The sequence below is a fragment of the Balaenoptera physalus genome, assembly GCF_965194825.1.
Source record: "Balaenoptera physalus genome assembly, chromosome: 4".
Classification (NCBI taxonomy): domain Eukaryota; kingdom Metazoa; phylum Chordata; class Mammalia; order Artiodactyla; family Balaenopteridae; genus Balaenoptera; species Balaenoptera physalus.
Genome location: NC_138891.1, coordinates 127,073,490 through 127,217,668, shown reverse-complemented (window position 1 = coordinate 127,217,668; position 144,179 = coordinate 127,073,490). Strand labels below are relative to the sequence as shown.

Genomic DNA, 144,179 nt, shown 5'->3' with positions numbered 1-144,179 from the left:
TTAGCTATCTGTTATCTGAACTAGAGCTTCTATATATTATTTCATATTGCTATTCTATTCAGATATTCTTGCAATCACAGCATCCAAATTAAACTAATAATTTGTCAGTCTATTCTGTATGTGTTTATAAAAAGGTAAAAATGGAAATTACAAATTTTATTCTTTTTAGATTCTACTGCAGGGTCTTAGAGGACTTAGACACAATAAAAATATGAATGACGTGACATTACACGTTGCAGTCCGACAGCAGAACACTTAGTAGTAGGATCTGAGGTTCCCAGAAAAGCAGGTCACCGACGCCTTCCTCTACGCATTGCCCCTAAGACCCCTGACCTATGGCTCTCTCCAAACCACCACTTAGCACTAGCGGCAGCCACTGCTAGCAGCGCCTCTCTGACCGCATTAGCACGGCACTTTCCTCCTAGTTAGTCAGAAGCACTGAGCTCTTATTAAGCTGTTTAGAGGGATGGATTTAAAGGCGATGATGAGGGAGAAGGTACATAAAGTAATATTTGAGAATCAATCTTCTGCTATAAGAGGATTATTTGCCAGTATCTCATATCATGATACGTGCATAATATCTTAAAACAAAAAGAAAAAAAGCAAGGAAACCAAGCACAGCAAGCAAGAAAAAAAGAAAGACATTTCTAGCCATTTCTGTTTCGTATTGGCTTGTGTTAAGTAAACAGTTTTACATATGTAAGAATTATTTAATTTTTAAAGAATTTTTTAAATGAGTTATCACCTTTTTTTTTGAGTTATCACCTTTTGAAGTATCTTTGCTTTGAATATTATGTCTTCATTTATATGTGTGTACATGTATATATATATAAGATGGTCAACTGGACATATAGATATCTGTACACTCATATATAATATTCAAAGGAAAAAATTAAATACATGGGAAATTTTGTTTTAAGAAAAGTCTGCCTACACTGGAGTTCAAAACTTCCTTTTAAAACTATCTGCAAGTAATTTACTAATGTCTTGAAAGGTAAAGTACTACTGACTGATTTAAAGTCTTCACTTCATCAGAAACCCAGGACTATATAAGCTGCTTTGTATAATAAACCAGCACTACAGGGTAATTAAAAAAAAAAAAAAAAAGCCATACCAAACCAAACTAAACCAAACTTTTATTTTCGGGTTGAGGTATACTTTTTCAGTTTTTTAAATCTCTGATAGGGAAAGCAGAGATCATTTGAGAATTTTTGTAATAGTTGGTTTATTAGAATTTAATGCCTCTCTTATAATAACTTAAACTCTTGGCCTGACATTATGAAATAGCTATACAGTAAATTCTTAAAATTGGCTTGAGTAAAGCCAGATTTAAACCTGGATCTCTTTCTTCAGCACTGTTCCTCTGCCAGTCTTTTTACTGTCCTTTGCTTGCAAATATATAAATTACTTTAATAACGTGATGTTCTTAGTTCAGTAATTTATCAATATTATAATTTTATTTGATATGACTATTTTAGCTCTGCTTGATTAGATGAAACAGGCATACATGCTTCAGCTGTGAAAAATTCCATTTTCTGGTTCTATGTAAAGCAACATCTAAAGCAGCAGAGAGGGGAAACAGTTATATTTTCAAAAATAGTTAAGCCAGACTGTTTCCTGGAGATACTTTCATTTATTTTTCATCAATAGCTACTGGCTATTTTTGGTTGGGCTAGACATTAATACTGACCAGTTTAGCTTTCTTGACTGTTAACAAACTATCCCACAATGAACCTGCCTAAAGACATTGTGGTGATCGTTTAACATACATATTTTCTAAAATATATGCTCAAAGTAAAAAGATCCAAATTCACAAGAGTATGAAATATTTATAAAAAAATCATGCAACAGATTGTACAGTCTAGAAATAAAAGAAGATTCAAATTCAGTAATAAAGGTAAGAGCAATACTTGCTCTAACATTTAAGAAAGACCTTGGACTCCCAAAAGGTCCTGGGCTCAATTATCCTTTTCTGTTTGCAGAGACGCAGTAGCCAGGGCTACTGCTGTGACTGGCTGGGCAATTCCATGGAGCTGCATCTTTGCAAGTTTCTTCTGTTCACATTCTGTGACCAAACGGTTCAACTCTGCTGCACTGTATCCAATAAGAGTCTTCAAGTCACAGACAAACTTGTATACAAATCTCTTGCCTTGAACTTTACAAATCATGTCCCCATCATAATAATACCTTTAAAAAAGAGAAAACACATTAGGATTATATAAAAAAATTTTAAATTTGGACTTCTTGGGAATTCCCTGGTGGTCCAGTGATTAGGACGTGGGCTTTCACTTCCGTGGACCGGGGTTCGATCCCTGGTTGCAGAACTAAGATCCCACAGGCCGTGTGGTGCGGCCAAAAACAAAACAAACAAAACAGAAAATAAAATTTGAAATAGAATTACCATACGACCCAGCAATCCCACTACTGGGCATATACCCTGAGAAAACCATAATTCAAAAAGAGTCATGTACCAAAATGTTCATTGCAGCTCTATTTACAATAGCCAGGACATGGAAGCAACCTAAGTGTCCATCAACAGATGAATGGATAAAGAAGATGTGGCACATATATACAATGGAATATTACTCAGCCATAAAAAGAAATGAAATTGAGTTATTTGTAGTGAGGTGGATGGACCTAGAGACTGCCATACAGAGTGAAGTAAGTCAGAAAGAGAAAAACAAATACCGTATGCTAACACATATATATGGAATCTAAAAAAAATGGTTCTGAAGAACCGAGGGGCAGGACAGGAGTAAAGATGCAGACGTAGAGAATGGACTTGAGGACACGGGGAGGGGAAAGGGTAAGCTGGGACGAAGTGAGAGAGTGGCATGTACATATATACACTACCAAATGTAAAATAGATAGCTAGTGGGAAGCAGCCGCATTGCACAGGGAGATCAGCTCGGTGCTTTGTGACCACCTAGAGAGGTGGGATAGGGAGGGTGGGAGGGAGACGCAAGAGGGAGGAGATATGGGGATATATGTTTATGTATGGCTGATTCACTTTGTTATACAGCAGAAACTAACACACCACTGTAAAGCAATTATACTCCAATAAAGATGTAAATAAATAAATAAATAAAATTAAAAAATTTGGACTTCTTACAATATTTCACAGATTATTCCATTAGAAGAAGCCTAGTATTGTATCTATCACAATAGCAATTAACACTGAGTTTATATAAAATATTTAATGTTATTATCCAAGGAAACTTCAGAACAAAATTTCAATGCTAAGCACTCTAAAATTTTATGTACTAAATCTTCAAAACATATTTTCAAAAATTACAATGAAACACTGATCTAAAAATAAACATTACTGGGGGCTTCCCTGGTGGCGCAGTGGTTGAGAATCTGCCTGCCAGTGCAGGGGACACGGCTTCGAGCCCTGGTCTGGGAAGATCCCACATGCCGCGGAGCAACTGGGCCCGTGAGCCACGATTACTGAGCCTGCGCGTCTGGAGCCTGTGCTCCGCAACAAGAGAGGCCGCGATAGTGAGAGGCCCGCGCACCGCGATGAAGAGTGGCTCCCGCTCACCGCAACTAGAGAAAGCCCTCGCAGAGAAACGAAGACCCAACACAGCCGTAAATAAAATAAATAAATAAATTTTTAAAAATAAATAAATAAACATTACTAAGCAAAACAAAAAACCTTGGGAGCAGTAATAGAGCCTAAGAATAAGGGCTCTGAATCAGAACGCCGAGATTCAAAACCTAACATCTCAACTTATTACCCTTTGTGACCACAGGAAAGGCACATTTTCTCTAAGCTTTTATCCCTCATTTATAAAATGACATTAAAAACAGTATTAACACTAATAGAATTGTTGAAGATTAAAAGGATTATCTTTGTAAAGTGCTTAGCACACAATGACTGCCACATATAGCCCTCTAGAAAATAGAAGCTATATTGATATATAGCTTTATTCATATAATATGAATAAAAATTTAATACACATATTCTTTGGATTGTTGGAATGTCCACTTCCTCTCTGTCTTGTACAAAATCCTTTATTATGTAGCTATGCTTTCATCTTTATCATTTTAATATGTAAAGGCTCTCCCCTTTCAGAGAAATTCTCCAAACCAATAGGGAGCCTCAAAAGAGTAAGCAAAAGGGCTTAAAAAAAAAAAAAGAGAGGATACAGAAAAACATAAAAGAGGACATCATAAAGAAACAATGTTTCTTGGGCTTCCCTGGTGGCGCAATGGTTGAGAATCTGCCTGCCAATGCAGGGGACACAGGTTCGGGCCCTGGTCTGGGAAGATCCCACACGCCGCGGAGCAACTAGGCCCATGAGCCACAACTACTGAGCCTGCGCGTCTGGAGCCCGTGCTCCGCAACAAGAGAGGCCGCGATAGTGAGAGGCCCGCGCACCGCGATGAAGAGTGGCCCCCGCTTGCTGCACCTAGAGTAAGCCCTCGCACAGAAACGAAGACCCAACACAGCCAAAAATAAATAAATAAATTAAAAAAAAAAAAAAAAAAGAAACAATGTTTCTAAACCTACACAGGTACATTTGGGTAAATCACTCTAGAAGTCTGGTTTATTGCTGTTTTCTATGGATATAAAACAGAGTTGGATTTATACTTACTTTGGAAAACAGACTTTATTTACCCCAAATGCACTGCCAATTCCAATAATAGGAAAAAAAGGTAAGTCGAAACTTTTCTGGGCTGGCAGATTTTGGAGACTTTACTTTAAAACTGCACTGCCCATTTGCGCCATTTGACGAAGAGCTGTTACAAAAGAAACAACTATTTGCAAAAGGACCAGTGGTACAAACGATCACATTTAGCAGGATTTTATTATAAAAATCACTCAGTTTAACCAAAAATCCATTAATGAAAAGACTACATGCAGGAAATTATGTCATCTTTCCCTAATTCTAGAACAGCTAAAGTATAATGGTTATGTTCACTTTCCCAGTAAGAGATATAACACACTGGGCATAGTCTCCTGCCTCCTTTTTTGTCAATTACATTAATACAGAATTTAGATCTCAGCCCACAAACCACAAATGCTTGTCATCCAGTTAAAATGCTGTAGGCATTTCAATTTCTTAAGAAAATTTCTACATAATATGTAAGGCTGTAACAAATAAGACACTTGCGAAAAAAGGAAAATGAAGAGGGAAAGTGGTTTTACATTTCTAAAACAAAAATGGAGTTGGTATAATCATATGTTTCTTGGTAAGAGGTTATAAAACGTCATACACATACATTCTCATTTAAATTAACACTTAATTTTACTTAATACTTCCTCCAATCTAGTAGATGCGTCATATGACCACATATAACAGCACTCACTGCATTTGTTTCCTCCCTAAAATGAAGAAAGTAGAAAGGTACACAATGCCTGTATTTTCTTTCATTCATTCATTCATTCATTCATTTATGGCTGTGTTGGGTCTTCGTTACTGCGCACAGGCTTTCTTTTTAGTTGCAGCGAGCGGGAGCCACTCTTCATTGCGGTGCGCAGGCCTCTCATTAAGGTGGCTTCTCCTGTTGCGGAGCACGGGCTCTAGGCGCGCAGGCTTCAGTAGTTGTGGCACATGGGCTCAGCAGTTGTGGCTCGTGGGCTCTAGAGCACAGGCTCAGTAGTTGTGGCACACAGACTTAGTTGCTCCGTGGCATGTGAGATCTTCCCAGACCAGGGCTTGAACCCGTGTCCCCTGCATTGGCAGGCAGATACTTAACCACTGTGCCACCAGGGAAGCCTCGATGCCTGTATTTTCATGGATATGATTTCTTTCCTCCCCACCCCTTTTTTTTATCTTATATTTTTAAAAATCTTTGAAATTGGGAAATATATTACACAAACAGAAAGGACACAAAAGCGAACAGCTCAGTGATTTATTACAAAGTGGACAGTCCCCTGTTAACTGTGACTCAGGTCAGGACACAGAACACTGCCAGCACCTTAGAGCTCCTCTGCGGCGCCTCCCCGTCATCACCCCTCCCTTGCTCTAAAAGGTTACACAATCCTGTTTCATGATAATAATTCCGTTGCTTCTTTTTATAGTCTTATCACCCAAACATGCATCCATAAATGCTGTAATTTAGTTTTGCTGTTTTTTTTTTAACTCTACTATATAAATCCAGTATATACTCTTTTGGGTCTGGATTTTTTTCACTGAACATTATGTTTGTGACATTCACCCATATCAGTGCATTTTTAATGGATACACAGTATTCCCTTGTATATTATAGTTTATTTATTCACTCTACTGTTGATAGATTTTTGGGTGGTTTCTGGTTTGGGGATGTTATAAATAATACTGTTATAAGCATGCATGTAAACATATATGTACATTTTTGTCCGGTACCTCCTTAGAAGACAAACTGCTGGGTTATCGGCCACAGTTTACATTCCTACCAAAAGTGTAGAAGCATTCTCACTGCTCCATATCCTCACCAACACTTGGTACAAGCAATTATTTTAATTTTAGCCACTCTGGGATGTGCACTGTACCATTTTATTGTGGTTTTAAAATACATTTCCCTGGGCTTCCCCGGTGGTGCAGTGGTTAAGAATCCGCCTGCCAACGCAGGGGACACGGGTTCAAGCCTTGGTCCAGGAAGATCCCACATGCCACGGAGCAACTAAGCCCGTGCGCCACAATTACTGAGCCTGCGCTCTAGAGCCCGTGAGCCACAACTACCGAGCCCGCGTGCCACAACTACCGAAGCCTGCGCGCCTAGAGCCCATGCTCCGCAACAAGAGAAGCCACCTCAATGAGAAGCCTGCGCACCGCAACGAAGAGTAGCCCCTGCTCGCCGCAACTAGAGAAAGCCCGCGCGCAGCAACAAAGACCCAACGCAGCCAATAAATAAATAAATAAAAATAAATAAATAAAATACATTTCCCTGATTACTAATGAGGCTGTGCACCACTGCATATGTTCATTGGCCATTTGGACAATCTCTAGTCTAATGTGTCTGCTTAAGTTTCTTGCCCATTTTTCCTAATTTTCCTATGGATTTGTAAGAGTTCTTTAGATATTCCAGGTAAGAGTCTTACGTCAGATATGTGCGGCTTGACTTTCACCCTCCTAATGATGGTTTCTGATGACCGGAAGTTTTAAATTTAAATGTAGTCCAATTTATTGATCTTTTCCATTATGTTAGTGCTTTTGGCTCTGTTAATGTCTTTCCTCATCTACTGAAGTCAAGTAGGTATTTCTAGATGCCTCCCTATTTTACTTTCACATTTAGAGCTACAAGCGACATAGAATTGACTTTTAGTATGCTATGAGGAAGGGGTCAATATGGATAGTCAACTGTCCCAGCTCTACTGATTGAAAAGTAGGTCTTTTCCCCACTGCCATCTTTAAATCAAATGTTCCTATATTCTTGGTTCTATTCGGGCTATCTACTCTAATCTTTGGTCTATTTGTCTATCCTAAGCAAATAGCACACTGTCTTACTGTTGTTGTAGCTTTACAGTGAGTCTCAATATCCTGTAGAGCAAGTCTTCCCACTTTGTTAACTAATCTTCTTCAGGTGTCCTGGTTATCATGATACCTTATATTCCTATATAAATTTTACAATTATCTTGTCAAGTTCTATGAAAACATTTATTCAGGCAGTTACTGCACTGAAAGTTAGACCAGTCTGGGGAGAAGTGACATCTTAATTATTAATTCTAATAATTCATCTGTAATTTTGAGGGGACTTGTATGTACACAATCACATCAACTGTCAAAACTGATTATACAGAAAGGATCTTCAGATAGTTGGCAAAGTGTTTGAGACTGAATAAGTGATAAGTACATTGAAAATAAAGCACTGTAGTTACTTATGTATGCTAAGGAAAACAAATGGTCATTCTGGAAAAGAAAAATAATCATGATAAACTATGTAATAGTACTTACATGCCATGATCCTGTAACAATAAATACTGATCTAACCAACACTTCCACATAATTATATAATTACACTTGGATGAAGGGATGGGAAGGGTGTGTGTGTTAATGATGAGAGGTAAATCGTAATCTCCGTGTGCAATTCACAAACAATGCTCTAGTGAAACATGAAGTAGCAGTAAAAGCATGTTATTTAGGAATACGGAGGTAAACTGCAGAACTGCTTTACCAAATTCACTCTTCCAAAAAAATAGACATAATTCCTATATATCCTACTTCTCAGATACTTAAGTGCACATACTGAATTTCTATCGTTGTAATAAGCATAATTTATGACAGTAATTATGTCAAAAACTTTCATACCACTTACGAGAAATTATAAATAATTATTCTACTCCAACTCAACTGATGTAAAGTTTGGATATTCAGATTTAGGCAGATTGTGGGGGAAGGAAAAACAGGGAAATGGGTTGACATTTTGCATCTAATTATAAAAATTGACAATATCTACGTATTTGCTAGAATTCACACTCATTCAGTTCACCTATATCAAACGATAGCATCTCTGTTATGTAAACAGCAGAAACCTCAAAGATTAGATATGCTGGTTTTAAACACAGTACATGCTTTTAAATCAGATAAAAACAAATAATCTTAGAATCATCTTTTAAAAAACTCTATGTACCTCAAATTATTACTAAAAATTTTTAAGAATTTTTATCATAAATGTGAATTAGTTTTTATTTATATAAAGAAAACAACATTTTATAAACAAGTATTTTAACATCATTACATAATAGTGTTTACACTAGAATAAGAAGCTATTTTTTAGAAAGGTTTGATACTTAAAGAAAAGTAATAAATTCTTACCTTAATGCACGACTAAGTTTCTCATAGTTCATTGTAGGTTTATTTTTACGTTGTCCCCATTTTTGTGCAACCAGTTCGGGCTGATTTAGCTTAAATTCTCCTTCATCACCAACCCAAGAAATGCAGTCTCGAGCATCCTTGTCAGTAAGTAGTTCTAGCAAAAACTGCCACAGTTGGATTTGGCCGTTGTTTCCTAAAAATTGACAAGAATGACAAACATTGACCACAATGCTATGGATTAACAGAGGGCAAAAGACAACACACAGGTCTTCTAGTGCATACCTCAGCCACACTAAAAACACAGATTTTTTTTTACAAATGCTAAGTATCGCCAGAGAAACAGTCCATATTCACATTTTCATACTGTGAAATAAAACGAAATATACATAATTCGACAAATTTTATAAATATCAGATGATAATGCAAAAATACCTGTTCTGTTCCCAGGTGAACTTCTATCTTCTCCTGAAATCCTTGGAGCTCTTTGTACTTTAGCTGCCTTTGCACTACTATTTATAGCTTTAATGGCTGTTGGTGTAGCAGACTGCACTGATGCTGGAATAATTTGCACAGCTGCAAAGCAAGAAAAGGGAAAAATTTTTTTTTCTCCTTCCAATACAAACAGTGAAAAAAATTACTGAAAGAAATAAAACGCAATTAGTTTAACTAACGCCCCTCTAATTACCTCAGCACAAGTTCAGAGGATAAGGTATAATGTCGGTATTACAGTTTGTGAATCTTAACATGGCGAATAAAAGTTGGTCTCCTTATTTTGGAAAAACTTATTGATGTGATAAATCTAGTGATACATTGAAGTTATTTAAAAAATCTATTTTTTAAAATATTTGTTCATAAAATATGGTTTATCAAATTTTGGAGAATGTGGACAAATGAGAATTCACGTTCCACCGCTGATAAGAGTACAAACATACCCTCTTTGAGAAAAACTTTGGTCTTACCTAGTAAGGTTGAAAGGGTAGAAACCCCATGATATTACAACCAGAGAATCTCACATGCATTCTTACAATATTCATTCAATGATGTTCACAAAGTTTTAAAAATAATATATAGCAGTGAAAATAAAATTGAACTACGTGTATCAACATGGGTCTCATAAATGTTAAACAAAAAAGCAAGTTACAAAAGGATATGCACAGTATATCACCATTTTTCCCCAAAAGTTTAGACATGTATACAACAATGCCCTAAAGTGTTTATGGTTATGTAAGTTGGTAAAAAGATAAAATATGCATAGAATAATAAACATCAAGTTCAGGACAGTCATTTAAAATGGGATCTATAACAGGTAAACCTGATATATAAAGTTTTATCTCTTATGGTATATACAGATGTTGGTTATACTTTATTATTTCTTTGTATATCTAAAATACTTCATATGAAATTTAAAAATTAGTTTTTCTTTTTACTACCTTGCAGTACTAAATAAAGAAAACATTTCTTACTGATAAATGGGCCACATATTATGGGCACATGAATACTCACGTTGATCAATTGTAACTATTTCATTCATCTGTTGTTCTTGGCTTGCCAATACATCTGAAGAACACACATAAAAATTTTTTGTTTTCACTTAAATCAGATATGCAAACTCCAATCCAGTAAAATTCAACTTAATAAAAAAAAAAACAAAAAAACTCCACAACTAAAACAAAAACCAAGCAAACAAAAAAGCAAAACATCAAACAATTGAAACTTATTGGCATAATAACCTAAAAAAATCCTTGATAGTCATTTTACAGGGAAAAGATATTTTTACGAGAAGTAGCAGAAGGAAAGTTCCAAATTCTTTTCATGTTCAGAAAAGTTATTCAGAGAACCAGGGTTTTCTAAATGTAAATACCTATTCTAAATCTATTTATCTACGTTTTATGTAAAATAGGAAATCTTCAATAACAGATCAAAGATGAGAATATACATCAGAATGAAATTATTTAGATACACTTTCTTCATCAAAAAGGTTCTTTCTCTTCAAGATGATCTGAGAGAGCATCATAATTTACTTTTCTAACATCCATTTTTCAATAAAATGGCTTTAACTTTAGAATGCTTCTTCTTAAAGACAGCCAAATTTTCAGTGGAATTGTAGCCGTCCTCAGTGTCACAACTGAACTAAATAATTGAACATGTCTACAAATACAGCTCTCAACATGAGTTACAGTGTAAAAGGTCCTAGTAACCCTTTGGAGAACCATTCATTACTCATCTGTTGCTATTCCCTACTTAAATGCTATTCTTTACCTCTCAGACAAAGAGTTACACTTCCCAGTCTATATTCCTTCAGCCTATTTAGTGCCCGTCATAGACTGGATGCTTCTCTCTTTAACTGAAATTGCACCTACCAGCAGTCATCTGTGTACTGAGTGAGTCCTGGGGCCTGGGCTCCCAACACAGTTCTACTTAGGATGCCATGCCAGGATCCAACTAAAGACACAGAGCTGGAGAGGACTGGGAAACTAAAAAGAGATCTGAATCCTACCTATCAGATGGGAGCTTTCTTTGGGGGTCCTGAGTTTGGGAGTTTAAACAATTACATGGAACTAGCCTCACATCTGGGTTCTGATCTTAGCACTCACTTACTGGCTGTGTGACTATGGTAAATTATTCAACCAACTTCACCACTGATTTCTTCATATTGAAATGAGATATCCCCACCTACCACTTTATGAGGTGCTTGTAAAGATTATAGGAAAATATTTTTAAGAAGCACAATGCCTGAAATATAGTTAACTTTTCAGTAAATTGAAGACACTATTCTTTTATCCACATTCCTAGTTCTGAGCATTCTCCCTAAGAACCACTGCCCCTCTTGAAGAAAAATGCATGCTTTATATTTGTGGTATATTTTCCCTCACATTTTATAAAAGTAACTTGAAAAGGCAAAGTGCTATTGGAATGAAATTGTTCCATTCGTGACTGTAAATGAACACAGTGCCCTAGACCAAAAAGAGGCGAAAGAGAGTCACCACCACACAGCACAGGCATTACTGATCTGTAAGATCAGCTTCTCAGCCCTGATTTTCAGAGTGGAGTTTGGTTTGTTTCCTGGGGAACTCTCAAGATAACAAGGCAGAACACAGAAAGAGAGGGGCTTTGGAAAGGCTGGTCCAAGACCATACAGGCACTCTAATTATCATATTCCTCTATAGCCCTCAAATCCTGGTCATGCATGAAGGAAGCAGAGCCCTAAGGGACAAAGCTCTGAGCGTACAGAGCCATTTTATGAAGAAACTTTGGACCCTAAAGGTATAAGGCAATTCTTTTTTCTAAAGAAGACCCTCAGCAAACTGAGAGCTTTGTGCCTTTGGTGACAGAAGACATATTCACATGAAGAAGGACTTCATAGAGCTGGTACTACTGGAACGTTTCCTAATTATCTTCCCCATGTATTGTAGGACTTCGGTGAAGTTTCACCAGAAGGGAAGCTGCAGGAAGCTGGTGGCTCGGGTGGGAAAACTAACACAAATATGTAAAGATGGAGTGCTATCTGTTCAGTACTGCGTCTTCTTGGTAGATCATTGAGGAAAACATAATAAATGCTGGGTTAATAAATGTCTTTCAGAAATATGCTGTAGACTTCACTCTACAGGAGGGGCCAGAGAACTAGACCCAAAGGAGCCTGTTCTGAGAGGTAAGGCTTGTGAATTATAGAAAGTCTGCCAGAAATAGCCTTACACATCACCCTATCCATTCCCAGATTCTGAGAATTAGATTCCCAAACCAGATGGGATTTCCTCACCAGGCAAAGAACCACGGCCAGATAAGCAAGGAATTCCCTAAGATACTCATCTAGGCTCTGGGGCTTTGTTACTTTTGAAAACAAAACAATTCCAGAGCAGAGCTCTTCTGAAGACCCATTCTACTACTGACTGCAAGGAGATGGAAAGATACACAAGATTTCTCTGCCCCCTGTACTAGGGAAAGTCTCCGAATGAGCTTTAACATTTGAGATGCACTGGGAGAACCAGAGAGAAACAACCAAAAAGTGCTGACCCGGGAGACAGAGCGAAAACCATGAATTTGAGAAAATCTAAACTGTAGTCTAAACACTGTCCTTGTTCTATTCTCTAGAGTCCCTACAAGAAAATGTTTCGGTAAACATAACTTACATGTTAAAAACCTGAAACAATTCAGAATTTACCTTACTCAGCTGAAAAGCTCTGCAGAGAAGAAAACCTGTGAAGCCAAGGATAAACTTTCAACCAGAACATTCAACTTATTTATCTAATAGGAACTGAAACTGGAAATAAACCCTGTAAATATAATGAATGTAATAAGTCTTTTAAATATTTTTTTCCTCCTAATATTTAAGAGAACCAACACAAGAGAGATACTACCAATAAAAACAATGAAGGAAAGCCTCTTTACAGAGCTCATTTCTTATTCAACAGCAGATGAAAACCCTAAACATTAAATGACTGTGAAAAATCCCTCTACCAGATCTGTCCCCTTACTGGGTACACAGTAGGATGAAATGCTACCAGTTACATTTTCATCCATAACCATTATAAAACAAAGTCAGACTGTCCTATTCACAAATTCTGAAAACTATATGGATTTGGCTAGCATTCCTGATTTATTTAACAGCGTCAGGGAATGGGTTACTGCTAAGATATTTTAACAGTCACTGAAATATAAGATGGATTAAAATTCAAGCAAAATAATTTACATCTATTTGAGCTCTTTTTGTTGGACAGCCATAATCATAATAATAATGTCTCTCAAGCAACATGGTAACACTATAACCAGTGGCTTCCAATTCAAGATGGTGGGTTGCATACTTACACTTCCCCTTTCTCCCTTAAGATCCCATTCAATTAAAAGACATTTTTAAACATTTAATCCCAATAATGAAGGGAATGAGAGGGAAGCCATCTGTGAACAAATAATCTTAAATTTCTAGAAGATGAGCATAAAGGACAGAAGTGACTGATGAAACAGAAGTCAACAACTAGAATATATGAACAGAGCTAAATGCAGGGCATAGAATTTTACTTCAGAACTTGGATTCTAGAGTTAGTCTGCCTGGGTTTGGATCCTGGCTCTGCCTCACCCTAGGTTCTATAACCTTGTAGGGGCTCTCTAAGCCTCAGATTCCTATCTATCTGAAAAGATAAGGAAAGTAATGATCTGTGGCATTAGTACAAGATCAAATGAGATAATACATATAAAACTCTCAGCACAGCCTTACACAATTAATAAATGTTAATTATTATTGCTATTATCAATGAACAATTTAGATGAAAACAAAGTTATAAAGAAATAAAACTAAACTTAAGCTACAATGCAAATAGACAATAATTTCAATTTTATACATTTTCGAAGAAGTTCCAGATGACTCCAGAGAATTTCTCCCCGAGGAACCCGCTGAAAAAAATCTTCTTGGTTGAGACTACAGAGTTCTCTTCCGGAAATATTCAGCGTAGTGAGGTCTATATCGGTCATGCTGAATTCCTTCATTACCCAAACCACCCAATGCAGGACTTGGTCTGTGGACCACTGTATGGGATCTAAAGAGAAAAATATTAGCATTGGCCTAGTTGCATCTTAGATATTATATAAATTTACAGTTAACTTGTCAACACACACACACAAACACGCAGATAAAATCCAGACAGTTGTTATTTTTCAAGTAAGTGAAGTAAATAAACTCATTATATGAAAAAAAAAAGATTCTTATGCTCTATTTTCTCCTTAGCTCCTTTTCAATTTCTTAATCTAAATTTTTGATGGATTCATTTATTTCTCCATCAGTTAGTGTGGAATTTTCCCAAGAAAAACAAAATGCAAAACTGCTCTCCAGTGGGCCAAATGGAAGAATAAAATACATGATTACCTTGTAGGAAATGGAGTAAATTAAACAAGTTTTTAAAAATTATTTTGTAGTAGTGTATGATTTGATGCACTGAAAAAAAAAACTATAAGGGGTTTCTGGGGAGACGTATTCTCCAAAATATGAACGTAATCTTTCCTCACTTTTACTTCTTCTTCTTTTTTTTTTTTTTTTTTTTTTACTTTTACTTCTTGTAAAAAGCTAGTAGCTCCTGCACTTACCCTTATGGTGGCACTTACCCTTATGGTGGCACTTACAATACAACACGTTAATTGCATGTCTACTCAGCTGTCTCCCCCTATAAAACCTTGAGGTCTTAAATATAAGGACTGTGTCTTGTAAACCACTGAATCTTCAGAGCTTACCACGGCGCTTTGTGCGTACATTTGTTAAATCTATAAAAGGTGAATCCAATCCAAATAGTTTCATTTTCTTCATCATTTTTTACTATTGAATGAATTCACAAATAAAAAAGATGGCCAACATGTGTAAATAGTTCATGATTGTATCCCTGGCACGTAATGGAATTTCTACTCACAGAATTTTAATAAATACTAGCTGAATTAATTTTGGTATAGGTATTTCTGCAGGGAGAAGGTAATCTATCCAAATGGTATTGATTATATGTCCCCAAGATGCATGCTATTCAATAAGAAAATAAGTGAGGAAAAATAACACTTAGGTACTTATCAAGAGCCAATTTACAGTAAAAATGAATCAAACATAATACAGGATTGAAAGCCACAGAATTGATTTTTTATTTGATTTTTTTCACAAAGAAGTTAAGGAAGGAAGATTCTAAGAAGATTGCAGCAAAGTTTTAAAATTTCTCTGAATGCACACATAAAGCAAAACAAAACCCACCACTAAAAGCAACTAGAGAGCAAAACCAAAAATCCATGGACATTTACAATTAAACCAGGTGACATGATATCCCTATGGAACCCAAAATACATGCAGGTGAAGACAATGCAGTAACAGTCACAAGACCTGTATGGTATCAGCATCTGTGCAGGAGAAAGCAGAGGGAAGCAAAGGAACATCTCACTCTCCATCCTGAGCATGCAAAAAACTGAACACAGCCAGGAAGTATTCTTTGAAAGCACAGTTTTGCCCAACCCAATAGCAGAGGAATACAAAGGTCCATGGTCAGCTTTAAAGGGGATGGAGCAGTGAAGCACCTGTGAAATTTTCAAACTAAGCCAAGGATCACTTCCAGAAGAGAAGACCACAATAAGGAGAAACTGGTGGGAGTGGAACTGAAATTGAGTAGTATCGAAACTCGAAGGAAAGGGAAAGGGAAGGAGGAGGTCCAGATAAAAGTGAAGTCAAGGAACAGACAGGAACTAAGAAAGCAAGAGGCTCTATTTTTTAATACTACTCAAAAACAACAAACAGAAGGAGTTCTGGAAAGTTAGAAAAGCTATCCTGAAACACACTTCAAAGTTCAAGTAAGCACATTTTATGTAAACATGAACAAAAAAGTATCAAGATCAAAAAGTTAGGGGAAAATAGTTAGTCCGCCTTGTTTTCTTAAATAATATCAGGTCTTCTAGTTTAACATAACTAATTGCCATGCATGTTCTCCCTGCCTCTTTTCTCTAAGTCCTTAGTAAAATGACAGTAAAGAAACTTCTGAAAGATGTAAACTCACAGGAACATGAGTGGGAAATGACAGAAATGAAAGCATCTCCCCACCACGTAGGCACCAGGAACACTTTAGACCGGTCTACAAACCAAAGAGTGAGACCCTCTCCACCCACTCCACTCCCCTTTCCACTTCCAGAATGCAACATTCACACACACACATCAACCCTAAATCCTCACCCCAACCTTCTACTCCTGACAGGTGTTTGGCCAATTTTCCAGAGAAGTTGGGAGACCCAGGAAAAAGATCTATACATGCTGACACTTGAAAATCTTTTAATAAAATGACCAACACCCCATTTTACCAGCATAGTGAACAAACCCCTTCCAGACTTCAAACTAATTAGCTTTAAAGTTATTCACTCTTAAATATGAACAGATGGTAAAAAATAATCAGACATTTGAGAGACTAAAAGGAAACCACTAGACGACCAAAAATAAACAGAAAAACAGAACCCAGAGGAAGCAGAAGTAATGCAATAACAAACTGCAAACAACAAAAAAATAATAATAAACCCCCACTTCACTGTAATCAACATAGAGAGGAGAGAAAACATGATATCTGTAATATAAGATCAGAATGCTATGGAAAGGGAACAACCAAAATAAATAGCCCTTGTAAATTGAAAATAAAAATCAGGTTGCAATATAAAGACAAGAAAGGGACTTCCTTGGTGGCGCAGTGGTTAAGAATCCTCCTGCCAATGCAGGGGACACGGGTTCGAGCCCTGGTCCGGGAAGATCCCACATGCCGCAGAGCAACTAAACCCATGTGCCACAATTACTGAGCCCGTGAGCCACAACTACTGAGCCTGTGTGCCACAACTAATTGAAGCCCATGCGCCTAGAGCCTGTGCTCCGCCAACAAGAGAAGCCACTGCAATGAGCAGCCTGTGCACCGCAACGAAGAGTGGCCCCCACTCGCCACAACTAGAGAAAAGCCCACGTGCAGCAACGAAGACCCAACGCAGCCATAAATAAATAAATAAATAATATATAATTAAAAAAAAAAAAAAGACAAGAAAATTTGGCAGAAAGTAGTACAAATAGATATGAAGATGAAAACTAAGGAAGAAAAAAGATGTAGATGATCAACCCAGGAGATTCGATAGGAGTTCTAGAAAAAGAACAGAGAAACACAGAAGGTTATTATCAAAATAATAATGAAGGAAAACTCCCCAGCACTGAAGGCTGAAATTGTCTAGATCAGCACTGTCCAACATAATGCAGGCCACAATGTAACTTTAAAATTTTCTAATGGCTACATTAAAAAGGTAAAGAGGGCTTCCCTGGTGGTACAGTGGTTCAGAATCTGCCTGCCAATGCAGGGGACATGGGTTCGAGCACTGGTCTGGGAAGATCCCACATGCCACGGAGCAACTGGGCCCGTGAGCCAAAACTACTGAGCCTGCGCATCCGGAGCCTGTGCTCTGCAACAAGAGAGGCCGCGATAGTGAGAGGCCCGCGCACCGCGATGAAGAGTGGCCCTCGCTCGCCGCAACCAGAGAAAGCCCTCACACAGAAACGAAGACCCAACACAGCCAAAAATAAATAAATTAATTAATTAATTTAAAAAAAAAAAAAGGTAAAGAAACAGATGAAATTCGTTTTGATAATAATTTCACTTAATACATCCGAATGTTTTCATTTCAACATGTAATCTAGGTAAAAAATTTGTAAGATTTTTACATTCATTTCCTTTTGTACTGGGTGTTTTACTCTTACAGCGTATCTCAATTCAGACCAGGCATATTTCAAGTGTTCACATGGGACTGGTGACTACGGCCCTGGGCAGCACAGGGCCAGACTGAGATGCTTCACAAAAAACCTGAAATTGACAGCAAATGAAAAGATCCACACTGCCACTAGACTTGGTCTTAACAGCTTTCTTATTCTTTGAGGAATGGCTTAGGTCTCATCCTTCAAACTGGACTCTTTTATCTTGTTATGCTCCAGTGAATAACTCCTATCCTTGCTTCTTTAATCTTTCCTTCTCCCACTAGTTCCACACCATTTATCTACAGATACGCTCAGGTCACCACCAACTCTTGAACCTTCAATATTATTTATTTATTCCCCCAGCATTCTTCCCACCTGGCCCCCCCCCCAAATTAATACTCAATTTTCTCCATTTCTACAATGTTTATTTAGTTCTTATAATTCAGCTTTGTCGCTCCAACTCAGCAGCTGCTTTTATCTAAATCTACCAATGAGCCTGTAATGACCAAATGTAATAGATATTACTCAGTCAGCATTCTTTGACTTTCTCAGCAGTGTTGAGACTTGTGACCATCTAAAACTCTTTCCCAATTTCATCGGCACTATATACAGTTCTTATTTTCCTTCTATCTGTTAAGCTTTCCATGTCTCCCCCCTTCCTGTTCCTCAACCCTAAATGTCGACAAGGTCCAGCATTATGTTCTCTTCCATTTTATCTCTCTCCGTCAGAGACTGCATCTACTTGTAGGACTTTAACACAAATTCAATGTGACTGAGTCCCAGATAACATCTTTATCTCCAGTCCAAATTTTGTGCACCTGAAACTACTTTCTGGTGACCTCCAGTTGAATTTGTACTATTACTTGAAAATCAAGTACAATCAACACTTTCCCTTGAAAAATCTTTCCAATACCAGACTTTCCTACCTTCCCCACTAAGGTTTAGAAGGCATGGACTATCTTTCCTGTGCACTACTGAAAGCCCAGAACATGAGCTTAAACACCATTTAACATGGTGCCTGGCTCAGGAAATATGTAATGAAGATGTAACCAATTCTTATATTATTATTGCCTAGTCACCCAAGCTTGAGAAGTTAGATCAATACTTGAATCTCCCCTCTCTACACTCACACAATCCATCAATCAGTTGCTCAGTCCCATCACTATTTTGATTCATCTCCTGCTTTATGCTCCCACAGAAATCACCTGGTCCAGGCTAACCTAAGTATTATCACCTAGTCACACCCAAACTACCTGCTCCAACTTATGCCATATACCACTGCCACATTCATTTTCAACTGTCACTTCCATCAATCAAAAACAGTTCTACAATGCTACAGAATAACTCCTTACCCACTGCACCGTCTCACTACTCACACATACTCCCACTTCTCAGCTTTGCACAAACATTTCCTGTCGGCAATGTCTAGCAGTTTCCTCGTCTATAATAAACTCTTTCCCAATTTTCCCCCAGACCACTATGATCCTTTTGAGATTCTAATAGTATGTTTCTTTATACCAGTTATTGACAGCTTAAAAACATGTTACCTTTATAGCAATTATCTTTTTTCATTTATATTCTCCCTCTTCAACTACATTGTGAATGCCCTAAGGGCAGATTTTTTTCTTTGTATCTTTGTATTCCCAGCACCATCATATGTTACAGTCCAAAAAAAAAAGAAAACAAAAACAAAGAAAATCAATATATTTCCTAAAATTTCTATATTTAAGATAGATAATTTACTCACCCTACTGTCTTCCACATCAAGCTTAATTCTTATTATTCTACCTAACATAATTATTATGTATTTTATTACCATAGGGTATCCCAAGACGTTCTTGCTCTTTCCTATAACCTTCCAGAGCAGCAGCCCATCTCGTCACTTGTTCTGAGGTTTCATCTGAAATGGTTGTAATGTGTTTTGTGCCATCAAGAGTTATCACTTGAGCTTCCTCAACAAGATGTGCTTCTGCTTCGGCATGGTGGGCATCTGGATCAATAACTACTTCAACTGTTTCCGCAGGTTTAACAATTTCCAGGATGTTTAGCTTTGGTTCAATTCCTTACCAGTGATTAAAAAAAAAAAAAAAAAGTATATCTAAGTGAAAACACGAAAGTCTCTAACAAATTAAAATTTAGTTTAGTTTATACATTCTCAAATGGTAGAGCAAGGCTCCATTTTAAATATTTTTAGCATTATGTCTAGAGAACTTAAACAGATTTCTATTAAATGATAAAAACAACAACAATTCAACAGAACTCTGATAGATTAGATAACAGTATTGTACCAATATTAATTTCCTCATTTTGATAACTGAACTGCGGTCATGCAAAAGAATTTCTTGTTTTCGGAAAACACACTAACGTTATTTAGAGATAGGAAGGAATAATGTCTACATCTCATTCTTAACCAGGTCAAAAAAATAATGTGGGGATGAGGGAGAGAGAGAATAAAGCAAACGTAGTAAAAGTTAATATTTGGGGAATCTAGGTGAAGGATATCCAGGAATTCTTTTACTATACTTGCAACTCTTCTATAAGTTTAAAATAATTTTAAGAATAATACCACCACCACCATGCATATATACACACACGCATGCACACAAGCACACACACACCCCACCTACAAACATTAGGAAAAAAAAGTACCAATATGGAATAGAAAATTAAAACTACACTATGGAGAGTATAAATGAGTAGCTACTTATCCTGATAAGTTGAAAAAATTAAAATTATTTACTGACTCCTTTTCTTTTTAGAAGACAAAGTACATGTATTAAAAATGAACAGACACTAAGTTTGTTACATTAAATTCACATCATTAAATTCTGATTTTCATTTTCAATTGAATGAAGAAAAACCCAAATACTTAAGATATTCAAAATAGAATAAACTAGCCCTTTATGAAATAATCTCAGATACTTATGTTAAAATAACAGCTCTAAAAAACTATCATACTACTTAACAGCTACTGTTTGCTCACCGATTCGGTTACAATCTATATCAAAATTTAATCAAAGTATATTTGAAAGAAAAAACAAAACTCAATTTCAATATTCTGAAGTTCAATCAGGAAAATCATTATTACAAGAAAATATACAGCTATCACTCATCAGGTGGTGTAAGTAGAAGTCAGTTTTTTCAAATATACATGAGGAAAAAAATTATAATTTTTGAAGATTTTTCCTAAAAATTATCCCCTAATTCTCCATTCAAATTGCATCAAGTCAACTCTTCTTTAACACACCTGCACTGAGAGGTTACTAAACTTTTAAAGATAAAAAACAAAGATTGATTTTCTTTCCTATTCCCAACAATAGTAAATCCTGGGGAAATTAAGGATCATAAGTAGGTAATTACCATTTTCATAATGTGAAGAAAACTTTGGTTTGTGAAACATAATTGTGAGCAATACAGTATGTTCAGAGATGAAAATTAGTCTAAAACTCTGGTTAGAAATCCCAAAAAGCCACATTTAAAAAAACTAAAATTCAACCCACCAAAAATGGTTTCTTAATTTTCTAACTTGTGTATTTACACAAATTAGTAAAATACTGTGATGGATATGGCTGACTGGGTCACATCACATCCTTCGCAAATTCCTCTCTCTGTGCTAAATTGTAGAGACTATACATTTCCTTGCAGCTAGGGTTGCAGATGTGATTTAGGTTCTAGAATCACTGCCATGAGCGTTCTATTTGGAGATGAGTTAAGAGAGGACAAGCAATCACACAGCATCCATTTTTTGGCTAATGTGAATCACTGAAAAGGCAGCATGGTTCCAAGTCGATAGCTATGGTTGTGGCTTTCAGATTTGGCATTTTCCAGATCCCGGCAGAGCAGCAGCTTCCTTGGCAGTCCAGTTCTACAGCGTGGCTGAGGCATTCTTAGAAAGTCAACTAGAACCTGTTCTTTCAGCCCTCCCTGTGCTCCTGTTATTTACTACCCTGTTATATACCCTTTCCCAATTAAAGTCGGTAGAATGTGTTATACTATCTGCTTCATCCTGACAGATAAAACAATTAAATCAAAAGCATGAATATTTGGCTATAACATCACATTAATTTAGACAACCATCTAAAACTTATAAAATTGAGTTCCCATATTATAAAAACATGAGCTAAACTTTTAAATAACAACATTAAAAGTAACTTACCTTGGTAAGAAATTACCTGTACACTAAGCTGTACAGTTCCGTCTGTCTTTACTCCTTGGTCAAATAAACTTCGTTCTGGATCCAGCTAAACACAGATAAAATGATTAAGATTACTTTAGCTCAGTCATCTTGTTTAATATAAATGGATGTGCCAAACAGGACTTAATTACTGAGGCATACTAATTAAATTATAAGAACACGTTTAATTATTCAAGTTGTCCTATCATTTAATTCTTTGCCAAAACTGAAAATAACTTAACCACTGTGGTAGCAATTAAGGACAACACAAACGACAGGATTTATTGTAAGTGGTGGTTTTCTCTAGCTCTGGAGTCTAGTTTAGAATTTTAAATAATGCCAAAAGGCAACTATTTTTTCCGTAAAAGTATTTAAAGTAGAAGATAATGCTATTTATCTGCCATGAATAAGCAAGGGTGTTTTATTAGTGGGGACAATTTATATAAATTTATTTACATAATTCTTGCCATATCTCCCTTGTAACCAATGATACACATTTAAGATCAGGGTTAACTCTAAATTTCTGATCATAAAGTTAATGAAGTTAAAGGACTTATAACCTTACTACTTGACCTAGCTATGAATATCTTTAATCATAATTCTGTATCCTTTCAGTATCTTTCAGTATCAGTGCTTTTGAATACATTTCACACAAATGGCAAAAAGTAATTCTGACTTCTAGACATTTTGTCACCCATTTAAAAACAGGCTTCTGTTGTAATTATTTTGAATAATGTGTATCTCTGTGTGTCTGCATATCATACAGCTGGAGGTACAAAGCTCCTCCCACTCTCATTCCCAAGAATTCAGCCAATACTGTAGTCATGGTACAAACATATTTTCTAATATTAAAAACATCATACACATAAAGCCTAAAATCTTAAGTGACTATGCATCTAACTTCAACAGAGACAAGACAAACTTTGTAACCCTACATTCGGACAGGTCAAACGTGGCAGCTTCACTCCTTAATACAACAGTCTCTGCCTGACATTTTGTTAAAAATTCTCCTCACAGCAAGATTTCTCCCCTCTCCAGTAGACACTGGTATTATCTACTAGAAGCTAAAGCCTGTGTAACTCTGAAGAGGGCTCTCAGGTACTGGACACTCTAGCTAGTTCAGTTAAGAGCTGGCACAAGGACAAAACTCAAGCATGATATTTGATCTCAGGTCATATTCCTTAGAGAAGTGCAACTCAACTGTTGTTCATCAGCTCTGAAGTCAGCACTCATCCGAAAATACAAAAGCATTACCACAAGCAGCAAGCATTCTGACTCCAACTGTATATTTGCATTAACTGACATGGGAACAGAAGTTACTACTATCCTCAGATCCTTTTTGAGGAGAAGAAGGGGGAGGGGTACAGGAAGAAATGCAAAATGCCCTAGATGCAAGGCCAGCTCTGAATTCTATGATACTATAAATTATGCATATTTCCATTTATTCTACCAATATATACTGAGATCCTATGATAGGTTGGGTACTTTGCAGGTGTTACTTTCGTTTTGGTTAGGTCAGGTATTATAAGAGCAGCAACAAATATCAGAGCTAAAAAACAAGAGATTGAGTCCAGATTCCCCTTAATTTTACATATGAGAAAAAAAACAGGTCAAGTCCAGTGACAATGAATTATTCAATAAAAACTTTATTAAAAAGCCAGTCTCAAACAAGTGAAGAGTTTTAGAGTCACACAGGCCTGGGTTCACATTCCAATGCATCCCTCTGTAGCTATGCATTGGGCAAATTATTTACTTGCTTTAAATCTCAGTTGCTACATCTGCAGAATATGATTAAGAATATCCTGACTTCAAACACTGATGTGAAGAATAAATAAGATAATTTAGAAATGTTTTGCAAATATTTTTTCATTCAATCTAAATTGCCCATATAGCTCTAGTTCACCATTTTTTAATGGCTGCCTTGAATTCCAATCTATAGAATTTATCTAATTCCCTATTTTTGGATCATTTGAGATATTTTCAGTTTCTGCACAACCATGCAATATACACCTTTGGTCACTGAGGTGAGCATTTCTTTAAGAACAATTCCTTGCGGAGAAACTGCTAGATATTTCACATTCAACATTAACAAACACTAATGCCAAGTTACCTCCCAAAAAGATTATATTAATTTACCCTCTCACTGTTGAGAGACGTGAAACCTTAAATCCTAAAATTATAATAATATTAGAGCCACCTATATTCTCTTTAGAAGAACAACTTCCCTCCTCCCCCAACATTTATTAGACTTGCTGAAAAAAAAAAAGTATGGTTAAAAGGGCAACTAAAATTCACAAATTTCATTAAAATTTCAACTTATTCTACATCAAAATCTGATTTAAAAATAGACATATGATGATTTGAATTTTTAAAAATCTAAGGCAAAAGTTCTACAATATATGGAATAGCTATATTATAAGGCAGGGAAGGGGAGGAGTAAAGAAGAAAACAAACCAAACAATCCAAAAGATGACATAATACATTAGTATAAAATAGTCTTAAAAAACAGAATAAACCTCTAGTACTTATTCATATGTTCAAGGAAGGTCTGGAGAAACTATTTGAGCAATCCTATCTAGGCAACTACCTTTGATACATATTGTAAAAATACTCCTTTTCTTGAAAGAATACCATAAAACATGACTATAAATATGTTGCAAACACAATGTGTTATTATAATACTACCACAGGTAAAATCCTATTGCAGTAATTTCCAAGAAATATACATATATATTGGTATTTAAATCCTTATCCAAAATTTAGTGCTGGAGCAAATAAAGATGGAAGGGAATGTAAAATCATTTGGTCAAATTATCTCTAAAAGATGAGGAAACTGATGCACAAAGAAGTTAAAAGTTAGTTAGAAACAGGGTGGGAGGACACACTTCTTCAGCTTCCAAGGTCAATGTGCTTCTCACTACTCTACGTTTTATGCTCTGATTAAAATGTATTTAAACTTCTCAGTTTATATTTGTCAAAGTAAAAAAAGAATGTTTGATTTATTACTCAATCTTTTAAAAATAATTTTAAGTGGAGGAAATTTTGCTGAAAGAATTCTTTTTACTTCTAAATGCTTACATTTTATAATAATGTAGGTCAAATGGAGAAAAAGGCTACAGCTGGAGAGAAAAGGCCAACAACAACAACAAAACATTTCTAACGCAGACATAAATGCTGACATACAAATCTCAAAAAAGAAAAAAATAATACCTGGATATCTTGCAGGCAAATCTCATGAGCATCCAAAGAACACTGCAGTCTTGGTTCTAGTAGTTTCTTTAAATTGCCTATTGGCTCATTGATGTCTATGGCCTGGCTTACACATTCAGCTGGAGTGTAGGTTTGTTCAACAATGCTAAAGAATATAATGTTCAAGGATCCAGTGTTAAAGAATATAATGGTTAACAATTACATTCTTACCCTGGATATTAATGCAATGATATGGTGAAAACAAAATTCAACACCAAAACACATTTCTGGCCTTTGAAACTCCTTTCTGCACAGACACCTTTCACAGCGGCAGGCTCATCGCCAGCTAGTGCTGCCAAGCTTAATACTGAATCACATCGCACAGAGAAATGCTAGCTTGAAATTTAAGGCACCTTTGCAAATACACCTCATTATATACATACATATGTATGCATGTGTGTATACACATACAAATATTGCATATACAATATTTAAGGGGAAAAGTTTGCATTTATATTATATTTCCAAGTTATTTTGAAGAATTTTAGGCTCAGAAAGGAATATAAAAAGCCTCTTCAAAACTTGTATGCATGGACATATATACACTACCAAATGTAAAATAGATAGCTAGTGGGAAGCAGCCACATAGCACAGGGAGATCAGCTCGGTGCTTTGTGACCACCTAGAGGGGTGGGATAGGGAGGGTGGGAGGGAGGGAGACACAAGAGGGAAGAGATATGGGAACATATGTGTATGTATAACTGATTCACTTTGTTATAAAGCAGAAACTAACACATCATTGTAAAGCAATTATACTCCAATAAAGATGTTAAAAAAAAAAACAAACTTGTATGCCATCTCTACTAATTTCTCTTCCCAAGATAAATACAATTTAATAATGTAAATTATAAGACATGAAAATATAAGTTATCAAAAATATTTTCCATTTAATCTAATCTGAAAACTACTGGTTATAATCAGTCTAGATCCACCTTAAAAAATTATAATTTTCCTTTAAAACTCTCTAAGGGCTCTTTTGCATTGTTATTTCATACTTTGAATGCTACAAAGTTCCTTTAGGGTAAAATCTCTGGTAAGTAATTCTAGTATCTTTTGTGAATCCTTATTTGAGGCCAAACAGAAAATAGGCACCAATTAGTATTTGCTGAATTGATAAACCTAGAATTCATGACACGTTTAATTTATATATGGTTTAAATTCATTTGCAGTTGTCAAAAACAGTTATGTATTTAAAAATTTGTCAAGTTCCATTTTCACATAAATTCCAAGTATAATGCAATATACACATGATATTCACTGAATGTATCCAGCCTAAATTCCTAAAACTTTTAAAATTTATAAAAGAGAACAGTCATGACTGAAAAAACCAAGATTATTTTAAAATAACAGTAAACATATTCTTATTATTATTATTTGTTAAGGTAAAATAATTGGGTCTTTTGGCTAAGTGAGTATTTTTTACTAATTCTTCAGCTATAGCAGAGTGGGCTATATTTTTCTTTTTTTCATAACAATAATCTTTAAAAGAGTCAAATGTCACTTTAACACAGATTTTTAAAGACCTATTTTACATGAGCTCAACATTTAAAACATTTTTTAATATTCTGTTGCCACCATTTAAACCTTGGGAGATCCATATAAAAAATCTGATTACCAATTTCCCTTGAGAAAGTGTGGATGATCTCACATCACTGGACCTAAATTTCTGCATAGCAATCTGCTACAACTAGACAGCTAGCTATAACTGCCCCCTTTACATAGCTACTCCCCAGGTCAACAGTAACTATCAACCACAGTAACTACCAATCTCTTACATGAGACATCAGCAAAGGTTTTCTGTAAGGGGTCAAACAGTAAAAACTTCAGACTTCGTGGACCATTTGTATGTATGTATATATAAAAATAAATACGTGCATGTCAGTCTCCAAGACAGCCCGAATGATTCTTACCTCCTAATATTCACACCTTTTTATAGTTCCCTCCCGAATTGTACCAAGGTTGGACTGTGTGACCAAAGGACTAAGGACTAAGAGTGATATATGTACTGCTTCTTAGATTAGGTTATTTAAAAATAAGACTCCGTGGCGAAGGCTCTCTCTCTCAGACCATCTGCTTTAGGGAAAGCCAGCCACCATGTCATGAGCAGCCCTGCACGGAAAGAAGCCCATGTGGTGAGGAAGCGAATGGTCCTGTCACCAGTCTTATGAGTGATCTCAGAAACAGATATGCCAGCCTCAGTCAGCTTTTCAGATGACTGTAGCCCAGACGAACAGCTTCACTGCAAGTTCACAAAGTACCCTGAGCCAGAGCCATCCAGCTAAACTGTCCCCAGGTTCCGGACTCTGAGAAGCTCTGTGCGATAATAACAGTTGGGTGCGTTAAGCTGCAAAGTTCTGGGGTAATGTGCTACATAAATAAATAAGTAAATGTATGTATGTACGTATACACACATAACCTAAACATTTATATGTGCATATGTATGAAAATTAAGAAAGGCATGTAGCCTATTGTTTCTTCTGCTGGAGAAAATAGCATAATCGAACATGTTGAAAAGCTCCATTAAAAATTTAAGGTCTCCCAGGCAGTCATGTCAAGGTATTTTAGACCTTTCTGTCAGGAAAATGTTTCTGTGCCAGGGCATGGTGGGAGAGGACAGGACGGAGGACACTAAACTGGGGTTTGTCTTTTGAGCTAGAGCCAAACGTCTCCTCTGAGCAGGAGGTGGCATAAGTAACCGTGGCCTCAGGGCAGAAAAAATGAGGGAGTTGCCAATTCACTGGCATGAAATCTCGATTATGCAAGACGAATAAGTTGTAGAGATCCATTGCACAACATTGTGCCTACAGTTGACACTACTGTACTGTACACTTAAAAATTTATTGAGGGTAGATCTTGTGTTAAATGTTCTTACCACAATACAATTTTTAAAAAATTTAAGGTCTTTAACCTCAGCTGCACTCTCAACACTCAGCATCCTACTCAACTTTAGTGATCTTCTCCATTCCCATCATAGTTGTTCTAAACCTTCGTTACTCTATGTAAGTTTTCTACTACCCTTTAGGTCCTTTTACTTTCAGCATATTATCTCATCTCCTGCTTTACAGAGTAAAGTAGGACTATTAGCCATTACCCTCCTCAACCTTCTTGACTCCCAAATCCCTATTTTTTACCCATATTCTCTCCTTGGATTCTGAACTCATTACCACTGCCCTCCTTCCTTAATGGAGTAAGTAATATTCTACTACTATTCCGAAAACTAACACCTTTCACTTCTCTATATGCTTAGTACTGTGATGGCTCATACGGCTGTATGTTTCCTCAAATACAAGGTAGTCTCTACAAGGGCAAGTTACAGTCTCATGTATTCATGTACTCCAGACAGCTGTTATTTGTTGAATTAGTTCAGGGTGTGGATTAAGCTCTTACTGAAATAAAAGTAATCAGCACTGACAAAAGGAAAAAGAATCAAACAGTGCCTGAGGGGGAAAAACCATCACAATCAATTGCTTGATCATTATCAGCTATGCTTATTACTATCTTTAGTTTAAAACTATCTTTTCCTCCCAGCTACAAAACCAACAAACCCAGTAAGTCTGAGGGAAAAGGCAATACATGATCCCCCAAAATGCTGAGGTCAGTTGAAAAAAAAAAAAAGGCCCCCAAAAGAACTTGGCTTGATTCTTAATTTTAATTAGGCATGTTGATAATATAAAAAGTGGTAAATTCAAAAAAGACCAACCTTTCTTCTGTGCACTCTGGTTTCTCTGTTCCATCAATCTCAATTTCTATCAGCTCCTCTGCTTCTCTTTTCGTCATGATTGAAGTATTTCAAAAGCTGACCCTACAAAACTTAAAATGTAAGACATTCTGAAATTATCTGCATAAGCAGACACAGTATACAAGAAGTAAAGACCCAATTCAAATAAAAGCAGAGGATAAGCAGAAGAGGAGGAAGTAATCTTCACATATAAAAGAAAATCCACAAGTGATATTTATAAACTAGTTTTTGTTTAAATGGTGTTTATTAGCCTGACATGACATCATTATCACTCCCTTGGATTTACTGGGATGTTTTCAGCCCAATCTCAGTCAATAAATTAATTCAGGTTACTTCAAAATTAAGTGAAGGCATGTCAACTATGTTACGGCAATTCAGTCTTAATAACAGATTCAAACCTGCAGCTTAAAAATCAACATGGAAATTCCCTGGCGGTCCAGTGGTTTGGACTCTGCGCGTCCACTGCAGAGGGCATAGGTTCCATCCCTGGTCAGGGAGCTAAGATTCCCTCATGCCGCATGGTGTGGCCAAAAAAAACAACAACATGGAGATGAACAATTTACAATCATTCAGCTAAAACCTGTACCTTATTAGCAGAGTTTATTGCAAACCATTATACTGACAGAATAATATAAATTAAAAGTTAATCCCAGCTTTGTGTTACAAATTACATTTCTTATAAATTCCAGTACAATATTCTCAAACAGCAAAATAAAGTAACAAAATCATTACAGATATGTGCATTATTGCCCTGATTACACACTAGAATTTTTTTTTTAATTTTTTATTTATTTATTTTTGGCTGCGTTGCGTCTTTGTTGCTGAGCGCCGGCTTTCTCTAGTTGCAGGGAGCGGGGGCTCCTCTTTGTCGTGGTGCGCGGGCTTCTCATCATGGTGGCTTCTCTTGTTGTGGAGCACGGTCTCTAGGCGCGCAGGCTTCAGTTGTTGTGGCACGTGGGCTCAGTAGTTGTGGCTTGCAGGCTCTAGAGCAAAGGCTCAGTAGTTGTGGCACACAGGCTTAGTTGCTCCGCGGCATGTGGGATCTTCCTGGACCAGGGATCGAGGATCGAACCTGTGTCCCCTGCACTGGCAGGCGGATTCTTAACCACTACGCCACCAGGGAAGTCCCAACACTAGAATTTTTTATGAGTGTTTTTCAGATGTGGTTTTATACATTTTAAACAAACCATTACTTCAGTTTTTAATTCTCTCGTGTAAAATTATTACCTGCTACATTAAACTTCCATTGATTTTTGTACCATTGATACATTATGTGCCATTTTGTACCATTTGTACTCCTGATACTAAAACATTATAATTTAAAATATGCTAAGTAATGCATAAAATAGCTGCACATATTGGTATTTCTTTATGGCCATTTCCAAGGTGTTAATGTTGTAAGTTTCAGGCCGTTAGGACATCACTGTAGGTCAGTGAATTTGTCTCTGGACTCGATATATACTCTCAGTCCAGAATAGAGTTTTCTAAGTTTACTACTACATCTAAAAAAGTACTTCTAAGTGCCTTCGACTCTTTGACTTACAAGGAATGGTCCTCTAAATTTGGTATTTTAATGTTTACAAAAGAGTCCATGCTCCCACTTTAAAGATCTGACAAAATGAAGAATTCAAATATTCATTCCTATTAATAATAACCATTACTTACTGAGTATCAGGCACCACATTCAAATGCTTTACACAGAACAATCTTATTCTGAGTCCACCCTCATAGGAAAACTATCCAGAGATGAGTGAGGCTGAACTGCCTGTGGCTCCATAATGTCACACTTTAGGTCCATCAACTTCAGTACATGCTCTACACTGCAAACATACACTAGAACAAGAGCCACCACCATCTCGTACCTGCAACAGCCTCTTCCTAACACGTTTCCCTGTGTTGGTGCCCTTGCCCCCCTGCAGTCTGTTCTCAGTCAATACAACTGCCAGTGTGATCCTTTTTAAAAGTGAAGTTACATCATAGCACTCCTCTGATACCAGTCACAGTAAAAAAAATCTAAAGACTTCACAATGGCCAACAAGGTCCTACATGATCTACCCCCAACCCCATTCTACTACTGCTCTGACCCCCTCTCCCACACTGGCCTCCTTACTTGTCCTTGCATCTTTCTTCTTGTCCATAGCACTCATCCTCTAACATACTAATAATTTACTACATTTATTGTCTTTCTTTCTCTGTTGGATCATTGTCAAGGTGCAAAAACCAAAACTGTCCAAAAGTGACCCCAGGAACTTAAATTGGTTTGCCTGGCCTACGGACTTCCCCTAGCTACTGGAGGTGGGAGGGGCTTTCCCAGGTCCCAACTTCTCAAGGGACCAAGGTCTTTGTGGTAGGCACAATAACAACCCAGAACCTGTGATTATGCTAAATCACATGGCCAAGGGGAATAAAGTTTACTAATAAGCTAACCTTAAAATACAGAGATTATCCTGGATTATCTAGGTGAGTCCAAGGAAATCACAAGGATCTTTCACAAGAGTGAAAGAGGGAATCTGAAGAGATCCAGAGTGATTCAAAGTGAGAAGGACTTGACTGGCTGGCTATGACTGGCTTTGAAGATGAAAGAAAGGAGCCACAAACCAAGGAACGCAGGCAGCCCCTAAAACCTGGAAAAAGGAAACAGATTCTCCCCTAGAGCCTCCAGAAGAAGCGCAACTCTGCCAACATCTGATTTTAGCCCAGAAAGACCCATTTCAGACTTCTGACTTCAAGAAATGTATGATAAGAAATGGTTTTCAAGCCACTAAGTTTGTAGTAATTTGTTACAGTAGCTCTGGGAAACTAACACAGTCTTCTTTCCCACTTTAAAAAGGACTGTAGGGTTTCCCTGGTGGCGCAGTGGTTGAGAATCTGCCTGCCAATGCAGGGGACACGGGTTCGGGCCCTGGTCTGGGAAGATCCCACATGCCGCAGAGCAGCTGGGCCCGTGAGCCACAATTACTGAGCCTGCGCGTCTGGAGCCTGTGCTCGGCAACAAGAGAGGCCGCGATAGTGAGAGGCCTGCGCACCGCGATGAAGAGTGGCCCCCGCTTGCCACAAATGGAGAGAGCCCTTGCACAGAAATGAGGACCCAACACAGCCATAAATAAACTTAAAAAAAGAAAAAAAAAAAAAAAGGATTGTAACTCTCCTCAGGTCCAAACATCTCCAAATGCTGGGGAGCCGGTTTTCTGACAACTTAGTCTATAAATCGCTGGCATCCAAATCTAGACTGCCTAGTACAAAAATGATCTGACTTTCCCCACATTATTAAGGTTGCTCTCACAGCTCCCCTACAATAAGAAAGGATAATAAGAGCGTGGGGCTCTCCACTGAAACAGATACACATCATGCACATCCAGCAGAATGTCTAGGGCCCAGATTTTGGTCCGGATGATAAAAGAATGAAGGCCTTTTGTTTTCTTTTCTTGCTGACCCTGGCCTAGTAAGTCTTCCCTTTCCCCATAAAGCCTATTTCTTAACAGATACTATGTGTAAAACTGTGGAATTCATCCTGAGCACTTGAGCAAAACAGGTGGTGGTGACCCAATAGGGACCATCCTTGTAGGACAACAAAAGCTCACCTGGGAAGGGGTATTTGTTCACAGATGTATACAAGGAACTTTGAACAGTGTCTCTCCCTTTGTAGGCACTATATTAAAATGTGTTGGATAAGTGAATGTTATAACAGCTACTACACACTGTATAACTGACTCCAGAAGCCTAAAAGGCTTCAATGTGAAAGGTAAAACTATGAAGCTAATAGAAGAAAATGGTGGGAATTTTTTTGTGGTCTAATGATAGAAAAGGATTTATTTCTTAAATAAAATTCCAAAAACACAAACCATAAGGAAAAAAACCTGATAGATTTCCTTACATAAAAATTAAGAGTTATAGTCAACTGACAGGCTACAGAGTAGAAAAAGATATTTCCAATACCCATACATGACAAGGGACTAATAATTGGAATACACAGTGAACTCTTGCAAGTTGATAACACCCCCCCAAAAGTCAGGACAAATTAGAAAAGTCAGTAAAGCGTAGAAAAAGGAAACTCACGTAAAGAGAAACCAAAATGGCTACGGACATGAAGAAATCCTCACATTCAAATTATTCACTTTATACTGTGCATATATGGCAAAGCTAGAATGTTGAATACTGAAAAGAGTCAGCAGGGACATGGGGGCATAGAGTATAGACTGGACTACTGATAGAGTATAGACAGGACTATTGATAGAGTATAGACAGGACTACTGATAGAGTACAGACAGGACTATTTTGGAGAAAAATGTAGCAGCACTTGCTCAAATAAAGTGCTTATACCTATGACCCAGCAATCTTGCCCTTAGATAAGCATTCCAGAGACATTCTCACAATGATTGATAATAGGATGTTAAGGGCAGCTTTGCTGGAGATAGCTGAAAGCTGAAGCCAACACAAGTATCCATGGTAAGAGAGTACTGCGGATACAAGAAAATGTGAAAGAAGCACACACTATGGAACTATAGTAGCCGTTAGAAACAAGGAGATAATGTACACACACATACACGCAAAAATCATAAAAACTGTACAGAAAAAAGTAAGAAACAGAATAAGGTTTATAGCAGGACAGCACTTAAAAGGATCATTTATGTTATATTTTCAGGGCCTACAAGGACATCCACTCCCACCACCATAACCAACTTTTAAAAAAAGATTAGAAAACAAGTGAATTTTCTAGGAACTTTGGAAAAACAGAAAGCCTAAGAAGAAGTAACTGTAATCAGATAGGGTAGGCGGTACCCAGAGAAGAAGGACCAGGCATGGCTTTCTTGACATAAGAGGAGCCATTTTTGGCCTAAGCCATTTGGGGATCTAAGCCTGGCCACAATGCTTACCCTTGAACAGGTCTCAGTAATAATGCTCTTAAGGAGTAACAATAGCAAAGATAACAAATCAGTTATAAAGACTCCCAGTTCTGTTTCCATGGTAAAGATTAGCCTGAAGCACTTTCTTAAGCTGTTTTTCAGAATTTAAACCCCCCTCTAGCGCTCAACCACCAGATCAACTGTAACCTAAGGGATGATAATGTTGACCTTTTCTGACCCTTGTGACTTCAGTCAACTAAAGCATGGATGCTATCAACCTTTGCCCCAATTCTATGCTGAATTCTCCCGCTGAAGCCCCTTCATGAATTGGCATGCACCACCCAAGACCCTTCATGAATATGCAAGTACCCTTAGCTTAAAAGGGCTTCAATTTTGCTGTTCAGGACACCGCTTTGGGAAGATCCTGGTATTCTCCTTGCTGCAAGTAGTAGACCCTTCCTTCTTCTGATCTTTGGCTTGGTTGTGTCTTTTGTCTTGCCACCCACCAAGAGATGAACCCAGTTTTCTGGTAACAACCAGAAGCTTAGAAATGGCCCTGAGGGCTTATCAGCAGGGACACCTTTGGTATAAGCACTAAGACAGAGGACTGTTAAGAAATTTACCCTGTGATCTTCCAAAAAAGTCATAGATCAGTCTCTAGAAGGTGCTAAATAAAGAAAAAAAATGAATCCAATATACTTTTGGAAAAAATCATGTTACTTACAGTCCCTGAACTGATCTTCCTCTTTCTCAATTCTCTAAATTTAAGCTAAAGAAGCAATGGAGAGATTTGGGAAACTGTCCAAATCTTTGATATCACTGCTTGAGTGGGTCTTAGCTCTTTTTCTGGAAACAATTCCCCAGGATTCTATATCAATACGTAAGAAAATGGAGAAGAGAGCATTACTTGGAGCCCTTCCCCCTAGGAAAAGGTGCCCCTTGACACCCTGGTTTCTCCTAGATTAAATCTAACCTGGGTTCAGAACACTGCATAAAATGAATACAAACTAAATTTATATTTAACTAACAATTCCAGGAAAGGCTACTATTCTTTAAAATACAGTTATGTTTATCATTCTCTTTTAGAGCCACAGATACAATTTGAGGATTATTCTTCACTGGAACACATTATTAGTTTACAGAGTTTAGGCCAATTTTTCCCAGTAAAGGACAATAAATAAATAAAGGATACATAAATACAAGTGCAATCTGGGAATACCTGCCAGATAACTGCACATTTTCTCAAGCTAAAAAATACTGTTAAATATCCTGAGTAAATTAAAAGACATTTTTGTTTTTTAAAGATAAAGTCAATAACTAAGAAAAAGTAACACACATACATCTGTGTGTATACACATGGAGAAAGAAAGCAAGAATGGAGAAAGGTTAACACTTGGTGACCCTGGGGGTGAAGGTGTTCCTTGCATAATTTCACTGTATAATTTTTTCAATTTTCCTGTAAACTTGAAGTTTCATAAATAAAAGTTGGAGGGAGATTAAAGTCAACAGTTTTAATTTAGTATTCAGCCTCCACATGCTCTCATGACTTGCCTCAACGAAACACCTAGCTCATTATTTTCTTATTTCAAGACTATACACCCCTCATGGCATTGGTCCTGTAGACGCAATCCACGTAAAAACTGCTTAAGTCCACCTAGTGTCAGAATATGTTTAAAAATAAGCTTGGATCAAACCCTAAGAGAGAGAGATTATTATTCCCTTAAAGCAGTTCCGAACGAGTTGACCAGTTTCTTTTGATATTTAAGACAACAAAGTACCTAAAAACGTTATCACTGTCAAGTTCTTCACTTTGCTTAAGTGGACCTTTCTAAAACTTTGCTCCTCTCACGACTCAGACCTACTGCGTGTATTTCCAAATCACTACTCGTCATCTTGCAGGTCAACATTAGGCGTTGTCCCCTCTGCCGTAACCTAATCAAACTAGGGTTCCTAAATACAAACACGCGCGGGCGTATCTTCCAGTCCACAAAAACTAAAAAAGCTGACAAGCTACATTATCTCATCATTTTCCCCTTGCCTCACACTTCCTCGTTTTTAAAAGAAACCCAACGGACACCATATACATTAATAGATGGCTTTGATGCAACTGTAAGAATTCTAGAAAGACAACTGGATACAAAGTGAAAGCGAATCGCTGAGTTGGCAAGGAGGCTGGTTTTGCATGTTCCTCTGAAATCCCCGGGGCGTCAGGATGAGATCCCAACCGCGGCGAATGCGGACCACGGCGGACAGTCGAGCAGGGGACAGTGAGGGAAGGGGGCGGCGAAGGGTGACACGAACGACCGGGGCCCCGAGGGCGCGCGGCTTAGCAGAGCCCCGCGCCGCGCGCCCCCCGCCCCTCCCCTCCGCTCCCCACACAGCCTCCCCCGCCCCTCCCCACCCGGCTCCCTCAAGTCTCCACGAACGGAAATGGGAGTCACAGCGCCGGGGACCAGCGGAAACAAAACACAGAGGCGGCCGCGGGGGGGCTGCTGTGGGGGAGAAGGCCCCGGAACGAAGCCGGCCCGCGCGGACCCGCGCTCCCCTCCTCCCCAGCGGCCGCACTCACCCGCTCCGGATTCGGCCCCGTCGCCCCCGCCCGCAGTCCAGAGCCGGCTGAAAACCGCAGCGGCGCGGGCTCCACGTGCAGCGTCTCTCCCGGTAAGACCCGCAGCTCCAGCGACTCGAAGTGAGAGGCCCCTGGGCCCTTCCCGCGAAAACGGCGCAGAGAAACTCCAACCCCCCCTCCCGCCTCCCAGGCACCCCCGGGTCCGGGACTACAACTCCCAGCAGGTTGCGCGAAACGAACGCCCGAGGCAACGGCGGCTCACGAGGCACAAGGGAGCCCAACGCCCCAATCCGCTTTGTTTTACACTCTGTCACTTTGCCTGCACAGTCGTACACCTCAACCACACCAAGGAAGAGGACGCTGACTCGGGGCGGTGGGGATTGAACTAGGGGAAAGGCCAGTCCAAGTGCGCATGCGTACATAACAAGGTTTCCGAGAGGGAAGAAGAGAGCAGGTCAACTTGGGAGAAGGAAAGATGGCGGAGGCGTCGCCAGGAGACCCGGAAGCACTTACCCTCCACTTCCTCCTCCTGTTTGGCGTCTGTCTCACCTAGAGCCGTCCGGTCGCCGACTGTCTCCGAGACGCTTCCTGTCCGGTGAGTGTCGACCGACTGAAACGGCGGCCCATAATGCATTGCGATGGCGGGTAGGCGGGGGGGCGGAGCCAGGGCCGGAAGTAAAACGGCGGCGGCGGTGGCTCTGGCAGCTCGGGACCGAGTGCAAGGTGACTGGGAGGGTAACTGGACTCACTTGGCCTCTAGGGACGAGGATTCTGGGTTTCTTCACGAGGTCTGGGATGCCTATCACCTCTGCCCTTCTGGAAGAGAGAGCAGCCTGTATCCAGGACACCTTCACGACCTGGCCCGGAGTCATTGCTGACCTCGGCGTCTTTAGGCCTTGAAGTTTGCGGTAGACTCAGTAGGTAGCCCTAATAATACCGCTCTCAGGGCCAGCCTGACGCTCAGGGTGGCGCGGGAGGCAGGGGCGCCGGCGCTTCATGGACCCGCCGCCCGGCTGGGGCAGCCAAGGTCATGCCCGCGGGGCCGGTCTGCAGCCAGGCCTGCTCAGCTCTGGCGCGCGGGCGATTGTTCTGAACTACAGCATGTAAAAGTAGAACGTAAGAGGGGAAAGGGTGATGGTAATTTTGAAAGTTTACAACCCACCTAAAAATGTTGGTGGTGCTAAAACTTGGTTAAGCAGCTTTGTTTTACATCACGGATTCCAGGAGGGAAAAAGAGAGCCGGTTAAGTCAGGCGAGTTGTGGATTGACTTGAGCAATGAACGTGCGCCGAATACGCAGCCAGAGGCTGGTCAGTCATCACTGTAAACGGGAGAACCGTGCTCCCTCTCAGCACAAAGCCGCCTCTTACGCTGTACCCTTTTCTTCCTGTTGCCTTCCCCAGTCTTTCTGAGTGTGTCAAATCCCAATCATAGGCTGGCGTGGCCCCTCATAGTACTCGAATAGAGAACTTAATCATAGTTGGTATTTTATACCTATTTGTGTAATAACATGTATCTTTCTCACTAGATATTTAATCAGTGGGGGGAAAAAATGAAACGGAATAAAGGAAAAGGAGCAAGTTTTGATAGTGAGATTATGTGTTCATTTTTTAGATAAGTTGAATTTGAGGGCCCGGTAGGACTTAGGAAAGGATGAGAGCTGTCGAATGTATAGGTTTGGAGTTAAGGAAAAAGACCAAAATTAGAGGTGTGATTTGGGAATCATTCGTACTTAGATGATAGAAATAGAAAAAATGAAAATGGGTTTTACCCGTGTTGCAGTAGGAGTAACATGATCTTTGCAATGTTAGACTTAGAGCAAATTAACTGTGGGAATATGAATAATCACTTTTCTTAAACATTTTCATATCTTAAAGGAGGGATAAGAACACCTTTCTCTGTTTCTCCACAGTATTGCCATAACGGTACAAGGAGAGAATATGTCTAGAAGTACTTTGCAAAATACCTAGGGCTGAACAAGTGTTAGGTGACCACATTGCAGAGTGTTGTGTGTCTTTACGTTGCCAAAAGGGAAAACATACACTGAATTGCACAATTTGAAAAATATGTTTGTGTCCTGTCAGATTCTACTGTGTAACCTGGGATCAGGTACTTACCGCTAAGCCTCAGTTTCTGTGTGTGTAAAATGAGAATGCTATTAAGTGGCACCTTAAGGTCATTTGTTGTTTGCTTGGAGTCTCCCCTCCCCCCCCCCTTTTCCCCTCTGATGAGGTATAAGAGTGATGTATGATGAAATCTTTAATTTCTTCAAATAGTTTTCTTTCATGCTGGCAGGTGAAGGATATTTGGTTGATTGTAGGATTTCTTTTGGTGTTTTGTTTGTTTTTTAAATAACAATACTTTTATTTATTTATTTATGGCTGTGTTGGGTCTTCGTTTCTGTGCGAGGGCTTTCTCTAGTTGCGGTGAGCGGGGGCCACTCTTCATCGCGGTGCGCGGGCCTCTCAGTGTCGCGGCCTCTCTTGTTGCGGAGCACAGGCTCCAGACGCGCAGGCTCAGCAATTGTGGCTCACGGGCCTAGTTGCTCCGCGGCATGTGGGATCTTCCCAGACCAGGGCTCGAACCTGTGTCCCCTGCATTGGCAGGCAGATTCTCAACCACTGCGCCACCAGGGAAGCCCTCTTTTGGTGGTTTTTATGTGCAATTTCAGGGCTTCTCAACCTTTGCACTATTGACATTTTCGACCAGATGTTTCTTTGTTGTGGGCAGGCTATTGTTATGGTTGTTGTTGTTGTAGGATGTTTGGCAGCATCTGGTTTTTATCCACTAGAGGCCAGTAACACTCGCTGCTATCAAGACAACCAAAAATGTCTTCAGACATTGCCAGATATCCCCCGGGGGATACCGCCGCCTGTATTTGATAACTGCTGTGCTACTCCACTGTCGTCTAGCTTAGTGCTTTCCAACTCTCATTAGTAAAGGGCCATTTTCCCCTCAACCCTTGTGGATATTTTTGAAGAATACAGTAAAAATGAATTACTGGAAAAATTAGTAGATGAAAAACAAAATAATGAAGACACACAAAATATGAACTCTTTTTTGTATTATTAAATTCAACAGATATGAATTACTCTGTCAATTTGCTGTAAACGTTTCTAAATGCTTATTGCCAGTTTTGGTATTACTGTAGACCAGTAAGACAATACTACCGCTGGTCCCCAGACCACACTTTGAGCAGTAGTATTATAATTTAATAGTAGTCCAGTGTCAGTGAGATGATGCTTATTGTTATTGTTGTTGTTAGGTAATTTGGGGGGGGGGCATGAGAATCACGTTAGCATGTTGGGTTTTCACTTTAAGGTTCAGAAATTTTACCAGGCTATATTGAGGTGTGAACCTTTATCATCATCCCAGAAGGGTTTGGTAAGCCCTTTCAGTTTCTTCTAATTATTATTTTTTTAAATTAATTAATTAATTAATTAATTTATATTTGCCTGTGTTGGGTCTTCGTTTCTGTGCGAGGGCTTTCTCCAGTTGCGGCGAGCGGGGGCCACTCTTCATCGCGGTGCGCGGGCCTCTCACTGTCGCGGCCTCTCTTGTTGCGGAGCACAGGCTCCAGACGCGCAGGCTCAGTAGTTGTGGCACACGGGCCTAGTTGCTCCGCGACATGTGGGATCTTCCTAGACCAGGGCCCGAACCCGCGTCCCCTGCATTGGCAGGCAGACTCCCAACCACTGCGCCACCAGGGAAGCCCTCTTCTAATTATTTATGGTCTCCTTATTTGTTTCTTTTCTTTTGGAATTTCTGTTTGCATACAATTTTTTTTTTTTTTTTTTGCGTTTGATCTTTTCAGGACACTAAATGAGGTCTCAACTGAGATCATCCTCTAATTTATATACTGTAATTTTTTAGTTAGATAACCATGTATTTTAGCTTGAGGAAGTCTAAGGGCTTCGAAGTATTTAAGTCCTTATTTTAAAAGTTCAGACTTTTTTCTCCTTCACAAATTCTATTTCACTAATTAGATTGTACTGCTTGATTTTCCCTCTCTTGTTGGTGGGCTCCCTTGGACTAGTTGCTGTTTTTCCTTGCTGGTTCTTTTGGACTTAGATTTGGTTTTTACAGTGTCCTTGAATGTCTAGAATCCTGCAGTTGTAACAAGCAGAGCAGTTTCTTTCCCTGTGGGCCCGGGAAGTAGAAACTGAGGCAACTGTCTCTAGTCTCCCTGCACAGCTCCCTTTTTGCCTTTTGAGAGAGGGAAACCTGGTACGTTAATTTGGGGATCAGTATTATTCTTTTTCTGCTGAGGGTGGGCAGCCAAGAGTAATAAATTCATGGAGAAGAAAACACCCCATCCCAGATTCTGGGCTTTCTTTCTGCGTCTAACCTTAGTGGAGCCGCACGCAGGCCTGAGTGGTTCCTAACTGCTGCTAGGTCCCGGGGCCTTTTGGTTAAGAAGCAAAAAACTTGCAGTGCGGCATAGAGAGGGGAAGGGAGCTATGGTCAGGTGACTGTTCTTAGTGTTTACTGAGTTCTGGTATGATTTAAGTTCTGTAGCAATTAGTAGAATTAGATGCCCACTATAACACATTAACAGGTGTTTTACAATTATATCTATTTTAAAGTATCTTCACATTCTGGTGCTTGTTTCCAGTAACAGAATCACCATGATTCTTCAGAGGCTCTTCAGGTTGACCTCTGTCATTCAGTCTGCAGTCTCGGTCTCTTTGAGGAGGAACATCGGTTTTACAGCAGTGGCATTTAATAAGGAACTTGATCCTGTACAGAAACTCTTCGTGGACAAGATTAGAGAATATAGAACTAAGCGACAGTAAGTGGGTAGATAATCAACCGTGGTGTAAGTGTGAATATTCAAAGTATGTAAGTTTTGAGATGGTAATAAAAATTTACTTGGCGTTTGAAAGTGTCTAAGACCTTCACTGAGCTGATCTCTGTCATAAAGGTTCATTACCTGCTCCAAAAAAGAAGATGAGAATCTTGATTTTTTTTTTTAAGTCCCAAATTTTATCTTCCTTATATGGGTTCCAAGGGAGAATCCCATTAAATCTAGTGCCATTTTAGATATATCCCTACTATAATGTCATTTATTGTAAACTGGAATCAATTCATACAAGTACATGGGATCTTAGAAATCATTTAGGAACCATATTTGAGAAAACTAAGCCCCTTAGACATTGATTAGCCTAAGGTCATAAAACTAATTGTGGGGAAAACATAATCAAAATATTCTAACTCTCAATTCAGTACCCTTTCTGTGACATCATGATTTGGGGGAAATGTATAGACACAGCATTTTTTCTTTAATGCTACTTCCATATTTATATATTTCTGGGACTATCAAAAGACTCCTGCTTTATGGCATAAAGCAAGTCCAGGAGAAACATAATAATGGAACCACACAGTTTTGGAGATGAATGATGACCTTAGTCAGCATCAAGTTCAACGCCCAAATCTTTGGAAAAGTGATACAGATCAATTCAGAGTTTTGTTTTATTTAGTTGTCTACCATGTGCAAAGCACTGGACTATTAACAGTGGTGGGCTACAAAGAAAGAAGCCACTTTGCATTTCCACAATATTCTTAAAGTCTGATGGGGTAGAAGGTTTCTAAGCAAGTAAATACAATATAAGTTTAAATAGGTTAGATGCTAAGATAAGTGACACATTCAGTGTTTGGAGAACTCATAGGAAGGAGTGCTCCTTTCTAGTTGGTGCATTTTGGAAGGCGGCTTGGAAGAGTGAATGTTTCTAAAAGCTTGTGGGTCCCAGAGCTGGACAACAGTCATCAAAGTATCTGGTTGAAGGCTCTGTCTAGAACTGAACTGTATGTCTCTGTAGCTATTAATCACATGTGACTATTCAAATTCTAATGAAGTGTAAATAAAAATTCAGTTCCTCAGTTGCCTTAGCCACATTTCTAGTGCTCAATACCAGATATGGCTAGTGGTTACCGTATTAGACAGCACATATATAGAGCATTTCTATTATCACAGAAGGTTCTATTGCACATGCTGATGTAGAAGAAAATTGGGTCCATAACAAGAAACATCATTAACAAGTTCTTAAGTTAGAGCTGGCTCAGTATTTTTTGTGGAAATTCTGTAGCATAAATAAGATCCTATGTTTTTATCATAGGCATGGGTGAAAATATTAACCTTGATAGAATTTTCACTTATAAATTTTTTTATTATATTGTTCATTGATAAGTGGGCAGTAACATTATGACAAACAGAATTTGTGCAAATAATTAGATCTAATTGGCCCACTGCTGGTCCATGATGCTATATTTATCTTTCCAAAGCACAGCTCTAATTTTGTCATTTTACTGCTTAGCAAACAAAATACAAACTCCCAGGCTTAACATTCTCGGCCTCCTGCGATCTGGGTCCTGCTGGCTTTTCCATCTAGGCTGCTGAGTGTTCCCCACATACAGCCAGTGCTTTACCACCTCCTCATCCTTGCTTTTTCAGTCTTAGAATGTCTCAAATTAAAATCTGACCCAAATGCATGGTTTGTCACAAAGGCCACCTTTTTAAAATGAAATTTCCCTGTTTAGCTTAGCAAAAGTGATCCCTCAATTCAAGTAGCTTTTTGTTAAACTGTGTCTTTGTAGGTTATCACCTAACTCCCTTACAGCATAATTGTTTATAAACATGTTATTTTTTTCTTCTAAATGGCAAAACCTCTGGGGGTAGGAAGTAATTTGCTTCTTTGTTAGGCCCCTATTATAGAGACTTAAAGTTTTTGAACGCCGTCCAGTGGTGGTTGATTTAAATCATAGTGATAGTAGATAACTGAGTGCTCACTGTGTGCCAGGCACTATGCCGAGTGGTACATGTACACAAGCTCTCATTCTTTCAGCGCCGCCGTCAGGTAAGACTTCGAGTTGTAGGTGTAGAGTTTAGTTCACACGGTTTGCTCTAGTTCACACAGTGACTAAATTGTAGAGCTGACGCTGAAATGGAAGCAGTCCCAGAGCCCGCAGACTTGGCCATTATACTGTATTGCTGCCTAGACCCTGAGAGGTTCTGACTTTTAATAACTGTCCTTGATACTGACAGACCTTGAATGTTAGAGGTTTGTTTGAAGTTACTTCATTTATGTGAAACCTCGTAATAGTTAAAATAGTTTGAGCTGAAATTCAAGTGGAAATGCTTATTATCTTTCAGAGAAGTCTGCTTTTCCCTACATTTAGAAGATCTGTGAAACTTAATTTTGTTTTTGTAAACTAATGCTTAAAATCTGTTTTTACTTGGTCGTTTACACAACAGGACATCTGGAGGACCTGTTGATGCTGGCCCAGAGTATCAGCAAGATCTAGACAGGGAGCTTTTTAAGCTTAAGCAAATGTATGGTAAAGCAGACATGAATACGTTCCCTGACTTCACATTTGAAGGTAAGTCTTTTTAATCACAGATTCATTGTTGTGGGAGATCATTTTAAGTGGAGAATATTTATACTTACTTGGGTTTTGTAGAGGATTAAGTGACAATTACATGTGAATTTATTAGAACAGTGACATGTGCTGGGAAGCTCTGGGATAAATGCCATTGGAGTAGGAGATCACATAGCATAGAGGTTAAATGGCAGGGATTTAAAATCAAACTCCTGACAATATCACTTATGAGCTATGTGATTCTGGATAGTTAATTGGTCCCTCTTTCTCATCTGACATTTGGGGAGAATTATGCTGTTTTCCTTATAATGATGGTTGTAGTTAAATGACATAGAGAGCCTGGCTCACTGTAAGTCCTGAATAAATCTTAAGTAGTTGTTATATTTCCATGTAGATGTTTCTTTAAAAAATCAGAAGATTGATGAGTTAAATATTAAAACTTTCTAGAAGATGCACTTTATTGCAGTATGGCTAAGCTTGAACCTTTTTTTCCTCTTAGATCCCAAGTTTGAAGTCGTCGACAAACCACAGTCCTGAAGAAATAATGTAAAATTTATCTGGTAATTTGTCCTAGATTAGTTGTACAACTGATCAGAAGTAACAGAATAAACATACATTTCACAACTGTCATATGTTCTTTTAATTCTGATTTCAAATAAATTATTTGGTGGTGTTGGGTGTACACTTGAGTGTATTGAATTCTGTGTTTTTAGATCCTCCCGTTTGGTTATATCAAAGCAGATGGAGACCTTGGATTAATTGGGTACCACTTGCGCATAACTTGCCAGATTCTTCTGAGTGCAGGGGTGTCCTTTTTGCTGCGGAGACTCACTGAGGGGAGCCACCCTGACTTCAGGAATGTTTGCTGTGGAGAATGTTCTACCCGTTCCCAGAATATGAAGAAATGGTTCATAAATCCTTTATCATAGCTTTTTCAGGAAACTCAAGTGTGACTGTGAATATGTCCAGGAACATCCACTGTGTTTTAACTTCCATCTCCTTGTATGTTAAATGCTTTTATTATCCCAGTAACTCAGGTCCCTCCTCTTCCCTTGCAGTGTAATGATCACAGTGTCTATTATGGGGCTATATGGACAGATCAGGGGGAGCTGGGAGCCGGGGAGGGGAGGGTTCTACAAAGGAATTTCCTTTAAAATATTCAGCTGTATGGTGTTGTTTGCCCAGCTGATGGAAGATCCAGCAGGTATGATGTGCCAGAGAAGTGGCAGAGCAAGCACATCAAAATTTCAGAGAGTAGATGGTTCTATTTTTAATTATTTTTTTTTTAAAAACAGGAAAAACAGCTGTGCCTTTTTCTATCTGACAGTCTCTCTGACTTGTGTCAGTAAATACCTGTCTTTAGTAAAGCTTTAGAGATTTTCTTTAAAAATGTGAAGTCAAAAATATAGCCTTTCTTATGAGGTTAGCTCACTTCAAAAGAGAAATAGATTTTTACCAGGGCATGCCATACTAGCTGAAGTCTCAACCTGGTGAGGAATACCTTTTTCAAAAGATCCACAAATATTTCCTGATGGTATAGGTGTGATTAGTAAGATGTGAAGAGATTGAATTGGGGAAGGTAAAGTAGTAGGAAGAAACTGCCCAATTTTCTTCAAATGAAGCTAAGCAATGACAGGTCAGTTGGACAACTTTTAAATAGTTGTAGACGTTGAAACAAAATTCAGTGTTTCATTATGGCACCATTAAAGGTAACCAAGGAAGCCTCATTGATCTGTTCCTTTGTCTAACCTCCCCTCCCCTGAAGTGGCTCTACTCCACCCTCCTGTGGCAGGCAAGCAGCCTGGGGTCAACAGCGACCCTGCCAGTCTAGGTGGAGATGGGGCTGACCCTTTCCGTGCATGTTTCCCTCCCCCATTCAGAGTTTAGTTGAATTTTACTTTTTATAATCTCACACCTATTATCTTCATTAACTTTTTTTTGTCTGTCTCGCAACTACTTGGAGTTTGCTTGAACATCCCAATGTCTTTATTATGTAAACAGAAGGACTCTATTTGTGGCTTTCTGCAAAAATACTGTGTTAAGCATCCTACTCTTAATGCCCTACATCTTAGGGCTATGCATTTAGCTAAATTTTGACCAGAGAAGTGCTCTGTTTTTTCCAGCTGAATGCTGTAGTGGTGCTTTGAGTCATGGATGTTAACCATTGCCCCATCTTCCTCGTAGCCCCTTCAACTTTCTGGTGAGGCTGCCCCAAACTTGCAAACTCCAGCCTTTAACTGTTACTTCAGCCTACAAGAAAGTGGTCCTGCACTTACCATTTGGGACCACCTTATATGTTATTACAAATGACCTCAACCTTCTAGGCTTTTAGCTGTTTAAAATGGCATTTTTCTCCCTTGCCTGGTGGTGTGGGCTGAATTGTGTTCCCCTAAAGCTCATGTGTTGAAGCCCTAACTCTCAGAACCTCCCAATGTGATTGTATTTGGGGATTGGGACCCCTAAAGGGGATTAAGTTAAAATGAGGTTTTTAGGGTGGGCTTGAATCCAGTCTGACTGGTGTCCTTATAAGAAGACTGGTGTTCTTATCAGGGCATATTTGAGTTGAGGAAAGGTACAGGAACTGGAAATGGACATGTGCCTACCTGTTATGTGTCTAGTACTCCCTTTAATAATAATAGCACTAACCAAAGAGGGCTTCCGTTCTAGGCGATTTTTACTTAAATCCATTTAGTGTAGAATTTTGTTTTTGATTGTTGCTACCCTTGGTGTGGTGGGCCTATGAATGCTGACTCTGGTTAGATTCTTTTTTTTTTTTTTTAAATTTTATTTATTTATTTATTTATTTATTTATGGCTGCGTTGGGTCTTCGTTTCTGTGTGAGGGCTTTCTCTAGTTGCGGCGAGTGGGGGCCACTCTTCATCAATGTGCGCGGGCCTCTCACTATCGCGGCCTCTCTTGTTGCGGAGCACAGGCTCCAGACGCGCAGGCTCAGTAGTTGTGGCTCACGGGCCCAGCTGCTCTGCGGCATGTGGGATCTTCCCAGACCAGGGCTCGAACCCATGTCCCCTGCATTGGCAGGCAGATTCTCAACCACTGCGCCACCAGGGAAGCCCTGGTTAGATTCTTAATGTATGAGTTCTTGGAGGGCGCTGTGGGCTAGAAAGTTTTCCTCATTATGCAAATTACCTTAGATGGGAGGTCTGACCCATCTCTTCCAAACTCCCCTCAGCTCCCACCTCAATGGTACAGTTCACAGACTCTTATTTCAGATGTTTGCTCTCAGACACTGGCAAGAAGGCTCAAGGTCAGCTACTTTCAAAGATGCCTACTTGACCACAGGAAACTCACACATCCTTGCCCTGAGACACAATCGGAAGATAGGTGCTTCACCATTTCCCCTGCTCTCTACATTGATATCTTTTTCTGACTCTGTTTTCACTCTGCTCAAATAGCTCTTTGCTTCTTGGCAGGTGCCTTCTATTGTTGCAGGTGATTCTCTTTAAAATTCTCTTTACTTGCCTCGGGGGTGAGTTGGGAAATAGAACTCACAACTTTGACAAACTCACACGACTTGGACAATTCATTCTCTCTCTCCATTGCTCCCCACCCCCAATCCATCCCTATACGCTTCAGTTTATGGATTTTGTGTGGTGGGGTAAAGGAGAGAGGACCAGGGTAATAATTTCAGGGTAGCACAACCGTCTCTTCATGAACATCAAAGCAGGTATTTATACCCAAATTAGTTATGGGTTTCTTTAGAAAGTGAGGTAGTTGTCAGCCTTCAGGCAACAGGAAAAATGCCAGTCGACATTCTGTTACATGAATATGTCTTTACGTATAAAATTTTTTCTAATCCTTTTTGCTATATGTTATCCTACAATTTAGAAAACAAAGTTTCTTGACCTACAGCAACTTCAGTATAATTCATGGTAGTTAAATATTTGGAAGGAAAGGAAGCTTGAGAATGAAAAGTTAAATGGCAGGGGGCAACTTTAGGAATCTAACTACAGGTCGTAAAAAAATCTCAATTTTTACACCATCTTTAAGAAGCACTTCTGTGTAGCACATTCAATGTTGAAAACAGATCATAAAATGGAGCTTTAAAACCATCTGCCCTCAGTCTTAAAGAGGTTAAAGAAGTTCTTTGTTGACACACTATTCAGTTGTTTTGAGAACATTTTCTTAGTAAGAAGTATAAAGACATATTATACTCTAGTATGTCTTACTTGAAAGTAGAAAAATATTTTAAGATCTTTTTAAGAACTGTGTGGAAATGGATGCCTAATAACTCATAGGAGTAGAATAAAAGTCATGTCTGTCCAGCCTTAATTCATGGAGCATTAATTTGTGTGACTCTGCATAACAAATGAACGGGATTATAATAACATTGCAAAATACAGTATGTTATTAATATTCTAAATCTATGGAGAAATTTTATCAATAAATATTTAAATTGCCCTTTCACAAGTGCTCTTTTGATCTTAAAAAATTCATTTAGCACTTACTGGATACCAACTACACATTAGATACAGTTAAATACTTTGGGGCTTATAAATATGTATGTAAAACGTGGCTCTTTTCTCAAAGTGCTTCTATTAATAGATTGGTGGTAATGCCAGAGATGTACATACATAACTGTGTAAAGAAATATAAAACCAACAAGTGCCATAAGAAAACCAAGTGCTATGGAAATTCAGAGAAGAAAGAAACTTCTTCCAGAAGGGAGAACGAGGGAAGGCTGCATAGAGGAGGTGGAATTTGAAAGATGTCCTGAAGAGTATCTAGAATCTACATATCTTGTGATTAGGAGAATCAGCTTTCCAGGTAAAGGAGGAGAAAAAAAGGGTCGTTGAGATACAATGACCTTAGTTCAGTTTGATGGGTGCATAAGGCAACTAAAGAGGAACAGGGGAACATGTGGCTCAACAGGTAGGTGTGACAATATGACAACGTGTGTACGTGGGGGGAGGCCCTGAATTTCAGGCTAAAATGTTTAGACGTCGGTGAGAGACAATGTAGTGGAAAAGAGTGGAAGGTTTTCAGCAAGGGGATGGGAGAAAAGGGAGAAGGGGGTTGACAGTGTTCAAGAGAGTAATCTGGCAGCAACTTAGACTGATGGGGTGTGTGAGGGGGAGACTAGAGGGCAAAGGAGCCTTCAGGACGGGAGAGATTACAAGTGCTACTGAGAGGGGGTACTTGAGGGAGGAAGGTACCAGAAGACAAAAGGTGTGAGATAGTAGCCGGAGATAAAAAGTGACAATCGCGCCAATGAATGATGGAGTCTGTGAATAAATGGGAGGTTGAAAATGGAGATAGGGAGGGTGGTAGTGGTAGAGAATATAATTTAAATGGTGGTTAAATTTAAATCGTGGTTAGCTTCAATCTTGAAAAAAGTAAGATTAAAGATTCGGGTATCTGTGGCGAGGGGATGAAGTGATCCACCATGGCATTTACCTGGGGTAGGGGCAAAGGGAAGACAGAAAGCATCACAGGCTGTGAGACTAGGCAGGGTGAAGGGAAGCTGTCCTAGGACAGAAGAATTTGAGAATTTAAAAGGAAGGAATGTTGGGGGCAGAGAAAAAACATCTTGTGTAAAACATCCTGCATCGGATAGACCTGGGTCACGTAAACACTGCCTCTTCACTTGTCAGCTTTGTAAACTTGGCAGTCACTGACTCAGTTCATCTCAGTTTCCTCATCTGTAAAATGACGACATTGCCCTCTTTATACAATCGTTGAGGTGAATGAGATCTTATACAGCCTCACCTCCATCCACCCCCCACTTCCACGACATATATAAAGTGTTCAATAAATAGTTGTGACATTTTACTTTCAGAGCATTTTTTCAGCATTGGAAAGGTTGGCAGGCACCCAGCCTGAGATGAGATTCTCATCTTAGGCAGCTAAAGCATTAGCCTTGTAGCTACAGACGGTAAGAGGGACTAGTTTCCTGGGTTTCATTGAATAAAAATAGGTGAATGACTCTTCCCCTGCACCATTAAATGGGGCTAAAAAATTGAACACGTTCAGCTATTTTTATTAATGTAGACTTTAATCAGACACCACCACCTGTGAGATGAAGTTTTTTGCAAGGCTGTATTGAAAAACAGTTCCAGATTTAATTAGGTTAAACCCCCAAGTAAAAATAAATTAAATGTAGTTACAATGATAATAATTAAAACAAAACAAAACTTGCTATTAAAGATACTAATGCCCTAACCTTTATAAAACACAGTTTTACTTCACGAAAACAAAATCAAAATGTTCTAAGAATTATAATGATACTTTTTTGTTTTTTTTCTTTTCATGCTTCACCACCGAGAGTTGGGAAACTATGCATGTGGGCCAGATCCTGTCCTTGCCTGCTGTTTTAAGAACACAAACATGACCATTTTAAAAGTATTGTCTGTGGCTGCTTTCATGCTACAATACAATGACAGGAAAAATGGCAGAGTTGAGTACAGTACAGGCAGTTATAGCAGGGACCATATGGCCTACATGTCTTAAAATATCTACTACCTGGCCCTTTACGGAAACTGTTGGAAGGGGTCTGGTGAGAATCACTGAATGTCACAGACAAGTGGGGGCAGTGTGACAACAGGCATCTTCCCAGTGACCTGGTGTCCAGGCATATATTTGGCACTTGGTGAATACTTAATCCAATTGCCTGTCCCGTGAATCCTGGCGATTCGCTCTGCCTATTGGGCAAAAAGAGTGGACTCCTTTAAAAGCAGTTTAACCATGTTCAAAGTTGTCAAAGGCAGTGAGGGACCTTTTCGTCTAGATTTGCCTGGAACTGGAAATGCCCTAGCCATATCGTCTTTTCAATATGAAACGAATAATCAAAATAAGTTCTGGATGCTTATGCTTTTAACACAGTCTAATTACTCTCCCTATTACATGGATCATTGGAATTTTCGCTTTGTAACACTAGCTGGAGGTCTTTGTGATCTACCAGTTTAGAAACCAGATGATCGGACCCATTTTTCATTTCATTTCTCCTGTGTTTTCTACATATCAAGCGTAGCACCAGGTGCCAGGAGCCACACTGAGCTGTTTCATCTCATTTTACTTGTCAGGCAACCACTCCTCCCCTCCATATCCCTGACTTTGCCATAAGCAGGGTTGGAAAACCACTGGCCGTAACAGCAAGGGACTCGGCCCAATGCAAAATTTCACTGCACGATTTTTAGAGACAGAGAGATGTGAAGTCACCATCACGCAGGGACAAGTATCTGTAGGGTTATGTGTGTTGGTTCCAATGGTGAGTTCTGATGTCAAAGTCACTGATCCTCTTTCAAAGGGGTCTTAGGGGAAGGAAATAGCAACAAGCAGCTCTGGGGGTGAAATAAGACACTTGGGTTTGTGCTTAACTCTCAGAACGATGTTTAATGAAGAAGTCAACGACACACACCAGGTGAGTGAGCTCTGGCCATTAGGTATTTTTCTTCATGTTGCTTTTGGTTCTCAGACATGAAAGTAAACAAAAAGTGCAAATCCTCGGGTATAAGACCCTTCCTGCCACTTCCCTTCTGTGAATATATTAGTGATAAATGAGCAACAGAATAAGCATTGTATTAGGGGGAAAAGGAGGATTCTGGGAGAAATGAGACCAGAGGTTCCTTTTGCATCTGTCAGAGTATTTTCTGAACCCTCTAAATCAGACTCTTGCACAGAGAGGGTGCACACAGCTTATACTTTCATGCTCTGTGGATTAATTTCACAACCAGTATGATATATTTTTTAGTAACTTACTCTAGAAGTTACGATATTTAACACTTCACAAGCCCCAGAATATTACAAAGTATTTTGACTCCTTTAACTTTGTCCAGACACAAGAAGCCAGACTGTATTGTAGCTGCTGACAAAACTATTTGTGTAAAATAAAAATTTCAAGTGATGTAGCAGTCATAAAGACTATAATGAAACACCAACTTCACCTCCTCATGTACCTCTTGGCAAATGTAAGACAAAGCAGAGTTTTATAATCTTTTAATAGTGCAACAACTGTGGTTTTGGTGCATCGCAAAGGTGGAATTCTTTTAAATTATAAAGGATTTTGTGTGCTTGAAGTCCTAGGAAAAGAAAGAAAAACCAAGTTTAAATATGATGTATTACTTAACGTTTAAAGAAATATAGAAATCTTATGAATACAAAGATACATCCACTATGAGAATCTTGCAGGTACAAACCAGCATATATTTAATTAAATCTATTTTATGGGGAATTAAATAATTAAATACCAGGAGACAAATCCTTGAAACTTTGCCTAAAGCGTAAAGAAGTAGGAGTGGGAATTAGAACAGGAGAAGTCCTGTTTGCTGGGGGCATGCTACTGGCATCTAGCAGGTAGAGCTCAGGCGCCCCTAAGCATCCTACAACGTACAGGACAACAAAGAATTATGTGACGTTATAAAAAATTCGTTATATAAGCCTTAGAAGAAATTGTCATTTCTTATATAAATTGTTATATAAGAATCAGAAGAACATGTCAGTAGTGCCAATGTTGAGAAACCCGGCTCTAGGGCAGAATTCAAATTGGACACTCTTGCTCTTGGCTGATGAGGGAAACGGAGCAGAAGACAAAGAAAAAGAGCGAAGCTTTTGTTCTTCCAACTCAGCCACAAAGTGTCTCTTCCTGTTTGGTCAGGTGTGATTATTTTACTCCGCACTCAAGGAGCATTTTCTACAAATTATAGGAGCAAATATAGAGTCAACACGCTGCTTGTCTGCTAATTAATGAAAAATATGCTTTGGTATTGTAAACCGCAAAATAAAGTGATTTCCATGATAGATTCTGGAGTAGACAATTTTTTAAATTTTTGGCGGAAAAAACGTCTATGGAACAGTACGTAGGTCTTAAAGGTCAGTGTCCATCAGAGTCACTTAAGTGTTTAAAATACACGCCCCACTCCAAGCTCTACTGAAAGGAAATCTAAGCAAATCCCTGCCACAGAGTACTAAGGAATTCAGGGAAGTAGCGCTCCATTTCTCAAGAAAGGGCTTAGACTTCTAAAAACATCGGAAACCTCCCTTCCCTCACTGTATTGCTGAAAAATAGTCCAGAAGGCTGAATAACCATCCAAAGAGCTACAAAATCTGAGCAATGATGGTATTTACTGCTTCAATGTAGTGCTTACAAATGCAAAAGTACACAAGGGTCCAAGCATCTAAATTATGTTCCCTTAACCATCTGAATTAGATAATTCTTGCATCTTTTCAAGGATTTCTGAAATGTTCCTTTCTGCAAAAGCAGAGGATATTCCATATCCCTAAAATTTCCAAGTGCTTTGAATAACCACAGGAGAGTCCTGGAACCACAGATCTTCTGGAAGTGATCTGCTTGGTCAAGCTGACAAGAATCAAGGTACCTTGGTCCCAGCTTGGCCATTGTAATACTGTGAGAATGTGTGTCCTAATTTCTTCATCTATAAAATGGAGCCAATAATGCCAGATCTAATGATACTAAGGAGGCCGACTAATAATAGAAAACACCATGACAGAAAATAATGGGATGGTAAAGCCCCACTGCTCTACAAATGCTGCTTTCCCAGACAGGGGATGGGAGCTAACATTTATTTAGCTCCTTCTAAAGACCAGCGGTAGACACTAGTACAAGGTATATTAAAAGGGAAATATACTTTAAAAATACTCACATTTTCACTCATTGCAGTGGCTTTAGATGCAGAACTACTCTTCCTGTTTGTGGAACATAAAAGACAGCATTTACTATATTATTGCTTCCAATTCTAAAACATATATCCTCTTTTAGTTAATGTTACCTCCACACATTTTCTCAACAGGAAGATGAACATTTATCTTAGCCAGGTACAAAAGCCCCCAGCAATCCTAACTGAATTTCTTATATTTACAGACAATATTCATAGAGAAAACCATGCAACAAAATATCAGTATGTGTGAAGCCCTTTGTGTCTACTTGTAGCCTAAGGCTAGATACTAACGACTTTTGCGGAATATGCAAACCAGAGACTTAACTAACTTTTAACTCAACTCATTGACATTTACTATTTTGCAAGTTTAATCATTATAATCTCAAATTTCATTTTTTCCATGGAAAGAAAGTTTTATGTGGTGACTACGGTTCCAGTTACCTGTTATGGGCTGAACTGTGTCCCCACCAAACATTCACAGGTTCAAGTCCCAACCTCCCAGTACGTCAGAATGTGACCGTATTTAGAGACAGTGTCTTTAAAGAGGTAATTAAATTAAAATGAAGTAATTAGGGTGGGTCCTAATCCAATATGACTGATATCCTTATAAGAACAGGAAATTCAGACATAAACAGGTATGTTTAAACATAAGATCGTGTGAAGACAGGGAGAACACCACCTTTAAGTCAAGGAAAGAGGCCTGGACTTCTAGCCTCCAGAACTATGAGAAAATAAATTTCTGTTGTTTAAGCCACCAGTTGATGGCACTTTTAAGGCAGCCCTAGCAGACTAATACAACATCCAATTCATTGTCCAACAAATTTTGAGGAGCATGGATTTGACAAACGGAAGATGTGTCTAGGAATAAAGATATTGCCTCCCAGATTACTGCCTGGGTTAATAGAGACAGTAATAGGGACTGAATGAAAGAATAATAACCTCCCTCACCCTAGCATTGCCAGCCTTTCTCCATATATAAGATGATGTCTCTCCTCTGTTCATAACCCTCCCTCCAATCACTTTCCATCTTACTCAATGAAAGTGGGAATCCTCACAATTGCCTGGGGTGCGATGGGGGGTTGGCCATACCACCATCAGGCTACCCTGCTCTTCAGAACTCACTCCTGAACTGGCTACCGCTAGTCCTGCTAACTTGGACCTCATCCTGGACTTGCACTGGGATATTATGAGGCTCAGAGACCATCACTGAGGAGCAAGTCTAGGAACAGGAAATCAATGGCATCTCCTTGGTCTTCAAAAGACTTAGGAGATGACAAAGTCTCCAAAGCATGGCAGCTGAGAGTAGAGGGGAACGCCCATAGAGTCGAGGTTGGGTCTGCCATTTCCGTACATACAAGAAGGACAGGCACAAATCAACTGCAAATTAACTGGAGACTCTGGTGATCTCATCCAGATCTCATGCACCAATGACTCCTAAATTTCTAACTCTAGTTAAGATGTTTCCCCAAACTCCAGATTCATATATTCAGTTACTCACTAATTATCTCTACTTGGCAGTATAATAGGCATCTCAAATATTAAAAAAAATTTCAAAGCACTCCAGACAGACCTCTCTACCTACCTCCACCACCACTCTCAAACATGCTCCTGAAACCCTTCACACTTCAGTAAATGGTAACTTCATCTTTCCCAGAGCCTTGGAGCCATCTTTGATTTCTCTCTTCTTCTCACAGCCCACATCCAATCAACCAGCAAACTGTTCAAAATATATCCGGAATCCTATCACTTCTCAACATTTCTGACACCGTCACTTTGGGACCAGCCGCCATTTTCTCTTGTCTAGATTAGTTAGTAGTTTCCTAACTGTTCTCCCTGCTTCCTCCACCCTCTGTCACCTTACAGCTTATTCTCAACAGAGCAGTCAGTGTGAGCTTCTAAGAACTAAATAAGAAGATGCTACCCCTCTGTTCAAGGTCCTCCAATGATGTCCCATCTTACTCAGAACCAAAGCCAAACTCCTCACAACTGCCTGGAACGGACTCCATATAATCTGGCCCCCACTACACTACTTGTGTTCACTCATCTCCTCCCTGCATGGTTCTCATTCTGTTCCAACCGCACTGGTCCCCTTGTTGTTCCGCAGATACTCCAGGCACGCAGAGCTTCGAGATCTTTCCCTTTGTTCTCTCCCCTCTGCTTATCTGCATATCTCAGACGTCCCCTCATCAGTGAGGCCCTCTCTAACCACCTATTTACAAGGGCAATCTCCACTCCTCCCCTGTGCATTCTCTGTTCTCTTATCTGCTTTATCTTTCTCCGTAATACTTATCACAATCTGACATACTGTCGCACTCATGTAATTGTTTACTTTCTGCCTTACTCTACTAGAATGCAAGCTCCGTGGGGCAGAGGGGTTTTTTGGTCTATTTTATTCACTGCTCTGTTATCAGTCCCTAGGACAGGGTTGGACATATATTTGGTATTCAATTAAATGTAAAAATGACTGTTAGGGAAAAATTTATTTGAACATTTTAAATTTAGCAAAACACAGGAAAAAAAAGTTTTTCAAGTAGTACTATGGAAATGCCTACAAAGTCAAATTAGTGACTGTATTTCTTCTCTAGGTAACTAAGCATCATTGACAAGTTGGCATGAGGCATGAGGTAGGATGTGTTCCTTGATGAATTTGAGTCACGGCCCATAGAATTAAACCCACACAAACAACCCAACTTCCCATTTTTGACTTTAAACAGATGATGAACAAAAAAGTAGTTGATATGGGGGAAGGCATGCATTAAGAAAGTATACTTACTGGAAGGAGGTTTCTTCTACAAAAGAACAAGTATATATCATTAATGCAAGAATTAATAGGGTATGATACAGATTCATATAAAAATGAGTTTGAGCTTAATTCCTTTTTCTCAGTTTTGATTCTCACTTGCTGACATTGTATACCTTCTAAATCAAGCGTTGGCAAACTTTTTCTGTAAAGGTCCACATGGCAAATATTTTAGGCTTTGTGGGCAAAGAGGTAAAATTGAGGATATTAAGTAAGTACTTACATAACAAAAGAGAAAACAAATTTTCAAAAATTTTTATCAATGAATTAAAAATATAGCAATAATAATCAAAGTCTTGTAATACAGGTCTACTAATTAGAAGAATGGAATTCTTTGGAGGGATAACATTTATCTTATTTGGGGGTTCAACGTTAGGGTTCCCTATTATCAAATAGACTGCAATGTTTATATGTAAAAACCATTCTTAGCTCGTGGGCCATAGAAAATCAAGTGGCAGACCAGATTTGGTCCATGGGTCATAGTTTGCCAACCCCTGTCTGAAATGCAAGTTCAAGAAAATGGTTCTCTTAGATAGATTTCCTGCTAGATGAAAACGGGAGTAACATTCTTAGCTAATGAACTAATAATATTCACGTAAAATCTTTAATTAATTCAGTGTTTTAAGAAAAAACGTTTACCAAGTCTTCAATAAAAACACTCAGACAGGTATTCTTTGCAGGTAGAAAAGACAAGAATTTTGAATGAGCAACCTTATCTGTCTGTATTTCCACTGGTGACCAGCAGGGGGACTCAGCCGGATTACATTACACTGGACTGGATAGGAGAACCACACAACAGCTACTATTAATTCACAGAGCAGTTATTCTTAATTATAGGGAATATCCTTGAAACCACATTCATGGATACATTTTACAATACCTATTTATAGGTATTATTACAAACCCCCTTTAAATTTAAGTTTTATTTTGGTATAAGATATTTTTTAAACCTAAATTTCAAAATTAATGTTCCCTATAAAACAGCAGGTCTAAAACTTGTTCATGCTATAAATTTATTATCCTTAAAAATTCTACTTTATACACTATTTTTAGTGGACTTGATGGAGTTCTGCAACTTTGAAGGTCTCAGATAATTTTAAAGACTGGGAGTAAAGAAACGCATTAAGAGAATAAAACACTTAAAAATCTCATCCATTTACATCAAACCTATTGTATCACCAAATGGGAGTTCCAAGAGACCTAAACTTGAAGAATTAAAAACCTCAGAAGCAACTATAATACAATAGGTTTCTAGTTTTTAATTGAACAATTGTCTTCTAAATACAGTTGTGCTAAATTCGGCATTCAACATTCCACTGTTCTATACTGATAAAACATTTCAGATTTATTCCAATGAAATTTCTTATCATAAAACTAGAAATTAATTTTCATCTTTAGATATACAATCCCTTACTTAAAATAAAAGGATCTTAAATACATGTACATGTACTATAAATATCCACCCCCATTGCACATCTCTCGGCATCGCTGCACTATGCCCCTCCCCGGTGCCTCTCACATATTCTGTGATGATTCCTGGAATGCTGCGAAGAGACACCTCTGCCTTTCCTCCCTATGTTCGCCAGGGTGCTTCATGACTCACCTTCGTGTCATCTTGGACATTTTCTACTGCAGGAAAATGAACGAAAAATATTCTCCAGAGTCTGTTAGAACATCTTAGGAGAAACAGTGTCTCAGAAGGAAACTCTATATCCACAAGAAGTTGTCTGGCAAAGAGTGAAATTCACTTACTTGAAAAGTAGCCTTTCCTCTGGGCATAGCACACGCCAAGGCCACAGACAGAAATCACTAAGGCCACAACTACTACAGCTGCTATGATGCCACTTATGTTGAGATCATCTGGAATGCAAAATAAACCATGCATGAATTCATGTCAAAAAGACGGACCGATGTAGTCATTAAATCAAAAAAGCTCAAAAAACTCCCCTTGGACTTCCCTGGTGGCTCAGTGGTTAAGAATCCGCCTGAAAAAAAAAAAAAAAAGAATCCGCCTGCCAGTGCAAGGGACACAGGTTCGAGCCCTAGTCCGGGAAGATCCCACATGCTACGGAGCAACTAAGCCCGTGCGCCACAACTACTGAGCCCGCGTGACACAACTACTGAAGCCCGCGCGCCTAGAGCCCACGTTCCACAACAAGAGAAGCCACCGCAATGAGAAGCCCGCACACTGCATTGAAGAGTAGCTTCTGCTCGCCGCAACTAGAGAAAGCCCGCGCACAGCAACGAAGACCCAACATAGCCAAAAATAAATAAATAAATAAATTTATTAAAACAAAACAAAAAAAAGCTCCCCTTTGTAGCTATACCATAAACACAGATAGTTTCATGCTTTTTAAGCCTGTTCCACTAACTCACTTCCACGGACATGGTTCAAAATTGATTGAAAATATTAACAGAGCTAAGTCTTGCAAGAATCTTAAATTTTAAGAAGTTCTATGATCCAGAAATAAAATGTATGGTATTCTCTTGCATGCATTTGGAGATGCAATAATCCATATGATTAAATATCAGATTGGAAGTGAGCTTTGAAGTTCAGTGAGTTCAAGTATTCTACTACAACACTCCCCTCAAAGTTTCCTTAAAATTCCTCTACATTGTCATCTGTGTCAATTTCACAAATACGGAAAATTCATTCAGCCCCAAAGAAAGCCCATGCCACTGTTGTTCTATAAAACTAAGTATCAGAAACATCTTCTTTCTTGAATTTATATGGGCTTGTGGTTGGGTGTGTGTACACATGCACACATACACACCCACATACATATATGCCATTAAACTGTTATCCCATTAAGTTAAAAATGAATTAAACTTCCCAAGGCTTTTTCCTGTTGCTACTAAGTCATCTTTCCTCTAACCCAATATAACTGCATTTTTTGGACCTAACTTTGAAAAATCACTACCATGTTACCAACTTGTGAGGTTTTTCCAGTTACTGATTCTGTTGCCCAAGAATTAGATTATTAACCTTCTGAGGTTAATATTTCTGCAACTGGGAACTGCATCAAAAATACATTCAAGTCATTAATAAAATGATAAACATGACTTTGGGAAAGAACTATTTAACAGGCTATTAGACATGTATCTTCATATGACAAAATTTACTAGCATGCTCTGGGTGAGGGATCCAACCATGTGTGAATCCATCTACACTTTCAATTTGGGTCACATTTTTCCGTCTTGTCCATGAGGATTTCACGAGCCACACTCTTCTGTCATTTAGACACTTCTTATGTATTGATTGATATGCAAATTCCTACATTTTTAAAGGAACAAAGAGTTCTTTTTTTAAAAGCAAGTATTAATTAGCATATGGTTAAATAACTTGGAGAAAATATTAGGTAGCAGTTTCTCAATAGTAATTTTAGATATTTTAAAGCAGTGCACAGTTTGGGAGTGATTTTTTAAGAAATATTATTTGAATGAGTCTGCTTATCATGAAACTTCCTGGTCTTAAATTTTTTTCTTAATGCCAAGTGTTATTAATTTTTCCAGATGCCTCTGAAATATTAACTGATTTTTTTTAAAAAAGGTAACTGGGTCAATCTTTCCAAAGGCTGAGTAATTGGACTAGAGTAGGAAACCTTAATTATTGCTTCATATAAACTCAGTTCGTATTTGCTTGGGTATTGGGAGGTTGAGATTCATCTATTTATTCACTTGGATAAAAAATAGCAGAGAGGAAAAAAGGAACTCCACAATAATCATAAACTAAGGCAAAATTAAATTAATAACTAAATAAAACTCCTGAGAACCAAACTGCCTACGATTTTCTTTGTAATAGTCAATGATTTGACACCTACAAAGGGTTTAACCTAAGGGCTATAATCACCCTTAGATTGACATTTTCATTGACAAAAAACTGTCCTGTAGTTTGTCAATGAATCTGACATCTATGAAGGATTCAAGCTAAAGGCAAATTCTAAACAAAAAAACTGTCTTATCCTGTAAGTACTAACTCATGGTATAAACTTTATTTTATTTTCTTCAAAGAAATAGAAGATAGAAGACTTGTAAGTTAGAGGTAAGTTGTGTTCATCCCATTTGTCATTACTGTGAGATTCTGAGCAAGTAATATGCCCACCTTATTATGCCTCACTAAAGAGAAAATGTAATAACGTGTATGAAAATATTGTGTGTTCTTTCTTTAAAAAAAAGCCACAATAAAAGGAGGGTATCATTATTCTAAAATAAAAGGAAAGGGACCAAATGCTAAAATGCTAAGTGTGAGCAGAATTTTCTGGAGTTGTACAATGAAGCAGCCTGGGAATAATCAGCAAACCCATGATTTACTTTCTTTCTGTACTTCAGAAAGGATTTATTTAGAACAGTAAACAGGTTTTGGTTACAAGTTGTTGGTGATAATTCACAAAGAAAACTGGAAATGAGACTTCATGAATTATGTATTTCCAAAGATCTGAATTCCAAACCAAGGATGTAAAACATCGAGGATCAATGGGTGAGCTTTAAACAAAGCAATTCTAACTTTTAAGTCAACTTATACCAGAAAGAATAGATAACGTGGAAATCATGTTCAAATTAAAGTGATACTACTAGCAAAACACAGAACTCTAAAGTTTGTTATGTATTTATTCACTGCATGCTAGGAAAAATTTAACTAGTATGTCAAAACCATGACTTCACCTATATTATTTCTTAAGATAAAACTAAATTAGGCACTGAAATTAAACATGATCATTTAAAGAAAAAATAAAATGTGATAGTGAATTTTCTAATAACTCCAAAGCAGCATTGAGAGGGATATTTTCTGATAATTTAAGCAAATGCTTATGTTTGACTTTAAATGTCAACACTTGAGTGAGTTGGGTAGATAATATGTGTCCCCGAATTTTAAAAAAAACCCTGAAATTCAAACTTACTTGTGGAAATTAGAGTATACTATTGAATATCTTATACTTTAGGATATCCTGAAGTCTAATAAGATTATATTTTCTTTGAAATATCATGCTAAGAGTTAACTGTACACAGACAATATAAATTACTGCCCACGTATCTGCATAGCTCAAGACGTTGAAAAAATGAATTTCTGACCCCACAAAGCTGAGGACAAGCTCCTGAAACCTAGGGTGCAGCCCCCTCCAGAGTGACCTTTAACCCCTCGGGTGCCATCTCCAGCTCCTCCCTCTCTATTACACAACCATTTTCAAAACACGGCTTTCATACGAGGACGAATTTAACCAAATTGTTAAAAGTAAAATGAGAAACAATGTTTGCTCTGAAACTCATGTAATCTGAAAAGATAATTGAGCCTGAATTTTACTCAACTCTAAGCAGCTTATTTTGTGTAATATAATATACGGCAGCTATGTTTTATAGCAAACTAGATCCATAACTATATTTAACATGTCTTGGGAGTTCCGTGATGGCCTAGGACTCGGCGCTTTCACTGCCGTGGCCCGGGTTCAGCTCCTGGTTGGGGAACTGAGATCCTGCAAGCCGCGCAGCATGGCGAAAAAAAAAAAAAAAGTGTCTTTTTGGACAGCCTGCTCTGCAATAAGTATAAATATAATAAGTAAAAACGTAGTATTTCAGGGGTTTGAAAAAAATTACCAACAATTAAAATAGCCAGTACCTATATAGTGCTCAAAATACACCAGTGCCATTCTAACACTTTCGAATATTAATTATTTTAATCTTCCTAACAACTCTATGAGGACAGTGTATTATAACTTCAATTTTGGGGAGACTGAGGCACGGAGGTTAATTAACTTGCCCAAGAGGGTGTAGTTAATAAGTGGCAGAGCTGGAATTCGAACCCCCATTCTGAATTCTTGACTCCGAGCAACTTACAGGACTCTTAGCTTTTGTCTGAAAGAGGATTGCTCAGAGGAGCATATTTTAAAATTAATTATTTGAAAAATTCAAAAATCTGTAAAATACAATGATAAATATTCCTGTCTTGCTTGGAAGCTGGATTAAAACAGCATGTTTGCTTTTTGTAACATTATGTCAAACTGATTTTAAACATTCCCTTCCATTTATCCTTCAAATAACTCAGCTCTTACTTACTCCTTGCTCCTTCCACCCCCAAATATTTGCACGTACTAATTGCAAACCATTTGTTCCTCTCAATATTTCGTGCTTACCTACTTGCATTCGTTTCCCAGGACACCTGCGATGTCCAACAGAATTACGGGCTTCACAGGAATATTCTCCACTGTCCAGTTTTGAAACAGTATTAAATTGCTATTTGTAGAAGAAAAAAATACATATTTATTTAAGCAATAAATCTATCAGTAGACTCCCAAAAGAACTGTGTTCCTTAAATTTACCATTAAGTTGGTCTTTCCTTTTCAGTGACTTAGGACTTTATAAATTTTTTTTTTAATTTTATTTTTGGCTGCAGTGGGTCTTCGTTACTGCACGCAGGCTTTCTCTAGTTGAGGCAAATGGGAGCTACTTTTCTGCAGTGCGCAGGCTTCTCATTGCGGTGGCTTCTCTTCTTGCGGAGCATGGGCTCTAGTCGAGTGGGCTTCAGTAGTTGTGGCTCGCGGGCTCTAGAGCACGGGCTCAGTAGTTGTGGCGCACGGGCTTCGTTGCTCTGCGGCATGTGGGATCTTCCCGGACCAGGGATCAAACCTGTGACCCCTGCACTGGCAGGCAGATTCCCAACCACTGAGCCACCAGGGAAGTCCCTAGGACTTTATATCTTTACAGTGAATTCAGAAAGCTGCCATGTCTTCAAGGAGTAATTAGCTAGGCCTCTGTTTAATTTGACAGAGAAAGACTTAAATATATACAGGAAGTGTCTTTTTTAGTGTGTGATACTGAAAAAGTAGTACAGTTAGGAAGACAGTGGGCATTTTTTAAAGTTTACAGCACATGGTAGTATTAAGTATTGTAGGTAGTTCTAAGTCCTAGGAAACACCATTTATAAATAAAGGCCTCCTTGGCCTTAAAGGCAGTTTTCTAAGTCACAAGTGAGTTCACTGCAGCAGCAAACAATGAACACTTCCTCTCAAGAGCCAGAGTTACTACCAGGAAGTAGCACAGGGCCTAGGAAAGTCTTAATGTCATTTATAGGATTACAAATTCTATCAGTTGTAGAATTTGTGAAAATTATGAAAAGATAAAGTCCAACCAACCCTTGTTCTGTCTACTCTGTGCCAAAGCAACTGAGAGGCAAGACTTTGATGTAACAGGCTTCACAGTAGTTTAGCACCTTGGAGAATTTCAGGAAGGAAGGAAGGAAAGAAAGAAGGGAGGCAGGCGGGCAGACAGGGGTAAAGAAACAATGGGTAGATAGATGGATAGAAGGAGAGAAGTTGGTTAGGTAGTTAGTAGGAGGCAGGGAATTCAGTGTGTTCTGGACGCCTTCAAGGACCCTGCCAGGACCTAAGGAGGGGGAGAGGGGTGCTTGGACCCATTCCTTCAGTATCGTCCTGTCACACCCTCGGTACCACAGTGGTCACTGCTGACTGCCTCCAGGAGAGGCCATGAACCTCCAAGGAGCACCTCCTCATTGTCTTCTATCCTCATGTAATATATGTGCCTAAAAACAGCCAGGGTTTTGATCTATTGAAGGCCTTTTCCTCTCTTTTCCCTACCCACTACCCATATACCTCTTCTTTCTGTATCCTTCAACATGGTGCGATAGAAAGCTTTCCCTTGTGTATTCTCACTTTATGGAATCGTCAGTCCCAAGAGCCAGACTCCTTTAAAGATGTTCACCATGAACTCAAAGCCAAGGTTATGTATAAACAGTAAGTTAGACTAAAACCGAAAATGATCTTCCAGGATATTATAACTGGTGATTAAAAGGAAGCCGTTATCTTCCACACACTGGAGTCTTTGTTTTGCTCATTTTTCAGAAAATAACCCATCCTGGTTCTGCCCTGGTGCAACCCTTTGACATCACAGATATTTCAAGGGTTGAGCTGAGGAAAGTGAACCTATATCTTTTCAGACTTGCCTTGGGGCTTTTCATCACCTGCTCTGAGAAAAACTAAATTTGAAAAGTAAATATAGCCAAGTGTGACAGCAGGTTTTCTGCCCAATTTCTCAGTGTAAAATCACTCGGACCTGCTGACAGAGCCTGCTGATGCTGAAACGGCCAGAGCGTCCCTTCCTTGGGGAGTAGCCATATCAATCCACCGATATGTTTATCTTTCAGTCACTTTATCAATATGCTTTATTACTTACCAGAGGATCTAGTTTTTAAATGTTATCGTGCACTTGTAGACTGAAGGGATGAAAGGAAATACTATACCTCCTCTAAATATTTATTAAAATTTTTATTACCATGCCTTTAAGATTCTTTTGATAATGGTTGTGATAGTGATTCTGCCTTGCTGGAAATGCAGCATTTTTAAACTGACATATTACGTTGAATAAAAAAAAAAAGCTTCAAATTTAATTGTCTTTTTTTACTCCCACCTTTACCCTAAAAAGTCAGAGACAAAAACAATAAAAATACTTTTATTTGTAAATGTCATTAACTTTAAAGATCTTATTTACAGATTTCCAACAGGATTCCTTAGAAAGGCTTTTCAATCGATCAGACAATCTGGACTAAATCTAAAGTAATAGATACTCAAGTCACAAAGTCAATTGTTGACGAGCTAGTCATGGAAGAGTTTAATGACACAGACATCCTATTATAGGTTGGCAAGAGTCACTATTCTCACATGGCTGGTACTGAGGTCAGGGCATCCCCAAGAGAGTTTTCTATTTTTAAAAAATTTTTTATTAAAGTATAGTTGATTTACAATGTTGTGTTAGTTTCTGGTGTTCAGTTATACATACATGTATATCTCTATTCTTTTTCAGAGTCTTTTCCCTTATGGTTGATTACAAGATATTGAATATAGTTCCCTGCACTATACAGTAGGACCTTCTTGTTTACCTTTTTTTAAAAAATTTATTTATTTATTAATTTTTGGCTGCATTGGGTCTTCATTGCTGCGTGCAAGCTTTCTCTGGTTGCGGTGAGCGGGGGCTACTCTTCGTTGCAGCGCGCGGGCTTCTCATTGAGGTGGCTTCTCTTGTTGCGGAGCACTGGCTCTAGGCGCGCGGGCTTCAGTAGTTGCGGCTCGCGGGCTCTAGAGTACAGGCTCAGTAGTTGCAGTGCACGGGCTTAGTTGCTCTACAGCATGTGGGATCTTCCTGGACCAGGGCTCGAACCCGTGTCTCCTGCATTGGCAAGCGGATTCTTAACCACTGTGCCACCAGGGAAGCCCTGTATCATATTTTAGATTCCACAGATAAGTGATGTCATATGATATTTGTCTTTCTCTGTCTGACTTACTTCATTTATTATGATAATCTCTAGGTCCATCCATGTTGCTGCAAATGGCATTATTTCATTCTTTTATATATAAATACAAAAGAATGAAATATATGCGATATATATGTGTGTGTGTGTATATACATGTGTGTATGTGTGTGTGTGTGTGTATATATATATATATATATATATATATATATATATATATATATACAGCACATTTTTTTAATCCTTTCATCTGTCAATGGACACTTAGGTTGCTTCTATGTCTTGGTTATTGTAAATTGTGCTGCTATGAAAACTGAGGTGCATGTATCTTTTAAAATTAGTTTTCTCTGGATATATGTCCAGGAGTGGGACTACAGGATAATATGGTAGCTCTATTTTTAGTTTTTTAAGGAACCTCCATACTGTTTTCCATAGTGGCTGCATCAGTTTACATTCCCACCAACAGTGTAGGAGGGTCCCCTTCCCAAGGGAGTTTTCATGCATTTCCCTGATATAATAAATATGAAACTGCACCTAGTACCTTTCCAGGCCTGATCCATCATCATGACTCCATCTTGGCCTGCATCAGGCCCCTGGTGCAGACCTTTTTGTGTCCAACTCCCTAGTTCTCTGTTTTGTCTTCTCCTCTCCTGTGGCAGCCTTTTCCATCACTTCTCTGTATCAGTGCCGCCATCTTTCCTGCTACCCTTTCCTCTCTCTACTTAACGAGCAATGGTATCAGCCCTCTACTCTCCATTATTTTAGTTCTAATATTTTTTTTTCCAAATGCAAGACAGTTATTAGGCCAATGCTTGAAATGACCTTACCAGAGTTCCAGATTTCGTATTCATTGTGTATGAGCTGTTGGCACTTGGGGAGCCAAGTTTTGGATTCTCTAGCAAACGGATGCCATCCTTAAACCACGTGTATTCAGGAGCCGGGTTGCCTTCTTTGTCTTGACATCGCAACTCCACCACAGTTCCACGCAGTGCCGAACTCGGTACTTCACATGATGGAACTGCCGGAGCCACTGGAGGATGGAAGTCAAATGGCATTGGTTATTTACAAGTTAAATGAGGATTTTAACAGCCAGCTAAAGATGGATTTATTGGACACCTGTGACAGAGACTGGCTACTTGTTCAAGAGACCCACTTCCTTTCTTCACAGGCACACAGCTAGACCACATTTGCCAGCCCCCTTGTAGCCAGATGGGATCACATGCATGAGTTCTGACCAATGGAATCTGGGGAAAAGTCGTATATGCTATTCCCATGCCTGATCCATAAAAGCTTCCTGTATGATTCTCCATCCGTTCCCTCCCCCTCCCCCTCCCACTACCAAGGAGGTGTCAATACCCATGGTGACCTCAGAAAGCTATGTATCTAAGATGTCACGCTTACATTAGCTTGGGTCCCTACTGATTTCATTAAGTAGGGCAATACAGTTCCACCACTGCTATCTCTGTCTCCAATTATTTAGACTTTACTTACATGAGAAAGAAACTTCTATTATGTAAGCCACTCACTGAGAGTTCAGGGCTTACCTGTTACACTTGCAAACACTACATTAGCTACTACAACAGCTATTCTTTTCTAGATAAACAATCTCTACTTTTCCCCTCATCAATGATTTTAATGTATTATTATCAACTATATTCAAACAAAGTCAAACCTGAGTATATTTTCAGGATCAGTACTCAAACTAAAATCCCATTCAGGCCAAGATAGAGAATACCTGAATTAAGGTTATTCTGGTCCCAGGGATTTGTAAATCCAGGAAAACCCAGAACTGTCTGTGTAGGCAGAGTTCTAACACGGTCCCCCAAGTTCCCCGGCCCTGGTGTATGTACATGTTCTCTCAGTTATTCAATCAAACACAAATGTAGCTACTACTCTGAAGGGATTTTAGAGATGTAATTAAGGCCCCAAATCCCTTGTCTTTAATGTAGGGGAGATTATTTAGATGGGTCTGCCCTAATGACATGACCTCTTTTTTTTTTTGATGTTGTTTAAATTAATTAATTAATTAATTAACTTAGGCTGCACCGGGTCTTGTGGCATGCAGGATCTTCGTTGCAGCCTGTGGACTACTTAGGTGCGGGCATGCATGCGGGATCTAGTTCGCCGACCAGGAATCAAACCCATGCCCCCTGCATTGGAAGCGTGGAGTCTTACCCACTGGACCACCAGGGAAGTCCCCACATGACCTCTTTAAAAGCAGTTTTCTCTGGTTGGTCACAGAAGGGAAATTCAGAGATTCAAAACACAAGAAGGATTCAACATGCTTTTGTTGGGTTGTAGATAGAGAGGCCCCATGGCAAGGAATGTGGTGGCTCTAGGAACTGAGCGTGGCCTCCAGCTGATAGCCAGCATGGAAAGGGGACCTCAGTTCTACAACCATAAGGAACTGAAATCTGCCAACAAGAATAAATGAGCTTGACGGCAGATTTGCTTCCAGAGCCTCCAGTCAAGAATTGAGCCCAGCTGACTCCTTGATCTCAGCCTTGTGATATCCTGGGCAGAGAACCCAGCCACATTGTGCTGAGCTTCTGATCTACAGAACCGTGAGCTAATAAATGGGTGGTTGTTTTAAGCTGCTAAGTTTGTGATCATTTGGTATGTAGCAGAAGACTAATACACCAGCTGAATCTCCTGCAAGGTTTTCTGAATGAAATTTCTTCTATAACAGTAAGTACATCATTAGAATTTTAGAAAGAGCCTGGACTATATAGAAAAAGGAAGAGGAGTTGTTTTATTCTCTTTGCTCAGTAGTTTATAGTAACATCTATGGAGAAGAACTGATCATTTCCTCACCAGTTGTCATCATGAGCAGTTGCTATCTATCAGTGAGTCTTAGGGTAACTAAATATATTGGCTTTGAAGTTAACCCCATCTGGATCCAAATCCTGGTCCAGATACTTACTAGCTCTGCAGCCTTAGGAAAATCACTTAGCACCTATCTCCTCATCTGTAAAAATCAGGTTGTTAGTAAAGATTAAGTAAAATTACACATGTGAAAGAGCCTAATGCATACTAGCTGCATAATAAATGCTAATTTCCTTTCTTTACCAAAATAACTTCTATACTTCCCCAGCCTACATTTTTAAAAAAATTTATTTTATTGAAGTATAGTTGATTTATAATGTGTTAATTTCTGCTGTACAGCAAAGTGCTTCAGTTATACATATATATACATTGGTTTTCATATTCTTTTCCATTATGGTTTATCACAGGATATTGAATATAGTTCCCTGTGCTATACAGTAGGACTTTGTTGTTTATTCATTCTATATATATAATAGCTTGCATCTCCTAATCCCAATACTTTTTTTGTTTTATTGCTTTTCTATCATCTTATTTGAGACTATTTTATATGGTAAGAGAATTACTACCTATGCTGAAAGTGATTGAAAAATAAACTCTTGATAAAGCAGAAACTAACACACCACTGTGAAGCAATTATACTCCAATAAAGATGTTAAAAAATAAATAAATAAATAAACTCTTGGGGAAAATGCTTCTATGTACAGTGGAGGACCATTAAGGTTTACCTCAATCTTAATTGAAAAGAGATTTTGTCATAATAAGTTAGTAACAGTAAAATTTCAGCAGCCAACGAGGTGAAAAGGAGTAATAGCCAAGATTCTGCAGGAACAGCGGTGCTGGTGGTCCACCTTTATAACTTTACTCTCTGGGGCCCTGAGTTGCCTCATTGCTCCAGGGTTGGATGATGGGGATGAGGGTGGGAACAGTAATCACACAGAGACAAGCACATCACCTAATACTTCTAGAGTGAGTGTATCCTCTTCCAGGTTTTGACCTTGTTCAGATGGGGCACTAACTTCACAACGATATTTCCCGGCATCATTTCTCGTAACATTTTTGATCCGTATGCTGAAATCTATCATCTCAGCTCGATCTTTAAAATCTCCTTTTAGAAAAAGAGGACAATGATGTTAATAATGATATAATAACTTTCTATATACTACCTTTCTCTAGTCACTTCATTCAGTAACCACTGCCTTTATTTTCCTATTAATAATCTCAATTTAAAAAGTATATATGAGTGCTGCTCTTTCAAATTTCTATTTCTTTTTTAGAATGTCATGCTGTTCACAAAAGAACACTCAGTTCCGTATTCCCATATTTTATTTTAAAGAATTCAACCCTCATTCCTGCCTCATCCCCTTTCTAGTATGCTAGAATAAATAGATTCACATCTTCAAAAGATACTGGAGAGCCTAGTTTAACTAGCTGGAACAGTAACTTTATGTGTGGTGGCTTGCATGATACTGCCACAAAAAAGAAGGTGAGGGGGTCTTTAAAAACATTCTTTGTCTTAGTTTTTGATAGTAATTTGTGCGGAATTAAAATAGTGTTTTGTATGACGTTAGATTAGCATTACAGAAAATTCAAGTAAAGACAGCTGTGTTATTAGGCCTCTGCTGCCCGTAATCCTATCTTAACAGGTAAGAACCAGAGGGATATTTTAAATTTTCTATGAACTTTAAACATTTGCTCACTTGTTTAATTCTCTAAAATTAAAGTAAAACGTATTTTAAAATAATAACCTGTTTATTATACTTAAGTTGTATTTCCAACTTTTAAAATAATTATAATGGAAAATTTCAAGCATGCACAAAATTAGAGAGTATAGTAAAATGAACCTCAACAAACCATCACCCAACTGTAATTTTAATCAATGCTAGGCCTGTCTTACTACATCTGTACCTTTAGCCACTGGATTATTTTGAACTAAATCCCAGACATCATTGCATTTTATCTATCATTACCAATACTTTAAATTAAAAGTTCACTATATATTCAACAAGAAGGGTAGGGAGTATAAAGAAATGTATAACAATAAAAAATGTAAAAAAGAAAGCACTGGATAAGGGTAGCTGTATTTACCTTCCCCTAAGTCTTAACTCCCTAAACTTCTCAGTGATGGCCTTGCTTTCTCAATGGTGATATGGAAAAAGGGTAAAGTTACTACAATCGAGCAGTGACCCTTCATCCCAACCCCACACCATCTTTTCTTCCTTTCTCTCAAGAGTTTAATCTACTGGGCCAGCAAGAACAATGGCATCTTACATCCTCTAGAAGTGAGGTGAGAAATGAGGGGTCCAGGGCCTCCATGGAGTTCATGCATGGAGGTGAATTTCTTCTGTTCTCTGTCCTCTGTTTTTGTGGTTGTTGTGTTTTGGGTCTCAGTCTCTACTGGTTTCATCTCACACTTACAGAAACACATTCTCAGTCATCAGCCATGTCCTGCCCTCATTGGTTAATTAAAGGACCTGGGGTATTTGGTGCTCTCTTGCTCTCACCTTATCGAGTCCCAGCATCTTACCTTGAAGAGCCTGTTGATAGTAGACAAAGGAGACACTGTGCCCCAGTTTCTTCCACTCCAATCTGGAGGAACTGGTCTTCTTTGGGTATTTACAGGCTAAAATAACCTCTAGGAACAAAAACAAAAATACTTTTTAAAAAAATTTTCCCTCTGAAATAATCTTTTAGTTAATTAATAAATTTTTAACATCCTTAAATTATTCTTTTATCCATTCATTCATTTATTTATTCATAAATTTCCTCAACAGGTACCATGTTGGCTTAATTCAAAGATGAATTGAAAGCATTACGATTATTTCGCAAAATAATTTTGTGACACTATGCTACTTTCCCTAGTTCTTGAGCCTCAGTTGTCATCTGTAAAATAAGATAGTATCTCATAGAGTTGTTGAGTCTTCATATACAATAATATATGCAAAGCACACATGCCTGGACATAGTAAGTCTTTGAAAATGGCAGCTATGATTAACTATTTATCTTTTTCTTCCCCATCTATCTCAGTCTTCAAGGAGTTTACAGTCTGGTAGAAGAGACAAATAAGACAGTGTAATTTCAGTCCAAGGTGATGAGTGCCAGGATGGAGGTAAATAGTGGATGCTTCACACCTACTGCCTAAGAAAGGCACTTATGGGCTTCCCTGGTGGCGCAGTGGTTGAGAATCTGCCTGCTGATGCAGGGGACACGGGTTCGAGCCCTGGTCTGGGAAGATCCCACATGCCGCGGAGCGGCTGGGCCCGTGAGCCACAATTATTGAGCCTGCGCATCTGGAGCCTGTGCTCTGCAACAAGAGAGGCCACGATGGTGAAGAGGCCCGCGCACCGCGATGAGGAGTGGCCCCTGCTTGCCGCAACTAGAGAAAGCCCTCGCACAGAAACGAAGACCCAACACACCCAAAAATAAATAAATAAATAAAATATTAAAAAAAAAAGAAAGGCACTTAGCCCAGCCCAGGCCATGCTATGGAACCCCAAATGGTCCCTCAACACTCTGCATTCTCACTCAGATCCCTTTTTTGATAACCTTCTCTGAAAATACATTAATACACACCCAATATGGTCCCCTAATAAATCATTGACTCCTACCCCTCACCTCAATCCAGAAAAATTATTCAAAGATTTAATCTTGGCATCAGGTTTAACCGCCTCAATATAGCTCACTAAGGTTACTTTACCACGGGGAATTTACTGCACTTATGTCATTAAAGAATTCCTGGAACTACCCAAGGAGCCCCCTCTTTTAACTGTCCAAACAAGATGACGGACGGAAGAAAAACCCAGGGCCTGCCTGCCAACTGCTTCAAGTTGCCAAATGGAAACCTCTAGTTCTAACTATTTTTTAAAGTATGTTTCAGCCAGCTCTCCGGAGTGTCAACTTCATATTTTTTTAAGTTTTTATTTTATATTGGAATATAGTTGATTTACAATGTTGTGTTAGTTTCAGGTGTACTGCAAAGTGATTCAGTTATAAATATACATATATCCATTCTTTTTCAGATTCTTTTCCCATATAGGTTATTACAGAGTACTGAGCAGAGTTCCCTCAACATCATATTTCTGAAACTTTTTTTCCTCCACAATGCATACAGTTTGACCTAAAAAACACAGCATCTTTGACTAGAAGAGAAACTATGTTAAAATCCTTCTCATACCTCTGATTTTGATGTTAAGCAGACTTAATGCCGTTAAAAAAAAATAATTCAGGATATTACATGACATGGTAGATTAGAAAGCAATACTTATAATATTTATCCCAGGTTTTATTAAAAGTATACACATAGATATGGATAAAAAGCCTGTATAAATATGTATGAAAATATTAACCCAGTGATGATTTCTGTGTGACAGAATTATGATTTTTCTGTTAAAATGTAGTTTCTAATTTTTTTTTTTAGTTCCACACACATTGCTAGAAATATAGAAATAGAATAACAGGTAATGGAAGATAGAAAGTAGGATAGAGAAAAGAAAGACAAGGAAAAAAAAATCTAAAAGTTGTTTTTAAGGATGCCTAGTTTTAAAAACAGGTTTTATGTTACAAACAGACATCATTTTACAGACATGTTTACAATTACGCTACACAGACAAATGTGTGCCGAGGGACTTGTCTGAGGAAACGTGGTTCTGTTCTGTTATTACGGAGAATGGGTGGTGGCCTTCCGGAGTCTTGAGTTTTAGATAGGTTTCCTTCCCGTATTTTGTTGAGTTTCCAACAATTAAACACACACCCACACTCATTTTTAGCTCACACTCCTAGGTCTTAGGAATAAATTTACACTCAAATAATCATATTGTTTCACATATTTAACTGGACACACACACACATACACACACACACACACACACACACACTCCTTTTGGTCAGTTCTTCCTGATTTCTATACTCATTACTCTGTGGAAAACCTCTGCAGAAATTATGTTAAAAATGTAACCAATGGTTTTCTTAAGTGAAGTGACTCCACTCCAGCCTCAATCTCATTGACCATATAAAATGTGGAGAAATGGTCTATGCAATTTGTCCAAAATATATCGAGTATGTACTGTGTGTCCGGCATTGTTCTTGAGCTATAGCAGTGAGCAAAACAAAGATCCCTCCCCTTTGGGATCTTACAAGTTGCAGGGGGTCAGACACACAAGAAACATCACGAAGTGAATTATACAGTATGTTAAGAGGTCATGAGTGCTATGAAAATAAGAGTAGATCAGAGTACAGGAAGTTTGGGAATCTGGGGAATGGGGGTGCAGTTTTAAAAAATAGAGCAGTCAGAGTTCACCTCATTTAGAAGGTGATATTTAACCAAAGACTTAAAAGAGGGAATTTGAATTTTTGAATTTCCTGGAATCTGAATTTCGCCTTGTGGTTCTTTGGGAGTGTTCCAAGCAGGAGAACACCTTGACCTCCAAAACTGTGAGAAACAGTAAATCTACTAGAATCATGGGGCCAACATCTGACGATAAAGAACTAAGTGAACTGAGAAGCTAACTACCATGAACTCTCCTCTCTCTTTTCAGCCAAAATTCAACATCCGTGGCCAGCATAATTTTCTGTGTCTAGCCCTCGGCGTTATTATGCCATAATATAGTGGTTTAAGGCGCAGGCTTTGAAGTTAGACCTCTGCCATAAACCAGATGTGTGATATTGAGCAAATTATTTAACTTTTTAAAAAAAGATGTGATTGTGTTCACATCTGTAAAATGACAAAAACAACATTACTCATCTTGCAAAGTTGTGGTAAAGATTAAATGAGATAATATATTTACATACTTGGGTGCACATGGTACTCTGTATACAGTCCATGTTCCATAAATGGTTATTATTACTTTTACCCATGAGGCACTTCTCTTACTTGTAGTTGTAAGCTTGCCTTGGCATGGTAGAAATCCATACTTAATAACATCATAAATCTACCTCCAAATTACTCAGATTTGAGCTAAAGTGTTTCCTGTGTTTGAGACAGCAAAGAAAATAATATAGACATAAATCATACTTTCTCAAAGCAAGGCATATTAGAACAGAAAAATGCACCAAGTTTTTCTATTAAGATGATTATTACATTGCCAAAAATATCTGTTCCAGTTTGGATTGAGAAAAGATAATTCTTTGTTAGGAAAAAGCATTTGTTCAACATGTAGCAAAATAATCACTTTAAGGAATCACACAGCTAGAATCATTGTGAATTTTAATTTTTCTAAGATTCTGTATTGTTGACTCTTGTTTGATTTCATTCTCTGTGCTCACGTTAAAAATCATCAAAATCTTACATAATGCAAGAAGAGAATGGATACTACCAAAGTAGTTCTGGAGAATTACCATAAATTATTACTTCTGTGGAGAAAAGCATGCTATTAAATTCTGATTTATTGCTCTCAGGGTTGTGCTCTCTGCATAAGGCTGCTCATGTAATTTACAAGCCTGGCAGAGCAGCCCTCGCTTTACCCTCATTCTGCTTTTGGCCTCACTATGGGAAGTGATACAGAAAAGCAGTACTGAAAAGAAGGAATTAATTCATGATTTATTGACATCAGAGAGACAAGAGACAAAAAACTGAATGAATTGGGGGGAACACACATATACATATACACAAATCATAAAATATTTTAGTACAACTCAACAACAAAAAAAACAAACAACCCAATCAAAAAATAGGCAGAAGACCTAAATAGACATTTCTCCAAAGAAGACATACAGATGGCCAATAGGCACATGAAAGATGCTCAATATTGTTAATTATTAGAGAAATGCAAATCAGAACTACAATGAGATACCACCTCACACCAGTCAGAATGGCCATCATTAAAAAGTCTACAAATAACAAATGCTGGAGAGGGTGTGGAGAAAAGGGAACCCTCTGGCACTGTTGGTGGGAATGTAAGCTTGTGCAGCCACTACAGAAAACAGTATGGAGGTCCCTCAGAAAACTAAAACTAGAATTACCATATGATCAAGCAGTCCCATTCCTGGGCATATATCCGGACAAAACTATAATTCAAAAAGATACATGCACCCCTATGTTCATAGCAGCACTATTCACAATAGGCAAGACATGGAAACAATTTAAATGTCCATCGACAGATGAATGGATAAAGAAGAGGTGGTACATACATACAGTGGAATACTAACTACACAGCCATTAAAAAAAAAAAAAAAGCCATTTACAGGGGGCTTCCCTGGTAGTGCAGTGGTTAAGAATCTGCCTGCCAACGCAGGGGACAAGGGTTCGAGCCCTGGTCCCAGAAGATGCCACATGCTGCGGAGCAACTAAGCCTATGCGCCACAACTACTGAGCCTGCACTCTGGAGCCCGCGAGCCACAACTACTGAACCCAAGTGCCACAACTACTGAAGCCCGCGTGCTCCGAAACAAGAGAAGCCACTGTAATGAGAAGCCCGCGGACCGCAACGAAGAGTAGCCCCCGCTCGCTGCAACCAGAAAAAAGCCTGTGCGCAGCAACAAAGACCCGACATAGCCAAAAATAAAATAAATAAATTAAAAAAAAGAAAAAGCCATTTGCAGCAACATGAATGCCGCTAGAGATTATTATATTAAGTGAAGTAAGTCAGAAAGAGAAAGCCAAATACTATATGATATCACTTATATGTGGAATCTAAAATATGACACAAATGAACCTATCTAAAAAACAGAAACAGACTCACAGACATAGAGAACAGACTTGTGGTTGTCAAGGGGGAGGGAAGGTAGGGGAGGATAGACTGGGAGATTAGGGTTAGTAGATACAAATTATTACATATAGAATGGATGGACAACAAGGTCCTACTGTATAGCACAGGGAACTATATTCAATGTCCTGGGATAAACTGTAATGGAAAAGAATATAAAAAAGAATGTATAATGTATATATGCATAACCAACCGAGTCACTTTGCTGTGCAGCAGAAATTAACACAACATTGTAAATCAACTATACGTCAATTAAAAAAAGTAAAAACAAAAAAATATTTTAGACTTTAAGTAAAATTAAGTTACTGCATAAAATATCCTAAAAGTGAAATGTTGAAGAAGATAGATAGAAATTTATTTTTGCTTTATGGAAAGCCAAGTTGGAATGATTGGAACACATATAAAATAGAATCAAAATGTAATTTTTAATTAAAAGGAGCAGAGGCAAGATTAAAAAAATAGAAAATACTTGGGAGTAAATAAGACTAACATTTGATTGCAATAAACATAGAAGGATTTTCTATTTCCTATCTGTAGAAGGATTTATTTTAAAAATAAAACATACATTTTAAAGTGATATAAAAATGATACAGGGTTTTAGTTTAGAGTGTTGGAAATGCTTTGAAACTAGATAGAGGTGGTGGTCACACAACACTGTGGATATAATAAATGACACTTAATTGTTCACTTTAACGTCATGAATTTTATGTTATGTGAATTTCGCCTTAATACATTTTTTTAAAGTAATGTAAGACTAAAGAATACACTTTTGGCATCCTAATTCAGATATCATGGCGTAGGGCCTGGGGAGGCAGAGATGAATATCTGTGGTATCCAGTTGGACCCAACAGTAAGATCCTCCAGAAAAGTAAAAAGTGAGAGAAATTAACTTTGTTTCCTTTGTCCCACATGGATACCCTGATCCCTTTTCCTCTCACTGTGCTCACTCACTGGCTTTTCCAGTCTCCTTTTGGGCATCTCACCCAGCCCTGTTTGTCTTCCCTGTAAGTACTCCATAGTCCCAAATTACTACCAATCATTAATTTCTTTTTCCCACCTCTCCCCATTTAAAACTACGTCATGATAAAGAGTGTTTTATTAGGTTAATCATGTAAAATATTAGGACTTCAAAGAACCCGAATAACCTAAATAATTATTTAAGTGAATGACTGATTCACTGATTCTTATTATAGCATATTATTATTTAACAAGCACATATAACTTACTATATGCCAGGCATGTCTGTAAGCACCGGTTAAATACTAGATCATTTAATTCTTCTCACGCCAGGCCCCTTTTTAAAATCTTTTTCTCTTTACTCCAAACCTATCTCTTTCCAACTGCAGGAAACTAAGACATGCCTAAAGAAAAGGGATCAGACATTTGAAATCAGTTTCTTAAATGTTTATGGTCTAAAGAAGCATCACATTTAAGAAACAGTAATTTTTCAGGTTGCCCAGTATTATTAATGTGTTCTAGGTAAAAACCCTTCAGAGAAGTAGTAGATAGTCAACATTTGAAGTAAATTTATAAAGGTTCATAATTCTTTTTGGTTATTAGATCCTTAAAAAAATTTTTTAATTGTGATAAAATATACATAACTTAAAATTTACCTTCTTAATGATTTTTACTGTACAGTTCAGTAGTGTTACATATATTCACATTGTTGTGCAAGCAATCTCCAGAACTTTTTCATCTTGCAAAATTGAAATTTTATACCTGTTGTATACCAACTCCTCCCTTATAAATATTTTAAGAGGCTAAAATAAGTAGCAAAATGATACCCCAACAATAGGCTATATTAACGTTATCTTAAAAACATAGAGTGGGGTTTGCAGTGTTAATTCCCATTTACCAAATTTAGCTGACTGGAAACTTTGCAAGATCTCCTTCTCCCAGTTTTACAAATTAGATTTGCTTTGTTGCAGATACTTTATGTAATGAGACATTCTTTGTACATCAGGTCTCTCGTGGAATGTCCAAAATTTCTACTGAGGAGGTGGAGAAACAGTTCTCAAGGGGGAAACAGCAGTGAGCAGCATTTCAGCAGAGGAGTTAGCGTGAAGTGAGATAGAGGTTCCTGACAAATAGAAAGGCACTAACGTGTGTCATCTCTGTGAGTTATTTCAACAATACAGACCATGAAAACCAGTAAGGTACTCTACCTTGATATTCTATTGCTGTGACTACTTGATGATCTTTTGAGGCAGAGAATCCATAGGCCTTATGATCTGAAAGATTAAAACAGATAGGATAATTAAAGTAGTGCAAAAGGCCATTTTCAAATGTTTGAATGGGGTGCCATATTAAAGAAAACTAGCCTGAAGTTTGGTGACAGTTTCACACAATTCATAACACATAAGTTTTAAAGTATCAAAATAGGAAAAGCTAAGGCAAACTATATGTTTTTTCCATTTTCTATATTGTGGTTTTGCCCTTTAAGCATTTCCCAAAGCAGAACTCATGCATCTATTTGCGCCCCTCCCCACTGCTGCCGCCCCAGACAGCACACTCTCACAAGCTCAACTGCTAAACAAGAGTTTATGTCCTTAATTCAGCCTAATGTGCGATCCAGTACTGTCACAGGTATTGCCCCCTGCAAATAAAAGCTAATTATTTTTAGTGCTTTATGTAAGGACATAAATTGCTTTATGAACTTATCCCTGACTATACCTATATCATATAGAAATGAGTCATTCAACGTATTTACTATGAAATGTACATAGTACATACATAGTATGTACATGATATATACATGGTACATATGTACATAGTATATACATAATATATAATGATTATAAACTTTGTATAATAAAGTTCTGATAGAAAATGCAAACAGAACACCTTTGTTATCCCCCTAAACAGTTCCATGATTTTCCAATCCTGGAAAAATCACTGATCTATAGGACTGAAATCCCTAATGGGATCTGATATGATGATGATGATGATTGATGGTGACGATATTATCAGTTTCCCCACCTGATGAAATCCACATTTTTTTCAGGTGGGGAAACTGAGGCACAGAGAGGGTAAGAAACTTGGGCAAGGTTATATTAGTAGTAAGTGGTGGATCTGGGATTTTAACTTACCTAAATTATACCCAAAGCCCACATTGTTTATTACTCTTCTATACTGGGCCTCACATCACGTTCCTCCCAAGCTGAACTACGAGGAAGGACTGCAGATTAACAAAGATGCCTGGTGGAAAAGTCCACTGGTCTAATGAAGATGGCATAGGTTGAGAAATTGGTGGTAATAAGCAAGGCAAGGACTGGCTCAGAAGAATAACAGGAAGATGGAAGCTAAGAGGCTATGACTGGAGAAGTAGGGCACTAAGGTAACCTCAGAGGAAAGCTCTAGATAAAGCTTTCTCAATGTTGACACTATTGACATTTGAGACTAGATCATTCTTTGTTGTGGGAGGCTGTCCTGTGCATTGTAGGATGCTTTGCAGTATCACTTGCTTCTACCCACCAGATGCCAGTGGCATCCCTACCCCCCTACCCCAAGTCATGACAACCAAAAATGTTCCTAGATATTGCCAAATGTCCCCTGAGTGTAGGATGGGGAAGTCCTACCTGGTTGAGAACCACTGCTCTAGACTTACAGCTAGGCTGGTTTGACAACCCAGGAATAGACTTAAGGAGGGCAAGGAACCATGAGTTCAAGGATTTTGAAAGTTCCTATAAGATCAGAATTTCTTAACTATGAAATAATTTATTACACTTTTGTGAAGGAGAGAAAAATCCTTCATATGACATGGCATCTTGTCTTTCAATCATTCATCTATAAGTACATTGACATGTAAATGAATCTTCCACTCTGCCAGATTTTATCACTCCTGAAGAATACATGCTATTCTGGATAATTTTTTTTTTTTCCTTTCTCTCTTCTCTTGGAAGCCTGGACAGCAAATCTAATTGTGAAATTAAAAATCTCAAAAAACTATAAACCTCAAATGTCTAGCTCAACTGTTCAACATTGTTTAACTATTCAGGTTCTACGTATCTCTAAATTGAAAACATCTTCACTAAGGAAACTGGCAAATCTATGTGAAGAACGTAGGCCTGAACTGATCCTTTTTACTGACCCTTGTAAATATACTTGTATAAAGCAGTAACCCACTTGGCTCAGTCTTAGAGAGGTATTGGAGCAACCAAAGAGTAATTTCAAAATAACTCTTTTGCTTGCATATTTCAAAAACCATGAAGGGGTCCAAGAAATCTTTTAAAATACTCTATTTTCCCTTTTCCATGTACTTTTGTCACATGCTAGAATATGTCCCATAGTCCTCTGAACTGCTCCCCCCCCAGCCCCTCATGCCTTTCTTTTCCAGCTTCTCCTCTCCTGCCTCAACTTTATTTTGTAGAGTCCAAAAGGAGGGTTTGGATTTTCAGACAGCAGAGGAAGGGAAGAGACTAAGCTGGCCAAGCCAGAATCCTCTTAAGTGAGCTGGAGAAAAGTTAGGGTCTCATGGGTCCTTGGGCATTACACTTACGTTTAAATGACATGATTGTTGAATGTTTCTGCCTGTGATTCTGATTCTAAACCATTATTCTGTGAAACTTTCGAAGTACACTTTGAAAGAGTCTCTTTTCTCCTTTAGAAATGTGTAAATTAGTGTGCTCAGAGAAGTTCCAATTATGACTGGCGTTTCTCGTGACTTTTGAACTATTTTAGTATACTTTTTAGACAAAACAATGAAGATTCATATTCCCTAGAAACCAGTTGAGGGGACAATGTTGGCAAAATAGGAAAAGATAATCTTTGTTCCCTTCACATCACATCTTTGAACTTTTCAAACACCACACTGCCTACTGAGAATGTTTATTTTCTTTAGGAGTCTTGGGCCTACTTTCATTTGAGGCAAACATTAGTCCAATCTGAGACTGTAAGATTTAGGATCAGATTGAATCATCTTTTCCTTTTCCGTTTTTTTAAAAGTATAATTAATTAATTAATTTTTGGCTGTGTTGGGTCTTTGTTGCTGCGTGCGGGCTTTCTCTAGTTGTGGCGAGCGGGGTCTACTCTTCGTTGTGGTGCACAGGCTTCTCATTGCGGTGTCCTCTCTTGTTGCAGTTGCAGAGCATGGGCTCTAGGCACGCAGGCTTCAGTAGTTGTGGCACACGGGCTCAGTAGTTGTGGTGCACGGGCTTAGTTGCTCCGTGGCATGTGGGATCTTCCTGGACCAGGGATCAAACCCATGTGCCCTGCATTAGCAGGCAGACTCTTAACCACTGCGCCACCAGGGAAGTCCCTCTTCCCTTTTCTCAGTTCCACTTTTCTACTTGCTAAAACTTCCTTTGAGAATTATTTCTTCAATTTTCAAAAATCACTTTTAAAGTTCTATGGAAAATAACAGCTGTTAACTTCAGGAATTTTATTAATTCCCTCATAACTTTTGTATGTATATATTTGAATAGAAAAAAAAATGTGTCTCAGACAAGGAAAAAGAAAGGATTGGTTGAATTGCAAAAACTATGAAGGCAAAAAAATTATAACGGGGCTTAGTACTACTAAATTAATGAATAGATAGCATTTCTTGGTAGGCTGAATATTTCCTTCAATGATTTTAAGCATCTTCTCCTAGCTGTCTTGCTTCCTCTAATTCTATTTACTTCAAGGTTTGCCTTTAATTAAGTAAAAATATTTTTTAAAGTGTAGTCACTTACGTTGAACTTATTTAAACAGAAAGCTCTAAATCTTAAAAAAAAAAAAAGATTTCTACTGTTTTCCAGCCTAAGTCTTCGAATTCAGTTTTATTTTTCTAACTTGAACCCAATAACTCTATTTATGAAAGCAAAATGTTTTGTATCAATATTTCACTAGCAGATGTTAGGAATAGGATCTGTTGGCCGTATTCTTTTTTTTTTTTAATATATTTATTTATTTATTTAATTTATTTATTTTTGGCTGTGTTGGGTCTTTGTTGCTGCACGCGGGTTTTCTCTAGTTGCGGCGAGCGGGGGCTACTCTTCGTTGCTGTGTGCGGGCTTCTCACTGCGGTGGCTTCTCTTGTTGCAGAGCACGGGCTCTAGGCGCGTGGGCTTCAGTAGTTGTGGCACACGGGCTCAGTTGCTCCGTGGCATGCGGGATCTTCCCAGACCAGGGCTCGACCTGTGTCCCCTGCACTGGCAGGCTGCTGGCTGCTTTCTTGAACTGATTTTTTTTCTTCACTTTTCTTGAGTAAGTTAAGTAGAAAAATAAACAAAAACTTGTCATGTAGGGCCGCTGGTTAAGGTCAAAAATTGTTTTAAACCTAGCTACAAAACGTCTTTCATAGTTATGGATGTGTGCCAAAATCACTGGCAGAAGTTCATAAAATGAGATTAAGAGATGATTATTTCCATAACTTCTAAATCTCCAAGTCAAGTAATTCCTAGTCAAATAAAACCTTTGTGATTCTTTTCTCCCCCCACTGTAAGAATGAAAGTTCTTATATGTCTATCACCCATCTAAAATAATTTGGTTTGACTAAGAATAAATATGTATTCACACTATCACAGCTTAAAAATTTACTATAAAAGTGTTATTTAAGTGAACACTTTTCATTGAAAACATGATTAGGAAAAACTGAGATGTTACAGAGGTTTTCTGTTTGTTTTAAAAGTACATTATAGAGGACTCCCCTGGTGGCACAGTGGTTAAGAATCCACCTGCCAATGCAGGGGACACGGGTTCGAGCCCTGGTCCGGGAAGATCCCATGTGCCGTGGAGCAACTAAGCCCGTGCGCCACAACTACTGAGCCTGTGCTCTAGAGCCCGTGAGCCACAACTACTGAGCCTGCGTGCCATAACTATCGAAGCCTGTGTGCCTAGAGCGCGTGCTCCACAAGAGAAGCCACCACAATGAGAAGCCCATGCACCACAACAAAGAGTAGTCCCTGCTCGCCACAACTAGAGAAAGTCTGCGTGCAGCAACGAAGACCCAACGCAGCCAAAAATAAATAAGGACTAATAACTAACTAATAAGGACCTACTGTATAGCACAGGGAACTCTACTCAATACTCTGTAATGACCTATATGGGAAAAGAATCTAAAAAAGAGTGTATATACGTATATGTGTAACTGATTCACTTTGCTGTACGCCTGAAACTAACACAGTATTGTAAATCAACTATACCCCAATAAAAAATTCTTTTAAAAAAGTACGTTAGAGAGAATACCGTGCATAAAAGCAAGTCATAAAAACTGTGGGCATAAATTATTTCATAAGTTTTCAAAAATAAAAATAGCCATGTGTTTTCTTTTTTAAAATTTATTTATATTATTTATTTTTGGCTGCATTGCGTCTTTGTTGCTGCGTGCGGGCTTTCTCTAGTTGCGGCGAGTGGGGGCTACTCTTCGTCGCGGTGCGCGGGCTTCTCATTGCGGTGGCTTCTCTTGTTGTGGAACATGGGCTCTAGGCGTGCGGGCTTCAGTAGTTGGGGCACGCAGCCTCAGCAATTGTGGCTCTCGGGCTCAGTAGTTGTGGCTCGCGGGCTCTAGAGCGCAGGCTCAGTAGTTGTGGCACAAGGGCTTAGTTGCTCCGCAGCATGTGGGATCTTCCTGGACCAGGGCTTAACTCATGTCCCCTGCATTGGCAGGTGGATTCTTAACCACTGCGCCACCAGGGAAGCCCTTAGTCATGTGGTTTAATCACTTATATACAATTATTAGAGTAACAAATATTTTAAAAATCCATAGGGCTAGCAGTAACAATAATACCATCCAGTATTTATTACAGATAAACATTTATATGGATAGAAAGTAACCCAATGAGGTAGGAATTAGGATATATTAGATAATATACTCATCTCTCTCACTATCTGTCATTCAACCATAATAGGTCATAGAAGGGGAGGGAGAGGAGAGGGCGGAGGAGGGAGAGGAAGGGAATAAGGGAAAGGGAGAGAGAGACAGACACACAGACGGACACGTTCTTCTAGTCTCGGGCCATTCTGGCCCTTCTTCTTAATGAGACATTGGCATCCTATGTTCAGAGAAAGGAGAGCCACACAAAAGCACAAGGAGGAATAGAAGATGTGTTTGACCTTGGAGCTACCCATGGCTGATGTCCTGGTGAGTTAGTGATGACCTAAAGAATTTAAGGGTGATTTTGACAATGAATAAATTTTCCCCTTAAGAACCTAGCATCTAACAAAGACGTGACTCCACTCTGTTAATATCCTTATTTGACAGATGTGACAATTGAGAGAGGTTAAGTACCTTGCTCAAGGTCACAACACTAGAAAGCAGGGAAGCCAAGATGTGCATCTACCTACAGAGAGTTTAGTCTGGCTCCACAGACCTCCTCCCACCCCACCCCCTCATCCCCCATTCTCAAATCTGTGCAAAGCATTGGGAGAAATCAGTATCAGACAATGTTACTCTCAGGCACTCTGCAGACAACTTCACATCCACTATCAATCTTTAGGGTTGTAAAAATATTATTCAGGGAGTTTATAACAAATTGCCATTTTAACAGAGAAAGTGTTAACGGACAGATGTTTATGGTGAATGAATTAATTTGAACAAACTTTGTATATTTGTTATATACTGCACAAAAGTTTTATGCTCCCTCCTTTTTCTGATTTTTTAATCATTTGAATACAAGAAGGACAAATGATGCTTTGGAACTAAGTATAAGTTGTTTTCATAAAACTATATGCGTTAGTAAATTTAGGGAAACTGTCACAGTTTTCCGTTACCCAAACAACTGGATGATTAAATTTTTCATGTGGTATTCGCAATGAAGTAAATAAATTAACTTCTTACAGTAAAATAAATTCTCAAAAATTTCAAAGAAATGTTCTTCAAGCACATCTTCAAATGTTTAATGGTGGCCAACAGCATCAGAAAGCCATCAGTAGCTGAATTTCTCACCAGATACTCACCACTAGGACATGAAAGAAGCCCATTGAGCATTCTGAGATCTTTCTTTGACACTCCCCAAGTGACAACCTCAGCCAAACACAATTTGTTCACCAGTGGCATTGACTATAGATTTTAGATAGACAACAACAGTCAACTCAAATCCAGCAGACTCTCAGACAAGGTGAGGAAATGCCATCTTCCAACACTGATGCTAATAGGAATCACATACTCAATGTAAGGCATGGATATTAACCATTCTATGTCCTAATTCGTTCTCCCTAAGATTAGGGTGCCAGAAAACAATGGCCTTAACACTCTGGTAGTGTAAAATAAGAAATCATTACTAAAGATGTCAAGTATCAAAATAGACAATGGCCAAGATACTAAAATGGGAGATAAACCTGAGTGTCTCTCTTCACTAATTGATTTGTGGTCTGGGTTGTGTCTCAGGAACATCCTTAAAATACAGATGGTACATCAGGCTTTGAGAACTTGATACTTTAAGATTATTCATTGCCCTTTAATCTAAAATTATAGTTGCTAATTCTTAAACTTCAATATAGTTTTTCAAGATTAAAAGTCCAGAACCACCACCAGCATTCGATAGTTACTTTTCTCAGCAGCAAAAACATACTAATATAATTGTCAAATAAACAGTTTTTGAGAAGACGTATTGTTAGTCACTTCTCCAGAATTTTGATCAGTTCTGAGCAAAGATCTAAAACCAAGCTTCTGAATCTGGATTCTGAACTCTGGTTCTGAATTTCTACGATATGCAGATCTGCACAGAAAGTCCTAACAACTGACAACACAGATTATTCAGTGGCTGTTTGGGCCAGGGGACAATGAAATGGTTATTCTACAGTCATTTGATATTTATAAATCCACTTAAGCAACATATGTGAGAAGATAGCTCTTTACCATCTGTTAAGCTCTCTCTATCCCCTACTCTATATAGATGTTTGTTTTAAACTTTCTTTCCACTTCAAGAGTTTTATTTCTCCACCTTACTGACTGAATTTCAGGAATCAATAGCAACCGTTAAATGCAGCAAAAGTTATATTTTGAAAGCATGAACATGCAGCTATGAATACAAATTGTGTTTTACAGAGACTAGCATAAAGAGTATCAAAAAGATCTCTAATATCACCAGTCTGTTAAATTTATAATCTGCAAATGAAGTTATCTTTGCATTTCTCAAATGAAGATAGGGCACAGCTAATGTTTTCGATCTTTTTCTGAATTAGAAGATTTATAGAATACAATGAATAGACACATAACAGGAGACAGACTGACTGAGTTTAATAAGGCTTAACCTTTGGGGCCCTCCCTTGCCTGGACACCTCCTAAGGGCCTGGGGGTGAAGTGAAGAGGGCCTAGTAATTTGTGCATATTTTGTAAAATTTGCAAGGATAAGATTTTTTTGTATAATTTTTCTTAGTGAGAACTCTAATAATCTATCCCAGCACACAGTTATGGACTGCTCCTTATTAATGAGTTTATTTAGCTTTCTAAATTTGACCACCCACAGTAAAGTGGTCTCCAGGGTCCACTGTCTGATAGTTCAACCTTTAAAATAGTAAGATTTAAAAAAAAATTTTTTTTTTAATTAATTTATTTTATTTTTGGCTGTGTTGGGTCTTTTGTTGCTGTGAGTGGGCTTTTCTCTAGTTGAGGTGAGCAGGGGTTACTCTTCGTTGTGGTGCACAGGTTTCTCATTGCAGTGGCTTCTCTTGCTGCGGAGCATGGGCTCTAGGCACATGGGTAGTTGTGGCACGCAGGCTCAGTAGTTGTGTCTCGTGGGCTCTAGAGCACAGGCTCAGTAGTTGTGGCGCATGGGCTTAGTTGCTCCGCAGCATGTGGGCTCTTCCCGGACCGGGGCTCGAACCTGTGTCCCCTGCATTGGCTGGCCGATTCTTAACCACTGCGCCACCAGGGAAGCCCCTAAAATACTAAGATTTTATATGACCAAGTAAATTGTATTCTCTTTCTCAAATTTCAATTCTTAAAATATGAGCGTTGAATAAATGTTAGTTTTTAACTCTCCTGCCGGATGATGATTCATAAAAGCTTTAGCCCTTAAGTTTCATACATGTGTTATTAATTAAATTCTATTACCATAAATGCTTCCAGAAGAGATCTGAAAACTAAGGGAAAGCTTCCCAGTTTATTGTTGCTTCATGTTTCCCTTGATTAATCTTCAGGAAGCCAAAGGAACAGAACCATTTATTTTGAAGCAGAACATGGAAACAATGGCTTGGCGTTGCCTAACTGTCATATTTTACTACTGTCAGGCAAGATTGCTCAGGGGTAGTTACCCTGATTTCTAGGGTGCTCAAATCCAAGAACTATAATTTCCCCTTCCTTTTATTAAAGACAGTTCTCTGACTCATTCTTTTATTTCAAAACTGGTCCTACACATCCAACTGTGAGCTAACACCAGAATGCATTTTTTAGGGCCAGTCAACTAGGCCAATTGAAAGAAATGATTTAATGAACATCTGTGTTATGGACTGAATGTTTGTGTCTCCCCAAAATTAATATGTTGAAATCCTAACCCCCAATGTGATGGTATTAGGAGGTAGGGTTTGGGGGAGGTGATTAGGTGTTGAGGATGCCGCGCCCTCATGAATGGGATTAGTGTCCTTATAAAAGGGACCCCAGAGAGCCCTCTCTCTCTCTCTCTCTCCACCATGTGAGGATACGAGGAGTTGGCAGTCTGTGTTGTTAATAAAATCCAAAAAGTCGGAACAAACCAAATGTCCATCAACTGATGAATGGATACATAAAATGAGGTCTAGCCATACAATGGCATATTATTTGGCAATGAAAAGGAATGAAGTACAGATAACATGATACAACACAGATAAACTTTGAAAATATTATAAGTGAAAGAAGCCAGTCACAAAGGCCATATATTATGACTCCACTTTTATGAAATTTCCAGCGTAGGCAAATCCACAGAGACAGAAAACAGTACGTAGTTGCCAAGGGCTGGGGAGAGTGACTGTTACAGGTATGGGGTTTCTTTTGGGGGTAATGAATATCTTTTGGAATTGGATAGTGGTGACAGTTGCACAAATCTGTGAATATGTTAAAATAAAACACTGAATTATCTACTTTAAAAGGGTGAATTGTATGGTATGTGAATTATATCTCAATAAAGCTGTTTAAAAAACAAAACAAAACAAACAAACAAAAAAAGTATCAGTCTGCAACAAGGAAGCAAGCTCTCACAGACACTGCATCTTCAAACACATTGATCTTGGACTTCTAGCCTCCAGAACCATGAGAAATAAATGTTTGTTGCTACCCAGTCTGTGGTATTTTTGTGATAGCAGTTCAACATAACTAAGACAATCTGCATGCATTCAAATCAGTGGGGCCTACAGAGCTACATCCTGGAATGGTCGTAAAATGAGTAGTAGAGATCCAATTTTTGACCCTTATTCAGATCAAGTATTAAAAAGGTGGACAAAGGTATTTGTGTCCAAATATGGCAGGCAAAAGTCTAATTGCTGGGACTTCCCTGGTGGTGCAGTGGTTAAAGAATCTGCCTGCCAATTCAGGGGACACAGGTTCGAGCCCTGGTCTGGGAAGATCCCACATGCCGCGGAGCAACTAAGCCTGTGCGCCATAACTACTGAGCCTGCACTCTAGAGCCTGCGAGCCACAACTACTGAGCCCGAGAGCCACATTTACTGAGGCTGCGTGCCACAACTACTGAAGCCCGCACGCCTGGAGCCCGTGCTCTGCAACAAGAGAAGCCACCGCAATGAGAAGCCCGCGCACCGCAATGAAGAGTAACCCCCACTCTCCGCAACTAGAGAAAGCCCGCGTGCAGCAATGAAGACCCAACACAGCCAAAAATAAATTAAAAAACAAAAGTCTAATTGCCATAACATAATTCAAGCGAAATGGCTTTGACATCCTGTACAGCATGAGGAGGACTGAAGTTGTGGCAGAATCAGCGACATATTTTGAATTATGTAGAGTCAGTCTCAGCATTTCAAGTTTCTGATGAGGAGATATTAGAACTGACTTCTCACCCATGGGGATAAAGAGCTAAATAGTATTGTACCACCAACACCACCACCTTCCACAGGTTGGCTTTTTGACTGAATATCATCCAAAGGCAAACAAAAAGCAACATTAAAGTCCAGATGGGTGCAGAAAGGGTAGTCTGATAGAAATGTGACCTAAGTCTTTATTCCAGATGAAAACAGAATCATTCTTTGTCTTCAGGAAGTCAGAACTGACAGAGAGGAAATGAGATCTATCTAGGTTTGAAACCCTGTTCTATGAATGATTAGTCACTTCGCCTTGGGCAAGCTACAGCCTCAATCTTCTAAACTTTAGTTTCCACTTAGGTAAAATGAAGCTACCAATGCCTTCCTTATAGGTTGTAAAGATTAAATTAAAGTACGTAATTGCTTAGCCTCGATCCTGGCAAGGGTCCAATCTCTACAAACATTTGTTTCTCCTCTCCCTCTCCTCACTCCACATTGTTTTTTATCCAATGTGTTGATGCAAATTTAGTGTCTCATAAATGACTCCATAGTAATCATGTATTAGGATGGACTATAAAAATATAGAATGCATTTTTAGAGTTATTACTTTTTCTTCCTTTTTTAAATTAATTAATTAATTAGGCTGCGCAGCTTGCCTTGTGGGATCTCAGTTCCCCCACCAGGGATTGAACCCAGGCCATGGCAGTGAAAGCGTCAAATCCTAACCACTAGACTACCAAGGAACTCCTATTTTTCTTCCTTTTTAAAATGACTAGCTTGACTTCTTCATTACAGTGGCTGCCTAGAGAAGGGAAGACCTAGGTTTCAATTCTTGCTTTGACATATTTGGGACAGTTATAGCCTCTTTGGGTTGTGTTTTGTCATTTGTAAAACATGATTTATGATGACACCTTCCCTAACTACCTTAATCTCACACAATTCATCATACCCTTCTCCTTTACATGCTTTTTGCACTTAACGTCCAGGACAACACACTTGTCTAGGTTTCCTTCTCATGGATCTTATGATGGGACATCTCCTCTTCTCTGTCTATGCTTCCTTCCTTAATGATGTGATCCAAACTCAGGGCATTAAACACTCCCAGATGTTAACAACTCCCAAATACATAGCTCCAGTCTAGGTGTCTCTGCTGAACTCTGGACTCAGATCCAAACGCCTATTCAACCTTGAAGGTTTAACAGACATTTCAAACACTACGTCCAAACCTCATCTTTATTTCTGAACCTGCTCCACTTTCCCCACCTCAGATGATTATTCTGGTTGCTCTGGCCAAAAATCTTGCAGTTATCTTTAATGATTCCACTTCCCAAAGCCCATGCCATATCCAGTTCATCAGCAAACCCTATTAGCTCTACCTTCAAAATGCATCCAGAAACTGTCCATTCTCACTAATTCCACTGCTACCACCTGATCTGAGCACCACTGTCTCTTGCCTGGATCACTGCAATAAATTCCTGACTGGTCTCCTACTCTATCCTGCTCCTGCAGAATTTAATCTCAACACATACACTAAGGTGATCCTTTAAAATGCTAAATCAGATCGTGGCACCCTGGATTAGTTCTTTATTTCACCAGAGTAAGGGTAAAAGTCCTTCATTGGCCGAGATGGCTCTATACAATTTGGCCTCATTGCCTTTCAGACTTTCTTTCCTTAACTCTTCCCTCCCTCTGCTCCAGGGACAATGGCTTTCTTCCTCTTCCTCAAAACAGGCCAGGCTCTGTCTCTTCCTCTTCCTGAAAGCCTCTTCCTTCAGATGTCTACAAAGTCCTTCACTTCTTCAAGTTTATTCTCAAAAGATACCTCCTTGATGAAGTCTACTCTGATGACCCTGTTTAATATCACAATCTCACCTGCATCTGACCTTTTCCCTTTCAAACTCCTGCTTCCCTTAATCCTGCTTTGATTTCTCTTTTTTCCATTGAACCTGTCATTCTAACATAGTATATAATGTACTTATGTATTGAGGGCAGGGGCCTTTATTTCTTTATCAATAGCCCAAGGGCTAAGAATAATGCATGATGTGTAGTAGATACTCAATAAATATTTGCCAAATGAATGGAAATGAATTTAATTATGGAGAAAATGAAAATGGAATATAAAGAGCTATGCTTAATTTTTTAAATTAAGGGATGAGACGCACAAGATTAAACAATAAAAAATTTTGAAGCAGCCAATTTGAAACTAAAAACACTTAGTTTATCACAGTATCACTGTGGAGAAGCAATTTTCATATTATGCTGCAACAAAAAATTAAACATATTTGATGCTAAAAATGATGAGTCAACTCCTAAAATATCTTTCTGAGTAGTTACCTTAAATGTGATTTTAAATGCCATAAATCACCATTCTTGTTTTAAAAACATCTTTGTCACCTAAAAGTAAAAATAAATTTAATAAAAAATTCTAATTTTAATAACCACAAAGGTGAGAAGTTTTATCTTTTAAAACAAAATTATTTGCTTTTTAAAAGTTTTGATGTATGATTTAAAATAGCATTGTGATGGTTAATTTTGTGTTCACTTGGCTGGGCCACATTGCCCAGATATGCGGTCAAACATTTTTCTGGATGTTTCCATGAGGCTGTTTTTGGATGAGATTAACATTTAAATTGGTAGACTTTGAGTGAAGCAGATTGCCCTCCATAGTGTAGGTGGGTCTCATCTAATCAGTAGATGTTCTGAATAGAACAAAAGACTGAGCTCCCTCAAGCAAGAAGGAATTATGCCAGCAGACACCCTTGGAACTTGAACTGCAGCGTTGGCTCTTCCTTGGTCTCCAGCCTGCTGGCCCACTCTGCAGATTTTGGACTTGCCTGCCTTTTTAATCGCATGAGACAATTCCTTAAAATAAATCTATATATCTATATATTTATATCTATATACACGCACATATCCTATTGGTTCTGTTTCTCTGGAGAATTCTAATACAAGCATCGTAAGGAATTACAGTAATAAATTAATTTTGGAGTGTCTAATTTAATACAAGTGTTCTTTGTATCTTAGGAGTTCCTTCTGGAGGTTCAGCAATACACTGTAATTTTAAGAAATGTTCCATAATCATTTATGTTCTGAGAAAGCTCATCTAGAATAAACTTACAAAGTCAATCACTCCTCTTTAAACTTTAACAAACACCCTTCTCAGAGCCATGTCTATATGTCCAAGAACATGTTTAATTTAATCTTCCTTATTATTTTCACATAAGTCTTCACTTGGAGGGGAGATGTGGGCATTAAAATTCTCCATTAAAATTCTTTCCAATCTTCAAGGTCCCTCTTAAGTCTCACCACCTCTAGGAAGTTCTCCTGTGAAAGCTCTGAATGCCATTTTGACTACCCATGGAACTTTCCTTTCCAATCTACTTTGATAAAATTAAATAGCATTTTATGATTTGGCTCATTTGGTGGCTTTTGTGACACCATTTCCCTCCTGGTTCTTTTTTCTGATGCTCCTTTTCTGTCTCCCATCCCTCAGATTGGCCATTGACTTTTAGCATTTCATAGAAGAAGAAGGTTCCATGGTCATAAAGATTTGACAAACATTGGGTTAGCAAGTTAAACAAAGTTATGTATTGTAGGACTTTACAGAGCTCTTAATATGCTAAGGAGTATTGTGACTTTCCAAGAGGGGGATATGATTTATAGTAGAATAAGAGAGAAAAAGTCCAAGAGAAAAGTATGTAGAAGATTGAGAAGAGGCAATCAGAGAAGTAAGAGAAACCAGGAAAGAATGATGTCATGGAAATCAAAGATGGGCAGACCTGCAAAAAGGGAGTATCAACAATGTCTGAAGTCCCAGAGGTCAAGTAAGGTTTTGATGAAAGTAAGCTGTGAATTTAGGAACTAGTAAGTTACTGGTGATACAATGATAGCAATTTCAATGGCGTGGGAAGGGCAGTTTGACGCAGGTTGAATGGTCAGTAAAAAATGGAGAAAATAAATATAGAGCATCAATTCAAGATGTTTGACTATAGAATCATGGTGGATCTTTTTCCCTCTCAAAATTGCGAGACTTGAACACGTCTATAGCCTGTGATAAAAGAGTTAATAATGAAGATAAGTTGAAGATATATGAGATAGGGAATAAATGCTGAAGAAAAGGATCCAATGAGACTAGAAGAATAGCATCATGAGCACAAGTAAGGAAATAGCTTTCGACAGGAGACACTCCACTTCCTTTGATTCAGGAGGGAAACAGCCAAGAATGAATACAGATGTGGACAAGTTCGCAATTCATCTGCCGCCCTCCTACACGAGTTAAGATTCTGAGAACACAATCTGATCATATTTAGCTTCCTTCAGAGGCTTCCCCTTTGCCTTCAGGATGAATTCCAAATTCCTTCAAATGGCCTTTCAGAACTAGCTCCTGTCTTTCAATCTCCCCCTCAATCACTGCCCCGCTCCATATCCTATGTTCAAGTCACCCACCGTGGGGCTCCCACTCACGCGGGCTCTTTTCACTCCAAAAGCCTTTGCAGTCTCAAAGGCTCTCTGCCTCAAATCCCCGCTCCCCAACACTCTCCTGAGAAATGCTGAACTTCTCTGTATAATTCAACACCCCGCTGAAATATCAGGAAAGGTAAAGGCTTCACCAGCCCCTTCTGTCCTTCTATACATACTCATCCATTCTCCTATCTGACACAGCACTTTTTACGAGCCCTTATTTGTTTGCTTTTACAAACTGTCTCTTACATATCTGATTCTTCCATTGGGTAGTGTTGGCACATGGTGATATTAGGAACTGTACCTATATTGCGCTTAACACACAAAAGGAGATAATTAAATGTCTGTTGTAAACAAGACTGAACATGTTTTGTCTTCAAATCAGATGTATTATAAATTCTTTTACAGTATTTTATATGTAGTATAAACTATATACCTAATGTAAAACATATTTTAAATATACTATAAACTATATATATATATATTTTTTTAATTAATTAATTAATTAATTAATTAATTTTTGGCTGCTTTGTTTGGGTCTTCATTGCTGAGTGCGGGCTTTCTCTAGTTGCGGCGAGCGGGGGCTATTCTTCGTTGTGGTGTACGGGCTTCTCATTCTGGTGGCTTCTCTTGTTGAGGAGCATGGGCTCTAGGCGTGTGGGCTTCAGTAGTTGTGGCACGTAGGCTTCAGTAGTTGTGGCTTCCAGGCTCTAGAGCGCAGGCTCAGTAGTTGTGGCGCACAGGCTTAGTTGCTCTGCAGCATGTGGGATCTTCCCAGACCAGGGCTTGAACCTGTGTTCCTTGCATTGGCAGGCGGATTCTTAACCACTGCGCCACCAGGGAAGTCCCTAAACTATATATATTTTTAATCTAGCACAATACCTGACATACTAGACCAATGAATAAAACTAGCTGAATTAAAATAAAGTATTAAGCTTTAGTTATATTTTAACATTTCTTTGATTGTATTAAAGGTTTATAGCCTCTTTGTACAAAAATCTAAAATATTGACACTGCATAACACTAAACTAGAAATACCTTGACTACATATAAAAGGAAAAAACTACTTTAGCATATTTTAGTGAAATGTGCATATATGCACACATGGTTTTCCTGCAGTGCATTCTGTAGTGTCATTATTTTTAACATTTTTCTCCCATTTCACTTTTTTTTCTCATGTCAGCTAAAAATGGACCTTGGAAAGGGAAAAGTTGGTTCCCTAAAAATAGAATATATAATAAATTTCCTACCTTCAACTGCCACTAACTGAAGAATTTAGTGCAATGATGAAATACATGTAATTTACATTTATTTATTTTAACTCACTGGTTCTCAGCACTATCAGAATCTCTTTTCATAATAAATTTTTGATGCCTCTTTTATTATCCTGAAACAAAATTTATAGATATTTAACATTATATATTTATATTATATATACAGAATTTGGAAAACTAAATATAAATATAATATTTATAATAAATATAAATATATATAATATATTTATAATATATAATAAATATATTTTTATATTATATAAATATAATATTTATCTATATTATATAAATATAATATTCCTTTAATATTAAGGAGAAATAAAAGGAAAACAATTTATAGTAACATAATATATATTTCAATTTATAAATGCTTGTACATGAGTACACTAGAAGACACAGTGAAGATGTCAGATATTAATCTACACTTATTGACAATAGCCAAGATATGGAAACTACTATCGACGGGCAAATGCATAAAGAAGCTGAATAAATATTATTCAGCCATTAAAAAAGAGTGAAATTTTGCCGTTTGCAGCAACATGAATGGACCTTATGCTATGTGAAATAAGTCAGAAAGAGAAAGACAAATACCATATGACCTCTCTTATATGTAGAATATTTAGAAAAATAAAATTTCTTAAAAAGCTCATAAAACAGACTTCCCTGGTGGTCCAGTGGTTAAGACTCCATGCTTCCACTGCAGGGGGTGCAGGTTTGATCCCTGGTCGGAGAACTAAGATCCCACATGCCATGGTGCGCGGCCAAAAAAAAAAAGCTCATAAAAAATAATAATAACATTAAATTGGATTTAAGAGAAGTAAGAAAACCAGAAGCCATTCCAAATGGTACCGAAAAATAAAGAACCGGGTTACTGTGGACATTAGAATAGAAAATTGTATATTTAGATATATATTAAGGCTGTGCAACAACAAAAAAACTGTGTTCATAGGTAAAAAGTTTGCACTTATATGAACATGCAATGGAATCTGAGGAAGTCATGGAGGATGAAAGGTGAGGGACACAGGGAAATTATTTTGCAGCGTGGCGTGGCACACAGATGTTTATCAGACTGGTCCCTGCCCCGCAAACCACCCATCACTGTGACAATTAAATAGGTCCTACAGAACTCCATGACACCACCTGGGGCAGGAACACCCCTCCTGGGGATAGTTCCCAATTGAATTCCTTGAACACACTCTGAGCTAACGGAAATTTGGAAGCTTTGTTTAATAAGCTGAAAGTGCTCTCCACTTATACAGCTGATGTAACATAACCATAGAGTTAATTTTTCAAGAGTGAAACTTATGGTCAGTATCATGATACACTGGTGGTACCTGTCCTCACAACAAAACTGCAAATGGGGTACCGGAGAGGATACAGGATTTATTCAAGACCTATTTTATACAGTTTGGAGGCTTTTCAATTCTGTTACTTTCTATCTTACCTCTTTCAACTTTGAATTACTCACTGCTCCAAATTGAAGCCCAATATAATTCTTCCTACTCACAATATGCTGTATTTCAAAGGATAACATTTTCAGCTAAGAAAACTTTAACTAATTTTGATGAATTTAACTGGGATAATTGATGTCTATTAAGTCTTCTTATCTCTCAATAACAGTATGCCTAAAACTATTTTATTCTTTTTCAGGCATGTACTATCACCCTTTTAAATGATCTTTAAGATCTCTGATCCACATCTTCAATAAAAATCTTTGAAAAGGTAAGCATATTGTGAAATCATAACCCAGTTTTCTCCATCTTCAAAGATATAAGACAGGGCTTCCCTGGCGGCGCAGTGGTTAAGAATCCGCCTGCCAATGCAGGGGGCACAGGTTCGAGCCCTGGTCCGGGAAGATCCCACGTGCCGCGGAGCAACTAAGCCTGTGCGCCACAACTACTGAGCCCGCGCTCTAGAGCCCGCGAGCCACACCTACTGAAGCCCGCGTGCCGCAACTACTGAAGCCTGCGTGCCTAGAGCCCGTGCTCCGCAACAAGAGAAGCCACCCAATGAGAAGCCCGCGTACCACAACGAAGAGTAGCCCCCGCTCCCCGCAACTAGAAAAAGCCCGTGCGCAGCAACAAAGACCCAACGCAGCCGAAAATAAATAAAAATAAAAATAAATTTATTTTCAAAAAACGATATAACACAGAGACTCATATTAATTAAGCTATAAGTGCCCGAAGCCTAATTAGAAATCCTGGACTCAACATTCTGAAAGATCTTCTAATATTAACTTTTAGAAAAAAGGCTAGAAATTAGGGGGACTTTTTCCATTTCCCTTTTAAATGATCTGTGATGCTCTTAGGTTGACTAAATTCGATAATAAATCCCTGATGATATTGAATATGCTCATTTTTGGATATTTTTCCCATTTACTTAAACAAGATTTTCAGATCATGAAATATTTATTGCAGGCTTATGGGTTACCCTTTGGGTTAATATTGCTCTGAATTCAATTTGAGTTGTGAACATGGAAGGCATTTATATATGTTGAGACAACCACAGTGCAAATATACGAAATATCAGAAACTATTTAATAACTCATTAAGATATTTAAACCATGAACCACATTCCAAATAGAATATTCAAATTATCTTCTTATTACGATAGAAACAATTAGTCATTTTTGCACTGCGCCTGCCGGGCACTGTGTGCTGATTCTAAATCTGTACATAACAAGACGGAGGGAAGCTCCCTCTCTCCCTGCCTCGTGCATCATGTTGCTGAAGTGAACACCAGGAAAGAGCATCTTCATTTCCCCCCGAATCTCATCAGCCTTCTACCTTTCCTGATACTTTGTCACCCACAAAGGAAAAAAAATGAGATTTGGAGTCAGCAGTTCTAACTTCAAGTCCTGCCTCTGAGTACCGTATCCCTAAAGACATTCTAAGCCTCTGTTTCTCATTTATGAAACCGTGATAAAAATAGTTCTAGGTACCACAAAGGGATGTTAACACGAGAATTAAATACCATAATTCCGGTGAAAGTTTTTTTTTAATCCTAGAGTTCTATTCAAATGCTAATTTTGTTCTTTCTTTACTTTTTAATCCCTCAGGTTGCCCGTTACTTCACTCTGATCTTTCCCCTTCTTCATCCTTCTTAGCCTCCAGATAACAACTGACTTGGCAAAATTCCTCCCCTCATCCATGACACTGTTCTGTTGCTTGTCTATTATTTCCCTGGGCACTTTTTCTTCATTGTTTCTGCTCCTTTACATTCTTTAACTGAGCACATTCTCCCGAGGTCAGTCCTTCGCCCCCTACTAATCTACCTGCATGTTTTCTCCCAGAGTGAATCTACTTTACTGTTTTTATTTACCACTTAAATATAGCGGATAGGGAATTCCCTGGCGGTCCAGTGGTTAGGACTCTGCGCTTCTACTGCAGGGGGCACAGGTTCGATTCCTGGTCGGGGAACTAAGATCCTGCATGCCATGTGGCGTGGCCAAAAAAAATGTAAATAATATTATAAATACATACATACATGCAATACATACATACATGCAATACATACATACATACAGGGGATAGGTACAGAGGAGTTACGCTTCTCACACTCTTTCCAATAGTCTATACAGACATTTCTAGTTGGCTATTTTGTTGCCTCCTGAACTATAGACAATAATCACTCCTTTTCCATTTAAATACTATGATTTCTCTGGTTCTTCATGTTTACAATACTTGGAAGTATTGTTCTGATTTCTTTGATTTCCCCTATATTTAATCAAGCACTAAGACTTACCAATTTCTATTTTAAATGTCTTCTGGATTTAACTCTTTTTAAACAATTTTTTTGACAGCTACCACTTTAATCTTGGACTGTATTACCTAATACCTGGGCTAAAGTTACCTTTTTCCTCCTGTCTATCCTACATGTAGAGGTCAAAATTATTGTTTACTTCAAATACCAATTTTCTGGCATATTGTTTCACTCATCAAAACTTCCAGCAACTTCCTGTTGCCTACTGCATCAAATAGAAACTAAACATAATATACATGAAGATATGAGCTCCATGAATACCAAGCCACTTTTGGAGCCCACGTCTTGCTTCTTTTCAAAACAAACTCTGTGTTTTAACCAATAAGAACTCTGAAAAAGGCAGTTTAGAATTAAAACATGTTCACAACTCCACATAATCTTATCATCACAGGCTAAGTATGGTACATTTCCCCCATTAAAAAATATAAAACGTTAAATTATAAAGAACATTATCATCATTAAATCAAACCTCCTCCCTCATTTTACAAATAAGGAAAATAAGACCTGAATAAAATTAAGCCGTTTTCTAAAGCCATATCATTACTAAGAGCAGAACTGACACAATCTTAGTTCCTTGGATCCCAAGCTCCATTTTATTTACATCATACTTTTTGCTTCCTTGTGAACAAATGTGACATTTATGGTTTAAAATATAAGGAGGTTCTTTGAACCATCCAGTAGAGACATTTCACATGGATATTTAACCTATAAATTCGATAATGTATCACTGTCAAATATACATTAGAAATATAATTCATAAAATTACTTTAAAAAGTGAAGGTGATTCTGCCCATCATCCCAGTCAGCTTGAACATGCCCCAGAGTCACCCCGTCAGGGAAAATGTAATGGATATTCCTTCAGGTAAAAGATGGGAATCCACTGTCCTCTGGGAAAAAAACATTACTATTCTACACACTCATTGGTGAGGTAACTTAGCTTTATAAAAAAAGTATCTCTGTGTCCCACTTCCAAAATCACTTGTCCTTTTTCTTCCTAATAATTAGAAAAATACATTTCTTCAGCTATTCTAGCCCATGTAATGCAAAAGGCTAGTTTTGACTGGTCTCATCATTCCTCAGCAGATTTGGTGTCTCACCGCTAAACATATAAATAGTTGAACGTGTAAAATGGTACAGGCTAGAGAGATAAGACTTGTTTGTTCAAATAATTAGGACTCTAAATATAAATTCTATTAGAGGGTGGTGATGCAACCTTGCTTGCACTCTAAAACCAAGAAATAACAGAATGGAAGGTGAAGTGAAACGCTTTCCTCTATTAACATCTACATTCTCTTGCTCATGAATTCATGGCGCATTGGGGGAAAGTGTTGAAAATAGCTTCTGACATAAATGACCACATTGCTAGTGTGCATAAGCTGCTGACACAGGCTCTAGGTTGCTTCCAAACGCCTCTATTTCTTCCATTTTTTCCCCACAACCAGAGCCTTCTCTAGAGAATCCTTAGAGCTTTGGAGTCTTGAGGGTTTGAGGAACTATGGGAAATTAAATCATATAAAGAACTCATTTCAGGGACTTCCTTGGTGGCGCAGTGGTTAAGAATCCTCCTGCCAATGCAGGGTACATGGGTTTGATCCCTGGTCCTGGAAGATCCCACATGCCATGGAGCAATTAACCCTGTGCGCCACAACGACTGAGCCCACGTGCCACAACTAGAGAAAGCCTGCTCGCAGCAATGAAGACCCAACGCAGCCATAAATAAATAAAAGAACTCATTTGGAACTTGACATTAAGTTATTAATGACATGGGTTTGAACGTTAAATATTTTAGAAAGTATGAGCAATTTTGAAAGAGTTGATAATGTCAAATGCTGGATATGACCTTACCCTATAAGAAGGCTGCAAGTGTTCTCTTTTGTTGTTTAGAAGAGCCAGATGCTTGATAAGAAAGACCTGATTGAGTCAGCCTCCATTAAATAAATGCAGGAGAAAAAATTTTAAATATTTAGGAATTTAATCAACTCACTTTTTTACATTCATCTTTTCTTGCCATCTGTCTATGAATATGACATGCACTCATCTAATGGGTCCTTTCACATTTTAGGGAATAAAATATTAAAGTCCCTTTCAAAATAAATGAACCGAAAGATCCACACTACATCATGAAGAAAAACGGCTGTTATGCAGTGGATTTACTAAAAGATTTTGCAGTGTAACCCAGGATCGTGGAGTTCCAGTTAGTGGCAGGGTGTTCATTTGTTTGTCTGAAGGCATTTTATTAGTGTGAAAGAGACAAACTAGATTTAAAAGGGGGTTATTTAAACAGAATGTGGGTTTCTTATATTGACTACCCTGGCTAAGGTGTAGAGTTTAAGAAAACAGATAATTCAGATATCTTATGTAGACTCACTTTGGTCTATTTATTTTCTCTTTAAACCAGTAAACTCTAAGGTAGAATGTATAAGACAACCCAGAGGGGTGAATAAAAATATTAGAATTTCTATATATTTGTCACATTCTTCTCTTTATTTGTATTTATGGGTTTAAGTAGTTTTTTACTATGAAAAATTTCCAAATAGACATAAAAGTGGAGAGAACAGAACAATAAACCCCATATTTCATTATTTGGATTCAACAGTTATAAAGACTTTGCCACATTTACTTCATCTACCCCTTTTTGTTGTTGAGGAATTTTCAAGCAAATCATATATATTAACAATTTTTTCTTTATTAAATATTTAAGTAGGTATCAACTCAAATTGAAGACATATGTCTACAACTCCATTAGAACAACTAACAAAATTTAAAATAATTCCTTGGTATAATCTAATAACCAGCCCTAGTCCAATTTCCTTGATGTTTTATTTGAATCAGGATCCAAACCATGTCTCAACATTACATTTGCTTTGTAGGCTTTTTGTCTTGGTTTGTTCTAATCTAGAGCTAACCTGCTCTTTCCTCCCTTTTATTTTTTCCTTTCATGCCATTGACTTGTTGCAGAAACCTGGTCAGTTATTCTGTAGAAAAGCCCAGTTTCTGAGTTTGTGTGTGGTCTTGTGGGGTCATTTAATCTATGTATCTACTCTCCTTCAAAAAGAAGCTAGCTTGTCTAGAGGGTTGATTCAAGGAAAGGTCACTTTTTTTTTTTGAGGGATGGTCAAGAATACTACATAGGGAATGTTATATGCTTCCTATTGTATCACTGAATGTTTGGTTGTCTCACTTTTAATGATGTTAAGACTAAATAGTGGTTTCAGGTGATAAACAGACTGATCCCTCCATTGTAAAGTTTCCCATCAACATTTTTTCTGTTTTTACCCATTAATAATCATATCCTAAGCCAATTACAAGTTGCAGGATAATGATAATTAGATTCTATTTTTTTCTATTATCTTTGCGCATTTATTAGCTTGAATTCTATAAAGAAGAACTTTTCCTTGTCAATTAAGGATGTGGTTACATATGCAAACATAAAGGAAAGCAGGACAAAGCCTTATTATTGACTGCCAAATATCAGAGGAAGAAGAAACTGACTTAGTTCAGATGGTGATCAAAGGGTGGTAACTGTCTTTTTTTTTTTTTTAATTGACTTTCTCTCTCTTTTTGGTATCTGCATAATTAATACATTAAAAAATATATTCAACATCTTTAAATCAATTGCATTCAATATTTTTAAAAATTTTTTTGATTCTCAAATTGCCTCTAATTTGGCCAAAGAGAGCCCTTTTATGTTGATTCCTGTGTCTTTTAGACACAACCTCAGTAGCTCTGAGAGTTCTAACTTGCTTTCTGGTGCAACAAAATGTCCCACACTCATATATACCCAACTCTAAACACGGAATCAGATGCTCCTCCAAAGATCCCGAGTCACTGCTAGTGTGGAATGGTATCTAGATCACAGTCTGTTTGTGATCATTTTTATGGGGTTGTAGAATAGATTATATTATTATTCCCAACTACTCATTCTCTTCCCACTTATTATCGCATGATTTCCAGGGCATCCTGGCAGGCAGAATACGCTCCCCTACCCCAGTTCCAGGTCTGGCCATGTGACGTGCTTTGACCAGTGGACATCCATCATGTTAAGTGGATGCTTTCAGAGCTGTTGCATGATTTAGCTCTGCCTCCTGCCTTTGCCCTTGGCCACAAGGACTGTCTCTCCCAAATAGGGGCAGCTCTTTTAGCCTGGGGCCTGGAATGAGACATGTAGAGCAGAGATTTTGCAGCTGACCTGGAGCCACCAAAATTGAAAAGCAGCAAAAATGATGCATATAGTTGCAAACTACTGAGACTTGGGGGGTTTTTGTTACTTCATAAAAGCTGACTGATACAGGTTGTGATTTCATCTAGGCCTTTTTAGTGGACAGACACAGAAAATGTGTCGTTCTTTTTTTTTTTTCGTATTTTTCTTTTTCTTTCACTTTTTAAAATTTAAGTATAGTTGATTTATAATGTTAGTTAGTTTCAGGTATACAGCAAGGTGATTCAGTTACTGTATATATATATATACATATATATGTTTATGTATATATATATATTCTTTTTCAGATTCTTGCATCTGAAAAAAGCATCATGAGTTCATAGTGATTTTTCAAATCAAATATAACATTATAGGGCTTTTACTTACCTTTTTAAAAAACATTATACATGTATCTCTTTTTTCCTACGATGAAAATCTTTATCTTTCTATATCGATATAATTACTGATTTGAATTGTCCTGTAATACAAAGTAGTTTCAAAAGAACAAAACCACTATTTTAAATTACTTTAGTTTACAAAGTATTTGTAGCTTTATTCATCCCTAAAGTATATCCTACTATTCAGGGGAATATTATTTTCTAAGCTCAGACTGGAGCTTCTTTCCTCTATGTGGTTATATCACTGATTTGATATAAAGTAGGTTCATCTCTTTCCATCTGTTTTCAATTTTCACAGATGGATGCTTTAATGAATTTTATCTTTTAAATACAACCTTTAAGTTTTCAAAATCAAATCTATGTAATAAGTTATTAAGAGAAATCTGTTCTATTCCTGTCCCTTCTACGCATTGTGAATAGTTTTCATTTAACTTCCCAGCATTTCTTTCTTCCGAAAAATGTACCATGTGAAGCTATACAGTTCTGTACCTTGCTTTTTTCACTTACTATATCCATACATGGAGACTGCCTTCATTCCTTTTCATGACTACATTGCACACCATTTTATTTATTCAGCCAACACCCTACTGATGGGTATTTGATTGTTTGCAGTCTTTTTTTAATAAGTAATTTTGAAATAAATAATATTATGCATGAATCATGTCCTGTTTTATACAGCTCTGGAACAGGCTCCCAGTAGTGGGGTGGATGAGTCAAAGGGTAGATATGTAATTCTTCTACACATTGCTGAATTCCACTCCAGAGCAGACACCTCATTACACTGCCCATCAAGAGTGTGTGAAAGTGCTTATTTCCATACAACCTCAGTAAAGGAACATGCAGATGAGTTATGTGTTTTTGCTAATCTGGTAGGCAAGAGATGCCTTCTTTGTGAAGGTTTAATAATTTATATTTCAAGTTATGTTGAGCAGAGCTTCATACTTATCAGTTGTTTTTTTTTTTTTTTTTTGGCTGCGCAGCTTGTGGGATCTTAGTTCCCTGACCAGGGATTGAACCCGGGAGCCTTGGCAGTGAAAGCAAGGAGTCCTATCACTAGACGGCCATTGAATTCCCAAGAGCTTCATACTTGAAGAATCATTTGAATTTTTCTTCTGGGAACTCTCTGGGGTTTGCTTGTGTGTGTGTGTGTGTGTGCGCGCGCGCGCGCGCGTGTGTTGGCATGCCCATGTGCCATTTTTCTATTTTGTTCTTTATATTTTTATTCTCTTTCCACTTTTATGGGTCTTTGTTATATCAGTGATAATACTCTTTGGTTGAGGATTAAACTGCAAATATATTTTCCCAATTAGACATTTATCTTTTGATTTGTGTATAGTGTTCTTTTTCATGCAGATGCTCTTTGGATATATAGTCCAATTCATAGAAGAACGTACCATGCTTTGTTCTGTTTTGTTTTGTTTGTTTTGTTTTGTTTGGGGGCAATGGTCTTATTTATTTGCTTACTTACATTTAGATCTCTGATTCATTTGGACTTTATCCCTATGTACACTATCAGGTTCAGATCCAATTTCCCTTAAATCACTGCACAACTGTTGTAACAATATTTAATAAGAATTCTCAATGGTTTGAGATGCTACCATTTTATACGTAGATAAATAAACAGATAGATAGATAAATACAGACATATAGAAAGGTAGGTTTAGATAGATAGATCTCTATTTTTATCCCTATCTATCCTAAATTTATAAGTGAACTTGGGCCAATTTCTGGACTTTATATTCTGTTCCATCGGTCTGTCAGTCTCTTCATGTACCAGTCCCACAGTGTTTTAATTACAGAGGCTTTATCAAATTCTGTAATATAGGGCTACCACCACTTCATTTCTGCCCAAAGGTATTAGTGTTTGTTTATTTTCCAGCATCTAGTATAATATTTATTTTATGTATATTTTATAATTAATGTAATATATTGATACAAAAACACATGTATGTAATTTATAACCAAAAACTTATGTTGGGGCATATGCTCTTTAAAAAAAAAAAAAAGTAGAATATGGAATCAAAAAAAAGTTTGAGGACCAGTGCTCCAGACAGCGATTTTTGAATATTCCAGCATCCTCAGACAGACTTTTGGGGGGGAGTAGCACAATAGAGCTGAGATTCTTAAGACGTATCTAATCTTGGCATTTGCCTAACGCTGAACTATGTGATGGTACCCTTGGACTGAGATGATGAGTTACCGGGATTCTGAGGAAACTTTTTCAGTGCTAATGAGGAGATCCCACAAGAAAATGTTACTGGACAAGAATGCCTAAGAAAACCATCTTTGGTTTGGAAGTAGAGATCACTTTATCAGGCCCTGTCCTCTCATCTTTCTTAATAAACTTTTCACTATTGTGGGACATGAATTGCTATAATATCAACTGAATGGCAAAGGGATTGAACCTTGAGGGGAAAATCTGGAATCCCTTGTCCCAGAGAGTACTTTTAAAACTCTGTGGGAATTCCCTAGCGGTCCAGTGGTTAGGACTCCATGCTCTCATTGCAAAGGGCCTGAGTTCAAACTCTGGTCGGGGAACTAAAAAATTCCACAAGCTGCGAGGTGCAGAAAACAAAACCAACCAAACAAACAAAAAAACCTCGGTAACATCCTATGTTGTGTTTTATCTCAGGCAATTTGTGAGGAGGTATTGTTTAATTCATCTGAGTTTATAATCAATGTTTGTCAATTCAAGAGAAGCTTATGTGTTTTTATGATACAAGGAGGCATCCAGCAACCAGCACCTGTTTAAGGCAGATCTGTCTCTGTACTTCCTAGTAACTCTAAGGAGGTCTCAGTTAACAAGCAAGGAGGGAGTTCGAGGAGCAGTAAAATCATACATTCATTAAGGACTATGAATTTTACATGTCTCCTGGGATTTGTATTACTAAAATGTTATGTAATTTTATGAAGCTAAGAGACAAATAAACAAACATTTAAACTCCAGGTTACTTACTTTTATTTAACTAATTATTAAAGAACCACTATGTGCCAAGCACCATGCTAGCTGCTGGGGACACAAAGATGTGTTGTCTCTGCCCTCAGCGAACTCATAATCCAGATGCACGTGTAAAATGATAACTGTACAGCCCAATAAGTACCGTAAGAGAACCAGGAACATGCCAAGAGCACCAGGATTATAATAAGCAGTAGACTTTGGCTTTGAAAAATGGATGACTTGGAAAGACTTAAAAGAAGAGGTAAGGGATTTTGGACTTAGACCTTCAGAGAGGACTTGCGTTTGGCAACATGGAGAACATTTGAACAAGGATGACAACAACAGTAGAAGAGATGGAGGCTGGGAGGAGAAACATTGTATCTAGATAAAATGGCATAGAGGTTCACTCCCTTACACACATACACACACACACACACACACGGGGCACAAACACAAAAGAACCTGACTTCTTCTGGGACCAAAAGCATTATATGGGGTCATGGTACAATGATACCATAGCTCCAATCAGTTTATGTAAAACTTTTATATATTTTATGGCAGAGCTCACTGTGTTTAGATTATTGGATTAAATAATAAGAACCAGTAATTAAATTATTGGATTGAATAGATCAGTGTTTATTTACACTTGAGTCATTGTTTATTTCATTATGTCCATTCTACTTCTGATTAGAATCCATTCCTATTTTAAAGTGACTCTACAGCATTTTTTTTGAACATAAACACAATTCTCTCTTTTCAAATTTAGCACTTTCCCAGTAGCTCAACGTGTTCCAATTTTATTTGTGGTCATTACTTCGTTCCTCTCCTTTAAAAATAGCAGCAGCTTGCACTTGTCTGTAAATCTTAGCTGGTGCTGGTGTCTCTGTCCTCTCTGGCCCTTACTCTCTTCTCCTTTGGATTTTTTCACTGGGTCTAGGTTGGAATTTTTCTCTTTCTAGTTTTGATCACTGGTTTGGGAGTTTATTTCCCTCTGTTTTGTTATAGCACTTGGTTTCACTACTTATATTTAGTGGTTTTAACTAGAAGATAGTCCCTACTGCATCTTGGCACAGGGTTTTAAAAAGGCCTCTTCAAGATGTTATCATGAGTCCTGTTTGGTGACCCAGCTTTGGGTTATGGCTTTAGCTCCTGGTAAAAATAGATACTTTGTAGGAAAGCACAGAATATTATACACAATATGATTTGATCTGTTGGAAGGTGCAGAACATTAAGCACAGTAATTTTGATTTTTATTTTTAAAGAAACTATACAGGTATGCTCATATATGCTGGAACTACATTCCCCCCCGACGATTTTTCTGGAATCACATGCAAGAAACTTAAGAGTGGGCTACTTCATTGATGAGGAAGTGGAGAAAAGGGAACCCTTATACACTATCGGTAGGAATGTAAATTGGTGCAACCACTGTGAAAAACAGCATGGGGGTTCCTCAAAAAACTAAAAACAGAGCTACCATATGACGCAGCAATTCCATTTCAGGGCATATATCTGAAGAAAACAAAAACACTAATTCAAAAAGATACATGCACCCCAATGTTCATAGCAGCATTATTTACAGTAGCCAAGATATAGAAGCAACCTAAGTGTCTATCAACAGATGAATGGACAAAGAAGATGTCTCATACACACACACACACACACACACACACACACACAAACACAATGTAATATTACTCAGCCATAAAAAGAGAATGAAAATTTGTCATTTGCAACAACATGCGTGGACTTGGAGGGTATTATGCTTAGTGAAATATATCAGAGAAAGACAAATACTGTATAATATCACTTATATGTGGAATCTAAAAAATAAAACAAACTAGTGAATATAACAAAAAAGAAACAGACTCACAGGTATAGAGAACAAACTAGTGGTTACGAGCGGAGGGAGTGAGGGAAAGGGACAACATAGGGGTAGGAGATTAACAGGTACCACCTACCATGCATAAGATAAACAAGCTACAAGGATATACTGTACAGCACAGGGAATATAACCAATATTGTATAATAACTATAAACGGAGTATATATAACCTTTAAAAATTGTGAATGTCGTATATCTGAAACTTATACAATACTGTACATCAACTATATCTCAATTAAACAATCAGATTAAAAGAGTGGGAGTGGAATAAAAATCAGGAGGACTGTAAAGGAGACAGTTCTCATTTGATAACTTTTCTGTGATGTTCGAATTCACCATATACATAAATTATGCTAGTTGAACATGTAAGTAGATGCATTTAACAGTGATCTATTTTTGTCTTTGATCACGTCCGTCGTAAAGTATTGAGCAAGTTTTCATAGTGTGAGAAAAGCTAAAACTGAAAACAGCAGGCGACTGTTTTGACAAGATGTGAGCCAGCAAACCGGAAACACCTTGCATAAAGGAGAGAGACCAGCTAGAATTCTTCACTCTGTACAAGTATAAAGACAAATTTGTCCCAAAATGTCCCTGTGAGGCATTTGGAAAACTAAAACAAAATAGAAAATCCAACGAAACAAATAAAATCTTGAGTCCAATGACATCAGAGAGAGAGAGAGAGACAAGACTCTTTAGTTAATGACTAAAACTCACGTCAGTTATGCTCACGAGGATTCTTGCTCAGGGCTTTTGGAGCCCAGACGGTGGAAAGCTAAGAGAGTGGCTCTTTTTCTTTTTTAAATCATTCAAGAGCACTTTATTTACTCACATAGAGTCCCCTCTTGTATGTTTCCCCACTTCCAGTTTCTAGAAGGAAATATTTGACATTTTTCTCCACAAAGTTTCTTTCCCGGTGGGCTGTTAGCAATGTCAACAACAGCAGTAGGAGATCCTCTGAAGATCTGGAGAACGCAGTTGAACAGGCATGAATGACCCGTTTACTTAGAGTAAAATGAAGTGTTTACCTCTATTTTCAACAGTTTTAGAGAATTTCTGGGAGGAAAATTATGGTTTAATCAGTACTCGTCGAATTCTGTCCCTTAGAACATTATACAGTTCTGTGGTTGTACTTCGGGAACCGTTCAAAATTGTTTCCAAAAAATATATTTTTTAAATTATTATTTTTTTATTGAAGTATAGTTGACTTACAATGTTGTGTTAGTTTCAGGTATACAACAAAGTATATATATATATATATATATATATATATATATATATATATATATATATATATTCTTTTTCAGATTCTTTTCCATTATAGGTTATTATAAGATATTGAATATAGTTCCCTGTGCTACATGGTAGGTCCTTGTTGTTTATCTGTTTTATATATAGTAGTGTGAATCTATTAATCCCAAACTCCTAACTTATCCCTCCCCGCCCTTCCTTTTTAGTAACCATAAGTTTGTTTTCTATGTCTGTAAGTCTATTTCTGTTTTGGAAATAAGTTCATTTTAGATTCCACATATAAGTGATATTATATGCTATTTATATTTCTCTGTCTGACTTACTGCATTATTTCATTCTTTTTATGGCTGAGTAATATTCCACTGTATATATTTACCACATCTTCTTTATCCATTCATCTGTCAATGGACATTTAGGTTGCTTCCATGTCTTGGCTATTGTAAACAGTGCTCCAATGAACACTGGGGTGCCTGTATCTTTTCAAATTAGAGTTTTTGTATTTTCCAGATCTGTGCCCAGGAGTGGGATTGCTGGATCATATGGTAAGTCTATTTTTAGTTTTTTAAGGAACCTCCATACTGTTTCCATAGTGACTGCACCAATTTACATTCCCATCAACAGTGTAGCAGGGTTCCCTTTAAGAGAGCAGCTCTTGACCTACTTCACAGGACTACGTCCAGGACAGTGTTTTGCTTCTCTCCTCATAAAACATAAGAACAATTCAAACTGCAGAACACTGCTGACCCACTCATTGGTTTGAAGATCCTGAGTAGGGTTCTGTGGGCCTGTCAGCAGGCATTCATTTGGGCACACACATCCTCTCTCTCTCTCCCTCTCTCTCTCTCTCTCATGCACACACTCATACCCTTAGTAACATAGAAGGCCACTCTTCTTCCCATCACAACTAATCAAATCACCCTCCAAAGGGTGGCAACTTGGTGAAACTCTAAAAACACTTAAAAAAATACTGATGGAAGACAAACTCAGGTATTGGAAAAGAGAACAACACTGAAAGAAGAGAAATAGTAACCCAAAGAGCTACTGTTTTACGTTTATATGCTGGGAGCTGAACAGAAAGTTGGAAACACCTGCAGTATACGTGACTTTTTAAAAAATTCCTTAAAAACCAAAGAACAATTTTTCTCAAATCCCTGATTAATTAACTACATTTCAAATAATAAAACAATTTTCTCTGGGTATATGTATATGTTTAATGATCTATGTTTGTGTATGTATATATTTCAGTAAACTATATTAAAGACATACTTAGGAAGTAATTGCCTGGACCACTCCAATCGCTGGTCTCCCCACTTCCAACTTCCCACCTACCCATTCTGCCCATTCTCTATCCTCCATCCACTGTGTTCTCTTTTTGAAATACAAATCTGACTGATATTCAGTGTTTAAAAGCCTTCAACGGCTTCTCCTTACTTTAGGATAAATTCAAAATCCTAATTGTGTCTCACAAAGCCCTCCACCGCCTGGTTTCTGCCTCTCACCCTCCCCTGCTCTCGATACTCTGGCCTTAAAGAACTTATTTTATTCCTTCACCCTCTTCCTGAACGCTCTCCCCCAAGGACATCTGTGCATGCTGTTGGCGCCATCAGAAATGGTCTCCCTCATCTTCTTTACCTGGCTACGAGTATAATCTTTTCATAGACAGATAGATAGAGACGTATGTGTGTGTATTTTGTAATAAAACTTTAAAAAACACATTCTAAAAAAATTCTCTTTTTTTAACATTTTAAAGTTTTTAATCTAACATTTTAGTTATTTTATTTTATTTTACTTTTTGGCCATGCTGCGCGGCTTGTGGGACCTTAATTCCCAACCAGGGATTGAACCAGTGCCCCCTGCGGTGGAAGCGTGGAGTCCTAATCATTAGACTGCCAGGGAATTCCCTAAAATAAATTCTTAAAATAATAAAAGTAAATAAAACAGGCTGTTTAAACTAGTACAGTACTTATGAAACAGCCTATTCTTTGTCTATGACTCTCAAAAGTGTCAGAAATCCATTATAAGTGATAATGTGAATGTTTAACTTCATTGCCCCCAAATTTTAACAATAATAACAGTAACAGTTTTTTAAGTGCTTTATACATGTGAACACATTTCTTTCTCCCTAAACCTCTATGAGGTAAGTACTTTTATTGGGATTATCACCATTACAGATGGGTCAACTAACACACACAAAAGTCAAATAACTTGTACAAGGTCACAGAGCTAGTAAGTGAGCAGAGTTCAGCATCAGAGTACGTGCTCTTTACCACTACACTATGCCATCAGAAATACAGCTCAAAAAATGCAAATCTATAACACTATGAAGTATAATTTAAAGGGAAGAGTTATGGTTGCTCCATGGGCTCTAGAATGTTCTTGGCCACAACACCGATTACACACATCCTAATTTTGGTTGCTGTGGTAGGCAAAATAATGCCCCCCCCCCAAGGTGTCCACATCCTAATTCCAGGAACCTATAAATATGTTACCTTACATGGTAAATAGGAAATAAGGTTGTAGATGGAATAAAGTCGCTAACCAGCTGATCTTGAGATGAGTAGATTATTCTGGATTACCCAGGTGGGCCTGATGTAATTTTAAGGGTCCTTATAAGTGGAAGAGGGAGGCAGAAGAGAGAGAACCAGAGATATGGCAGCCTGGCATTGCTGGCTTTGCATCTGGAGGAATGGGACCATGGCTGGCCTCTAGAAGCTGGAAAACACATGGAAACAGATTCTCCCCTAGACCCTGCAGAAGGAACACTGCCCTTCCCATACCTCGATTTTAGCCCAGTGAGACCTATTTCACACTTCTGACCTCTAGAAATTTAAGATAATAAATTTGTGCTGCATTAAATTTATCGTAATTTGTTACTGCGACAATAGGAAACTAATACAGTTGGGCTTTTTTTCCTGAGTTCTGACCTCAGTAACACCTTCCAAGAAAGTAGTGCCCAGTTTTAAGTTTTCTTTTTCTCCTTTTGCCAAAGAAAGCACTTGACCCAGATTCTGACTCACCCTCATCTTCCTCGAAACATCAATCTGGGGAGCTTCCCTGGTGGCGCAGTGGTTAAGAATCCGCCTGCCAGTGCAGGGGACAGGGGTTCGAGCCCTGGTCTGGGAAAATCCCACATGCCGCGGAGCAACTAAGCCCGTGTGACACAACTACTGAGCCTGCGCTCTAGAGCCCATGAGCCACAACTACTGAAGCCCGCACGCCTAGGGCCCGTGCTCCGCAACAAGAGACGCCACTGCAATGAGAAGCCTGCGCACCGCTCTCCGCAACTAGAGAAAGCCCGCGTGCAGCAACGAAGACCCATCCAAAAATAAAATAAATAAATTTATTTAAAAAAAACAAAACAACACATCAATCTGGCAATACAAGTAGCCTGGAGTATCGTCTCAGCAGTGGTGTCACTACATTGTTATGGGATGTAAAGAAATGTTATTTTAAACAATGGCTTTTACAGATTTCTGCTGGTCTGACTTTAACAAACACAGTAGCTCTTGCCTCTATGGTCTAATACATCTTCTCCACCAAAGAGGCCCACTGGAGGAAGACAGTGTGATAGAAACCATGGGCAGAGCAAATGTGTGTAAATTCACATGGGCTTCTCTCATTGAACTGCTCACGTGGAGGTAAATGAGTGTCCTCAGCCATAGGGAACTCACTGTTCTCTTTATGCTGATATTTTTGCTTTTGACATCTTCCTTTTTAATGTCATGTCTGTTACTGTCTTAAAATGATTATCAGGTCTACCAGCAAGCACAATTTGACCTTTGCATTCATCTTGACTATGTCAAGATGGAACCAGTTCTCTTCAGCAAGTTGATTATGATGCTTTGTTCTTAACAATGTTGACAGAGGGCAGAATTTTCTGGGCACCGGTTTCCTGGAGTGCTGTTTTGGGTCAATTCCATCATAGAGGCAGAACCTTGTAATTTTGCAGAAGATCCAAACCTCTCTCCCCCTCCATGGTCCTTGTCAGTTGATGAGAGATTACAAACTCAGGCCAAGTTGCCTGGCTTGGGTTCCAGTCTAGATCTGAGGACCAGCTGCCACCAGCTGTGTATTGCCAAGAACAGCACACTGCTCTTGTTCACATTCAACTCCTTTTCTTAAGTGTTACCTCAGAGAAATCTGACATCTCACCTACGTAGAATAAGTTAGGGCTTCATGATTTATAATACGATCATTAACTCTATCCATACATTTCTTCCACCCACTCCACCTTAACCCCTTCCCCTTCGACAGGTGTATATTTACCCGTACTATCAACCAAGCACTTTGCTCAGCACTGGACATACAGTAGCGAGCAAACATCAAGAAATTTCTTCCCACATGGAGCTTCTATTTTAGTGGGAGAGAAAAATATAATTCAACTAAACAACACACAAATAAATGTCCACCTATCAACAGGTACACTGAAATCAGAATTTAAATAACAGCAACAACAACAAAAAGCAATCCTCCTGACTACCAAAAAGAAACAAAGAATATTGACAGATAGAAGTAAAAAGAAAGAATGGGAATGAGCATGATATTATACATATTAGGATTGAGACAAAAGAGTGGTACAGTCGTATTTGGGATGAATATCAAGAAGATGAGTATATAATTAGAGCACAAGGAATCCACTGTCTTTTCTTGAATGAAGATGGCAAAAAGAGTTAAGTGCTCAGAAAAATGAGAGGAGTGAAGGCCAGCTATCTATGCAACAAAGTCTCTGATCTTCAAATCCCAGTTCCACCTCTTTCCAGCCTAGATAAGTGAGCTTAGACAGTAACTTAGCTTTCCTGAGCCTTCGGGTCCCTACCTGTAAGTTGAAGATATGTTCTATCTCATGCATTTGTTGAGAACTTAAAAAGAGAAAACATACAGGAAAGTCCTAGGAACAGTGTGATTCATAGGTAAGCCTTCAGTACAGTTTTTGGATCTGAACGTGAAACCTGAGTGGATAAATCAAAAATAGGACGGTGGAGTGAAACTTAGCCTTGAAGAACATTCTTGTTTTTTCAACAACACCCCAAAAGCAATGAATGTACCTAGTGCCCAGATCTTGGTTTCTAATACCATTCTCCAATCAAAGGGACCAGGGCTCCTTGGAGCAGTGGCTCATTCTGGAACTGGAGCAGAAAATATACACAGGATCAGCCTGGAGCATTTTGTGGGACCAGAAAGTAAGGAAGTGCTAAAAACAAACAAACAAACAAACACACATATATACACAATGATGGGGGGATGTCAAAGGGACACAGGAACCAATTTTAAGAACTCCCAATGGCCAAAGCTGGACAATCTAAAATAAATAAAATAGTATTGGACTGTAATCCAAAGTGCAAAATAAATATTGATGAGCTTATACTGAAAAAAAAAATAGATGAATGAATGAATGGAGTGGCGGGGAGAGACATCTCTCAAGCAGAGAAATTCCAAGTAATTTATGGAGCTACTCCACTCTCAAGGAGGTGGATTATAACTCTTCTTCCTTAAGTGTGGGTTGTACATAGTGACTTCCTTCCAAAAAATACAGTATGGAAATTGGGGGGAAAGGTAACCCATGGAGATACCTGGCATACACTACCTGACCAGGTGATAAAGGTTAACATCAACAGTGATAAGTCATGGTCACAGTATGTACCCTTGATATGATGTGATGAAAATGATACTTTACCTCAGAGATCTCCCTCCAAAAAAACCATAAATCCAGTCCAGTCATGAGAAAAATATCAGAGAAATACCAATTGAGGGACATTCTACAAACTATTTCGCCAATACGCCTCAAACCTGTCAAGGTAATAACAAAACAAGGGAAGTCTGAGAAACTCACAGCTAAGAGGAGCTTAAGGATACATACAGGATTACTAAATGTACTGTGGTGTCCTGGATGGGATCCTGGAACATTAAAGAACATCAGGGAAGAATGAAGGAAATCTGAATAAAGTGTGGACTTCAGTTAATAATAATGTATCAGTATTGGTTCCTTAATTGTGACAAATGTATCACACTAATGTAAAATATTAATAATAGGGGAAAGTGGGTGTGGTGTATATGGGAACTCTCTATACCATCTTTGCAATTTTTCTTTAAGTCTAAACTGTTATAAAATTTTAAAAATTTTTAAAAAGCAAATAAAACATTCTTGTAATACCAGGCCTTTTGGCATCCCAGGAACAATACAGAAAAGATCCCTGCACACTTCCAAATTAATCCCCTGTAGGAGTCAGGGTTAGGAGGGCCAAAGTGTTAACTTTACCCAAAGCTTGAAAAAGCGCTTATTCTGCCTATTCATCTAAGCCTGTGTTTGCCTCTGGGTTATTCTTGGCTACAGTTTCAAACTTAGGGTGTCTTGTTTCTATTTTGATTACTGTATAGGAATACCAGAGTAAAATCATTTTCTCTGTTTTTAATTAGTGATAATTCTACACTAAAGTCAGTCCTTTTTATTTCAAATTTAAGACTGTCAGTGAAATACATAACTTTCCCAGTAGTTTTGTTACAATTCCTCCAGCCTTCCTCTTTGTTGCCTTCCGGCATTAGTGATTTTTTTGTCTGTGTTCAACATGATACCAATTGATGTGTCAAAATTGCGTAATGGTTTTTATTGTGAAGCCTTGACTTCTTGGTTTGATTTCCTATAATATAGGTCAGCACATGCCCCCTTCACTGAGACAACTTGCACCTTCTTTCCCCACTTAGGGACAAAAACTCACACCACGTTGAGCTGAGCAATACTCAGGCAATGAGAGCTCGAGAAAAAGTCATTGTTTTATGCTATTAGACACGCAACCTGCAGGTTATTTTAAGTATCATATTACCAGAACTTGAATAGCAACAACAATAATGCATTCTATTAAAAATAAATAAAAGGAAAGAAAAAAAAAGTTAAAACGAAAGAAAAAGGAAAACTTCGTTTCTTAAGTGTGCTAAAGATCTATTGTAATCTCCATTTTTCTAAAAAGTTAACGCGAGGAAAACAAAATAATAGGAACCATTCCCAGGATTTTAAATCTTATGAGCCCAGAATCCGTGAAAATCCTGTTTAGAACCATCCCGTGAAGTTGGCTTTGGGACGTCCCCCGCTACTGCATCAGAGCTTCTGTATCTTTCTAACAATCATCCCGTTGGACGTCCCCTGAGGACAGAGCAGCTGGCTGGAGCGCCCAGACCAGACTCCTCTAACTGAATGTAGATGTGCAGGTGGAGAGGATACAAGTAATTCTGGCTCAGCAGCCAGGAATTTCCTTCCACCCCGCGTCCCAAAAGTGCACTGCATATTAGCGGCACAATTGGGACCCTCAAAAGCCAAGAAAATTCTAATAGTGCCCCCTGCTCTAGTGCGAAGAGTGTGGCCGGCGCCTGCCTCCGAGTGATGCCATCTTGGGATCTTAGCATCTTCTAAGGAGTTAGTGAGTTTTGCATTCTATTCACGTCTCCGTGTCTTTGAAAACTTAACCCAACTTTGCAAGAAGATGAGAACCTGCTGGTGTGGACCCTTAACTTTCTCTAACTAGAACGGACAAAATCAGAGGCGATTTACACTAAACCGAAGACCTCCGGCCCCCCGCCGCAGACTGCACCCCCGAATTCTGGGCTCGCTGGGTGTCAAGTCAGCTGCCCCGCGGCAGACCTTCCGTCCGGGGCCCCAGAGAAAGCCCTCCGCCAGCGCCGAGCGTAGTAGGGGCTGTAGGTTTGGGGGAGCTGGTCTTAGTAGGAGTGGGTGGGAGGGTGGCGGTACCCCAGCAACTTACAGTCCAGGGCGACCACCAGGTAGCGCAGCAGCAGCAGGAGGAGGCGGTGGCGGCTCCTCCTCGCCATCTTCGCGGGGTCGGGAGCTGCCGGCTCCTCGGAAGCCGAGGGTCCCGGCGGCGGGAGCGCGGGAGCGCGGGAGGCAGCCCGGGGGGGCACTGAACTTCTCCGGGCGGGAGAGGAGAGACTCGTGCAGGGGAGGGGCGGGGAGGGGCGGGGCCTGATGGGATGTCAGTTTCCCCCTTCCAGGGGCGTCTTCTTAGCCCGCTGCCTAGAGGCGGGTCTGGCCTAACCAGGGGCCTGGGGGGGGGGGGTCTGGACAGTTCTTTTTTTGGGGGGGGCGTGTGGGGAGGTTGGGACGGGGCGGGCCGAAGAAGCCGGACGAGGTGTCGGCTGGGTCCTAATGAGGGGGCCGGAGGAGGCGACGGGCGGAAGGGAAGCCCTGGCGGGGCGGGCGGCCCCCGCCCCCACCCCCGCGCCGCCGGGATTGATCGGCTTTGTGTCTGGTCCCGCGCGGGGCTGCCAGCTGTCCCCCAGGGCGAGGAGCCCGGGCGCGGGAGGCGCTGGCCGCAGGGCTTGGGGGTGGGGCGCGGAGGAGGAGGGACTGCGCCTGCCTTGCTCCGACTCCTCTCTTCCCCTCCTTGGCACAAAACTTCTTTGGGGGTTTTCAGCCTAAGGGTGGAGATTTTTGGAAAATTTCTGGCCAACCCGCGAACCTGCCGGGTAGGCGCTCCGGGGAGATGGGGTTTGCCGGCTCCGCCTTGGAGGCGAAGGGGGGAAAAAAAGCAATCAATACTCGAGCTGGAAGGCAGGACTCAGATTTTAGCCATCGCCTTGGCCTCTCCTCGGTGTAAGCTTTCTGCTTCTTTGTGGAGAGTTGAGGTGTGTTTTGTGTTCTTTGCTTTTCACGTGTCAGAGTTAGAAGTTCATCTAACGGTATGAAATATTTATCATGTTTCTTTCCAGTTATATAACTGCCGCCTGTGGAGTTTTCCACATGTTAAAACTCTACAGCTGCCCTTTGTCAGGTTTATTTTTGGTCTGCAGTGCTTTTAAAAGCGAAACCCATTATGAATGCTCTGGTGCGCGCTTTAAAATTGACCCGCACTTATATAGTGCACACAGTGCAAGGGCTAAACAGGCAATTTATATATTTCCTCCTAGGGACCGAAAACGTCTGCTGCATTCAACAGTACTGACAGGTCTGGAAAAAGACCATTCCCAAGAGAAGAAATAGTTATACGTTGTTGTTGTTGTTGTTTTAAACGTAGAATAATGGATAAAGTTCTGTGTAGAAGACAGTCGATTTAGTGGTGTGCACACGAAGAATTTAGTTAGCTCAGTGGACAAAGGCAACCAGAGTTCAGATAGGCAGAGCTGTGAGGAATGAGCATCCCTGCTGTTTCCTTGGTGACAGTGATGGAAGCTTAATGCCCATGGCGGGAGAGGGGCAGAGGACCCAGAAAGGAAAGTCAAAATGGCAAAAATGTGAGAGCTATACTCTAGTCAAGCAAGGAGAAAAAATACAGATTCAACAACAGGCTTACGCCAGTTTTTCTGGGCAGTAACAAGAAAGATTTAATGCTTTACAAGAAAAGTTGTTGGCACCCTCTTTTCTCATTCTTGACGCAACTATCTGCCCTTTTGCTCCTTGCTAAAGATACACACAAAAGGGGTACTTTTGGGGCTTCCCTGGTGGCGCAGTGGTTGAGAATCTGCCTGCCAATGCAGGGGATACGGGTTCGAGCCCTGGTCTGGGAAGATCCCACGTGCCGCGGAGCAATTAGGCCCGTGAGCCACAATTACTGAGCCTGCGCGTCTGGAGCCTGTGCTCCGCAACAAGAGAGGCCGCGATAATGAGAGGCCCGCGCACCGCGAGGAAGAGTGGCCCCCACTTGCCGCAACTAGAGAAAGCCCTCGCACAGAAACGAAGACCCAACACAGCCATAAATAAATAAATAAAAGGGGTACTTTTTAAAAAAATTCTGTGACACGGTATGTGAATAATTGATTCACTCAGCTATCTGTCCCCCAGTCAAGGCATTTGTCAAATAGCTACAATATGCCGGCTGCTGGAGGACAGTGATGAACAAGATCAAGTCTTTGCTGCTAAGGAGCTCACAGTCTTGAGGAAAGAGAGAGTGAGTCCCATCTGGAAAGACCTCTAATACCACGTCATAAGTGTTACGGGAGGACAGAAAATATTACGTTTTTTATTGAGTGCTTTCTCAGCAGTGGAGTCTGAATAGTGCAATATCTAATCCTCCAACAACTCTGTTAGAGAGAAAATATTATCATTCCCACTCTACAGATGAGATAACCAGGCGGAGAGATGCTAAACAGCTTGTTCAAGGTCAAGGGTCAAGGCTAAGGGGAGGTTGCTACGTTGGGGATGCATGCAGGCCATATAACCTACACACATCCTCCCATATACTCTTTATCGGCATGGAAAGTTGGGGCAACATTTGAAAGGAAGGAAATAAGGGAAGGACATTCTAGGCAGAGCAGAGAGCAGGCTCAAAAGCTGAGAGATCTAAAAATTATGGCTTGTTTAGGAAAAGCAAGTTTCTACAGTGCTAGAGTAGAACATGTGGAATGGGGGCAGGGGAGGTGGCAGAAACTGAAAAGACGATTGGATTATGAGTGTCATTCAATGTCATACTATAGACTCTAGACCTTATCCTGTAGGTAAAGAGCTTTTTGAAAGCACTAGGGTAGGATATAAAATAATCCACAGTAGAACTGCTCTGTCCATTACGGTAGCCTCTAGATTCATGTGGCTATATAAATTTGAATTCCATTAAATTTAAAATCCAATTCTCTGGTCATACTTGTCACGTTTGAAGTTCTCAATAGCCACATGGGAGTAGTGTCTGTCCTCCTGGACAATGCAGATATGTAGCATTGCCATCATTCCAGAAAGTTCTATAAGACATTGTTGGCCTAGAATGATGATTCATATGGAAATGTAGAGAATGGTTTAGAGATAAGAGAATCAGAATGTTAGACAAATCTGAAAGCCATTGCAGTGTTCTGAGAAGGAGATGAGGCATGAAGTAAATGGCCACAGTAAGTGAAGAGGCAGGTAGATTCCAATGGTATTGCACAGCAGGATTGTGTTGTCTATATAGATGATTGTGTCAGCTATAGAGGTGAGAAAGCGGGGGAGCTGTAGTAACAGAGATTTCTAGCCTGGGTGGCTATATGTGGTTATAAATAGCATCATTACCTGAAAAAGAAACATAGGCAGCGTACATAGTTCCAACAGGATTGGGATGAGTTGACTAAGGGTTATCTAGTGAGATGACCAGCAACTATTAGAAGAATTGGGCTAGAATTCAGGAAGCCCTCAGAATTGATAAAGAAATAAATGTAGGGCTTCCCTGGTGGTAGAGTGGTTAAGAATCCGCCTGCCAATGCAGGGGACACGGGTTGGAGCCCTGGTCCAGGAAGATCCCACATGCCACAGAGCAACAAAGCCCGAGCGCCACAACTACTGAAGCCTGTGCGCCTAGAGCCCGTGCTCTGCAACGAGAGAAGCCACTGCAATGAGAAGCCCGCGTACCACAACGAAGAGTAGCCCCCCCTCACCACAACTAGAGAATGCCCGCACGCAGCAACAAAGACTCAACACAGCCAAAAATAAATAAATAAAATAAATAAATTTATTTAAAAAAAGAAGTAGATGTAAATATCATCAGCTTCCCTTAGAACAGTGATCGCTAAGATTGCTCTTTGGAATCTCCTAGAGATCCTTAAATATGATTCTCTACTTAAAATTATGTTAAAAATTCTGAGTCCCAGAAGTTTCAATCTCAGGGGCACCTGGGAAGCTGTACAGTCTCGTCCTTGGTGCCTGAGGGGGACTGATTTCGGAACTCCCCGTGGTTACCAAAATCTGAGGATGCTCAAATCCCGTATATAAAATGGCATTAGTATTTGCATATAACCTACGCAATCCTCCCATATACTTTAAATCACCTCTAGATTATTTATAATACCTAATACAATGGAAGTGCTATGTAAATAGTTGCCAGCACGCATCAAATTCAAATTTTGCTTTTTGGAATTTTCTGGAATTTTTTTTCGAATATTTTTAATCCGTGGTTGGTTGAACCTGAGGATGCAGCACCTGTGGATTCAGAGGGCTGACTGCATTACTGATAAGCACCCTGGTTGACTCTGATGAAACTATTCAATGGACTGGTATTTGAGAACCTTTCTAGAAGATGGGAGAAGTCATGAGAGTGAATGAATGAGATCAATCAGGAAAAGAAGTGAATATTCATCTAGAGGTAAATCTAAGGAAATAAATCCAATAAGAGGTAGGAAGAAGAGCCATGTTAAAAAATAAAAGTGAATCTAGACACAGACCTTATATTTTTCACAAAAAATGAACTCAAAACGGATCACAGACCTAAATGTAAAATGCAAAACTACAAAACTCCTAGAAGATAATGTGGGGAAGGAAAAATCATTTTTCCTCTCCCCTTTTAGGTTCTTGGCTGAGATCCCTCCGTAATGAAAAGACAGGTTAATGGGAGAAAAACAAACACATTTAGTAACTTGTATACCTTCTATATTCAAGGGAGATATCCAAGAACACTGAGTAACTCTCCAAAATGGCCCAAGTCACCACCTTAGATGCCGTCTGTAGTTAAAGACAAAAGATGTTGCGGTCTCCCCCTACCGCCCCCCCCAGGCCAGTTATGGGAGGTGACCAGCAAAAACACAGTAAACAAGGGTAAGGTTGTTCTGCAGATTTAATTCACTGCCTTCTCCATTAATAAGTGTTTCCAGAGATTTAGAATCACCCTTCTCTTCCCGGTACAGAGAGGGAGATACCCATACAAATAGAGATTTCCCTTAGAAATATAAATGTCTCCTACAAAAGGAGCTTTTGTACTTCTACTCAGTTTTCAGGGCTTTTCCTATGTTTGCTGTTTCTTAAAAATATCAGCCTAAAATAATTCTCCTGCCAAAGAGGCATATTTTGGGGTGACAGGTTCTGCTCCCCTTCAATAACAAAGGACAAAATCTAGAGGACCTTGGGTTTGGTGGTGACTTTTTTTGTTTACTATGTGCCAGATCTTAGTTGCAGCATGTGAGATCCTTAGTTGCAGCATGTGGGATCTAGTTCCCTGACCAGAGATCGAACCCAGGCCCCCTGCATTGGGAGCACTGGACTACCACGGAAGTCCCTGGTGGTGACTTTTTAGATAAAATACCAAAGGCGTGATTCAAGCAAGAAAGAATTGATAAACTAGACTTCATTAAAGTTTTTAAAATTAAAAACTTCTGCTCTTTGAAAGACAATTTCAAGAGAATTAGAAGCCACAGGCTGGGAGAAAATATTTACAAAAAATGTATCTAATAAAGAGCTATTACCCAAAATATACAAAGAACTCTTAAAACTCAACAATAAGAAAACAACTCAATCTTAAAAATTGGTCAGGGGACTTCCCTGGCGGTCCAGTGGTTACAGAGTTCGCCTTCCAATGCAGGGGGTGCGGGTTTTTGGCCACATGCCTTGTGGCTAAAAAACCAAAACATAGAACGAAAGCAATATTGTAACAAATTCAATAGAGACTTAAAAACAAAAAAAATTGGTCAAAGACCTTAGTAGACTCCTCACCAAAGAAGATATAGAGATAGTAAGCATAAAAAAATTAATTAACAGAAACTACGGGCTTCCTTGGTGGCACAGTGGTTAAGAATCCGCCTGCCAATGCAGGGGACACGGGTTCGATCCCTGGTCCGGGAAGATCCCACATGCCGCGAAGCAACTAAGTCCGTGTGCCACAATTACTGAGCCTGCGCTCTAGAACCCGAGAGCCACAACTACTGAAGCCTGTGCAGCTAGAGCCCGTGCTCCGCAACAAGAGAAGCCACCGCAATGAGAAGCCCGTGCACCGCAACGAAGAGTAGCCCCTGCTCGCCACAACTAGAGAAAGCCCGCGCGGCAGCAACAAAGACCCAATACAGCCGAAGATAAAATAAATAAATTAAAAACAAAAACAGAAACTTCAATTAAATAGAGTCGGGGGACCAGAATGAGAAGCTCTCACGCCCTGTGACAATAGCAGAGCCCAAGAGGAAGAAGAAAGACTCCTTCCCTGGCAAGGACTCAACCAATGAAAGGCCATGGCCTCTGTTTATTTTAGCCCTCCCAACTTCCTTTTACCCTCTATTAAAGTGTTCTCCCTCCTTTGCAGTGCAGGGACTTGCATTTGGCTCACCATGGATGCAGACCCCAAATTGCAATTCTCTGCAGATCCCAAGTAAACCCGTCTTTGCTGGAGAAATAACTCGCAGTCTATTTGTTTTAGGTCAACACACGCAACTATATGAAAAGATACTCCACATCATATGTTATCAAGGAAATGCAAATTAAAACAACAACAAGATACCACTATCTCACTTATTACAATGACCAAAGTCCAGAACACTGACAACATCAACACCGTCAAATGCTGGTGAGGATGTGGACCAAAAGGAACCCTCATTCATTGCTGGTGGGAATGCAAAATGGTACAGCCAATTTGGAAGCGACTTCGGCAGTTTCTTACCAAACTAAACATACACTTAGTGTATATGATCTTTTTGCATGGGATTTTCTTCCCTCATACCAGACAATTCTCCCACTTTCTAGACACTGAGGGGGTGTCCTGCAATTCAATTCAATTCTGACACTAACTACCCAGAATTAGTGCAGATCCCCCAGGTTCAGGGCTCAGTCCCATGACAACTGGAAAAAAAAAAAAGCACAACCTAGAAGTTGAGAATTATGTTTTATTCGGCAAACTTTCTGAGGGCTTAAGCTTGGGATACAGCCTCTCAGTTAAGCTCTGAGAGACTGCTCGGAAGAGGTAAGGGAGGAACCAGGATATATAGGAGTTTTTGCTACAACAGACAAACAAACCCATGTAGTAGAACGTCAAAAGATTACTGCTAATCACAAAAACAGACATTTCAAGTTAATGAGTTTAGTGCTTTTCTTTGTACAGGAAGATGCAAGAGTCAGAGCTCATTAAAATCATTCCTTTGATATGCATCTTAACTATCTAGGGCCAGTATCCTGTTTTTCACCATCCTGAATTCCCCTCAGGGTGCACCACTGCGGGAACCTGCAGTGGTTGATGGCTTGATGGCAGGCAATATTCTTTGATTACTAAAATGTCAGGCAATATTTCTTTGTCCACAGTCCAAACCCATAGAATGTACAGTACCAAGAGTGAACGCTAATGTAAACTATGGACTCTGGGTGATTGTGATATGTCAGTGTATGTTCATCAGTTGTAACAAATACATCACTCTGGTGGGAGACATTGATCATGTGGCAGGCTACGATGTGCTGGGGGCAGGGCGTATATGGGAAATCTCCATACCTTCTGCTTAATTTTGTTGTGAATCTAAAACCTAAAAAATAAAGTCTAATAACAAACTTAAAACAAACAAAAGAACACAAGAAAGAGCAGTCAAAAATGTATGAGAGGAATTCGGAGAGAATCAGGAGCCAAAGGTGGAGGTATTTACTGTCTTCAGTGCTAAAAAGACGATTGAAAATTGTCTCCTGTATTTAGTAATTATGAGGGCATTAACCACTTGGACAATAGAGAAAGCAAGCCTCCAAAGAACTAGTAGAAAAAATTTAAAGACTTGTGTTCTTTACTTAATAAAGTATAACACTAGTGCAAAGATTAAAATGAATACTGAAATGATTACAAACAGCAGCAGCATAGGACTTCCCTGGCGGTCCAGTGGTTAGGACTCAGCGCTTTCACTGCCAAGGGCCCAGGTTCGATCCCTGGTCAGGGAACTAAGATCCCACAAGCTGCATGGCAGGGCCAAAAAAACAAAAAGAAAAACAACAAAAAAAAGCAAAACAGCAGCAGGATGGTGAAAGGAATAGTAATAGTTAATGCCGCTTCATTAATGCCTGGTTGTGAGTGTGTTTCGTTATTGATCTGCATGGGGCAACTGTAGGGAAGAATGGGGAGGAATTACCAGGGGCGTCCCTGCAAACTCTGTTCTATTCTCCAGGATTGTATTGGCCCTCCCTGCCCCCTCCCATGTGTCATAATCACTTTCACTCTGATACTATAAGCATTTTGTCAGGTAAACATAAATGGGGTATTTTAGGATGTCTTACCATTTTTCCTTCTTTCCACCCACTCTAATTCTCAATTCAAAGTAATGTTGAGGAGGTGACAAGGCACATTTCCTAAAACAAGCAAGGCAGAGAAGGGCTGGTTTAAGCTGAGTGACTTCTCACAACATCTCAGATTTGGTATTTCTGTGTTGAATGCGTTATTTTTCCTCATGGGTGTGGAGAAGTTGCTGGTAAATGCCCACACTCTGCAAATTAGAGAAAAGAGCAAAACAAGTCTTCCATTTCCAGAACCACGTAAATTCCCAAGTGTCTCTCATATACATTTTAACTGCCTGTGGATAGAATTTAAGGTCTTTCATGGGATCCTTATTACTCATCCCTCATCATTATCCCTCAGATTGTTTGCTGGAATAAGCCTGATTTCAGCTTTTCATTCTGATATGCCATAAGCACACTCATGACTTGTGCTCAAATAAACCTATTTAGAGAAGCCCTATTCTACAGCCCCTCCAGAATGTAGTCTTCATGACCCTCCCAAAGTGACATCTTTCTTCCAGTTATTATAACAATACAGTGCTCAAAACTTTCTTCCAAGAAAGAAAAAAACCCTCACTAGCCTTGTAACAGGGGAGAGCTAAATCGGACTCCACGTTTCTTTGACTTGAACCTTTGCTTTTCATTGCTTTTGTTATTATCATCATACATAGTGGCCTGCCTCAGGGAACCCTGCCGCTCTGCCAGAATGTTAAAGTGCCTCTGTTCAGCTCACAGGGAGACAATCTGACCAGGCGCACTTGTGGAAGGCTGCAAGAAATAAGAAATTACCACATCCCCTCCCCAAGGCTGGCCAGTTCCAGGGGATATTTGCAAAATTTATGGCCTTTTTACTTTACTTCCTCATCTCCTCCCCCTCTCTCTGCTATAAAAGAAACTGGCATACAAACCCGCACAAGATGGTTTATCAGAGACACTAGTCTGCCACCTTCTCAGTCTGTCGGCTTTCCGAATAAAGTCCTACTCCTTGCCTCAGCACCTCGTCTTCGATTCACCGGCCTGTAGTGCGGTGTGCAGAGCGAGCTTGGACTCGGTAACAGCCTCACCTGGTTTTAATTACTACAAGCAGGACAGTCTTTCACAGTCTGTGCTCCTACATGACTTAACAGCTCCAGGGTGGTTCTACCTGACAATTAAGTGAGGTTCACCAGTGATCAGTAAATTAGTTATTAATGCTTTCTTTATTTTATTTTATTTTATTTTATTTTATTTTTTTTAAATCAGTCATCAATTTTATACACATCACTTTATACATGTCAATCCCAATCACCCGATTCAGCACACCACCATCCCCACCCCACCACAGTTTTTCCCCCTTGGTTTCCATACGTTTGTTCTCTACATCTGTGTCTCAACTTCTGCCCTGCAACCCGGTTCATCTGTACCATTTTTCTAGGTTCCACATACATGCATTAATATACGATATTTGTTTTTCTCTTTCTGACTTACTTCACTCTGTATGACAGTCTCTAGATCCATCCACGTCTCAACAAATGACCCAATTTCATTCCTTTTTATGGCTGAGTAATATTCCATTGTATATATGTACCACATCTTCTTTATCCATTCGTCTGTTGATGGGCATTTAGGTTGCTTCCATGACCTGGCTATTGTAAATAGTGCTGTAATGAACATTCGGGTGCATGTATTAATGCTTTCTTTTCTTTTCTAAAAGCACATTTATTATCAACTCAGTGGTTGGTTTTTTAAAATTGAAGGATAATTAGCAACTTCATAGGGAATTAAGTAATATGAAAATGACTTTTTAAATGGAATTTTCTTGGGGAAGAGACAGCATTTAACAAACATTTGCCAGGGTCAGACAAAGGATGGACAGACATCAGTTAGTCTATAAGGATGGAGTCATAACAACTAAAACTTGGGGAAAAAGATACTTCCCAACTCCATCCCCTCCCCACATTTCCCCTCCCTCATTTCACAGTTAAGAATGATGAGAACCAAAGGAGTGATATAATTTACCCAAGGTCACACAGCAAGATAAGAAAAGAGCCAGGCCTGGAATGAATGCTAGTTATGTCTTTCCTCTGCAGTCCCCCAAAGAGTGTAGATCCCTCAGTGCTGGCTGGGAATGGATTTGCCTTTTTGTATATAACTCGACCCACATTATATCTAATTTTCTCCTGAGACCCCTTGCCTAGGACAGCTACACTTAATGTATGTCCTTAATTGAAGAGTGAGTGGGGGAAGTAAAACTCTGTTGGGTTGCGGGAGCTTTGCAGTCTAACTCACCATCTTGGATCTATAGCAATACAGCCCAGATGAGAGGATACTAAAAAGATTTAGGAAAGATGCAGTGATTCTTCCATTTGGTTGCTGCTCTCCAGAACACTTCTAAAGACGATGATGATATTAATTGTTACCATGTATTAAGTACTATTTTCTGGCACTGTGCAGACCACTTCATAGGCGTTATCTGATAAACAACTTTGTGAAGAGGTACTATTATCATCTTACAGATGAGAACAAAGGCTTAGGAAAGTTAAGTCCCTGACCCAGGACTAGGCAACTAGGAAATAACTGAGACAGCTTTAAACCCAGATTTGTCTGACTTCCAAGACCCATGTTCTTAATTACTAAGATATCTGAGAAGATGGACTCCAGTGGAGTGCATTTCTCTCTTCTCCTAGGGAGAAGAAAAAGCCATCCTGAATGTTGTCACTTGATCTCTGTCATGATAATGTCATCTTCATTTGTTTGACAGGATATTTTGCAGGTCCTTTCATATGCATTTTCTCTTTGGATCTCTGCAACAACCCAATGAGGGAGCTGGGAAAGGTATGATTATGCATTTTTAAACAGCCCTATCTATAACTGCTGGGTATCAGTAAGTACCTGATCAACTCCAGATGCTAAACAAATAGAAGATCAAAATCTCTATGATTTCTGTATGATGAATGTTCAGGGTACTCTGAGTGACCAGCTGGGTATGAGGCAGCCTGGGGATGTGGGAAACACACTATTGGGAGTCTGGCTGGCTGTGATAGGGACCTATCTGTCTATATCTGTCTGGTGACTTAGAGACTTAATAACCTGCCCACATTCACACAGGTAATGAACCCAAACCATCTGTCTCTAAAGACCCTGCTATTCCCCATTCCCTTACTTCAGTTATCTTTCATGTTCTAATAACTCTGTAGTCTATATCTCTTTAGCTGAGATCTTTCTCTTGAACTCCAAATCAGTTTTCCATGTTTTTAGAATATCTAGATGTACCACTCAAAATCAGTTAAAATTGATTTTTAAATATTTAAATTAAAATCAAGTCTAAAATTGAGTTGATTTTATCACCGCTTCACCCCACTTCAATTTTCTCCACTTTTTTACCTTCTTCCTTCTCTCCCATCCTTTCTCTCTTTCATTACCCAACATGAAATAAGCACCTACTATAGGCCAACCACTATGCTGATGGCTTGGGACACAATTATGTGCAGTAACAGACAATATATCTCATCTTGTGGATGAGATAGACATCAATCAGGCAAAGCAAGCATGGATACTAGGGGGGCTAATTAATTAAGGGTTTGCATATTTGGGAAGTCAGGCAAGGCTAGTCTGAGGGAGTGACGCTTAGTCTGGAAGTTGAAGGGAGTAGGAGAAAACAGGTGGGAAGAACAGTCTATGAAAAGGGGACACCAGGTGCACAGACCTTGTGACAAGTACACAGAGTGAGAGTCGGCAGGTGGGACTGTAGCACAAAGGTTGAGAGGGAGAGTGATGGAGGCCATGGAGAGCCTGGCTGAAAACCTTCAAGGACTCCAGCAGCTTTCAGAATAAAAGGAGAATATACAACACCACTTTATTCCCTTTTTCTCATCATGCTACCACAGGGCCTTTGCATATACTGTTCCCTCTTTGCACTTGGATCTTCATTCTTTGTTCTTTCTTTAGTATTATCTAGCATGTATTGAATATTTGCTATACACATATTAGGCACTATGCTAAATTCTTTTCATATTACCTACTTTAATCCTCATAATCATATAAATGAGAAAATCTATTATTTCCATTTTACAGGTGAGGTCATTGGGACAGAGAGATTGAGTGACAAGCCCAGAATCACAACAACTTGTGAGGGGTAGAGTAAGGTTTGCAACGGCACTGGGCTTAGTCCAGATTCAACGCGCTGAACTGTTATGTGCATTGCTGTCAGTTCGCCTCCATCTCAGCTGGTCACCACCTCTTCATCCTTCTGTCTCTGCTAAACTTCAATTTCCTTAGGAAATTTTCCTGCCCTTCCTGACTAGATCAAATCCTACTATTGCAAACTCTCGTTACCCTCTTCCTCTCTGGTATCAAAGCTGGGATTTTAAACTCAGTTGGTCACAATCAGTCACCAGTAGTAGACTGTGAACTCCATGAAGACAGGGTCTAATTTTTAATCTCATTATTGCAGTCTCTTTTCCTAACAAAGTGCTTGTCAGTTATTAAATGCTCAACAGATATATAGCTACTGGTTGGATATATGGATCCGTATATCTTTGACAAGAGTGTGATTGTACTGTAAGTTTTTTTTTAACCTAACAACTTAGTTCAGGCTGCTATAACAAAGCACCAGAGTCTGAGTGGCTTATAAACAACAGATATTTATTTCTCAAGTTCTGGAGGATAGGAAGTTCAAGATCAGGGCATTGGGAAAATCAGGTTCCAGCAAGGGCCCCCTTCCAGGTTGTAGACAGCCGATGTCTTGTTGTGTCCTCACACGGAGGAAAGAGAGCTCTGGCATCTTCTTATAAGGAGACTTATCCCATTCATGAGGGCTCCACACTCATGACCTAATCACCTCCCAAAGGTCCTACTTCCAAATACCATCACATTAGGATTAGGGTCTCAACATATGATTTTTGAGGGAGCACAAACATTCAGTCCATAACATCTAACAATGTCTTTTTAAAGTCAGTAGTTGGGACTTCCCTGGTGGCCCAGTGGTTAAGACTTGGCCTTCCAATGCAGTGGGTGCAGGTTCGATGCCTGGTCAGGGAGCTAAGATCCCACATGCCTTGAGGCCAAAAAACCAAAACATAAAACAGAAGCAATACTGTAACAAATTCAATAAAGACTAAAAAAAAAATGATCCATGTTAAAGTCAGTAGTACTGCTTTTAAGCTTCAGTATCTCTACATGCCAATCTCATTGCTAATCATTGCTAAGTGCTCTGTGTTCATGATCTCCTTTGATTCTACATATGAAGGAACTGAAGGTCTGAATGAGGTCCAATAAATTGCCCCAGGACACCCAGTTGGTCAATGGTACAAGACATGGTTCCAGGTCTGTCTATATCTAAAGCCTTTACTCTATAGCACTGTCATGTTACCTCCACTCTTATAACCATTTTTCCAAGTCAGCCAATCTACTACGATATCAGTGCTGATGGCACCATTGTATTCGCTGTAGGGATATAATAACTGTTTAACAGATCCATATTTATTTACTTTTAGGTTGTTTTGATATTTTTAACATCATAAAGCTGTGATGCACATTCTTGTATGTTTGTACTCTTGTCTGATTATTTCCTCAGGGTAGTTGGTGGTAAAAAAGTCAGAAGTTTTGATTCATATGGCCAAATTAGCAGCAGTAGAATTTGAGTTTTTAGTAGTGGATTCTATTACCTGCCTATTTGCCAAGAGGGTATGTTTTGGCATTGGCCAACAAAGAAAAACATGACATAAAAATATTCTTTGCATTTTCATTAATTTATCCTGGAGTACAGAAAAAAAGATAAAATCCACTGCAGCCCTTTTTCTTTGGACCTAGTTCTCAAGGCATATTTTTGAAGTACAGAATTTAGTATGTACTCCAACTTAAGACGGATAAATAGGAGTACTTGCAGCAAAAATAGGCTGCTTTTGATTTGTTTAGTGTTTACTATGTATCCTGAACACATTTTTCTCTAATGTATCTGTATAAACCTTTAATTTTTTTGCGTAATCAAATTCTTAATGCTGATGAAATTCTATACCTCAAATAACTTTTCTTACCAGCATCTCAACTGCATTTTTCATCTTTAAGACCTTTGAGAAGGGGTTAGAGAACATGAATAAACTTGCTTCAGAAAAAATTAGATGGATAGACAAGAAACAGAATGACGCCTTTTTACTCCCAAAGATTTAGGAAACTGCTATGTTCTTGGATCTGTCCCCTTTAAAGCAGGTGGATAGTTTTAATCTTTCCGGAATGCTCTTTTTGGCCCTGATGAAAAGTAGCTGACCGGAAGAGCAGCAGAAGGTTAACATTTGGTTTCACGACCGATATAACCCTCTAAGTGACAACATTCTGTCTACCAAACAAGCCAAGATTTGTGTTTCTCTGGAGAGGTCAAGAAAGGGCATGTTTTCTCATATGATAACCTATAAAACCCTCTTGCTTTTCACTGAATTTTAAGGTTTGCCTTGTGCCTTATAGATGTTAGTGCTCCTAGGAATTGGAAGAGTTTTCAAAAATATTTTTTTTCCTGGAAGTGTGATATTCTAACAAAGGCCAGGCTGTTGATTCCCTGAAGTGCTAGGAATCCTTGCAGGGACAGAAGTTCAAATGTTTGTCTGCTGGCTTGGAGCCAGTGAATACAATGGCAGGGAACTTTCGTGGAGACCTTGAAAATGCCTGATGGGGTGGATGCAGTTTAAGAAGCAGGATATGGGAGTTAGAGCCTATGGCGGAAATGGCCATCCTTGTCATTCCTCCCTAGGATAGGGCCTAAACATCCTGGAGCACTGAAAATCAAAAGTGGAGATATATTGGCCATTCCAGAAACTACATCTTTTTCCCTAGAAACACTTTTAGATAAGCCATCTAAAACCTCTGGAATTTTGGTTCCTCATATATAGAAAATGGGACTGAGGTATGTGATTTTAAAGGCATTTTCAACTATAAAACTAGGCTACTCTTCAAATTCAGAAACAGAGAATAAGCAAGTCTTCTAGTAACAATACAATATTTTATTGCTGCTGGAAAGTTGTCAGTATGATAAGCAACCTCTACTCAACTACTACAGATTTTTTCTTTTCCCTCCTGCCCCAACCACTGAAAACACACACACACACACACACACACACACACAAACACACACACACACACACACACACGGTGTCTCTCTCTCTCTCATAAACTGTTTAAAGCATATTTAATTTTGTCCTAGTAAGTCAAGAATCTTAGAACAGGACTTCCCTGGTGGTGCAGTGGTTAAGAATCCGCCTGCCAATGCAGGCGACATGGGTTCGATCCCTGGTCCAGGAAGATCCCACATGCTGTGGAGCAACTAAGCCCGTGCACCACAACTACTGAGCCTGCGTTCTGGAGCCCGTGAGCCACAGCTACGGAGCCCACGTGCTACAACTACTGAAGCCCATGCACCTAGAGCCCGTGCTCCGCAACAAGAGAAGCCACCGCAATGAGAAGCCCGTGCACTGCAACGAAGAGTAGCCCCTGCTCGTCGCAACTAGAGAAAGCCCGCGCCCAGCAACGAAGACCCAACGCAGCCAAAAATAAATAAATACATACACACATAAATTAAAAAAAAAAAGAATCTTAGAACAGAAAGGGATATAGGGAGATAGAAGAAAGAGATGCCTTGATTGTGGTATCTGAGTTGGGGTTTATAAGACTGTTTCTTTTCTTCTCTCTTCTGATCTTCCTCTTATCATCACTTTTCTCTTTTCTATACTCCCTTCCCTTCTTTCTGCATTCAAAACCTCCAACATGTTGACTGAGATTCTTTTTTTTTTTTTGACTGAGATTCTTAATTAAAAAAAAGCTACTGGTATTTAGCCAAATCTTTCCACTGCATTTTTCAATGAGGAGCGCTTTGGCTTTTGGCCTAAGTTGACCACAGTCTTTGTCAATAGTTTAGAATTAAAGAGATTTTTGCTTTCTGATGTCAGGGCCTTTCTGGAAACACCAAAAAATAAAGTCTCAGCTGGTACTTGGACCAATTCTAACAGGTCCAAGTTTTTCCCTCCTCTCCTGCTAGTAAGGGAAAGAGTGATGGGAATAATAATGAAAGCTTTGTGGTACTGGAAATCTCTCCAGTTTTAACCTCAAAAGTTTTAGTCAAGTGTAACTTGCTTTTATGTAAGAAAATGTCATTATTATTAAAAATATACACATTGAGGGCTTCCCTGGTGGCGCAGTGGTTGAGAATCTGCCTGCCAATGCAGGGGACACGGGTTCGAGCCCTGGTCTGGGAAGATCCCACATGCCGCGGAGCAACTAGGCCCGTGAGCCACGATTACTGAGCCTGCGCGTCTGGAGCCTGTGCTCCGCAACGAGAGGCCGCGATAGTGAGAGGCCCGCGCACCGCGATGAGGAGTGGCCCCCACTTGCCGCAACTGGAGAAAGCCCTCGCACAGAAACGAAGACCCAACACAGCCATAGATAAATAAATAAATAAATTAAAAAAAAATATATATATACACATTGAAAAATTAGAAGTGAAATGTCATAACATCTGTAATTTATATTAAAATGGTCAATAATATTATAATAGCTTTGTACAGGGACAGATGGTTACTAGACTTACTGTGGTGATAATTTCATAATGTGTGCAAATGTCAAATTGCTGTATAATACACCTGAAAGTAACATAATATTGTACATCAACTCCACTTCAATTTTAAAAATGAATAAAAGAAAATATTTCATAAAAACATGGAAGAAGCAAAATGTGGCAAATTGTTAATCTAGACAGTGGGTATATGGCACTTGTTATACTATTTTTTCTTCTTTTCTGTACAGCTGAAATGTTTCACACATATTTCACACACATTTCAAAATTTCATACACATAACAAAAAGTGAATGAAAAATTAACCTCATCTTCATAAATAAGAAACCAAAGACTTAACTTAATTTGGTATCCTCTCCTCCTATGCAAACTTGCTGGATCTTCAAAATCTCTCTGCTGTGTTACTGGCTCCACTTATTCAGTTGATCTAAGAGAAGTAATCTCTATCAAAACAAGTTTAATTTTACGGAGGCCTTGACTGCAAGTTGGAAGGCCAATTCACTGGGGGAGAGAAACAGAAACTTCTCTTCACTGTTTTTATCTTGCTCTCTCCAACTGATTCTAGCACTCCTGCTGTTCTTTGGGGGAGAAGAGCAAAGGAAAGAAAGGGGAGGCAAGGGAGCATGATGACACCTCACCAGGATTTTCACTTGCCTGGGAGGAGTAAATAAAATAAACTTTTGTGAAGAAAAACAAAACACACCCAACCTAATTAAGCTTAAAAGCTTTTGTACATCAAAGAAAGCCATAAACAAAATGAAAAGACAACCTAGAGAATGGGAGAAAATATTTGCAAATGATGCGACTGACAAGGGATTAATTTCTAAAATATACAAACAGCTATACAACTCAATAACAAACAAAAAAAAACCAAACGACCCAATCAAAAAATGGGCAGAAGACCTAAATAGTCATTTCTCTAGACGAGATTGGGCATGTTCAGGAAGGTATGGCCGTAGACAGACATTTCTCCAAAGAAGACATACAAATGGCCAACAGGCACATGAAAAGATGCTCAACATCGCTAATTATTAGAGAAGTGCAAATCAAAACTACAATGAGGTATCACCTCACACCAGTCAGAATGGCCATCATCAGAAAGTCTACAAATAACAAATGCTGGAGAGGGTGTGGAGAAAAGGGAACCCTCCTACACACTGTAGGTGGAAATGTAAATTGGTACAATCATTATGGAGAACAGTATGGAGGTTTCTTAAAAAACTAAAATTAGAGCTACCATATGATCCAGCAATCCCACTCCCAGGCACATATCTGGAGAAAACTATGGTTTGAAAGGATACATGCACCCCAATGTTCATTGCAGCACTATTTATAATAGCCAGGACATGGAAGCAACCTAAATATCCATCAACAGGAGAAGATGTGGTATATATATATATATATATATATATATATATATATATATATATATGCACAATGGAATATTACTGAGCCATAAAAAGGAATGAAATAATGCCATTTTCAGCAACATGGATGGACCTAGAGATTATCATACTAAATAAAGTAAGTAAGGCAGAGAAAGACAAATATCATACAATTTCACTTATATGTGGAATCTAAAAAGATAATAGAAATTAACTTGTTTACAAAACAGAAATAGACTGACAGACATACAAAACAAACTTATGGTTACCAATGGGGAGAGTGGAGGTGGTGGTGGGAGGTTGGGGAGAGAGATAAATTAGGAGCTTGGGATTAACATACACACACTACTATATATAAAATAGGTAAACAACAAGGACCTACTGTTTAGCACAGGGAACTATACTCAATATCTTGTAGTAACCTATAATGGAAAAGAATCTGAAAAAGAATATATATATGTATAACTGAATCACTTTGCTGTACACTTGAAACTAACACAACATTGTAAATTAACTCTACTTCAATAAAAAAATAAATAAATAAAATTATTAAAAAAAACAAACAAGCGTCCCAAATGGCTCTGGGACAGGTCTTTCCCTATTATGCCTTGGCACATTTGTCAAAAATCAACTGATCATAAACATAAGGGTTTATTTCTGGACACTCAGTTTACTCTGTCATTCTATGTCTATCTTTATGCCAGCGCCACATTGTATTGATTCATGTAGTTTTGTACTGAGTTCAGAAGTCATGAGGTATGAGTCTTCCAACTTTGTTCTCCTTTTCTGAGATTATTTTTTAATTCTGTTTGAATTTTAGAGTCAGCTTGTCAGTTTCTTCAAAGCCAGCTAGGATTTTGATGGGATTATATTGCAACTGTGAATCAATTTGAGGGGTGTCACTATCTTAGCAATATTAGGTCTTCTGATCCATGAACATGGGATGTCTTTCCATTTATTTAGGTCTTTAATTACTTTCAGCAATCTTTTGTGGTATTCAGTGTACAAGTCTTGCACTTCTTTGCTAAATTTATACCTAAGTAATTTGTTCTTTTTGCTGATATTGTAAATGGAATTATTTTCTTCATTCTATTTTCAGAATTTCTGTTGCTAGTCTATAGAAATAGAATTGATTTTTGTATATTGATCTTGTATCCTGCAATTTTCTTGTACTCTTTTATTAGTTCTAATAATTTTTTAGTGGATTCTTTAGGATTTTTTATATACAAGATCATGTCATCTACAAATAGAGATAGTATTACTTCCTCCTTTCCCATCTAGATGTTTTTACTTATTTTCTTGCCTAATTGCCTTGGATGTAACCTCCAGTACAATGTTAAATAGAAGTGGAAAGAGTAGATATACTTTTCTTTCTTGTTCCTGATTTAAGGGAAAGTATTTAGTCTTTCACTGTTGTATATAATGTTAGCTGTGGATTGTTGAGGAAGGTCCTTTCTATTTCTATTAGATTGGCCAAAAAGTTCATTCGGGTTGTTCTGTAACGTCTTACGGAAAAACCCAAACGAACTTTTTGGCCAACCAATAGTTGAATGTTTTTATCAAGAATGGGTGTTGCAGATCAGTGGAACAGGAGAGAAAGTCCAGAAATAAAACCACGTACTTATGGTCAATCAATCTATGACACAGGAGGCAAGAATACACAATGGAGAAAAGACAGTCTCTTTAAAAAGCAGTGCTGGGAAAACTGGACAGCTATATGTAAAACAATGAAATTAGAACATTCTCTAGCACCATATACAAAAAATAAACTCAAAATGGATTAAAGACCTAAATGTAAGGCTGGATACTATAAAATTCCTAGAGGAAAACATAGGCAGAACAGTCTTTGACATAAATCACAGCAATATTTTTTTGGCTGTATCTTCTAGAGTAATGGAAACAAAAGCAAAAATAAACAAATGGGACCTTATTAAACTTAAAAACTTTTGTACAGCAAAGGGAACCATAAGCAAAACGAAAAGACAACCTACAGAGTGGGAGAAAATATTTGCAAATGATGCAACCCAAAAGGAATTAATTTCCAAAATATACAAACAGCTCATACAGCTCAATATCAAAAAAACAAACAACCCAATCAAAAAATGAGCAGAAGAGCTAAACAGACATTTCTCTAAAGAAGACATACAGGAGGCCAACAGGCACATGAAAAGATGTTCTACATCGCTAATTATTAGAAAAATGTAAATCAAAACTACAGTGAGGTATCACTTCACACCAGTCAGAATGGCCATCATCAAAAAGTCTACAAATAATAAATGCTGGAGAGGGTGTGGAGAAAATGGAACCTTCCTACACTGTTGGTAGGAATGCAAATTGGTGCAGCCACTATGGAGAACAGTATGGAGATTCCTTAAAAAACTAAAATAGAATTACCATATGATCCAGCAAACCTCCTTGGCATATATTCAGAAAAGACGAAAACTCAAATTCAAAAAGATACATGCACCCCAGTGTTCACTGCAGCACTATGTACAATAGCCAAGACAGGGAAGCAACCTAAATGTCCATCGATAGATCGATAGATGAACGGATAAAGATGTGGTATATATGTGGTATACACACACACACACACACACACACACACACACACACACACACAATGGAATATTACTCAGCCATAAAAAAGAATGAAATAATGCCATTTACAGCAATGAGGATGGACCTAGAGCTTGTCATACTAAGTGAGATAAATTAGACAGAGAAAGACAAATATATGGCATCACTTATATGTGGAATCTAAAAAAGTGATACAAATGAGCTTGTTTACAAAAGAGAAATAGACTCACAGACATAGAAAACAAATTTAGTTACCGAAGGGTAAAGGGAGGAGGGATAAATTAGGAGTTTGGGATTAACATATACACACTACTATATATAAAATAGATAAACAGCAGGGACTTACTGTACAGCACAGGGAACTATACTCAATATCTTGTAATAGCCTATAATGGAAAAGAATCTGGAAGAGAACATATATGTATATGTATATTATATATATACAATTTATGTATGAATCACTTTGCTGTACACTTGAAATTAACACAACATTTGTAAATCAATAGAAAAAAAAGAGTGTTGGATTTTTCAAATGTCTTTTCTTTTTTTTAAATTAATTTATTAATTTATTATTTATTTTTGGTTGCATTGGGTCTTTGTTGCTGCGCACAGGCTTTCTCTAGTTGAGGCGAGCGGGGGCTACTCTTCGTTGCGGTGCACTGGCTTCTCATTGCGGTGGCTTCTCTTGTTGCGCAGCATGGGCTCTAGGCGTGTGGGCTTCAGTAGTTGTGGCTCACGGGCTCAGTAGTTGTGTCTCGCGGGCTCTAGAGCGCAGGCTCAGTAGTTGTGGCGCACGGGCTTAGTTACTCCACAGCATGTGGGATCTTCCCGGACCAGGGATCGAACCCCTGTCCCCTGCATTGGCAGGCGGATTCTTAACCACTGCGTCACCAGAGAAGTCCTCAAATGTCTTTTCTTCATCTACTGAGATTATTGTTTCTTTGTCCTTTATTCTATTTTATAGTGTATTATACTGATTGATATTCATGTATTAAACCACCTGGAATTCCTGGGATAAATCCCATTTGGTCATGGTATATAATATTTTTGTAGATTACTGAATTCAATTTGCTAATATTTTGTTGGGAATTTTTTTGCACAGATATTCGTAAGGGATATTGGTCTGTATATTTTTCTTTTGATATCTTTTTCTGGTTTTCAGAGTAATTCTGGCCTCATAAAATGAGTTGGAAAGTTTTCCTGCCTCTCCTATCTTTTGGAAGAGTTTGTAAAAAGTTAATATTAATTTTCCTTGAAATGTTTAGCTGCCTTCACCAGTAAAATCATCTGAACCTGGTCTTTTATTGGTGGGAAGGTTTTAAATTACTAATGTGATCTCTTTTCTTATTATAGGCTTATTTTCTACTTTTTCTTGAGTCAGTTTTGGTAGTTTGTGCCTTTCTAGGAATTTGTCCATTTCCTCTAAGTTATCTAATTTTCTGGTATACAGTTGTTCATAGCTTTCCTTATAATCCATTTTATTACATTAAGGTTGGTAGTAATGTGCCCTCTTTCATTCCTGATTTTAGTAATTTTCTTTTTCTCTCTTTTTTTCTTGGTCAATCTAGCTAAAGGTGTGTCAATTTTGTTTATTTTGTCAAAGAACCGACTTTTGGTTTCATTGATTATCTCTATCGTTTTTCTGTTCTCTATTTCTGTTTCTCTATTTTTGCTTTAATCCTTATTACTTCCTTTTTTTCTGCTAGCTTTGGGCTTAGTATGCTCTTCTTATTCTACTTCTTTAAGGTATAAAGTTAGCTATCGATTTGAAATCTGTTTTTAATGTAGGCACTCACAGTTATATTTTTAGGGAAGGAATGTAGACTATTTTGGGCCTGAAGAAGATGTAATAGTTTGACAGAAACCTACCAGTAAAACTGAATTATAATTTTACTTGGATGTTTTTGCTTAGCCTCTGATTCCATGGCAATCATCCAAATTGCACAGGTTAAATACATACACCAGTGAGCTTTTGTTTTAGCAGTTACAGTTATTGAAGGAGTTCATATAATTTTTAATTTTGAAGGGTGATTTACTTGATGACAATTGTGAAACATTCTCAAACCTGTCACATGTAGTAATTCTGCAGTCTGAGAAATTGTTACTGGCTTTTGCAAGCATGGCAGAAATTTAATAAACTGTCGCCAAACCATTTGCTTGTTTGAATGCCAAGGTTTCCTTCCCCACATCACATGCAGTGTCCTGTTGCCAACAGTTATCAAAATACTCCCACAGTTGTCACAGAAAGAAATGTTCAGGGAGTTACTATTTCTTTATTCTTGTTGTCCCTGTATTTCATTGCTTTTGCCACTTCTACTTGGAGAGTTATTTGAATAACTCGAATAATGTCAGTATAGAGCAGTTAGACACTAAGTAATGGATTGAAAAAATAAGAATATCTGAGACATAGCTATAGATATATAGATACAGAGTGCAGCAAGATCTGGAAGGAAGTGTTTCATACTTTATTCTCTATATGTTCCTAATGTTTGGATTTTCATAGAGAGACTATTGTTTGTGTAATGTAAAACAGCAATAAAAAATGTAAAAATAGTTGAGAGGGAGTCTAGAGGAAAACACTAAGAAAAGTCTAGTTAGATCAACTCATTCTAATCAAAGATATGCAATTATTTGGCACAAGCCTTTATAATAGGATTTAGAGATACAATCCAGCCCTCTGAACTACAGATTGACAGAAGCTGAAATTATTGGCTCTGAGTTTGCATTTTCTTTGATGATTCCAGCAAATAAATGCCAGACTCGAACAGGCGAATGCCTGGCCAGGTTAAAAAAGCTCTTGCATCTGAAACACGAAAGGTGCAAGATTGGAGGGTGTGACCTTGGACCTCAGTTGCAAATTCAAAGATTCGGGGAAAGTGTACCCTTTTACCACTATGATAATATTAGAAACTATCATCTGGAATAAACGTATCTCTGCTTTGTCTTGTCTGTTAATGGCTTTGGTGGACACTTCGGAAGCACTTATCAATATTTCAAATGATATACATTTGACCAAGCAATTCCACTGCTAGGAAGCTCTTCTATAGGAATACTTACACCAGTGCGCAGATTTTTAGATACATAGGTACTCATTGCTGCAAAATATTTCAAATATCCTAAGTGTACCTCAAAGAAAGTATGGTTATGTAAGTTATGGTCCAACTGGCCCAAGGCCACAGGGCTAAGAAGCGGAGATCTGGGATCTAACTGATGCTTTTACTCCTCACGATACTGTATTTCCTGAGTTAGTCTGTGGGTGAAGGTGGCTTTGGGTGATCAGGACTCAGCTTGTGTGTTCTTCCCAGGGCAGGTCAAGATTGGATGGTGGGGAGGGGAGAAAGGACAGGCAGATGTCATAGCCAAGGGATAAGGAATAAGACGGGGGGAGTCAAGAGTTTCAAACAACAATAAAGAGTGGAAAAAAGGCTATGTATAATTAAGGGAGATCGATTCTGGAGGAAAGTATTCTGTTTCATCAAAAGAGCATTGCCTTAGTTAATTTTCACCCCCACCACCCCAACAGCATGAACCCCCCACTCTGAAAAACTCTGAATTTGTAGGTGATCTTTCCCACTCTGAAATAGGATGGGTGGGTGGTGCTGAAGGAGGAGCTTACTTCTGGAGATGCAAGCTTATATCTGTCCCTCTTCATCAAAGAAAACACACATATTAACATGTGTTTGAGGGATTAGTACATCTTTGAAACCCTAAGCAAATGGGAGAATTCTTGCAGTGTCCACAACACTATGCAATGAAGGATTTGCTGTGGCTGCCGCAGGGTGGGATGATCCAGAGCATTCTAAAGAACACATGCCAATTTCAGGAGTCCTGGCATTTTTCACATGCCCTGGTGTTTCCCGTCATCCCAGATGCTACGCTAGCATTCTGTATGACCTTGAGCCAAACACTAGCCTTTCTGTAACTTATTTTCTCTATTAAACGAGTTGGGGGTGAGTCGAGTAAATGATCCTTACTATCTCTTCAACTTGTGGTTTAATTTATAGTTTTCAAGACTTATTGAATCATTAGTATTTTAAATAAACATTATCTGGTATCTATTAATAAGAGTCAACAAAAAATTGTGTTACTTTCTTAACACAGTTTATATACACACATGTACATACATATATGCATATTTTTTAAAAATGAAAAAGGCAATATTATGTACAAGAAACTCTGTGCCTTGATGATCTGTATCCTTGGGTTCTCTCTTTACTATTAGGAAAAGCACTGATACGATTTTCTTGTGGTATAAAGAAGAAAGGGACGGTTTAAGGAGGAATGGTAGTGGAAGAAGTGGACTGTATGTACATCTTTATATTCAACTGCATTTCATTTCTCCAGAAACCCACCAACACACACAGGCACACGGTCACACCCCCACACACCCTCCGCTGCCACCTCAGCCCATTAGAGAGTTGGTAAGGACTGATGTTGAAGTTTAGCTATGGGTTGCACCTGCTTTTTCTCTCTTGCTATTTCTTAGGGGTAGCTTGTCTGTCCTCACCTGTCAGGCCAGGTGCAAGCGGAGGGTATTGTGCCCTGATGTGAGATAACTGTTAGAAATGTGCATGTGTGTGTGTGTGTGTGTGTTTAACACGTAGGAAATGTAAAATGCATAGCAAGGGCTTCTTTCACTTCTTAAACACAGCTTATCTTGTGTGCTTCACAGACCTCCAAGTACAGGGAGCGTCACTGACCGAGAGCCCCAGCTGCTGACTCTGAAATCCATGGCCATGTTTGCAGCCATACCCCCAAAGGCTGCTCCCAGCCAAAGACTGGGTGTGGCCAGGATCCTAAGGCAGGTCCACTCCTGCGAGACTGGGACCCCCCTGGTGGTGGGCTTTGGCTCAAGGACACCCCTCAAGGCCTTGATGACCCTTCTTTAGCCTCCTCTCTACCTTCCTTCCTTCGCTATTTTATGAGGGGTCAGGTTTACCAGGCTCCTCCCCCTTTTCTCTCATAGGTGTTTCCCCTAATAAAACCCTTGCTTGATTAACGCTGTCTTGGTGGCTCTTCCTCAGGGGAAACAGATGAACACAAACTGATAAAAAGTACAGCTTTTCAAGGCAAGGACCACACGTTTGCTTGGTTGCATTTTGGGTCAAAAAGGGTGGAAAATAAGATTATCTGTTTGGGTTAGCAGACTGAGGCCTCAAGAACGCTCAAGGATACATGAGAAATTAACAACAGTGGTAACCCCTGTCAGGTTTTGGTTAAGAACTTGTGAATGGGGAAAGAAGCTGGGAGGAAATTTTCCACGGTATGATATTTTTTTTGATTTTGCAAGCGAGTAAATGTATAATAATCTGAAGATGTAAAATCAACTATTTGGATTGAAAAAAACATGTAAATTTGAGAAAAAAGAAAGCATCGGCTTTGGAGGTCGATCTGCATTCAAGTCCCAGCTCATCTCGTGACTGTGGGAGAATAACTGTTACTGGATTCTAGATTTCAGTGTTCTGTTTCTCGAAGGAGACTTTTATAACCTCATTTACTGGCTCCCTGCAGAAGGCAGACACCTCCTGCCGGACTCCACTGGGCTTGGCTGTGGCACTTGCTGGGGTGAGGGGACTCGGAGGCCGAGAACCAGCTGGATCTGAGCAGAAGCTCTGAAGGGTCCTGATGAGTCCTTGCTCTCTTTTCTTTTTGCCACAGAATCGCAAGTCCCAAGCAGGGGCTGCTTTTACAGCGTGGATTCTGGGATAATATTGCAGAGCCCCAGCGGGCCTGTAGCTGCTGCCCCTGACAGGCAGTGTGTGCAAAACCGACTTTTGTGGTTGAAAACTACTGTGGTTATTCCCCCAACTTTTTATTTGGAAAAATTTGAGAATAAAGTTGAAAGAGTGGGACCATCAGCACCTCACTTAGCTTCACCAATTGGTAACATTTTGCCACATTTGCTTCCTTTCTCTTGCTCCCTCTCTATGTTTACTGGGCTGTTTGAGAGTTACTTACAGGTATGAAGATACCGCATCCCTAAATATTTCAACATTATATCCTAAGAACAAAGCCTTTCTCCTATATCAATACAATGATCATATCCAAGAAATATAACATTGATACAATAATATTAATTAGCATACAGTTTATATTCAAATTTCTTTCATAATAATATCCTTTGTACATTTTTTTCTTTCTGATCCATGATCCAAGCAAGGATCATACACAGGTACTAGTTGTATGTTTCTTTAATCTCCTTTAATTTAGAGCAGGTCCCTGACCTTTTTTGGTCCATCTTTCATGAAACTGATATTTTTGAAGAGTACAGGCCGGTTGCTTTATAGAATGTATCATTTTCTGGATATATCTGATTTTTCTTCCTCATAATTCTTTAGATTCAGGGTCAACATTTACAGTAGGAATACTACATGGATTATTTGTTTATATCATAACAAGGAGGCACAAATAATGTCAAGCTGTCCCATTTTGGGTGATGACAAGTTTGACCACGATGTTAAGGTGGTATCCACCAGATTTCTCCATTGAAAAGTTTCCTTTATCCCTTTATGTTTTGTCAGTAATCTGTGGGGTGATATTTGTGAATATCTTGACCCTCAACGAACTTTCCCCATTGGTTTTAGTATCCACAGATGATCCCTTCCTGAATTAAACATTACATTGGTAGTTGCAGAAT

At 38.8% G+C, this 144,179-nt stretch overlaps 3 protein-coding genes across 11 annotated transcripts in view; 1 reads left to right on the top strand and 2 right to left on the bottom strand.

The window, feature by feature from the left end:
• The window catches only part of GABPA (GA binding protein transcription factor subunit alpha), a 38,521-nt gene extending 1,451 nt beyond the window's left edge, over positions 1-37,070 (bottom strand). The window contains exons 1-10 of one of the 3 annotated variants that reach the window (XM_082460490.1): positions 37,050-37,070; positions 29,085-29,186; positions 25,346-25,490; positions 22,118-22,202; positions 19,778-20,023; positions 14,078-14,272; positions 10,248-10,301; positions 9,177-9,317; positions 8,745-8,937; positions 1-2,187 (exon numbers count right to left, since the gene is read on the bottom strand). The exon at positions 1-2,187 is cut by the window's left edge and continues 1,451 nt beyond it. In XM_082460490.1, the coding sequence (XP_082316616.1) occupies positions 1,959-2,187; positions 8,745-8,937; positions 9,177-9,317; positions 10,248-10,301; positions 14,078-14,272; positions 19,778-20,023; positions 22,118-22,202; positions 25,346-25,490; positions 29,085-29,161 (1,365 nt within the window). In that variant the 5' untranslated portion in view covers positions 29,162-29,186; positions 37,050-37,070 and the 3' untranslated portion in view covers positions 1-1,958. Of the gene's footprint in view, positions 2,188-8,744; positions 8,938-9,176; positions 9,318-10,247; positions 10,302-14,077; positions 14,273-19,777; positions 20,024-22,117; positions 22,203-25,345; positions 25,491-29,084; positions 29,195-36,536; positions 36,677-37,049 lie in introns of those variants that run through there. The other 2 variants (XM_082460488.1, XM_082460489.1) reach the window with 2 other exon arrangements.
• Positions 36,996-44,540, top strand: ATP5PF (ATP synthase peripheral stalk subunit F6). 3 transcript variants are annotated; one of them, XM_082460658.1, is made up of 4 exons: positions 36,996-37,131; positions 41,151-41,327; positions 43,788-43,912; positions 44,412-44,540. In XM_082460658.1, exons 2-4 carry the CDS (start codon positions 41,164-41,166, stop codon positions 44,447-44,449), a joined length of 327 nt encoding a protein of 108 aa, XP_082316784.1. In that variant the 5' UTR covers positions 36,996-37,131; positions 41,151-41,163; the 3' UTR covers positions 44,450-44,540. The 3 variants fall into 3 exon arrangements, with proteins under 3 accessions (XP_082316784.1, XP_082316782.1, XP_082316783.1); XM_082460656.1 differs by lacking the exon at positions 36,996-37,131 and adding an exon at positions 37,133-37,259; XM_082460657.1 differs by lacking the exon at positions 36,996-37,131 and adding an exon at positions 37,233-37,453.
• Positions 44,541-49,889: 5,349 nt separating this feature from the next.
• JAM2 (junctional adhesion molecule 2) lies at positions 49,890-117,544 on the bottom strand. Of its 5 annotated transcripts, XR_014263098.1 has the most exons (11): positions 116,899-117,544; positions 78,286-78,351; positions 70,948-71,055; positions 69,376-69,528; positions 66,425-66,627; positions 62,470-62,569; positions 58,097-58,204; positions 56,318-56,333; positions 55,127-55,261; positions 53,530-53,572; positions 49,890-51,948 (listed from the first exon to the last, which is right to left on the bottom strand). XR_014263098.1 is itself a non-coding variant. In XM_082460574.1 (10 exons), the coding sequence occupies exons 1-10, from the start codon at positions 116,963-116,965 to the stop codon at positions 51,916-51,918; spliced, it is 897 nt and encodes a 298-aa protein (XP_082316700.1). In that variant the 5' UTR covers positions 116,966-117,543; the 3' UTR covers positions 49,890-51,915. The 5 variants fall into 5 exon arrangements, 1 of the variants encoding a protein (XP_082316700.1); XR_014263097.1 differs by having other exon boundaries at positions 55,127-57,119; XR_014263100.1 differs by having other exon boundaries at positions 55,127-57,970; positions 116,899-117,543.
• Positions 117,545-144,179: the final 26,635 nt, after the last annotated feature.

Coding starts and splice junctions, on each gene's coding strand:
- ATP5PF (XM_082460658.1), top strand. CDS start 41,164: ATGATTCTTCAGAGGCTCTTCAGGTTGACCTCTGTCATTCAGTCTGCA. Junction 41,328..43,787: donor GAATATAGAACTAAGCGACA/GTAAGTGGGTAG, acceptor TTTACACAACAG/GACATCTGGAGGACCTGTTG. Junction 43,913..44,411: donor CCCTGACTTCACATTTGAAG/GTAAGTCTTTTT, acceptor TTTTCCTCTTAG/ATCCCAAGTTTGAAGTCGTC.
- JAM2 (XM_082460574.1), bottom strand. CDS start 116,965: ATGGCGAGGAGGAGCCGCCACCGCCTCCTCCTGCTGCTGCTGCGCTAC. Junction 78,352..116,898: donor CCTGGTGGTCGCCCTGGACT/GTAAGTTGCTGG, acceptor TTAATCTTTCAG/ATCATAAGGCCTATGGATTC. Junction 66,628..69,375: donor ACTCACTCTAGAAGTATTAG/GTGATGTGCTTG, acceptor TCCATCCTCCAG/TGGCTCCGGCAGTTCCATCA.